This window comes from Marmota flaviventris, chromosome 3 (assembly GCF_047511675.1).
Source record: "Marmota flaviventris isolate mMarFla1 chromosome 3, mMarFla1.hap1, whole genome shotgun sequence".
NCBI lineage: Eukaryota > Metazoa > Chordata > Mammalia > Rodentia > Sciuridae > Marmota > Marmota flaviventris.
The window spans coordinates 124,462,039-124,572,729 of record NC_092500.1 but is presented as its reverse complement, the minus strand read 5'-3'; the positions used below and the strand labels follow the sequence as shown (position 1 = coordinate 124,572,729).

The 110,691-nt window shown below is 44.6% G+C and overlaps 6 protein-coding genes and 3 non-coding genes across 27 annotated transcripts; 5 read left to right on the top strand and 4 right to left on the bottom strand.

The window, feature by feature from the left end:
- The first annotated feature begins 8,406 nt into the window (after positions 1-8,406).
- Chd4 (chromodomain helicase DNA binding protein 4) lies at positions 8,407-39,310 on the top strand. 12 transcript variants are annotated; one of them, XM_071610347.1, is made up of 40 exons: positions 8,407-8,516; positions 9,363-9,540; positions 13,050-13,171; positions 13,391-13,585; positions 13,800-13,918; positions 14,030-14,271; positions 14,512-14,639; positions 14,878-15,013; positions 15,193-15,332; positions 15,540-15,779; positions 16,382-16,585; positions 16,708-16,913; positions 17,286-17,417; positions 17,500-17,596; positions 18,559-18,750; positions 19,239-19,439; positions 19,611-19,748; positions 20,125-20,246; positions 20,375-20,548; positions 20,881-21,022; positions 21,107-21,238; positions 21,348-21,465; positions 23,468-23,592; positions 24,119-24,356; positions 24,506-24,681; positions 29,321-29,501; positions 29,586-29,672; positions 29,762-29,850; positions 29,954-30,087; positions 30,428-30,572; positions 30,684-30,849; positions 31,113-31,210; positions 31,317-31,446; positions 31,705-31,776; positions 32,068-32,205; positions 32,463-32,571; positions 32,683-32,815; positions 37,287-37,485; positions 38,490-38,653; positions 38,953-39,310. In XM_071610347.1, exons 2-40 carry the CDS (start codon positions 9,441-9,443, stop codon positions 38,968-38,970), a joined length of 5,682 nt encoding a protein of 1,893 aa, XP_071466448.1. In that variant the 5' UTR covers positions 8,407-8,516; positions 9,363-9,440; the 3' UTR covers positions 38,971-39,310. The 12 variants fall into 12 exon arrangements, with proteins under 12 accessions (XP_071466448.1, XP_071466445.1, XP_027807055.1 ...); XM_071610344.1 differs by having other exon boundaries at positions 15,154-15,332; positions 29,324-29,501; positions 37,287-37,482; XM_027951254.2 differs by having other exon boundaries at positions 15,154-15,332.
- LOC114104962 (small Cajal body-specific RNA 11) lies at positions 30,890-31,029 on the top strand. The gene has a single exon (XR_003584919.1). It is a non-coding gene; the product is annotated as a small Cajal body-specific RNA 11 (non-coding RNA).
- Positions 39,311-40,533: 1,223 nt separating the features above from the next.
- Positions 40,534-54,255, top strand: Nop2 (NOP2 nucleolar protein). 2 transcript variants are annotated; one of them, XM_071610349.1, is made up of 16 exons: positions 40,534-40,653; positions 40,880-40,986; positions 42,336-42,381; positions 42,550-42,638; positions 42,837-43,063; positions 46,713-46,768; positions 46,886-47,042; positions 47,143-47,340; positions 47,492-47,581; positions 48,997-49,084; positions 49,161-49,301; positions 49,905-50,044; positions 50,186-50,275; positions 50,533-50,655; positions 50,784-51,012; positions 53,469-54,255. In XM_071610349.1, the coding sequence occupies exons 2-16, from the start codon at positions 40,884-40,886 to the stop codon at positions 54,116-54,118; spliced, it is 2,427 nt and encodes an 808-aa protein (XP_071466450.1). In that variant the 5' UTR covers positions 40,534-40,653; positions 40,880-40,883; the 3' UTR covers positions 54,119-54,255. The 2 variants fall into 2 exon arrangements, with proteins under 2 accessions (XP_071466450.1, XP_071466451.1); XM_071610350.1 differs by having other exon boundaries at positions 40,538-40,642.
- A 490-nt stretch (positions 54,256-54,745) lies between these two features.
- On the top strand, positions 54,746-68,394 carry Iffo1 (intermediate filament family orphan 1). 6 transcript variants are annotated; one of them, XM_071610343.1, is made up of 10 exons: positions 54,746-55,120; positions 55,352-55,559; positions 59,512-59,572; positions 59,701-59,796; positions 60,900-61,040; positions 62,053-62,210; positions 62,338-62,458; positions 62,721-62,816; positions 66,295-66,425; positions 67,574-68,394. In XM_071610343.1, exons 1-10 carry the CDS (start codon positions 54,781-54,783, stop codon positions 67,677-67,679), a joined length of 1,458 nt encoding a protein of 485 aa, XP_071466444.1. In that variant the 5' UTR covers positions 54,746-54,780; the 3' UTR covers positions 67,680-68,394. The 6 variants fall into 6 exon arrangements, with proteins under 6 accessions (XP_071466444.1, XP_027806981.1, XP_071466443.1 ...); XM_027951180.2 differs by adding an exon at positions 61,314-61,322 and having other exon boundaries at positions 54,746-55,559; positions 62,029-62,210; XM_071610342.1 differs by adding an exon at positions 67,259-67,348 and having other exon boundaries at positions 54,746-55,559; positions 67,574-67,658.
- A 1,118-nt stretch (positions 68,395-69,512) lies between these two features.
- On the bottom strand, positions 69,513-74,162 carry Gapdh (glyceraldehyde-3-phosphate dehydrogenase). The gene is made up of 12 exons (XM_027951181.2): positions 74,085-74,162; positions 73,784-73,824; positions 71,610-71,709; positions 71,424-71,530; positions 71,170-71,260; positions 70,921-71,036; positions 70,748-70,829; positions 70,375-70,526; positions 70,214-70,292; positions 70,036-70,119; positions 69,861-69,958; positions 69,513-69,782 (listed from the first exon to the last, which is right to left on the bottom strand). Exons 2-12 carry the CDS (start codon positions 73,804-73,806, stop codon positions 69,713-69,715), a joined length of 1,002 nt encoding a protein of 333 aa, XP_027806982.1. The 5' UTR covers positions 73,807-73,824; positions 74,085-74,162; the 3' UTR covers positions 69,513-69,712.
- A 2,676-nt stretch (positions 74,163-76,838) lies between these two features.
- On the bottom strand, positions 76,839-103,364 carry Ncapd2 (non-SMC condensin I complex subunit D2). Of its 2 annotated transcripts, none has more exons than XM_027951142.2 (32): positions 103,019-103,364; positions 102,137-102,285; positions 97,943-98,018; positions 97,609-97,667; positions 96,946-97,127; positions 96,552-96,694; positions 94,408-94,535; positions 94,213-94,336; positions 93,884-94,031; positions 92,144-92,341; positions 91,473-91,607; positions 91,290-91,377; positions 91,011-91,191; positions 88,837-88,961; positions 88,023-88,259; positions 87,545-87,719; positions 87,184-87,268; positions 85,418-85,551; positions 84,979-85,111; positions 84,801-84,885; positions 84,556-84,723; positions 84,177-84,349; positions 81,053-81,164; positions 80,634-80,757; positions 80,401-80,556; positions 79,870-80,047; positions 79,690-79,784; positions 79,045-79,125; positions 78,715-78,898; positions 77,673-77,799; positions 77,439-77,594; positions 76,839-77,217 (listed from the first exon to the last, which is right to left on the bottom strand). In XM_027951142.2, exons 2-32 carry the CDS (start codon positions 102,261-102,263, stop codon positions 77,132-77,134), a joined length of 4,203 nt encoding a protein of 1,400 aa, XP_027806943.2. In that variant the 5' UTR covers positions 102,264-102,285; positions 103,019-103,364; the 3' UTR covers positions 76,839-77,131. The 2 variants fall into 2 exon arrangements, with proteins under 2 accessions (XP_027806943.2, XP_071466441.1); XM_071610340.1 differs by having other exon boundaries at positions 96,946-97,124.
- LOC114104965 (small nucleolar RNA U85) lies at positions 97,204-97,529 on the bottom strand. Its single transcript, XR_003584922.1, has one exon. It is a non-coding gene; the product is annotated as a small nucleolar RNA U85 (small nucleolar RNA).
- On the bottom strand, positions 101,981-102,082 carry LOC114104967 (U6 spliceosomal RNA). The gene has a single exon (XR_003584924.1). It is a non-coding gene; the product is annotated as a U6 spliceosomal RNA (small nuclear RNA).
- Positions 103,365-103,901: 537 nt separating the features above from the next.
- Positions 103,902-105,087, top strand: Mrpl51 (mitochondrial ribosomal protein L51). Its single transcript, XM_027951143.3, has 3 exons — positions 103,902-104,170; positions 104,255-104,368; positions 104,758-105,087. The coding sequence occupies exons 1-3, from the start codon at positions 104,095-104,097 to the stop codon at positions 104,952-104,954; spliced, it is 387 nt and encodes a 128-aa protein (XP_027806944.1). The 5' UTR covers positions 103,902-104,094; the 3' UTR covers positions 104,955-105,087.
- The last annotated feature ends 5,604 nt before the right edge of the window (positions 105,088-110,691 follow it).

Here is a 110,691-nt window from a genome sequence, read left to right as displayed (position 1 = left end):
CAAGATGTGGGAAATCTAGAGCACACACCCATACTTTGGGGCTGTCCCATTTAAGGTCTAGAAAAATCCAAAGAGGAGGAAGAGAAAAAGCAAGAGTGTTACAGGTTTTTAAAATATTCTCATGGCCAGCCAGGTGCTGTGGCACATGCCTGTAATCCCAGTGGCTTCAGAGGCTGAGGCAGAAGGAGGATCACTTGAACCCAGGAGTTTGGAGCCAGCCTGAGCAACATAATGACATCGTGAGACCTTGTCTCCAAAAATTTATATTATGCTAAGCGAAGTAAGCCAATCCCAGAAAACTAAAGGCTGAATGTTTTATCTGATTGGTGGATGCTGATCTATAATACGGGGATAGGAGGAGTGGAGGAACTTTGGATTGGGCAAAGGGAAGGGTGGGGAGAGGTTATGAAGATAGGAAAGATGGTGGAATGAGATGGACATTATTATCCTAGGTACATGTATGATTGCATGAATGGTGCATCTCTATACCGTGTACAACCAGAGAATTGAAATGTTGCACTCCATTTGTGTACAATGAATTGAAATGTCAGGATGATGATTATCCTTACTGTACAGATGAAACAACAAAACACTGGGGAGAATTTGAAGTCTTAAGGTTACACAATCTGGAAATGGCTGACTCTCTATTTGGCTCCTAAACTCCTACTCCTTGCAGCACATCCTGTTCCCCTTTCCTCTCCAACCCTGGCTCTATTACATGCATCCTTGGTATCCTTGCCTCTCTTCACCTGATAAAAGTCATCTCTCTCAATTGTTTTTCTCACCTCGAATCTGTGGTGTCATCTTTGTCCTGATCTTCCTCCATGTTCCCTGTGCACATTGCCCTTCCCTTTACACAATCCTCAGTACCCTCAGGACACAGTGCAACTGGGTAAGGTCTAAGAACCAGGCTCACCCACGGTATCAATTGTGTTAGGTCCTAAACACACCATATCGAGGACCCGGGAAGGAATAGCCTGTCCATGACACACACAGTCAGGACAGTTTAGACTTAATGCGGTGGGTATGACTCCCTCCCCAGGCCTGGGATTAAAAAAAGCAGCACTTTTTTTTTTTTTTTTGGGGGGGGACTGGGGATTGAACCCAGAGGCACTTAACTACTGAGCAACATCTCCAGTCCCTTTTTATTCTTATTTTGAGACAGTGTCTCTCTAAGTTGCTTAGTCTCACTAAATTGCTGAGACTGGCTTTGAACTTGCGATGCTCCTGTCTCAGTCTCTGGAGCTGCTGATATTATAGGTATAAGCCACCTGGTCTGGCATACAGCAGCACTGTTAATTGTTCATCAACTCAACGGAGAAGGATACCATCTCTTGGTTCTCAAAACCTCCTCTATAGGATGATGCCTTCGCATGGTGATTCTAGTTGGGGGAGAGTATCAATCAATGGTCTGGCAATACAACAAAGTCAGGAGAATCAGGACAGAGGTAAGGATTCTACAGGAAGGCAGAGATGCTACATTCTTGGTCTTGACCATCTTAAGGAGAATCCTTATGATCTTGCTTGCCTTCTGGGATCCCAAGTAAGAAATGGGGAAGGGAAGGTAAATCTCACACCAGACATTCCTTCTCTATTCTTTCAGGAGGCCCTGGAGACAAAGAGAGGCTGGAGGTAATTCTCATCAGAGGACCTGAAAGAACTGGAAAGTGAAGTTTCTCACACTCGGTTTGGGGAAAACCAAAGACTCTCAGAACCTTGGAATCAAACAAACCTGGATACTGATTTCAGCTTTGTCATTTCTTGGCAATGTATCTTTGGTCAATTAACCTCTCTGAGCCTCTGTTCAATGGAGCTCATAATATCTGCTTTTTGGGTGGTGGTGAGGGTCAATGAGACGAAGGACCTTTGAAAGGCATTTTAGAAGCTTCATAAATGGGAGCTGTCTTTCAAATAAGAGTATGGAGCTCAGATGCTGCTTGTGATGCCCTTGCTTCTGGAAGCAGCAAGGGTTCCAGGTGAATCGTCACCAGACAGAGCCCTGCCAGCAATCAGAGCTAGGGCCAAGGGAACTGGAGAGGAGGCAGGCTGGGCACGTTTCCATGGTGCTGGGTCAAGCAGGCAGTCTTCAGGGGCAGTGACTGGTCCATTGCCCTCTGGGGGCACTCTCTCCCCATGAGGCTGATGTCCATCCCACAAACTAAGGAATAGGTGGAGAAGCGCATGAAAGGAAGAGGAGGGGGATAGGACGAAGACCCAGGATTTGGAGAAAGGGCGAGTCAGGAGGCTGGAGGGCCATGCAGGCACAGGGTGGGGCCAGGAGAGGGGCCCAGGGCAGGAGGGCGGGAGACAGCCTGGGAGGGAAAGCGCCGACCTAGGGAGGGAGGAGGGACAGGGAGGGAGACCGGCGGCGCTGACACAGCCTCGATATGTGGAACGGGCTGGGGTTTGGCCCACAGGTCAGGCGTCTGGCAGTATTATGGGATGCAGAGGCCTTAGGAGACAGGGAGAGTATTATGGGCTGGAACAGCCTTAGGAGACTGGGGAATATTATGGGCTGGTGAGGCCCGGCTCCAACTGGAGGCGGGAGGAAGGGGTGCGGGGCGGGAAGGGGGGGTGGTGGTGGAAAGGAGTATTATGGGCTGGAGGCCTCCTGCGACCAGAGGCAAGAGTATTATGGGCTGGCAAGGCCTTCGGTGGCCAGAGGGGGGAGCAGCGGGGGATGGCACCGGCTGCATGTGACTGAGGGGGGGCCAAGTTGGGGGGGTGGTGAGTGGGGGTGGGGGAGCTTATTATGGGATAGCTCTTTGTACCTACTGCGGGGACTGCTTCTCCAGAAGATATTATGGGATGTCGTGTGTGGGAGGGGGAGTGGGGCTGGGGGGATTATTATGGGATGGTGGTGCAGAATGGGGAGGGCTTGAGGAGCTCTTCTCCAGCCCCCCTTACCCCTTAGTCTCTCACCATCTTAAGGTCAGCCTCCTACCTCCAAAAGCCCATGAGGAACACCTGAAATCCATCTCCCTACACACACACTTTGGGCACCTCAACCCATCCTAGGCATCTTCTCTAACTAGCAGCCACCTCCCTCCAGAGTGCGGAGGAAAAAAGGTAGCCCCTGAGGAATGGAATAGAGACTCATAGCAGGGTCGTGATGGTCAGTGACTTCCAACTCCCACCTGCACAACGTCATCTTTTGCTTCCTAACCCCTTATGCCACTCTTTCCCCTCTCCCTCTCTCCCACAAAGTGGGGGCCCTTCATCCTCTTCCCCTCCCCCCTCCCCTCCATTTCCTCTCCAGCTCCCTCCACAGCCGTAACCAGTAAAACAGGCGGCCAACTATTATGGGATGGCTGCTCCCAGCAGCTCTGCAGGGAGGGGGCGGTCACCGCGGAATGTCTCTTGTGGGTGGCTATTATGGGATGGCCGCCTCTCTTTTTTTTTGGGGGGGGGTAGGGGGCTACTGAGGAGGATTATTATGGGATGTGCCCAGCACAGCTGGGTGGGGCTGTCCTAGGTAGGTAAAGCTCTTGGGAGGGGGGATGGTAAAGGAAAGGAAGGAAGAGGGAGGGAAGGAGCAGGGAGGGTGGGGTGAGCCCTGGAGCCAGACCTGAGGCCTGGCAGGAGTAACTGGCTGGAGAAGTTTCTTTGGTGACAGCTGATTGAAGGGGCCCCTGGGGCGAGCTGCACCTAGCCAAATCTGAACCCTGGACACCTGAGTTCTTCCCCCAGTTTGTGAGCTACAGGAATACCAAGTCCAGGGTCAGAAGTGAGAACTCCCAGGTCCTGGCTGGGTGCACACCAAAGAGTAGTGTTTCTGGTGACCACAGTACTCAGCTACTCTATTCCATCTTCCTCTTCCTGGGTTTGAACCTTGGGACCATAGCTCGCAGAAGAGGGGTCCAGCACTGGAATGCAGTCACACCCAAAGAACAGAGGCTGGCTTGGCTCCTGACAGACAAAAGTCATTCCTTATGCCCTGAATGGTCTGCATCATGTCTAGCCATCACAGTGCATTGTCACTATGGCCTTTCTTCCCTCTGTTGTTTTCCCAAATTGTCTTTCCTGACAGAGCAGAACACTGTGGCCCCTTGGACCCGATGAGCAGTTTTTCAGGTTTACAGAGAACAGAGGTGTAAGAAGAGGCATTATAGAGTGCATGTTGAAAACTCCAGGACAACCCCCTCCCACCGAGTGTTAGTCTAAGTTCATCAGTACCATGGGATGGAAACAGAACTCTAAGGTAACTGGATAGAGAGGTTGCCCCCCTGGGTGCCTTAATTAGAAGATTATGCCACCCTTAGTCTCCATGGGCCAATCATGCTAGTGGCTCTAATGGTTTATTTATAATTTGTCTGGGAGGGTAGCATGGGGCCAGAGTAAGGAGCAGGAGGCACAGAAGCATAAAGACCACAAAAGCAACACACAAACATACATCTTGACCCTCTCTAGAGCTCAAGGAGAGAGGCAGGGACTTAACTTTTTCCTTGTGGTGTTATCAGGGAGAGGCAGGAAGTAGGAGAAGCAAGTGAATGTGTGAGTAGAACTGCAGGGATAGAGTCAGAGGGAGTGTGGTGGACAGAGGGTATAAGTATTTTGAGCCACAGTCAAAAGGCTGTGACTAAGTACTTATAAACTCTCTGACTGGTTCATATTCATCATTTACCGTGATAATGTGGTGTGTGTATATGTATATTCATATATATACACACATACATATATACATATATATATATACATATATATATACATATATATATATATGTATGTATATGTATATGTATATGGAAGGATCTGGGGCAAATGGGGATACTTCAGAAGGGAATTTGAGGCCCAGAGACAGGCTGAATTCCCTAGAGAAATGGGGATAGAAGAAGAAGGCCTTACAAGTATCTGGCAACTGTAGAAAGGAGAAACTTCCTGGAAAAGAGGTATACCCACATTATGTTATCTTAAAAACAGCTGCCACCTCCCTGACATGGACCACAAATTTCATCAGAATGACCAAGGGGAAGGTTTGGATAAGTGAATGGGACCCCATCTTTTTATTTTATTTTATTTTTGGCAGAACTGGGGGTTGAACCCAGGGGTGCTCTACTCTACCACTGAGCTACATCCATAACTCTTCTTTATTTTTGAGTCAGGATCTCCCTAAGTTGCCTAGACTGAGCCTCCTGCCTCTACCTTCCCTCCCAAGTAGCTATGATTACAGGTGTGCATCACTGCACCTGGTGAATGGGGCCCAATTTTGATATCAAGAGAATTGAATGAGGGAGACTATGGAAGCCTGCAGAATGGGGGAAATGGCTAGCATACCACAATGAACACAGCAAAAGGATGGTCCAGGGAGATGAAGTGAATATTGGAAAAAGAAAACATGAACTTCAAAGGTGACAATGGGAGCTTTTGGCCAGGCTTGAGGTTTTTGATGCTGAAAAATCTAGTTTCAATGCTGGTGGTTACATAGAGTCAGGCAGAAGCTAGTGAGAAGACTTGTTAGTATTACTGGGACCCTGCTTGGGTGCAAGGGACTGTTGTTTCCCAGCTTTCTTCACTCTCTTGAACTCAGTTTTCTTTGCCAGTTTGCTAGTCCCTTGGATCCCAGAAAGGGGAGAGTCATCTGGCCAGTCCCTTTCTCTAGGGAAGTGAGACAAACAGTGCAATGCAGAGATTGTGTGGTCCTTCCTATTTACTTCTGATCAGGAAGGGGCCTTCCTACAAGGACATTTCAGTTTCTTTTCAACCTGTCCTATTTCTATAGGTCTTGAGACTGTATGAAAAAGGTAGCTGGAAGAAAGGTGCATTTAGGGTTGGAGATGGTATATGTTGGAAGGCCTCCTCTTGGTATAACTGAGTAAGGAAGTCTTCCTGAAATGTTGACCAGTACATGTGCAGGAGAAAATGGTGAGCATTACACCACTAAGGTTTTAGTTTTTGTTGTTTTAAGATGGACAAGAGGGCCTAAAACAGGATGAGGATGGGGGCAGTTGGAGGTATTATGAGAATTCAGGTTATGAAATGGGAAACTGAAAAATATGGGATATTGAGGGGGAGCAGAATTTGGTGTTCAAGAATGAGGGTAGTAGCTGGGTGCAGTGGCACATGACTGTAATCCCAGCACTCAGGAGGCTGAGGCAGAAAGATCAAGAGTTCAAAGCCAACCTCAGCAAAAGTGAGGTGCTAAGCAACTCAGTGAGACCCTGTCTCTAAATAAAATATAAAATAAGGCTGGGGATGTGGCTCAGTGGTTGAAGTCTCTTGAGCTAAATCCTCAGCACCGCCCCCCCCCAAAAAAAAAAAAAAAGAAAAAGAAAAAGAGAGCGGGTAAAGAATGAAGGAATAGCAACAACAAAGAATTAAAAAAAAAAAAAAAAGAAAAAGAATGAGGATAACAATTGTGGCATATTTCTGAGTCAAGAAGGAAGGTTATGATGATATTTCAGTATTAGGAATACTGGATTGATGAACATGGCTTGCCAATAAAAATCCCTTAGAATGTAGGAAACCAGAGATTATTTTGACCTGACATTTATTCCTGTAAATCCTTTTGGAATACTTACCAGCATCTAGAAGGACTACTAAGAACCCTACTGGGATGTGATCTCTCCTGAGACAAGTTAGGATTTCTTTTATTCTCTGTGACAGGACATTGGGAAATGACACTCAGTAGTTCTCCCTTGTCATCAGACATTCTATCATGCATCATAGTTTTCTAGGTTGTTTATGCTTCCTGAAGGGAGGCACCAGTGTTTTCTTTGCATTCTCCACAGTGCCCAGCTCTGTGCTTTGCTAGGTACTCTGTCAACATGTGTTGAAATGAACGTGAGCAGTGGCAAGTAGAGGAAGAGCAGGGTTGAGCTCCTGATGTGCATATAACAGGATCCTCAGTTAAGGTCATGATGGGATAGCCATCCTAAGAGTAGCCTGGAGGTGTTGATGAACGGTTCCCGACTTGAGGGAGGGTGTGGGACTACTGGGGAGAGGACTATTGGAATGTTGAGAAATAGTCTTTGGATGGAAGTTTGTAATTATTATGGGATGCTCTGGGATAATTTAAACTTTATGCAAATGTTTCATCTGGTTAACATGGTATTTGGTTGGTCTTACTCAAAATTTAAGAGCATCTGGAATATACCTGGATTTTGGTGGGATTGAGTGGTACCCAGGTCTCAGCTCCTGAGTGTCTGGAAATGATGAAATGATGGAACCTAGCATCCTGGACTTCAAGAAACTTTAGGCCAGGATACTGCTTTGGCCCAGAAAGGAATATTAGGTGTGTCCAAGTGGGGGCAGGGACAGGGCAGTGTGGGTCGCCTGCCCCACCCTGTCTGTTCTGGGTGTTGGAACAGACAGCTTCTGGAGATGGGGGAGGTATGAATATGAATATTATGGGATGCCTGACTGGAAGGCTGCTAGAGTGGAGATAAAATATTATGGGATGTGACACTGGGTTGTGCTGGATGTAGTACAGTATATGTCTGGTTGACTATGGGCTCCTTGAAATTATGGGATTTCAGGGTGTGGATGATAGAGTAAAATTATTATGGGATATTTTTCCAGTGTTTAGGGGTAAGAAGATTTAGGTGTCCATCTGTGGGATGACTATAGGACTACTGTAGGGGTTATCTCTTTGATAGGGAAGGAGTGGTTATTATGGGCCATGGAGCTAGAAGGAAAAGCTGAGGGTAGTGTTGTGAGCATCTAGACCCTAGCCTGCAGGAATAGAGGGCAGTTCTAGGGGGGTGGTTATTATGGGATGTAAGTACAGAAAGTGGGAGACTGATTATTACTGGATGTGTGTGGGAGGAGGCCGAGTGTCCGTTGTTGTAGTATGTGTGTGCGTGTGTGTGTGTGTGTGTGTGGGGGGGGGGGGGTGAGTTTCTGACTATTATGGGATATCAAACTGGGGGTGGATGAAGGGTGGTTATTATGGGATGTCTGTGGGGGATGGGATGAGTATTATGGGATATGAGGCTCAAGTGCTGGGAGGGGTGCTTATTATGGGATGGCCGGGGGAGGGAGGGGTGACGAATTATTATGGGATGTTAGCATTAGGGCCAAGAGTGAAGAAGTTGGCAGAGGATGGTTATTATGGGATGTCAGGGGTGGAGAGGTTAGGTGCCAAAGGTCTGCAATATTATGGTAGCAGCCCCCCTAGCATACATGTGTGTGGAATGGGGGGCGCTGGGAGTGTGTATGTGGGGTGTCCGTGTGTATTATGGGATGGCCAGGAGGTGGGCGGTTGCCCGGGTGACACGCGCGCGCGCTCGGAGGGGGCGTGGCCAATGGTTGCCTGAGCGACGAGGGGGCGGGGGTTGCCCGGGAGACCTAGGGAGGAGGGTGGCGGTAGTGGAGGGGGGGTTGGAGTTGGTTGAGGTTATTATGGGCTGTCCGTGGGGGGGCGGGGCCTGTGCGGTGGGATTTCCCGGCCGGTGTTTCGGGCCCTTTAAGAGGCGACGCCGGAGCCGGAGCCATTTTCCCCCCTTCGGCCGCTGCGAGGAGGAGCCGGAGCGGGAGTGACACCGGGCCGGACCCAGGCGACCTGCTGCGGCTCTGGGGTGAGGCGAGCGTGGGGTTCCCAGAGAGACGCCCCTCACAGTTCGGCAAGCCCCGAGGGTCATTCCTTCACCTGTCCAGTCTTCAGGCGTCCTCTGACCCGTGGACCGTCCCTTGCCCGGAGGAGCGGACCCTTCCTTTTCCTTCCCTGCAGGGTGCCCGGCCTCCTTCCTAGCCCCCGCCTTACCCCTGCCCGAGTCTTGCTCCCCGCGACCCCCACCTCGGCCTTAGTGTCCCACAATACCTGGCGCCCGCCCCCTCGCCCTTTGCTCAATTGCCCCCCGGGACACGTGGCCCAGCCCCCTTCCCCAGTGGGAGCTCTCTTGCCCCCGCGTCCCTGTCTCGGGACCCCCGGAGTGCCCGAGCCTCCACGCCCCCTGGTCTCCGCGGTTCCGGACGAGAACCTGAGTTGTCCCGGAGGACAGCCTTTGGAGAGCTGCCCTGTCTGGGGACTGGCCCCTCCCCGGGCGCAGGGAGGCGCCCCCCCACCCCCAAGTGACCTTGTGTCCCCGAGCGCCTTGCTGCCTGCCGCCTCCCCTGGCCCTCCCGGGCCGCGGCCACTCGGACCCCCTCCCCCGTCACACCCTGTTCGGTCCAGCCCAGTTTCTCCTCCCCACGCCTGCACTAGCCTGCCCTCGGGACCCTAGCTCCCTCTCTTCGTGGGGGCTCCTTTTGGGGAGCTGGCTTCCGGGCTGCCCCCGAGGAGTGTGGAACTAAGTTCAGCCTGAGTGGTTCGGGTGCCCTGCTAGGGTGACTGGGGTGGGGGGCGGAAAGAGCGGGTGGGTGTGGGGGAGGGGGACAGTGCGCGTCACTGACTGTTCTCTTTCTCTCCCCCCTCCCCCGCACAGTGACTCGGGCCAGTGTAGAGGGCCCCAGGCCGCAGGCAGGAGCAGCTGGGCCAATTCCCTGGCCGGGAGCGGAAGGGGATGGCGTCGGGCCTGGGCTCCCCGTCCCCCTGCTCAGCGGGCAGTGAGGAGGAGGATATGGATGCACTTTTGAACAACAGTCTGCCCCCACCCCACCCAGGTAACATCTTTCCCAAGGGCCCGGGGCAGGAAGGAGGTATTGGGCTCTCCCTAGTGACTTGATATGAGGGAGGGTTGTGTTGCTTGCCCAGCTCTGTGCAGAGCCGGAGGTGGAGGGCATCCTAAGGGAGTGGTTCCCTTCTGCGGAGCTCTTGTGGGAGGGGGGTGGAAGCCATGTGCCTCCTGGGCACCGCGGACCCAGATGCAAGCTGGCTGCACTGGTCTGTCTTCAGGAATGCTCTACAGTTCCTATTTGAGGGAGCTCTCTAGGCCGGCAAGCATTACCTAGAGCGGGTCCTAGGAGGATCCCAGGTAGTTCGAACCCTTGGAGGCTATTTGGGGGTGGTAGGGGAGTTTAGGATTTCTGTTGGAGGAGCCCAGCCTGGCATCCATGCTAGTTGGATCCTGTGGTTGCTGCAGTGTGGAAAGGAAAGAGTACTGGTTACTCTCTATCTGATTATTTTTAGCTTCTGATCAGTTACCGATTTTCTGTGCAGTTTCAACTGTGTGAAGTTTGAATCGCGCTCCTTAGCGGATCTAGAGCGCTTTTAGGCAGGCAGATTGCTGGAACCTTTTGAGTGGGGAAGTGATGGGGGCTAAGGGAGATTGTAATATAATAGCCTAGTAAGGCTGGGTAGAAGAAGGGAGAGCACCCCCTCTTTCCCTGGTGAGTGGACATAATTCTGGCTTCTTTTCCTGGAGGCTTCTTTCTGCCTCTGTGTGCCTTTGGTTTGGGTTGGTGGTGTGATGGGTTTGTGTAGGTGTGTTAAGGATTGTGATAGGTTTTGGGGTGGCTCTGAGGACTGGCCAAACCCGTATGGTTGTAACCATCCTGTCTGATTGGAGTAGCCCTGTATGTCCTCAAATGATGGTTGATGTCATACTTGCAAGTGAATGTCTCTCTCTGGCTTCTTTCCTTACTCAGAGCCCCTTAGCTAACTCACCAAGTCTCCTATTTGTTTCCTTGACCTTTTTCTTCCTAGTTGCTAGCTTTTTTTTTTAAATTTTTTTTTTTGTATATGCCATATTTTAATCCTCTCTGTTGCTACTTTTCTTATCATTCTGGAGCCTGCTGGTCCTGTTTTTGTTTCTCATCAAATGTCTTTCACTTCTGCCTTCTCTCTTAGCTCCTGTTGGAAGTTGAGGTGGTCTGGGAGAAATGCTTTCACATTTGACTTTTTCTAACTTGGAATTTTTCATTTCAACCTGAGACCATTTAAGAGAGCCATCAGTCTTGATGCTGAGCCTTCAGCTGTTGGGATAAGGAACTTAGTCTTGTCTCATCACTCACTGTCAGGGGTAGGGTGGCAGATTTCTGTGCCCTAACCTGAGGTGGAGTCAGGGTGGTCGTGGTGGTGGTAAGGGGAAGGCTTACTTTCCTATTATTCTTTCTGTGAGGGGCATTAGAATTAGTTGTGCTATCCAGCCAATGTTGGTTCCCCATCTTGGCCTCCCATTAACCTCTTGATTTGGGGTTGTCCCCCTACCCTCTTGTTGACTGGGAGCTATGCTAGCTCCAAGCTATAGCATGACCCAGTTTTTTCCATTTCCTACACCCATTCCTGCCCCTTTTCCAAATCTTCCTCTATATCTCAGCTAATTTGCTGCTTACCATATCAGGACATTATTTTTCTGAGAGGTTGTATGTGAGTGAAAGGTGTCCCTCTTTACCTCCATGGGTTTGTCCTTGTCTCTGCTTCTAGCTTTTATGGAGATGAAGAGGAAGATCTGATTGGAGGATGGCATGGGGATTACTAGGAAGAAGCCCTTATGATTCTTTCTGGTGAGATCCAGGCTGGTGTTCCATTCCCAAGGGAATGGGAGGGGCTTTCTTGTGCCTGGCCTGATCCTGGGCTAAGTGAGAAGGGGGAGGCTGATGGTGCTTTGTCCAGCATAATGTCTCATGTTCCCTAAATCTGTGTAGCCCAGGAAGGGTAGAGCTAGAGGCATTTTAGGGATAGTTCTTGGGGTCAGGAGCTAAGAGTATGTGTGGAACTGAAGGAAACATCATTTTCCATCATTATCTAGGTACTGTTACTTTTTGGTGTGGATGTGATTTCCATATGTTGGAAAGGACTTTTATGAATGGAGGTGATGAAACCAAGCCTAGAGATTTCTTGTGGGCTCCCAGTCCTCAAGATAATTCTTTTGGGTATCTTCAATTTGGGGAGAAGGCTGTATGCTCTGAACATAGCTCCACTGAACTTTTGTTAAATCTTAGTACTGATGATTTGAAAAAGTAATCGTTATTGAGGGAGTAACATAGTCCCTGATGTAGTATTACCCTTCACATTTGTCTTGGTTTCCTTGCCGAGGAATTAGGTGACCTCTTGTGAACTGTGTCATCCCAGAGTAAGTGTTAGAGAGACATTGGTGGCATTTGGACCTGGGGCCAGGTAATAATTTGGCATCTTCTATAAGGGCTGTCTTTCCCCGGCTACCTCTGTCAACCCCGCCCCCCTCCCTGCCACTTCCTGTCTGTCCTATGTTGGCAGCTGGGTGCCCTGGGCTGGCTTCTGCGGTCAGGAGCCATTTTCCCTCTCCTCAGTGGGTGAGGCACTCCCTTCTTCTCTCCACTCCCTTCTCCACACCCCCTCCCCTTGGGCGGGGGTGGCTTGGGAAGAGGGAGAGAGAAGAGGGAGGAGGGAGCTGGTGTGCTGGTGTGAATGTCTGTTACAAAGGAAGCTGCCTTGTGGCCTTTTCCTCCCCCTCTGTGCCCCTTCCCACCTATCCCTGCCCAGGAGCTCTCAGTGTTACCCTGGGCTTTGTGTGTGCTTCCAGCCAGGGGAGGAGGTGGAGCCAGATGGGAGGAGGATTGGGAGGGAGGGAGATGGTGACAGCTGGGCTGATTTGGGCCCCTAGGGAGAAGAGACTCCTGACCCAAGAGAAGCTGGGAAGGAACCATAGGCTGGATGGGGAAAGGAAATTGTGTTTGGGAGTGGGTTTGAGGTTGAGCTGGCAAGTGAACCTAGAGCTTGGAGGTTCTGATTGTTTTGAGCAGTGATGACCCCAAAGGGGTTAGAAAAAGGTGTTGTTTCTGGGATCCCCGAACCTGGCATTGTTCTGGTAACAGGGTGAGGATATATTCTGTGATTGTTGCCTTCTGGGCAGGACCTTCCATTCTCATCCTCTGGATTATAGGCTTGTTGGTGGACAGTTGCAGGAGGCCTGGATCTAGTTCTCTTACTTGGTGAATGTTAGGCTGCTTGATTCAGCTATGCTGGCTGCTGAACATCTAGAGGGCTGTTGGAGGAGTGGGGAGAGGAGGTAGGGGCCTGGACAGCTGCCCGAGGTGGGCCTGGTCTGGCCTGGCAGGCCTATTTCGGGTATATACAGCTCTCTTTGTCTGTTTTTGTCCTGGGTATCAGCTTCCTTCTGTAGAGAGTATAGCAGTTCTCTTCAGAGGAATCTGGGACAAGAGGTGGGGAATAAAATCTAAGCCCTCAGGATTAGGCCCTAACCTTTTGCTATTGATCTTTTCCCTGCTGACCACTCTTTGGCAAAATGTAGAAAATGAAGAGGACCCAGAGGAGGATTTGTCAGAAGCAGAGACTCCAAAGCTCAAGAAGAAGAAAAAGCCTAAGAAACCTCGGGACCCTAAAATCCCTAAGAGCAAGCGCCAAAAAAAGGAGGTGAGTGGGTGACTGTTATGGGGAATGAGAGGAAGAAGGGAGGAGCTCTGAGAAGGGCTAAAGGGCGGAGGGCGTTTATTTCTTTCTCTGGAGTGGTGGACCAGGTCCTGGGGATGAGCCTTATTAGGGCTGTCCTGAGGTCAGCATGTGTGTAGCATGTGTGTGTCTGTCTCCCTTTCCCCCCCTTCCCTGCTCCAGCGTTTGCTCTTATGCCGGCAGCTGGGGGACAGCTCTGGGGAGGGGCCAGAGTTTGTGGAGGAGGAGGAAGAGGTGGCTCTGCGATCAGACAGTGAGGGCAGCGACTATACCCCTGGCAAGAAGAAGAAGAAGAAGCTTGGACCTAAGAAAGAGAAAAAGAGCAAATCCAAGCGGAAGGAAGAGGAGGAGGAGGATGATGACGATGATGATTCAAAGGTGCCTGGACTTCCATTCTGTTTTCTGTACTGTTATCTTCAGTCATTGGTTTCAGAGACACTCTGTTGCCTCTTAGAGTATTTTCTTTCCACCTCTTTCTAATCATTTTCTCTTGGCTCTCTTACCCTGGTCTTGCAAGCTATAGTTTCAGCTCTAATTCCCTTAGCAAATGTGGGCATTAGGTGGCAGACCCTTTGCTATTCTCTCTCTACAGGAGCCTAAGTCTTCTGCTCAGCTCCTGGAAGATTGGGGCATGGAAGACATTGACCATGTGTTTTCAGAGGAGGATTATCGCACCCTCACCAACTACAAGGCTTTCAGCCAGTTTGTCCGGTAAGCCAGGAGGGTCTTGGGGATGGGGGAAGAGAGTCATTTTATAATCTCTTCCTGCCTATCTTTCTTATTCTTAAATATTTTTTTCTCTGTCGTCCATTTCTCCACCAGACCCCTCATTGCTGCCAAAAACCCCAAGATTGCTGTTTCCAAGATGATGATGGTTTTGGGTGCAAAGTGGCGGGAGTTCAGTACCAACAATCCCTTCAAAGGCAGTTCTGGGGCCTCAGTGGCAGCAGCAGCAGCAGCAGCTGTGGCTGTGGTGGAGAGCATGGTGACAGCCACTGAGGTTGCACCACCACCTCCCCCTGTGGAGGTGCCTATTCGCAAGGCCAAGACCAAGGAGGGCAAAGGTGAAATGTAGTGCTGTGGGAGGGAGGAGCTAGTGTGGGTTTAGGAAGTCAAAGACAGAGAAAGCTTGGGAATGCTGTTATGTTAGCCCTAAGGTAGGAGACAGGAGGGAGGAATTAGTCTTGGATTTAGGAGGGAAATTTGGGAGGCTGGACATGTTGAAGTAAACTTAAATGAAAATTTTATTTTCCCCATAATATAATTTGCCCTATGAGATATATTTAGGTCTATCCTGATTTTAGGTCCCAATGCTCGGAGGAAGCCCAAGGGCAGCCCTCGTGTACCTGATGCAAAGAAGCCTAAACCCAAGAAAGTAGCTCCCCTGAAGATCAAGCTCGGGGGTTTTGGTTCCAAGCGTAAGAGATCCTCGGTGAGAACCTGGACCATCCCTTTGGGCGGGAAGAGCTGTGTGTAATAGAAAAGATATTACTCTGTGTTCGTCTTTTCCATAGAGTAGGAACATAAGAATGTGGGGAGTTGGCCTCAGGCAGACTCTTCACATAGTCCTTGCTGGGATTCTGGTATTCCCAGTAATGGCAGTGAGGCTCTCTCCACCACTCTTTCCCCTTGGCTTGAACTTTTAACCTTATTCCTTTTGGTTCTGCCAGAGTGAGGATGACGACTTAGATGTGGAATCTGACTTCGATGATGCCAGTATCAATAGCTATTCTGTTTCCGATGGTTCCACCAGCCGCAGCAGCCGTAGCCGCAAGAAACTCCGAACCACTAAAAAGAAAAAGAAAGGTGTGTTTCTTTTCTGTTTTATGTGGGTGATAGGATGAGGTGGAATGGTTGGGAAAAAGAATCTCCCTTAGGAGATAGGGGTTGGGGGGGGGGGAGGTAGTTTTTTTCTAATAACTGGGCTTTCCCTCTTCCTTGCCCAGGCGAGGAGGAGGTGACTGCTGTGGATGGTTATGAGACAGACCACCAGGACTATTGCGAGGTGTGCCAGCAAGGCGGTGAGATCATCCTGTGTGATACCTGTCCCCGAGCCTACCACATGGTGTGCCTGGATCCGGATATGGAGAAGGCCCCCGAGGGCAAGTGGAGCTGCCCACACTGCGTGAGTACCTGACCACTGTGGCTCCTGGGCTCCCACAAGGGGAATGGTAGGAAGATAAAGCTCCTTTGGGCCTGGGTGGAAATAGAAATGATGGTGGTTTGGTTGTGAGCTTTGGGAAGCATCCAGAGGAACCATGGGCCGTGAATTCTGACTTCAGGGGTGGTGGGGTGGGGAGGTAATAATCTGAATCTGTATCTTTTACTGCAGGAGAAAGAAGGCATCCAGTGGGAGGCTAAAGAAGACAATTCAGAGGGTGAGGAGATACTAGAAGAGGTTGGGGGAGATCCTGAAGAGGAGGATGATCACCATATGGAATTCTGTCGTGTCTGCAAGGATGGGGGGGAGCTGCTGTGCTGTGACACCTGCCCTTCTTCTTACCACATCCACTGCCTGAACCCTCCACTGCCAGAGATCCCCAATGGTGAATGGCTGTGTCCCCGATGTACGGTGAGTAACCTGTGTATGTAGCAGAAGTGTAACACTGTCATGTGCAGGTATTGGGAGGCTGAGGTACAGTAGAGGTCATTGAAGAATTATGAACTTTTTAGCTCCAAGACCTTCTTCATATAGTTTAGGGACACCTTTTCCTAGGAAAAAACAGGAATAACTTTGAACAGAGGAGTTGATGTCTTGCCATCTCTCTTAGGAGGGATGTAATAGTATTAGAACATCTGTCCTTGTCTTGATGCCCTGCCTTATGGACTTGGTAGCTTAGAATGTTTAATAGGACTACTTACTGCTTTTAGATTACTTCAGAGAGAAATGCTAGGCTATTGGTCTGTGGATTTTCCATGCCTAATTGTTCTGGATTATTGTTAAAGTCTAGCTACTGACTCTGTTAAGCAGATAGGAATGATGATGTCACACAAATCTTGGAGGAAGTTCAGAAAAAGCAGAGAAAATTCTATTATTCCTTACCTACAAGGGTCTTGGGATTTCGTCTTACTTGAAATGGGATTTTAATAATCCTTTGATAAGATTGAGGCTGTGAGCTGTACCATCTCCTTCCCATGGTTATGAATTGGGTTTATCATCACTTTTTCTCTCAGTGTCCAGCTCTGAAGGGCAAAGTGCAGAAGATTCTAATCTGGAAGTGGGGTCAGCCACCATCTCCAACACCAGTGCCTAGGCCTCCAGATGCCGATCCCAATACTCCCTCCCCCAAACCCTTGGAAGGGCGGCCAGAGCGACAATTCTTTGTTAAATGGCAAGGCATGTCTTACTGGCACTGCTCCTGGGTGTCTGAACTGCAGGTAGGTCTGGGACAGCCTAGAGATGTGGGGGCTACAATTAAAAAGATAGTGGGAAAATAGTGTTGTGAATAGAGAGGGTGGATGCAGCTCTTCCATGGTTTGTTTTCTCTTTCTGCTCTCAGTTGGAGCTGCATTGTCAGGTAATGTTTCGAAACTATCAGCGGAAGAATGATATGGATGAGCCACCTTCTGGGGACTTTGGTGGTGATGAAGAGAAGAGCCGAAAGCGAAAGAACAAGGACCCTAAATTTGCAGAGATGGAAGAACGCTTTTATCGCTACGGGATAAAACCTGAGTGGATGATGATCCACCGAATCCTCAACCACAGGTACCAGCTGGGCCCAATGGAGGTAGGCAGTATATCCATGGGAGACTCCTGCTAAAGGGAAAAAGAAGATGGAGATTGCCAGTAACTTACATTTGGAGGACATTCTATATTTTAAATAAATGACTGAATTCTGGAATTTGAGCTATAGATTAAGAGATAATGTTTGGTCCAAAGATAGGTATAATAGAGGCTCTGGATACATGTGGGGTTTGTGGCACTTTTAAAGTGGTTAAGAACATAAATTATTGTCACTTTCTGAGAGCAAGGCAAACCAGGAGACCAGGCAAGAAGCTCAAGAAGGTAAAGCTAAGGACTTGGGAAGAGAAGAAGGCTGTTTTCTAACTCTGAGGGTTTTCTCTCTTGACCTTACAGTGTAGACAAGAAGGGCCATGTCCACTACCTGATTAAGTGGCGGGACTTACCCTATGATCAGGCGTCTTGGGAGAGTGAGGATGTGGAAATACAGGACTATGATTTGTTCAAGCAGAGCTATTGGAATCACAGGTAGGTGATTTAGGGAGAGGAGAAGAGTTGCTTCCTTTTGAAAAGGATCTTAGGCAGCTGTGGAATGTTTTCCTTTTTTTAGGGAGTTAATGAGGGGTGAGGAAGGGCGACCAGGCAAGAAGCTCAAGAAGGTAAAGCTAAGGAAGTTGGAGAGGCCTCCTGAGACTCCAACAGTAGATGTGAGTTTGGGGCAGAAGAGGGAAGGGTGGGCATATTTTGTCTCCTCCACTGTATGAATTGTGCTCTAAGTAACAACCTGCAAATAATAATGTTGCTGTCAGTGTTTCATATCATCCACTTCCCCACATCTCTCTAATCAGAAAATACTAGGATTACTTTTCCTTTTTTTTTTTTTTTTTTGAATTTATTTTTTTTTTTTAGTTTTCGGCGGACACAACATCTTTATTTGTATGTGGTGCTGAGGATCGAACCCAGGCCGCACGCATGCCAGGCGAGCGCGCTACTACTTGAGCCACATCCCCAGCCCTACTTTTCCTTTTTGTCATCATAAAAAACCTAGGTATATTTTGTATGATTGAGGAAGTGTTATTTAGGGAGTGGTCATGTGGCCAAGCTTTTGTGAAAAATATTGGAACCTGACTTTTTTTTTTTTTAATATTTATTTTTAGTTGTAGTTGGACATGATACCTGTATTTCACTTATTTATTTTTATATGGTGCTGAGGATCAAACCCAGGGTCTCGCATATGCAAGGCCAGCGCTCTACTGCTGAGCCACAACCCCAGCCCCAAGGAAACTGACTCTTAATTGTATGGTTCAATTCCTTTAGATCTTGTTTATGTACCCTGAGGGCAGTTAAGTTGAAGAGAATTTGGGACTAGGGGGGATGTAGCTCAGTGGTAAAGTGTGTGTGAGGCCCTGGGATTGAGGGAGGGGAAGACAAGAAATTTATTCTAGAAAGGGTATGTGATTATTTATGTGTTGGTTCTGGAGATTGAATCCAAGACCTTGTGCTTTATGACTGAGCTGTACTCCCAGCGTGCCACCACCCCCTCCCCAACAAATTTTTCATGATTTTCAAGCAGGATCTAGTGAGGATAAGTAAGGAAGGAAGCATCTGCTCTCTAATGGGGCAAAGGGAATTGCTTGCCAACTCTTGACTTTTCTATTTTATCCTTCAGCCAACTGTGAAATATGAGCGACAGCCAGAGTACCTGGATGCTACAGGTGGAACCCTGCACCCTTACCAAATGGAGGGCTTGAACTGGTTGCGCTTTTCCTGGGCTCAGGGCACTGATACTATCTTGGCTGATGAGATGGGTCTTGGAAAAACTGTACAGACAGCGGTCTTCCTCTATTCTCTCTATAAGGAGGTGAGGAAAGCAGGGACTTTTAGTTTTTGGTGTGGGTATTTTGTGTTCAGTCTTCTCTTACACTCCAAGGAAAAAAAGGGGAAGAAAGAATTTGGTCTCTGACTTTGAGTAACACTGCTGAGTGATAGTGAGATAGATATATATCCACAGGGAAAGACTTGAGGGAGTGGAGCTATGGGTATTAGCTGGGTACCTGAACCTTAACCCTAGGGGAATAGATGTATGTCAGTTCAGCAGAATTGTGGATGGAATTAGTAGGAAAAGACTTAATAGAACAGGTAGGAGTTTTAGCACTCTATTAAGGTGGGTCATGGCTTATTGCAAAGAGCAGGTAGGGCTTTTTTGTAGATGAGGAGGTGAGGGTAGAGGCAGCAGTATAGATGGCTAGTCAGCGCCAGCTTTGTTCTAAGGATAGAGGGAGAGGTAGATGCTGGAGTGTGGTGTCATGGGGTCCTCAGTCCTGACTCTGCCTCTTTTCTTTCTCCAAGGGTCATTCCAAAGGCCCCTTCCTAGTGAGTGCCCCACTTTCTACCATCATCAACTGGGAACGGGAGTTTGAAATGTGGGCTCCAGATATGTATGTGGTAACCTATGTGGGTGATAAGGACAGCCGTGCCATCATTCGTGAAAATGAGTTCTCCTTTGAAGACAATGCCATCCGGGGTGGCAAGAAGGCATCCCGCATGAAGGTATCTCATGGTAGGGGGGGCACCCTAGAGAGGAAGTTGCTGCTTTGGGTTTAGTTTGCCTCCTGTGGCCTGGTCCCTGGGTGAGGCAAAAGAATACCTGGGAGGGGAGAAATACCTTATCTGTGCTTAGGAGGAGTGGACTAGTAGTGATGAGGTTGTCTTCATGTGCAGAAAGAGGCATCTGTGAAATTCCACGTGCTGCTGACATCCTATGAGTTGATCACCATTGATATGGCTATCTTGGGTTCTATTGATTGGGCCTGCCTCATCGTGGATGAAGCCCATCGACTGAAGAACAATCAGTCTAAGGTGAGGATACAGGGAGGGAGCTTATGGTTCCGTTTTAGTCTTTCGGTACCATCTACTCATTAAGAGAAAACCCAAGAGAAGAAAAGGAAAAATTGATAGCTCCTGGTAGCCAGGCCTTTAGAAAGTTTGCTTAGCATGTGTAAGGCTCCTGCTTCAATCCCCAGCACCAAAAAACAGACATAAAGGCTGAGGTTATAGCTCAGTGGTAGAGTGTGCTTAGCATGCAGAAGGCCCTGGGTTCTATCTGTAGCACTAAAAATAAATAAAAATAAAAAGTATGATGATGGGGTGGGAGGCAATGAAATACATAGAATTCTGCAGAGATATACTACAATCCTTGTTTTATTGAGTATGACATCTCCATCTGCTTCACCAGTTCTTCCGGGTCTTGAATGGTTACTCACTCCAGCACAAGCTGTTGCTGACTGGGACTCCATTGCAAAACAATCTTGAAGAATTGTTTCATCTGCTCAACTTTCTCACCCCGGAGAGGTTTCAGTAAGTGTGTTTATCCATAATTGCCTCATAATTTTGCTTCTAATTGGTCTTCTTGTTGCCCATTTCCTCTATCACTTTCCCTTATCCTTTCTCCTTCTCCAACAAATTTCTTCCTTTTCTTTCTGAAGCAATTTGGAAGGCTTCTTGGAGGAGTTCGCTGACATTGCCAAAGAAGACCAGATTAAAAAACTGCATGACATGCTGGGTCCTCACATGTTACGGCGGCTTAAAGCTGATGTGTTCAAGAATATGCCCTCTAAGACAGAACTGATTGTGCGTGTGGAGCTGAGCCCTATGCAAAAGTGAGTTGAGGCAGAAGCATTGGCTCCATTTTGCAAGTACAGTTAGACATTTTCTAGTCTATAAAGTGTTTCTCATCCCTCCTTCCAGTCAGCTTCAAGGCATTTGGTGACAGGAGCTAACAGGACCTAAAGAAACTTGATGCCACAGAACTGGAGCATTCAGTTCTTAATTATACCTTCCCTTTTTTAACATGATGATGATGGTTCTGATGCTGTTAAGTTTCCGTAGCTGCAAAGTGAGATATGTTGAAAACAAGTTATCAGGCTGTGGGACTACATTATATCATTAAAGGCTCTTGAATCTGACCTATCTTTCTGCCTTGCCCATGAAGGAAGTACTACAAGTATATTCTCACTCGAAATTTTGAAGCTCTCAATGCTCGAGGTGGTGGCAACCAGGTCTCTCTGCTAAATGTGGTGATGGATCTCAAGAAGTGCTGCAACCACCCCTACCTCTTCCCTGTGGCAGCAATGGTAAGTCATGCTACCTCTTGGTCCTCCCTGGGTTGCAACTCCTCCCTGTGGTCTTTCAATATTGTTTTTTCTTTTTTTCCTTAGGAAGCCCCTAAGATGCCTAATGGCATGTATGATGGCAGTGCCCTAATCAGAGCATCTGGGAAACTACTGCTGCTGCAGAAGATGCTTAAGAACCTTAAGGAGGGTGGGCATCGAGTACTCATCTTTTCCCAGGTATTAATGTGGACTGGGCTTTGAGCTTTAGGGGACAGGAGTAGATAGCCTTCAGTGACTTGAGGAACCATCTTATCCCTGGACTCCTTCATAACTGCTCCTTTTGCAGATGACCAAGATGCTGGACCTGTTAGAGGATTTCTTAGAACATGAAGGTTATAAATACGAACGTATTGATGGTGGAATCACTGGGAACATGCGTCAAGAGGCCATTGACCGATTCAATGGTAAGAGAGGAGGGGTTTTATTCCCAGCATCCTGATTCACTTTTATCTTTGGACGGATCACTTGTTTTAATGTATCTCTTTTTCTGTATAGTTTTTTTGGGTCTTCATCAATTGATAATGGAAGAGGAGAGCTTTTGAATGTCTCTATTGGAAGAATGTATTGGACTATTCCTATGAGTTTTTTTTTTTTTTCTATTGGAGTTTTTGTTTTTTCTGCTAGAAAAAAGAACTTTTTTTTTTTTTTTTTTTTTGTCTAATTCCCCCTTCTTCAGCCTTGAGGCCGAAAGGGATCGGATTTGCTCAAGTTTAACTGCTAAGTTGGGACAGACTTCTTTATCTAAGTAGACTCTACTACATCTTTTTTTTCAATTTACTTATTTTGAAGTAATTTTGATTTCAAGGAAAAGCTACAAAATAGTACAGAGTTCATGTATACCTACTTTATCCTGTTTGTCTTTTTTTTTTAAGTTGTTGATCGATCTTTATTTTTTAATATTTATTTTTTAGTTTTAGGTGGACACAATATCTTTATTTTATTTATTTATTTATCTATCTATCTATCTATTTATTTATTTATTTGGTAAAGATGGCGCCAGGAGCGCTTCTCTCTCTTTTTTTTTTTTTTTAACATTTATTTTTTTTTAAGTTTTCGGTGGACACAACATCTTTTGTCTGTATGTGGTGCTGAGGATCGAACCTGGGCCGCACGCATGCCAGGCGAGCGCGCTACCGCTTGAGCAACATCCCCAGCCCTCTTTATTTTATTTATATGTGGTGTTGAGGATTGAACCTAGCGCCCTGCGCATGCCAGGCGAGTGCACTACCGCTTGAGCCACATCCCCAGCCCCTTTATTTTTATGTGGTGCTGAGAATCAAACCCAGACCCTCACACATGCTAGGCAAGTACTGTACCACTGAGTCACAACCCAGCCCTCTTGTTTGTCTTCATAACTGTAGTACAGTGATCAAAACCAGGAAATTAACTCTGGTATTTATCTGAACTATAGACTTTAATTGAATGTCATCAGTTTTTCCTATAATGTCCTTTTTCCATTTTAGGATTCTACCCCAGGTCCCACATTGCATTGTGCCTCTTCCTATCTATGACATTGCTTAATTTTTCCCCATTTTCTTTCGTTATGTTGATACTTTTTTAAAAAAATATTCTTTGAGGATGTTTACAATACCTTTATTTTGTTTAGATTTTTTTTAAACGTGGTGCTGGGGACCGAACCCAGTGCCTCACGTTTGCTAGGCAAGCACTCTACAACTGAGTCACATCCCAAGCCCTATGTTGATACTTCTGATGAGTACTCGTTAGTTGTTTTGTATAATGTCTCTTGAGTTTGGGTATGTCTGATGATTACTCTTGATTTTTTTTTTTTATTTATACATGGGCACATTATCTTTATTTTGTTTATTTATTTTTATGTGGTGCTGAGGATTGAACCCAGGGTCTCACATGTGCGAGGCGAGCACTCTACCGCTGAACCACAACCCTAGCCCCTTGCTCTTGATTTGATTAGACATTTTTGGCAAGAATACCACAGAGGTGATGCTGTGTCCTTTTCAGTGCATCATAATGGGGTGGATATGATGTTCATGTGTCCCATTTCTGGTAATAACTGATGATTTAGTAAAGTGGTGTCTGCTGAGATTCTCCACTGTGAAATTACTTTTTTCCCATTGTATTTATTATATGGTAAAATCCTTTGTGTCCCTAAATTTTCAGAGTGATTTCAGTATGATTGGGGGACCTTGTTTACAGTTGTTACTGTGGCGTTTGCCTATGAGCTTTATGTTTCTGACATTTATTAATTGTAATTTAGAATACACCTCTTTTTTTAAAATATTTTTTTAGTTATAGTTGGACACAATATTTTTATGTTGTGTTGAGGATTGAACCCAGCGTCTCACATGTGCTAGGTGAGTGCTTTACTGATGAGCCACAACCGCAGCCCCTAGAATACACCTCTAACAGTGTTTTTGGTTCCTTTCTTAGCACCTGGAGCTCAACAATTCTGCTTCTTGCTTTCCACTCGAGCTGGGGGCCTTGGGATCAATCTGGCTACTGCTGACACAGTTATTATATATGACTCTGACTGGAATCCCCATAATGATATCCAGGTAAGCAGAAGTAGTAGCCTTTAGAGAGCAACTTACTGAAGATGCACAGTATTCTCTATGCGGGTGGCTCTACCTTCTGGAATTAGTTGTCTGGGAAATAATAGGTTCTTCCCCCACCCCCCAGTACCAGGATTGAACTCTGGGGCACTCGACCACTGAGCCATATTCCCCAGCCCTATTTTGCATTTAGTTATTTAGAGATAGGGTTTCATTGAGTTGCTTAGCACCTTGCTTTTGCTGAGGCTGTCTTTGAACTCACGATCCTCCTGCCTCAGCTTCCCCAGCCATTGGGATTACAGGTGTGCACCACTGCACCCAGCAAGAGTCTTTTTATATCATCTAACTTACTATAAACTAGAGTTTGAGTTAGTGATGGTGGTGTCTGGGGGACAAGAGTGTGAAAGGAGTTTCATATGAAGACAAGTTGTGGCCCTTGTCTCATACTAGATTTAACTTATATGAAAGTCAAGGCGGGTGTGGCAGCTGGAAAACATGGGTTCTGACTTTATTTTCTGCTAAATTTCAGGCTTTTAGCAGAGCTCACCGCATTGGGCAAAATAAGAAAGTGATGATTTACCGGTTTGTGACCCGTGCATCAGTGGAGGAGCGCATCACGCAGGTGGCAAAGAAAAAAATGATGCTCACACATCTAGTGGTGCGGCCTGGACTGGGCTCCAAGACTGGATCTATGTCTAAACAGGAGCTTGATGATATCCTCAAATTTGGCACTGAGGAGCTATTCAAGGATGAGGCCACAGATGGAGGTGAGCTAGGCAGGAACTTAAGTTTTGGGGGGTAGGACTTCTTTCAAAGGGTAGGAAATACCTTTGATACCCAGGGTCCTGTGGGATCTGCTTTTTCCATTGCAGCTGCTGAAGTTGACTTTGGGTTATGGGCCCCTGATTCTTTATAGGAGGAGACAACAAAGAGGGAGAAGATAGCAGTGTTATCCATTATGATGATAAGGCCATTGAACGACTACTGGACCGTAACCAGGATGAGACAGAAGACACAGAATTGCAGGGCATGAATGAATATTTGAGCTCATTCAAAGTGGCCCAGTATGTGGTGCGGGAAGAAGAAATGGGGGTGAGTATGAATCAGGGCAGTGCTATGCTTGCTGATTGGCCTGAAAATTAGACTTGAAACTAAGATGGTATTTGAGCAAAGTGAAAAACATCTGTAGATAAATTAGTACATTGATAATTGATAACACCTCTTCCTTTGAAAACAAAGAACATGACTAATCACATTCTCATCTTTGCCTTGGTGTTGGAAAATATATAGTTGCTTTTACTCCTAATAGATATTGCCTCTTAACCTGGATCTCTCTTTTTTAAGTAGATTTTGTTAATTCTACACAAATGCTACCTCAGGTCTCTTTGGAAGAAAGGATATGAAATACATATCTGGATAAACTATTTTCCTTTTTTTTGGGGCGGGGTAGGGGATTGAACCAGGGGTGGTTAATCACTGAGCCACATCCTCTAACCCTTTATATTTATTTATTTTTTGAGATAGGATTTTGCTAATATGCTGAGGCTGGCCTCGAACTTTTGATATTCCTACCTCAGCCTCCTGAGTTGCTGGGATTATAGGTGTGTGCCACCATGCCTGGCCTCCTGATGTATTTTAAAAGATTAGAATTACTTGCCTTAAATTTTTTTTTTTTTTTGTATGTGGAGGGTATCTGCTATAGTAAAAAACTAAACTGGATAGGCATGGTCTGTTGTAATATTATTCTCTCCCAAATGATAGAAAAATATATGAAAAATGTGAGAGAGTATATGTGTTTATGTGTATGAAAAATAAAATGTACTTTCTCTGTTGGTCCCCTTTAAATCAGATGGCTCAAGGTTCTTTGAATTGATATAGATTGTTGGTGGTCTTTGCTTTCTTATTTTTTTTTTAATACTTTATTATTAATTGACATAGCAATTATACATATTTATGGGGTACAATGGACATTTCAATACAAATATGTAATGTGTAATGATCAGTTTAGGGTAGTTGTTATGTCTGCCACTCAGACATTTACCATTTCTTTGTACCGCATTTAATTCTTACAACAAATCTGGAAATTTGAAATCATAAACTCCATTTTTTTTTTTTTCAGTGCTGGGGATTGAACCCAGGGGTGCTCTACCACTGAGCTACATTCCCAGCCCCCCCCCCCCTTTTAAATATATGTGTATATATTTTTTAGTGGTTGATGGACCTCTTTATTCATTTATTTATATGTGGTGTTAAGAATCGAACCCAATGCCTCACACATGCTAGGCGCAAATACTCTACCACTGAGCCACAACCCCAGCCCCTGCCATCTTTTCTTATCCTTCTAACTCAGGACGATCTTCTTGATGTACTTGTCATAACATTGCTTTTATTTATTTATTTAAATTCTTGAAGGTGATGTTTCTAATCACAGTTTATGTGTAACTGGCTGAGAATTCTGGTGTAGGCTTCTAGATCACAAATATTCAAAAACTGCTCTCCTGTTAGGAGATCCTATTGTTTTCAGTAGCAGTGTTACTTAGAAGTGATTGGCTGGGACAGCTTGTGCTAAGTGAATAATTTGTGCTAGTGACTACACAAATGTACAAGTTGTCCTCTGATTAGTGACTGCAGCTGCTGTTTACTTTTTTTCATATTTGTGTGTGTGTGTGTGCGTGCGCGCGCATGTTCATATGCTGGGGATTGAACCCAGGGCCTCATATGTGTTAGAAGCACTCTATCACTGAGCTACATCCTTAACCCAAGTTTTTTGTTGTTGTTTGGGTACTGGAGATTGAACCCAGAGGTGCATTTACCACTGAACCACATTCCCAGCTCTTATTTTTTATTTTAAGACACAGTCTTAGTTGCTGATGCTGGCCTTGAACTTGTGATCCTCTACCTCAGCCTCCTGAGTTGCTGGGATTACAGGCCAATGCCACCACACCTGGCCCATGTTTTATTTTTTTGAACACATGGAATTTATTTTTCAGTTTTACTTTTCTTTCTTTTTCTTTTTTAGTAGTAGGAATTGAACCCAGGGACATTTAACGACAGAACTACAACCCCAGCCTTTTTAACATTTTACTTTGAGAACAGCATCTCACTAAGTTGCTTAGGGCCTCGCTAAATTGCTGAGGCTGGCTTTGAACTAGGCAGTCCTCCTGCTTCAGCCTGCCTAGCTGCTGGGATTACAGGTGTAAAGCTTGGCTCAGCTTTTCTATACTATAACAAAATACATTAGACAACTTAAAAACAGGAAAGTCTGACCAAGCGTGATGGTGCATGCCTGTAATCCCAGTCATTTGGGAGGCTGAGGCAGGAGGAATTCAAATTCAGGAAAAACCTGTCTCAAAAAATAAAGGACTAGGCATGTAGCAAAGTGGTATAACAGTTGCTTACCATCTGAGGGTTTGATCATTGGTACTGAATGGAGGAAAAAAAGGCAAAAAATGAGGAAAGGCTTATTTTGGCTCATGGTTTTAGAAGTTCCATTCCATAGTTAATAGGTTCTGTTGCTTTTGGACCTGTGACAAGGCAGCTTATTATGGTGAGGAGTATGTGGTAGAGGAAGCTGCTCACCTCAGGGCAGCAAGGAAGGAAAAAGAAAGGGGTGGGGTCCCAAAATCCTTTTCAAGGGTGTTTCCCCAGTGACCTAACTTCCTCTCACTAGGTCCCTGCTCTTACCTCCCAGTAGTACCATAGGTTGGTGACCAAGATTGTAGCATATGGGCCTTTAGGGAATGTTTATCCAGACCATATCATGGTTCAAAATTCCAAAGATAGGAAGATCTCTCTTCTAAAACCTTTAACCTAGTGGGCATGGTGGTGCATGCCTATAATCCTAGGGACCTGGGAGGCTGAGGCAGGAGGATTTCAACTTTGAGGCCAGCAATGGCAATTTAGCAAGACCCTAAGCAATTTGGTGAGATTTAGTCTCAAATAAAAATGAGAAGGACTGGGAATGGGAATGCATTTTAGTGGTAGTGCCTCTGGGTTCAATCCCCAGTACCCCAAAACCCCCCAAAAACAAACCAAAAAAAACCCCTTCTCTAATTGCTTAATTTCCTTTCTGGGGCAACTAATGTTTTTAGTTTATTGTATATCTTTCCAAATATATTTTATATGCATATGAATTATACTTGTGTGCATATATGTATACATTACATACACAATCCATATGCACACCTTTTAAAACACAAAAGTTTATTATACATAAAGTTATCTACCTTTTCTTTTTTTATTTTAGTGGGTACTGGGGATTGAACTCAGGAACACTTAATCACTGAGCCACAATGCCAGTCCTATTTTGTATTTTATTTAGAGACAGGATCTCTCTGAGTTGCTTAGTGCCTCCCTTTTTTTCAGAGGCTTGCTTTGAATTCTTGATCCTCCTGCCTGAGCCTCCCAAACTTCTGGGATTACAGGTGTACAACACCACACCCAGCATCTATATTGCTTTTATATCTACTTGATGTATCTTGGAGATACAATCCAAATCAAAACATAAAGTCTCCCTCCATTTTCTCCCTTTATAATATGTCCTTGTTGGGCTGGGTGCAATCCCCAGTACCCCCCAAAATTCTATAACATGTTCTTGGGAAGTAGAGGTTGAGTATTGCTTATCTGAAATGCTTGGGACCAGAAGGGTTAGATTTGACAGTTTTATGAATTTTGGGATATTTGCATAAATTTGACTGGTTTGAACATCACTAATTCAAAAATTTGAAGCCCAAAATTTTTTGAGGGCTGACATTATGCTCAAAGTCATTTTTTCTTGGGGGCGAGGGGTCTAGGGGTTGAACCCAGGGGTGCTTTATCACTGGTTTACATCCCCAGTGCACCTCCCCTATGCCTCTTGAGACAGGACCTCACTAAGTTGCTGAGGTTGACCTTGAATTTGCAATCCTGTTGTCTTAGGCCTTCCAAGTCTCTGGGATTATAGAAGGTACACCACCATGCCTGGCTCTCAAAGTCATGTCTTGATATTTAGAGCATTTTGGATTTCAGATTCTTTAGACTAGGGATGCTTAACCTGTATTGTAATTTATTTAATTAGTGGCATAATAATGGGTATTTAATCATTAAATGTTTCTGCTATTAATGCTATTAGCAGTGGTTTAGTTCTACTATGAAGGATTTGAATTCAATCAGTGGTTTTGAAATATTTTAGAAAAACACATAAGACTTTCAGAGGAGCATAATCATTATTGGGACATAGGAGATATATATGTGAGTGTATATATGTTTTTATATATGTATATACACCTATGTATATGTAATTTATTTTTTTCTTTCCTTTGCAGACAGTTGGTAAATTTTTATGAGTTTGCGAAGACCAGAAGGACTATTCTGGCTTATTTTATCTTAATGAAGATTATTTGCAGTGTTTCAGAAATCCCTCTTTCTGTTTGTTAAAGCTCTAATCTTTTTCTTTTAATATTCTCCCAATTGGATATGTACTGGTAGAGTTAGAAGAAAGGAAGAAAGTGTGTTTTCTCTTCATCTTCTCCTGTGATAACTTCAGTCCAGATTTTTCTTTAGTAATCTACACATACTTGAGGATCCATGTCCTGTTAAATACGTTCTAAGTTTGTAGGTACAAGCAGGCATACCAAGTATTCAAGAGTCCAGTCATGCAAAGGAGCTAGCAGAATGGGAACTGCGAGGACCCAGGGGTAACTGGTGGTGTTGACTTCAGCACCCCTGAGTTCTGGCCCTCCCTATGTCCCAGGAGGAAGAGGAGGTAGAACGGGAAATCATAAAACAGGAAGAAAGTGTGGATCCTGACTACTGGGAGAAATTGCTGCGGCACCATTATGAGCAGCAGCAAGAAGATCTAGCCCGAAATCTGGGCAAAGGAAAAAGAATCCGTAAACAGGTCAACTACAATGATGGCTCCCAGGAGGACCGAGGTGTGTGTGGCCGGCCCCGCCCCCCACCCATGGGCCGTTCCACTAGAGCAGTGGGCCCCGCTCATCTGCCCTCTCTCCCTCCAGATTGGCAGGACGACCAGTCCGACAACCAGTCCGATTACTCAGTGGCTTCAGAGGAAGGTGATGAAGACTTTGATGAACGTTCAGAAGGTAAGAACTGTGCCTTTTTGCTGGTCTTTGAGATATTGCTTTGTTTTCTACCTTATCAGTGTCACTCATTCATCCTTTCCTTCTTGCAGCTCCCCGCAGGCCCAGTCGTAAGGGCCTGCGGAATGATAAAGATAAGCCATTGCCTCCTCTGTTGGCCCGTGTTGGTGGGAATATTGAAGTAAGTGTTACATGATTATGGTGTAGGGTGGTTGAATGCTAGATACTAAGTCTTTGGTGAAGTGAGACCTGCTCCCTCTCACCTAGGTTTCTTTTTCCCCTAGGTTCTTGGTTTTAATGCTCGTCAGCGAAAAGCCTTTCTTAATGCAATTATGCGATATGGGATGCCACCTCAGGATGCTTTTACCACCCAGTGGCTTGTGAGAGATCTGCGAGGCAAGTCAGAGAAAGAGTTCAAGTAAGTTTATAGGGCTGGGGTGACTGATGTAGAACATGGGCTTTACTTTACTGTGTGGCCATTCCAGTGTTAGTCCAGGCTATGCAGGGAAATAGCTGTTTCTTCTGCCGAAGATGGTAGGAGAAGCTGGTAGTAATATGGGTTGTGTTCTTAACTGCCCTCAAACAGAACCTGGATTGTGGTGTGGGATCTGGAGATTGACCCTCTAGTGCAGTGGGCTTTACCTCCAGGCAGAGCCATAGTCATTCCCCGCGGTAATGCCTAAGGGGTGGGAAAGAATCTGATGTAGGAGTCAGCATGGTGTCTCTTTTAACTCATTGCTCTCCCTTCTTTGCCACAGGGCTTATGTCTCTCTGTTCATGCGGCATTTATGTGAGCCAGGGGCAGATGGAGCTGAGACTTTTGCTGATGGTGTCCCCCGAGAAGGCCTGTCTCGCCAGCATGTCCTTACTAGGATTGGTGTCATGTCCTTGATTCGCAAAAAGGTGAATCCTGAGCCTCTGTACATTTTTAAAGGCTTCTAGGGAAATGAGGGTCCAGTAGGAAAGGAGCTCATAGCTGGAACTAGATCTTCAACTTCTTGTCCTTTGCTATAGGTTCAGGAGTTTGAACATGTTAATGGGCGCTGGAGCATGCCTGAACTGGCTGAGGTGGAGGAAAACAAGAAAATGTCCCAGCCAGGGTCACCCTCTCCAAAGACTCCTACACCTTCTACTCCAGGAGACACACAACCAAATACTCCTGCACCTGCTCCACCTGCTGGTAAATCTGCCTGTCCTGTCAAATTTCTTTCTGTCTCTTTTTGTCCTGGCCTGTGCTTTTTTTTGCTCCCTGTGCTCAGCTCTAACAGGGTAGTCTGGCAGGACACACAGCAGTTTCCCTCTCAGTTTAGGAGAGCCATCCTAAGAATAGGGCTGGCTCTTAAAGGCACGAGAGGACAATTTAAGATGAAAAATTAGGAAAGCATAACCTTTTCTCTGATCTGGTACTTTTTTCCTAATTGATTATCTCCTATTGGCCTACAGAGGATGGGATAAAAATAGAGGAAAATAACCTCAAAGAAGAAGAGAGCCCAGAAGGAGAAAAGGAGGTTAAATCTGCAGCTCCTGAGGCTACTGTTGAGGTAAGAGATGGGTGAGGTAAGATGCCATACTCAAAGCAAACACATAAGGCCAGTCTTCCTTTTAAGTGTTAGCTTGTCTGCTTTATCATCTTTTTTTCCTTTGAAGTGTACACAGCCTCCTGCCCCTGCTTCGGAGGATGAAAAAGTCCTTGTTGAACCCACAGAGGGAGAGGAGAAAGTGGAAAAGGCAGAAGTAAAGGAGAGAACAGAGGAACCCATGGAGACAGAGCCCAAAGGTATCCACATTTTCAAACACTAAAGATCCCTGGGTGAATCATAGGCACTCGTGGACTTAAAACCAGGTGTAGAGGTGTCAGGAGGAAATGATTTTGAAGAATCCTGTACCCTTCTAAATTACAGTCCCCGAGACATCCTTTGTGACTTTAATTATAGAAATTTAGATGAGGGACTATTCCAATTGGATAATTGTGTGGAACAGAGGAGGAAACTCTTGCTTTAGGTATATATATTCTCAGTGCTTTTTTTTCTCTCAGGTGTTACTGATGTGGAGAAGGTGGAAGAGAAGTCAGCAATAGATCTGACCCCTATTGTGGTGGAGGACAAAGGTTGGTGTTTGAAGAAGCTGATTATGGTTTGGAAGAACTCTAAAACCAGAAGCATTATCTGCTCCTGCCTTACTATCCCATATCCATATATTTTATCCCAAATTAAAAGATTCCACCTGTCCTCGATTTAGTTGGGCTGGGCTGGTGGCACCTTTTTCCTCCACTCAGGAGACACCTGGGTGGAAATAGGTAGGGAAGTGGATGGATATTTTACAGCATGTATACTCTGGGGAAGGGCCATAGTACTGGACTTTGTCCAGTGTTGATATTTTTCTTCCATGTATCCCGTAGAAGAGAAGAAAGAGGAAGATGAGAAAAAGGAGGTGATGCTTCAGAATGGAGAGACCCCCAAGGACCTGAGTGATGAGAAGCAGAAGAAAAATATCAAACAGCGTTTCATGTTTAATATTGCAGATGGTGGTTTTACTGGTACGAAGATGTGGGACTCACTGGGGGTTAAAAGGATCTGAAGTGAAATTGGGGTTCTCATTAGAAACCAGGGTACAAAGACTTTACCTTTGCTGGATGAGGGAATGCAAGCTGATTGTGTCCTCCTCTACATTCTGTTAGTGAGAGGCAAACCATAATAAGATGGAGTGGGGGACAAGAATAAATGGCTTTTCTGAATTCTCACAGATGTTTGCTGTTTTTCCTGTTTCTCCAACCTTCCCTAAATTCCTCCTCAGAGTTGCATTCCCTTTGGCAGAATGAGGAGCGGGCAGCCACAGTCACCAAGAAGACTTATGAGATCTGGCATCGACGGCATGACTACTGGCTGTTAGCTGGCATCATAAAGTATCCTTTGCCTGAGTCTGGACTAGGGTTCTTGGTGCAGGGTTCTGAAGGGCCTTTAGTTTGAGGTTCTTGTTTTCCTTGTTTTATTTTTCCTGAGCATTTTCCCAATAGCCATGGTTATGCTCGGTGGCAGGACATCCAGAATGACCCACGCTATGCCATCCTCAATGAGCCTTTTAAGGGTGAAATGAACCGAGGCAATTTCTTAGAGATCAAGAATAAGTTTCTAGCTCGAAGGTTCAAGGTAAGCAGGATGGGTAAGGAAAATATGGCATTTAAGTGGTGACAGACTGGAAGTCCAGAAGGTTCTTGCAAAGGAAGGAGTCCATTTCATTCAGCCATACTGTTTTTGACTCCCTAGTGACTTTAGTATTAGAGATCAGGACATATAGACTTGAAACTAATCAGCTATACAAGAGCTGATGGTGACCGTGTGCCTAAGTGACACAAACTAGTGCAATGAGTTTGATGGGGGAAACAGTGTAGGCTGGAGTGTTCAGGAAAGATGGGTGGGATTGAATTGAATCCCTGAGGAAGGGGGGTGCTGTGAATGGGCTGGTGGTCATTTTTTCTGAGAGAGAACTTGTGAGATAAAGGTAGAGTGGCTGCAAAGAGGAGATACAAATACAAGTAGAGCCTCTTAAAATCACTGAGCCCACTGGGAGGGTCTCCTCCAATTTAGCAGATGAGCTGGATACAGTGGCATATGCCTGTTGATCCCAGCAACTCTGGGGGCTGAGTGAGGCAGGAGAATTGCAAGTTCTAGGCCAGCCTGGACAACTTAATGAAAGTATCTCAAAATAAAAAATAAAAAGGGCTGGGGCTATAGCTCAGTGGGTCAACCAGGCAAAACAACAAGAACAACAACAAAAAAAAACGGGATTCAGCACATATTTATTGAGGGTTTCTTGTGTGCAGAGCAGAGTATTAAATAGGATACCATGAAATGGCTCTTTCAAGTTTAGTAATAACAAACATGCTAACAAGCCTTGAGATGTTATGTACGAAGCAGTGACTGACACAGGGATACAAAGGTGAAACAAGGTTCCTGTTATCAAGGAGCTTTTGAGTTTCAAGCAAAGCATATGTGTTATGAAGTGAATTCTGTTCTGTACAGCAGGAGGAAGACTGCTAAGTGCCCTAAGAAAGTTGTCCAGAGAGAACCAGAGGAGCAGGGAGCTAGCATGGAAATTAAGCTTTGATGAATGCACTAGATAGTTGGGTAGTTATAGGGACATTAAATTGGGCAAAGACAAACAGCAAAGCTTAGAGTGTTTGGAATTAGCAAATAGCCCAGGTGAGTTATAGAAAACATGTGTTGGGTAATGGTGGGAGGTAGTTTGGAAAGACATAAGGGCTAAAGGTCAGTAGGCAAAGATAAGAGAATTTGGATTTTATTCTGTAGTTAACAGGTAGCCACTTAAAGGTTGTGAACAGAGTTTTGATAGGACCAAGGGAAATGGAAACATCATTTATGAAATGTCACACATTAGTGAGATATCAAGGGCCTGGGCTCTGGTTGCTGCTTGTGGATAAAGGAAATATTTATAGGACTTAATGATTTACTGTAGAGCTCAGCAAATCTTTTCTGTTATAGAGCCAGGTAATATTTCATGCTCAAACTCTGTCATTATTGTGTGAAAGCAGTCATAGGTGATATATAAACAAATGTATATATATTTGGATGTATTCCAAAAAGATTTTATTTATGTACACTAAAACTTGAGTTTGTATAATTTTCATGAAGTGGCATGCAATAATCTTATTCTGCCTCTTTTCCCCAGCCATTTAAAGTTATAAAATACATTCCTACTTCTTGGGCCACACAAAAACTGACTATAGTTTAGACCAGATTTGGGCCCAGGGCATAGTTTGCTAACTCCTGATTTTAAGTGTATTTGATGTGTAAAGAAGTGAGACTCCCAGGATGACTGCTATTTCAGGTCTAAGTCACTGAAAAAATTAAGTGATCATTTTAGAGGAGACAATAGTTTATAGAAAAGAATGATAAATTAAGTTTTAGACAAGTTTCTTGGTGTTTTTCACAAGTCAACACCTCTTTCAATGCCTGCTCCATAACCATACACAGTGGGATCAGAACCATCAGTGTTTGACATGTGTGTTGGGGAAGATCAAATCACCTACTTAGTGATGTGGGCTGACACGAAGATAAGATAAATCTCATGGGAAAAATGCCTTATTTTAAAAAATTTTAAAAGTTTTTAAAAATTTGTTCTTTTTAGTTACACATGACAAGAATGTATTTTGCATATTATACATACATGGAGTAGTATAACTTCCCGTTCTTTTGGTTGTACATGATGTGGAGTTACAGTGGTCATGTAAGGATAATGTTTTAAAAAGACAGAAATGAGCCAAAGCCACACCCGCGGAGTGCTTATATTTGGGGCAAGAAAGGGTATTGGTGAAGAATATATAGATTGAAAAGAAGATGGTTGGTCTGTTTGGGGATAAATTAGGCCAGGTCTTATGAGAGAAACAACAGCCCATTTCAATTTTTTTTTGTGTATGTGTGTGTATGTGTTTGTGTGTTAGTGGATCAAACTTAGGGTGCTCTATCACTGAGCTATATCTCCAGCCCTTTATTTTTTAAAAATTTTGAGACAGGGTCTTGCTAAGGTGTTGAGGCTGGCCTCAATTGGAATCCTCCTGCCTCATCCTACCAGATAGATGGGATTATAGGCACGTATCACCCTGCCTGACTCATACTGTCTTCTTAATGAATCTACTGTCTTTAACCAGTGGATACTTACTGTAACTCAGGAACCAACATTCTGCCTCTTGAAATGTATTTCAAACAAACTTTTACACAGCTCCATCAGGCAGCAAGCGCAAGTGTTCCAACACAGTATGAGTTTTTGGTGGAAGAGGCCTAGAGACAACCTTAATGTTCCACATTGGGAGAATGGATAGGTAAAAGCGCATACTCATGCAACAGAAGCAAAAAAAAAAAAAAATGTGCAGGTACCAACATATATGAAACTTTTAACAAGTAAGAAAAGTAAGAAAAAGCATTTTATATATACAGAAACCAATATGAAAATGAGCAATAACACTTGGACTTTAACAGCACAGAAAAAAGGCAAAGTACATATATTAGAGAGTTGCCCTTTGGAGGAGGAAGGAATGGGAATGAGATATGGAGATAAAAGGAAATAAACAACAACAAAAATGTGTATTCTCTGGGGATCAAACTTAGTGCCGTGTGTACTAATAAACACATACTCTACCACTAAGCTATACTTCTGTAGTCCGACAAAACTTTTAGTTTTTATTTATTGAGACAGGATCTCACCAAATTGCTGAAGTTGGCATCAAACTTGGAATTCTACTGCTTCAGCCTCCTGAGTTGCTGGGATTATAGGCATGCAACCACCATGCTCCTAACAAAAATATTTTTAGGAGCAGAAGAACCTAAATGATATGGCAGATAAATCTATAGGATGGATTGCCGGGTTTCTGTTCTCGCGACTAAAAGGCTCAGGGGTCACTCTAGTTAAACTGGACTAACTGGGCTGCATGAAATAACCACACAAGAGACACAAATACCTTATTCTTTGGGGTTGCTGTGACGGCTCCTCTGACCTTAAGGGTCCACAGAAAGAGAGAGAGCACGCGCTGACCCCTTTTATTGAGGAGAAGCTATTCAAATGAGGCAAGGGGTCAGGTTTCAGGGGGCTGAGTCTATCTTCATGATGTCCACTGTCAGCAGGTTGACTGACACCTGGGTAGGCCACACACAAGGCACTTCCATGGAAGATTCTATCCTAAACAGGGCAAGGGGTTATATTACAAAGGAACAGGTGAGCATAGCTTCACCCATGGGGCTGTAGCAAGACACACCCATTTCTGTGACTGAGTGCCTCAGCACCCAGCTGGGGAGTGTAACTCAGTCACCCGCAAGGTTGGCCTCCCACAACGGATTACCATGCAACCATTAAAAAATTCTTTTTACTAGGCACCACTAGTGGATTGTGCCTGTAGTCCAGGTTATTCCCAGATAGGGAGGCTGAGGTAGGAGGATCCAGATTCTAGGCCAGCTGGGACAACTTAGACCCTATCTCAGTAAATAAACTGGGCTGGATAAACATAGTTCAATGATAAATTGCCCTCTAGGTTTAATCCTCAGTACTGCCCCCCCCCCCCCCCCGCAAAGTGGTTAATGATAAAGGAAGATGCTCACATGGATGTGTATATAATATAACCCTAATTACATAAAAAAGGAATACATAGAAAAATCCTGAAAGAAAAACACCAGAATGTTAGTTTCTTATACATTCTGTATTTTGTTAAATATTTATTTTTTTAGTTGTAGTTGGACACAATACTTTTATTTATTTATTGTATGTGGTGCTGAGGATAGAACCCAGGGCCTTGCATGTGCTAGGTGAGCACTCTACCACTAAACCACAACCCCAGCCCCATTCTGTATTTTTTTAAATTGAGTTTTAAAATGTTTTTTTAAATCATTTTTGCATAAGACAATCTAAAGAGTTGGTAAAAACATGGCTCTTCAGTGGGGAAGAAAAAGACAATGTAATGTTGAACTGCTTGAGTGTGAGGAATGGTGTTGAGGAGCCATCCCTGAAGGTCTTTGTAGGTTCTCATTACCTATAGGAAGAGGTGAGCTGAGAGGCCCATTAGAAATGAACAAAATGTAAGTTAACTCCCATCTCCTGTTTGTCCCTGTTCAGCTCTTAGAACAAGCCCTGGTGATTGAGGAGCAGCTGCGTCGGGCGGCTTACCTGAACATGTCAGAGGACCCTTCTCACCCTTCCATGGCCCTAAATACCCGCTTTGCAGAGGTGGAGTGTTTGGCGGAAAGTCACCAGCACCTGTCCAAGGAGTCGATGGCAGGAAACAAGCCAGCCAATGCAGTCCTGCACAAAGGTAGTCAGTGGCTCTCCTGCCTCCTATTGATTGAGTCTCCCCTCTCCACTAAGTCCTCCCCAAATCCATATGCTTCTTGTTCCCAAACCTTTTTCAGAACCTGCTTGTCAGGGAGCTTAGGATATGTTGAGGTTCTTTGCCTTAGAGATAGTCAAGGACAGTAATTCTTTGCCTCATTTAATATATTCATTATTCTTGAGATAGCAAAGCAGAATATAATAGAGTATCATCTGGGATACTTTAGAGGTAATTTCAGGTGATTTGAAATGCCATCAAATTCTAAACCCCTTTCAACATTTTTTTTAAATATATTTTTTTAGTTGTCGTGAACACAATACCTTTATTTATTTATTTATATGTGGTGCTGAGGATCATACCCAGGGCCTTGCACGTGCTAGGCAAGTGCTCTACTGCTGAGCCACAATCCCAGCCCCTCAACATTTATTTCTAATTAACGTAAAACATTATGAGGAGGTAGAGGGTGAAGTGAGGAAAAGAAGGTTGTTTATAAAGGAAGTAGGAGAAGGTAGAGAGATGAGTGTGAAGATGAAACAGTAAGAATAAGCTTTTTTCAAGAAGTGGAGAAAATACAGACAATAGAAAGCAACGGATAATGAATGTTAGGTGACTTAAAAGAAGCAGAGGATCAGCCAGACACAGTGGTACACTTGTAATCCCAGAGATTTAGGAGGTGGGAGACTGAGGCAAATTTGAATCCAGCCTGGACAATGTAGCAAGATCCTATCTCAAGACTATAAAGGGTTGGGGGTGTAGCTCAGTGATAGAGCAAATCCCCAGTACTAAAACAAACAAAAACCAGAATCATGGACAAAATGGAACCTAGTGGAGTAGGAAATTTGAGCGTGGTTGGTGGTCAGGTCAGGTGATTCAACAAAAGACAGCAACACATTACAGTCACTTGGTCATTGTGTGTGGTCTGGTTCACTAGGGTAGAAGGATCTTCATGTTGACCACCACAGCTCACCACTTCTTTATTCCCTCTGCAGTTCTAAAACAATTGGAAGAACTGCTAAGTGACATGAAAGCTGATGTGACTCGACTCCCAGCTACCATTGCCCGAATTCCCCCAGTTGCTGTGAGGTTACAGATGTCAGAGCGTAACATTCTCAGCCGCCTGGCGAATCGGGCACCAGAACCTCCCCCACAGCAGGTAGGAAAATTTCTACCCTACCAGCTCTTCTCACAGAACCATTCTGGAAATTTTAACTTTATTTTTATTTATTTACTTATTTTTAGATTTTTTTAAATATTTATTTTTTAGTTTTCCGCGGACACAATATCTTTGTATGTGGTGCTGAGGATTGAACCCGGGTACCGCTTGAGCCACATCCCCAGCCCCTGGAAATTTTAACTTTAGTCTTTGTTCCTACCTTTACTTCTGGGCTGTCAGTGAGCTCCCTTGCTATCTGGTGGATTCAAATTCTGACTCTTGGCTCTCTTTCACTATAGGTAGCCCAGCAACAGTGAAGATCTGGATTGAGGATACCGCCTCCACCACTGAGCAGTGACCTTCCTCACTTTCTCTTGTCCCAGCTTCTCCCTTGGGGGCCTGAGAGACTCTTGACCTTCTGCCCATCTTCATGTTGTAAAGGAACAGCCCCCATGTACTGGGGGAGGGGAGGGAGTGAGGGGCAGTGGTGCCCTTCCTGCTGGAGAGACAAGCAGCAGTAGCGCCGGCGCCATCTGCAGGGAGCTGGCTGGCTGGCCTTCTTTTGGACCCTGGCTTCTTCCCACTGTAACGTCTGTTACACACAAACTGTTGTGGGTTCCTGCCAGGCTTGAAGAAAATGATCTGAATTTCTTCCTCCTTTTGGTTTTATTTTGTTGGTTTATTTTTGAGTTTTCTTTTCTCCCTTTTTGGGGTATTCAGAGTGGGCCGGGCCCCTGGGGCGAGACACAGCTACCTCTGTTGGCATCTTTTTAATACCAGGAACCCAGCGGCTCCAGCCACTGAGCGGCTAAAATAAAGTGGAAAAAAAAAAAAAAAAAAAAGGAAAAAGAACCAAAAGCATAAAAAAAAAAAAAAAACCACAGCAAATTTCTTCATGAAAATCGAAAATAAAAGTTTCCTTGTATTTTAGTGCTCTGGTTCAGTGTGGGTGTAGGTGCAGGTAGAAGAAAGAAGAGTGTGCCCATACAGTAGGAGGCCCAGGAACTATGTAGTTGAAAAGTAAGGGTTGCTTCATCCCTGAAGAGCCTTTGGTGTGTGTGTGTGTCCGTGTCCGTCCATCCGTCCGTGTGCCCCCTATGCTCAGAACTAAGAATAACCACCTGTAGAAATCGAGGCTGTAAATCTGCCTGCACCACTTCATGGCTCTTTGACCTTGAGCAGGTGGTTTTAACTTCCCTGGGCCAAGATTTTGTATCTGTAAATATACCTACCTTATAGGATGTGAAGATTAAACTAATAAGGTGCTTGGAATGGCATTAAAAAAAATGCAGGGGATTGAACCCAGGGCCTCCTGCATGCTATGCAAGTGGCTCTACTCCTGAGCTATATTACCCCAGCATTAAAAATTTCTAAAATCTAGTATACTCGTTAATTTGAAGGAAGGCCGAGTAGATTTTTTTTTTCATGTTGAGTGACACGTGGCTGAAGTCTCCTCCCTGACCTGATGTGAACCCAGGTTGAGGGTTAAGTCTTACCTGGGACGGGGAATTCTGGCGTGCTCAAGGAAAAGGGCTTCCTAGTCAAAGGGTTTAGAGTTGGAATAAAGTGGCATGGGATTCCATAATCTTAAGGCTGGATGTAGGGCAAAGGATGTCAGAGCGGGCTCACTGTTGTTCCCTGGTTTGAGAGGGAGGGGCCGCTTTCAGGGAATCAGCTTTCCCTAATGCAATCCGGCGTGTAGCAAAAAACCAAAAAGGCGAGGGAGAGGATGTCACGCCGGGAACTGTCAAGTAACCCTATGCGTGGAGGAAACCAACACCAGTCGGCCAGTCCGCACGCTCCCAGGCGGACTCCAGTTCCGGTGCTTTGGCCGGAAGGGGCGGAGCCGCACAAATGCCCCGCGCGCCTGCGTGAGACGCTTCCGCAGCTGGTGGATAAGAACGCCTACCGGGTGGCACGTGGAGCGGCGCAGCGCTGCGAGATTGCGTTTTGGGCTTGAATCCACCTCTCAGTAAACCAAAGCTTCAGGTGCTTTTCCTGTAGGTGAATTTCCTGTAGGAATTCAGGGAACGAAGGGTGGATTTTCCGACATGAACGTGGGCTGGGTCCTGGAGAGAGAGCGCAGGGTCGGGGGCTGGTAAGGGGTGATTTGTTGCGGCCTGGAGGAGGCCGTCGGAATGCCCTTACCCACTCTCGCATCGCCAGGCTTATGTCCCTGATCCTTTTTCATTGTGCGTAATTCCGCCTTCTTCCTTTTTTGTTCAGTACCATGGGGCGCAAGTTGGATCCTACGAAGGAGAAGCGTGGTCCAGGCCGAAAGGCTAGAAAACAAAAAGGTGCTGAGACAGAACTGGTCAGGTTCTTGCCTGCAGGTAAGTGTCATAGACCCTTGGTTCCCCGGCTTTTGAATTATTCTGTATTTTAATCCTGTTCCCTTTTAAATCTGCATACATTCTCTGTTCAGGTCCGACATTCTTGTATGAGTTATTAGGAAATAAGTATGAACGGAACACTGTCATCAGTGTTTAGAAGATGCAACAGGGATACAAGTACTCACGCAAGGAGAGGTGTTGTTTAACACTGTGAAAGTTCATAGGAAGCGGGATCTTCTGAATAATTTAGGTTTTTGTTAAGTGGATTTTGAAAAATAGGTAACACAGCTGGGTGGCACAGGCTTGTAATCCCAGTGACTCAAGAAGCTGAGACAGGAGGATTGTAAATGTGAGGTCAGTCTCAGCAACTTAGACCTGTCTCAAAATAAAAATACATTAAAAGGACTGGGGATGTGGCTCCTGGGTAAAGAGCCTTGGGGTTCAATTCCCAGTATGCCCCCACCCCCCAAAAAAAAATTTTAGCAAGTGGGAGTTGGGGAGGGGAATGGCCCAGTCATTGAATTGCCTGATGGAAGGGACAGAAATGGGAAAGCATGGGTGATTCTGACTTGTTGAGTAGTCTCTATTATGGAGGACTGGTGGAAGAGACCGCTGCACAGGTAATTTCTGTCATCTCTTAGGTAAAAGATGGAGTATATTGAGGTATTAACAAATTCTAGGCACTACTCTGAACTCTTTGGATACACGGTATCAATTCATTATCTTAAAGTCCTGTGAGAGAGGCACTGTTAAAGAAGTGCATGCTGAGAAGTTAAGTTATTTCCACACTGAAATTTGTGCCTTTTAAATCTTGGGAGAATATGTAAAAAGAAAAAAAGCATTAACGAAGTTAAAAGGCACTGTAGTTGGTAACTGAATAAACTGAGAGTAAAGAATAGGGCAGAAGAAAAGATAAATTTTAAACTGTCAGGATGGTGATGTGATTCTGTTATTGAAACCTGGAGGAAGGCCCAGTTTAGATTTGGTTACTGAATGATCACATGATGCTTCATCTCCCATCACTGTTTGTGTTTGTGTGGTGGTGGGGATGGAATCAATGGTGTGTGCTAAGCACATGCTTTACCGCTGAATTGTACTTTAACCCCTCATTTACATCTTTTATCCAGTGCCTAGGAAAGTTCTATGAAGTGAGTTAAGCTATTTTATTTACTTATTTATCTTGCCATGCTGAGGATCTAACCTAGCACTTCTAACATGCTAAGTATGTGTGCTATTCATGGAGCCACACACCCAGCCATCTCCTTAGTGTACTAATCTTTTATGCTTTTAGTTTTGCTCCCATTTCTTTCTTTTTTTCTATAACCCTCTATTTGCCTTTTTTTTAACAGCTGGTGATGAAAATTCCAAGAGGCTGTCTAGTCGTGCTCGAAAGAGGTAAGTATAGATGTCCAAACTTACAGAGATTAAATTGGGGCTGCTTGTCTTTAGCCACTTGGAATAGGTTGAGGGAGAGGGCTAATTGTGAACAGTTAAATTTTCCTGTAATGGGAGGTGGTAGAGTCTGGAGATGTTTCCATTTACTTACTTGTTATATCTTTTCAGAGCAGCCAAGAGGAGGTTTGGGTCTGTTGAAGTCCTTAAGACTTATAAGTCTTCTGGGGCCAAACCATTGTCTGGAAAGCTACCAAAAGGTCAGTGAAAATAGAAGCTTGGTGCCATATCAAGAGTCTTCGGGGTCTTTGGTTGAGAGGTACTTGCTGAGCATTTTTGGAATGAGAGGAATAGCCAAAAGACATTCTGTGGGTAAAAAGTACTGAGTTCAGGTTGTGGGCAGGGGAGTGTGGTTGCCATTAGACCGGGATTCTTTAAACCCTTGGGCATCTTTGCAGGAGTGGTCCAGACACCTGATAAGAAGGGTGCTCAGTCCTTATTTAATGTTGGTCGAGGCAAGAAACGCCTAGCACCAGACCATAGTAGTGATGAGGAAGAGGATGAGGAGGACCCTGAAGAAGATGGTGTTGTGAACCAGGGGAACCTCTGGGACTCTGAGGACAGTGATACTGATATGGTAGATGACTATGGAGCTGACTCCAACTCAGAGGATGAAGGTGAAAAGGTGAGATTCACTTTTTTTTTCTGTGTATTCAGAAAAAAAGCTTTACCTTTCAGTTTCTTTCCAGATTCTTGAGACTGTTCTTCAATGACAAGGACAACCTGACTAAAGATGTAGTGCTCCTTAGATTCTAGTTTCCCTCCTGCTTTATGTTCTCTCTCAATGCATGCACAAGTTTGAAAGAGTTGTAAAACAGAGTTTTTTTTCTTTCTTTTCTTTTCTTTTCTTCTTTCTTTTTTTTTTTAAGGTACCAGGGATTGAACTCAGGGGTACTCAACCACTTAGAGACAGGGTCTCACTGAATTGCTTAGTGCTTTGTTTTTGCTGAGGCTGGCTTTGAACTTGTTGATCATGTTGCCTCAGCCTCTCAAGCCGCTGGGATTACAGATGCGTGCTACTGCACCCAGCCTACAGAGCATTTTTTAAAAATGAGAATGTTCATTGCTGGTGAGCATGTACCATTTATGGGACTAGACATGCACATACTTTTTAAATTTATTTTTATTTCTTTAGTTGTATTTGAACATGATACCTTTATTTTATTTACTTATTTTTATGTGGTGCTGAGGGTGGAACCCAGCGTCTCACATGTGCTAGGTGAACATTCTACCATTGAGCCACAACCCCAGTCCTATACATAAATTTCTTTTTTTTTTTTCCCAAATGGAATATTTTATTAACATGGTAGTTGTCTTTGTAACATGGTGCACACACAAACTCTCACACTTAGAATGATCTTCCTGGGGAAAAAAGGCTAAGGGGAAAATGAAAAATAAAAAAATTCCTGTTTTCATTATTGTAGGCAATTATGTCCACATCACTTACAAAGCTATTGCCAAATCTGTCCAAGGAAGCAGAGTTTGAAAGGGGAAGAGGGAGATCTTGGGATAAATTCCACAATGGCATAGCAGAGCTCTCAATATGAGAAAGCTTACATAATGTGGACTTTTGCTGTGAATTTTCTCTTTGCAAAATATAGGAAGAAGTTTATCAATGGGCAGAAAATAAGAGAAGGCAGTGTGAAGTAGGCTTTTGCAGTCAATTTTCCTCACAGTATTGTGCAGGGTCATCAAGAAAATGTAATCTTTCTCGGGAACCAGTTTCAGAACTTTTCCAATTGCAGTAGTCTTACCCTCATCTCTTAAAGTAAAACGACCCATTTGAGGGAAGTCTTTAAAGGTCTCAAGGCAGACGGTTTCTGCTGTCCTTAAGCGGGCAATGCAAACTTGATCTTGTTTCACAAAACAGGGTCGAGTCTTACTTTTTTTTTTCCTGATTTTTTTGTCATCTACCAAGCAGATTAAGGCTGTTATTTCAACTTCCTCAATACAGGTATGAATATGCAGCACCGCATTATACCCTGGGCAGATGATGGATTTGTGCTTTATAATCACTATCTGGGTGTCAAATGCCGTTCATACATTTTTAATAAAACAATTTTTACCTGAGAATTTTAAAACGTTTCTTTGAGGCTGGGTACGGTGGTGTATGCCCATAGTTTCAGAGGCAGGAGGATCACTTAGATCCAATAGTTAGAAACCAGCCTGGTTAACATAATGAGACTCTGTCTCAGTATTTTAAAAAAAAGTTTCTTTCTTCTGACCTAGTACTTCCCTGTTTTAAAAAGTACTCAAAAAAAAAAAAAAAGTACTCCAAATGTAGGCAGAGGTTTTTTTTTTTATTTTTTTTTTTATTTTTTAGCTATACATGGACACAATATCTTTACTTTGTTTATTCATTTTTATGTGGTGCTGAGGATCGAACCCAGTGCCTCACATGTGCAAGGAAAGCGCTCTACCACTGAACCACAACTCCAGCCCTTGCAAAGGTTTTTTTATGAGGTGCAAGAAGTTAAGGGCTGGGGATGTGGCTCAAGCTGTAGCGCGCTCGCCTGGCATGCCTGCGTCCTGGGTTGGGTTCGATCCTTAGCACCACATACAAACAAAGATGTTGTGTCTGCCGAAAACTAAAAAATAAATATTAAAAAAAATTCTCTCTCTCTTAAAAAAAAAAAAGAAGTTAACTTACACAATTAGTATATATTAGAAAAACTTGATAGAGAATTGTTAGAATAAAAAAGAGAGGCTTTTGCATTCTATCCCACAGCCCTCTTTTGTCTGCAGTTATCAGGTTTGTAAGTGCCACGTGGATCACAATGCCCCAAACTCTGGAAACTTCTAAAATATTCAGTGGATTATGGTTTATGTATATGGTTAATTAAAATTTGAAAATGCATTGTGATTTGAGCTATGTGAAAGATGTAGAGTAAATCTGGAAGAAAATATGGCAAAATGGTACCCAAGGGCAGTTTTTGTTCCTGTTTATACACATGGCTATTTATTTACTAGGGATGGAACCCCGGGGTGCTTAACCACTGAGCCACATCCCCTGCCTTTTTTTTTTTTTTGAGATAGGGTTGCTTAGGGCCTCGTTAAGTTATTGAGACTGGTTTTGAACTTGCTATCCATCCTGCCTCAGCCTCCCTGGGATTACATGTGTGTGCCAGCTTCAAATTTTTTCTTAATCAAAAAGAGAAACACATGGGGCTGGGGCTGTACCTCACTTGCTCAACATATGTGAGGCACTGGGTTCAATCCTCAGCGTCACATAAAAATAAATAAATGAAAAAAGGTATGTGTCTATCTACAACCAAAAAAAAATTTTTTTAAAGGGAAATAAACAAAAGTAGAAAGAAAAGTGTAATGAGCCCTTTTAATTCGTTGTTTAAAATGACTTGTGTCATGTCAAATCTGTCCATCCATTCTTTTTTTTAAAGAGAGGAGAGAATTTTTTTTTTTTTTTTTTTTTTTTAGAGAGAGAATTTTAATATTTATTTTTCAGTTTTTGGTGGACACAACATCATTGTTTGTATGTGGTGCTGAGGATCGAACCCAGGCCGCACGCATGCCAGGCGAGCGCGCTACCGCTTGAGCCACATCCCCAGCCCGAGAGAGAATTTTTTAATATTTATTTTTCAGTTTTCGATGGACACAACATCTTTATTTTATGTAGTGCTGAGGATCGAACCCAGTGCCGCGCGCATGCCAGGCGAGCGCGCTACCGCTTGAGCCACATCCCCAGCCTTGTCCATCCATTCGTTACGTTCCTTCCTTCCTCCTTACCTCTTTTCGTTCTTTCTTTCCAAGCACTCTTTTTTTTTTTTTTTTTTTTTTAAATGATTATCTTTTTTTTTTTTTTTGAATTTTTTAAACATTTATTTCTTTTAGTTATTGGCGGACACAACATCTTTGTATGTGGTGCTGAGGATCGAACCTGGGCCGCACGCATGCCAGGCGAGCGCGCTACCGCTTGAGCCACATCCCCAGCCCTCCAAGCACTCTTATCACTGATCTATACCCAGCCCCTATGTTAAATCTTATTCTTCAGCCTGTATATTTGTTTCTGAGAGCAAGTGTTAGGTTTACATTTTTTTTTAATATGTATTTTTTTAGTTGTAGGTGAACATAATACCTTTATTTTATTTTTATATGGTGCTGAGGATCAAACTTAGTGTCTCACGCGTGCCAGGTGAGCGCTCTACCAGAGTCCCAGCCCCAACTCTGGGTTTATATTTAGTGAAAAGTAAAATAACATGGGATGTTGGAAGAGGTGGTATGGGCTTGTGTTACCAGCTCCTCATCTCTCTTTTTAGTTGCTGCCCATTGAAAGAGCTGCTCAGAAGCAGAAGGCTCAGGAAGCTGCTGTTGGGTGAGTTTTGGAAACTGTTAGGATGGAGGATAGGCAGCAGTGGGGTGGAGGAGGCTATGAGGAAGGAGGAGGTGTCTGTTTTGGTCTCTGAATCACTGTTTCTGGACTTCTTTCTAGGGGCCAGTGGAGTGAGGAGACTGATGAAGAGGAAGAGGGGGAAGTGTCCCCTCTATCAGGCCCCACAAAGGATGAGGAGGCAGATGGGGACCTGCAGATCAATGTGGATGGGGAAGAGCCATTTGTGCTGCCCCCTGCTGGGGATATGGAGCAGGATATCCTTCCAGTGCTGGGTGAGGGTAGGAGGAAGGTGCTTGGGAGAGGGGGGTTTTCCCAGCCCTAGGACTTCATGAAGCAGTTCCTTAACAGGCCCACATGCCCATGCTCCAGACTTACAACGAGTTCACAAGCGGATTCAGGATATAGTGGGAGTGTTGCGGGATTTTGGGGCTCAGCGGGAAGAAGGTCGGTCTCGTTCTGAATATCTGAATCGGCTTCAGAAGGATCTGGCCACGTATTACTCCTATGGAGACTTCCTTCTTGGCAAGCTCATGGAACTCTTCCCTCTGTCTGAGGTGCTGAGACAATCTAATGCCTCTTCTCTCTCTTTTTTTTTTTTAACCTTCTTACCTTGTGTGAACAGGACATTTGGGGAGATGTCCTGTTTGCTCTCTTGGTCTGTTTCTTGGCTAGCCTTAGTCCTTAATATCTTGTCTTCCAACCTAGCTGATAGAGTTTTTAGAAGCTAATGAGGTGCCTCGGCCCATCACCCTCCGGACCAATACCTTGAAAACCCGGCGTAGAGACCTTGCTCAGGTGAGGGTTTGTATATCTCAGGGAGGGACCAACCTTTGCTAATTGTGGGGCTTCCCTATTGCATCCTGACTGGGTGGATTCTTTGGACCTAAGTGTATCTTTTTTTTTTTTTTTTGTGTGTGGTGCTGGGGATTGAACCCAGGGCAAGGCAGGCACTGTACCAACTGAGCTATCTCCCCAGCCCAGGACCTAAGTGTATCTTAATGTAAACACAATCCCAGAAAGCAAACCTAGTGACTGACAGGCTGAGGGCCTGGACCTCTGAAATGGAGAATTCATCCTTCTAAACTCTCTCCCTGTGACTCAGATGAGACATCTGCATCAGGGTAAATGATTGCCTTCTAAGGAAATCGGAAGAAGATTATTGAGAAGCTGAAGAAACATACTTGTCCTCAGAAAAAGGCATACATACACATTGATATTAATTGTTCATGTATTTGTTACAGTATTGGGAATTGAAACCAGGGACACTTGATCACTGAGCCACATTTCCAGTCTTTTTTATTTATTTATTTCGGGACAGGGTCTTGCTAAGTTGCCGAGGCAGGTCTCAAACTTGTGACCCCTGCCTTGGCCTTCTGAGGTGCAGGTATAATAGATATGTGCCACCATGCTTGGTCCTTTATTTTGAGACAAGGTACCACTAAGTTGACCAAGGTGGCCTTGAACTTGCTATCCTTCTGCCCTAGCCTCTTAGGTAGCTGGGATTACAAGTATTCACCACTGCATGTGGTATAAAATGTTTTAAACTATTTCCAAGGATTTGGAGATCCCAGATTAAAGCCTCCTGTATTAAAGCTTGGTCTCGTGAATTGTGTGTCTCCTGGTGGAAAGATAACCCAGTAACTATCTTTAATATTCTGTAAACAGTAACATTAAATTTTAGTATGGGAAGGGTCTACACCTCTTGGAAAATCAAGAGTCCACTTCTCAGAAGTGAAGGAACAGGAGATAATAGTGTGCTGCATTGGGATGGAGTTCAGACCTTGAGTTAGAAGCCTGAGGTTAAGAAAAAAGTACAGGGGGACCTGGGTTTGGCTCAGCGGTGGAGCGCTTGCCTAGCACGTGCGAGGCCCTGGGTTTGATCCTCAGCACCACATAAAAATAAATAAAGGTATATATATATAAAAAATGCAGGGGCCAGAATTAGCCTAGTGGTAGAGCACTTGCCTAGCATGTACAAGGTCCTGGGTCATTCTTTATCACTCTAAGAACAAAAAGAAAGTAAAAGAAAAATGGGCATCATGGGATAGGATGAGGGGAAGAAGCTACCCTGTGAGTCTTTGTTGGCTCTCACGAGTGAGCATTATAGGAATTGTGCTGTGAACCTATTGGTAGGACCAGGTTTTCATATTTTTATTTTCTGAGTAGAGTAGCCTGTGAAGTCTTAAAATATTCATCCTTTTTATCTTTAGGCACTGATCAATCGTGGGATTAACTTGGATCCCTTGGGCAAGTGGTCAAAGACTGGACTCGTTATATATGATTCTTCAGTGCCCATTGGTAGGTGTCCCCTGCCCAATAGCCCTTCTGATCTTGTCCTTGTCCCAGCATATCACAAGATGGTCCTCCTCCACAGGTGCTACTCCTGAATACCTGGCTGGACACTACATGTTGCAGGGAGCCTCCAGCATGTTGCCTGTCATGGCCTTGGCGCCACAGGAACATGAGCGGATCTTGGACATGTGTTGTGCCCCTGGAGGAAAGACCAGTTACATAGGTATGAGAATGGTAGTTTGGGATGAGCTTTATCTAATTCTTTTGAAAGTAGGATTGGTGATTTACCTAGTGCTCATGGAACTCAGTGTACAGGCAGCTAGCAGAGGTGAGAAGCAGTTTCTGAAGTTGGCTTGGGCCCCAATGTCAGTTGTGCCACTTAAAACCCATCTGACTTAGGGCAAGCTTTTGATTCTCTAGCTATTCATAAAATGATTTTTAATTGTGCTTGGGTTGGCCATTATATTATCCTTGTGTTGCAACGGTTGAAGTGATGCATTTTGAAGTCCTCAGCACAGTATTAGTGTGTGGAAAGCAGTCACAACCATTAGATTGAGCTATATCACGTAACAGAAGTAATTTAGTCTGTAGGGACAGAAAGATGTTCAGTAAAAGAGGAAAACTGTATTGGTAGGCTTCCTCGGCACCAGAAGCCAGTACAGGTTGGGTGGAGCTATCTGGTAGGCAGTTGGGAACTATTCTTGTTGAGAGGGGAGTTGCCTTAAAGTAGTGAGATTTCACCTGTGGGTTTCTAGTCTGGAGGGTGGGTACCAAGTGTGGAAGCAAAGGAGCTGGCTCCTCAGCACTGGGGTCCTCTCTTTTATAGCCCAACTGATGAAAAACACTGGTGTGATCCTTGCCAATGATGCCAATGCTGTGCGGCTGAAGAGTGTTGTGGGTAACCTGCACCGGCTGGGAGTCACTAACACCATCATTAGCCACTATGATGGACGCCAGTTCCCCAAGGTGGGATTCTCCTTCTGTGTGTCTTTCCTGAGGCTTCTAATTTACCTTCCTCTTCTTGACAATGTTTAGACCCATCCTTGGGAAATAAATGGTACACTGCAAGTTGCAAAATACATCTAATTTACTCCCTCTTTTGTCTAGGTGGTCGGGGGCTTTGACCGAGTATTGCTGGATGCTCCCTGTAGTGGCACTGGGGTCATCTCTAAGGATCCAGCTGTGAAGACTAACAAGGTGAGAAGTTGGGTAATTTTAGAGAGGAGTACAATGTCAAGGAGCACCCTAGGCAGGTAGTATCTCACTTTTCTTTTTTTTTTTTTTTTTAATTATTTAAAGACTTTATTTTTTTTTTTTTTTAAATTTTTTATTGTGGGTTGTTCAAAACATTACAAATTTCTTGACATATCATATTCCACACTTTGATTCAAGTGGGTCTCACTTTTCTTGATAGCCTTATGAAATTCCCTCAACCCTGGGTCTTTTTGGGACAGGATGAGAAGGACATCCTGCGCTGTGCTCACCTTCAGAAAGAGTTACTCCTGAGTGCTATTGACTCTGTCAATGCCACTTCTAAGACAGGAGGCTACCTCGTCTACTGCACCTGTTCTATTATGGTGAGGCCTCTGCTGCGGCAGAGCAAGGGAGGGCAAGGGCTGGGAGTTTGTATGGCCCTAAGAGCTCCCTTCAGCTCCAGCTCTGTTTATTCCTTCTTGCTGACTTTCTGTCTTCCCCACACGTCCAGGTGGAAGAGAATGAGTGGGTAGTAGACTATGCCCTGAAAAAGAGAAATGTGAGGCTTGTGCCCACCGGCCTGGACTTTGGCCAGGAAGGTTTTACCCATTTTCGAGAAAGGCGTTTCCATCCCACTCTGCGTTCCACCCGACGATTTTACCCTCATACCCACAATATGGATGGTTTCTTTATTGCCAAGTTCAAGAAATTCTCCAATTCTATCCCTCAGTCCCAAACAGGTAAATGATCTGTTCTTTGTCCAGTTCCTTCCTGCTTTTGCTCTTTCTACCTTTCTGGAAGCCTTCTGGTGTGACTGCAGGGAAGGGAAAGATTGAGGCTTGCTTATCTCAGTCTTTGCATGCTTGGATTTGGAACCACATTTTGATGGGCTTTGGTGTTCACATAGACGGGGAACTTTTCCTTTATTCTACCAAGTGGCTACAGTGGTTCAGCACTAATGCATTCCAGTTTCAGGTTGTGGTTTTTCTTTTTTTCTTGGCCCAAGGTTGACTTGTGTTAATGTATCTCTGCTGCTCTAGCATTCTCAGCACTGGTTTGGCACAGGACTCTACAGAACTATCAGCATTTCTCTGAGCCTATCCCACTAATTGCAGATTGTTTCCTCAGCCATCTGGAGGAGGCTGCCTGCATCTCAAGGGGAAGGGTGGGGTTTTATTTTTGAAACAGGCTTGAGAGCTCTGCATGCTGGGATATAACCCTGAGTTTATTTGGAAGACATAAGAGCTTCTTCGAATAAAAATTGATTTGAATTGATATCTGCTACCCCCCCAGACCTCTTTTTTTTTTTTTTTAATCCTTTTAAATAATGCCTCTTGCCAGGCAAGGTGGCACATATCTGTAATCCCAGCAATTTGGAGGCTGAGGTAGGAGGATCACAAGTTCGAAGCCAGACTTGGAAATTTAGTGAGGACCTAAGCAATTTAGTGAGACACTGTCTCAAAATAAAAAAGACTAGGGATCTGGCTCAGTGGTTAAGCACTCCTGGGTTCAATTCCCAGTGCCCAAACCAAAAATAAATAAATAAAGTCTCTTGCAAAACTCTCATCAGAATGTCAACATAGCCTGGCATGGTGGTACAATCTTGTACTCCCAGTGAGTTCGAAGGCTGAGACAGGAAGATCCTGAGTTTGAGGCTAGCCTTGGCAACTTAGTGAGAATCCTGCCTCAAAGTAAAAAGCAAGGTTGCCGGGTGCAGTGGTGCACACCTTTAATCCCAAGGGCTTGGTTGGAGGATTGTAAATTCAAAGCCACCTTCAACAGCTTAGTGAGACCCTGTCTCAAAAATAAAAAGGACTGGGATATATAGCTCAGTTGGTAAAATGCTTGCCTTGTATATATATAATATATATATATATATATATATATATATATATATATATATATATGTATGTATGTATGTACAAGGTCCTGGGTTCAATCCCCAGTACTGAAAAATAGGGATGGTTATAGTGCTAGGATGTGGCTCAGTGGTTAAGAGTCCTTGGGTTCAAGCCCTAATACTGCAAAAACCCAAAACATTAATAACAACTTTTGTTGTAACTTAAGTGTATTTTTAATATGTCTTTGTGCTGTCTTACTAGCTTGTTTCTTGTTGTGTGGGTGTAGCTTATTTTCTGCCATTTCATCAAAATCCACATTGATTATTTTTTTTCTGGGATTAAAAAAGCCTAAGGCTTCTGGTTTTTCTGAATCTGGAGATCCTGGGACTCATCACCACATCAGGATGTCTTGTTACCTGCTGTCCTCAAGGGGGCACAGCTTCTTATAAAAAATCTTTAGCCTAAGGATAGGCTTCTCTTTTTTTTCTTTTTCTTTTTAAAAATATTTATTTTTTAGTTGTAAGTGGATACAGTACCTTTATTTTATTTATTTTTATGTAGTGCCGAGAATCGAACCCAGTGCCTCACACATTCCCAGCAAGTGCGCTACCGCTGAGCCATAGCCCAAGCCCTTTTTTAAAATTATTTATTTTTTAGTTGTAGGTGGATACAATACTTTTATTTATTTATTTATTTATTTTTATGTGGTGCTGAGGATTGAACCCAGGGCCTCGTACGTGCTGGGTGATCACTCTACCACTGAGTCACAACCCCACCCCCTAGGATAGGTTTCTCTTAATACAAGGTTCATGTAGGACTTGAGTAAGAATGATGTGAATCTAGGTAGTCAGTTCTTAGGCACCATCCCTAACTGTGGCTCCACGTTGACCAAGAGTTGGCAATCTCTATGTTTTAATAACTTGTTCTTATTTTTATTTTATTTTTGGCATTAGGGGTTGAAACCAGGGGTTCAACCACTGAATCCCAGACCTTTTTTTTTTTCCCCCTAAATTTTGAGGTGAGCTCTGGCTAAATTGCCTAGGGGTAAGTTGCTGGGCTGGCATGAAACTCACAATCCTGCCTTATCCTCCGGAGCTGCTGAGATAACAGGCATGTGCCACCATGCCCATCTCTCTACTCTTTACTTCTTTCTTTTTTTTAAATATTTTTTTAGGTGACACAACACAATGCCTTTATTTTTATGTGGTTTTGAGGATCGAACCCACGTCCCGCCCATGCGAGGCGAGTGCTCTACTCTGAGCCACAATCCCAGCCCTACTCTTTACTTCTTAAATGACCAATATCATTTAAGATGAGGCCCATTTTCTCAACCTGTCTGTTTAATTTAACCCCAGGAAATTCTGCAACAGCCACTCCTACAGACCTAGACTTGCCTGACCCAAAGGGTCAGGTCACTCCCAAGTCTGAGAACAACAGCCAACCAGCCAAGAAAGCCAAAAGGGCTGCAAAGGCAAAGCAGTTCCAGAAACGGCAGCATCCCAAGAATGCCTCTGTACAGAAGCTGAATGGCATCACCAAAGGCACAGTCTCAGAAGTGTCCACTGTACCTTCTGTCACAAAGGCCCAAGCTTCCTCCAGGCTCCCAGATAGTACTCAGCCTGCTAGAAAAGTTGAAGTGATCAGGAAACCAAAGGTGATTGGGAGGCTAAGGCAACAGGCACCTAGATTGCACTCCTCTAAGAAAGCTGCCTTCCTGAAGCAGAATGCCCCTCCCAAAAGCATGGACACCGAATCACCTGTTGCGCTGTCCCTTTCTCAGACTCAGGCTACTCCCAGGCTTAAGGACACTGATCAGCCCCTTGGAAAAGTAAAAGGGGCTGAGAAGGTAAAGCAGCCTTTCAAGAAAGCTACCTTTCAGAAGGAGAATGGCACCCCCAAGGGATCTCAGATCCCCACTGTGACTCCCCTCAATTCTGTCCAGCCCCCACCAGCAAAGAAGAGGAAAACTGTGCCTAAGGGCAAGAGCCAGCCACTGCTGGCTTAGGTGGATGTTGAAGACTGGACTGGGCTTGGCTCACTGGCATTGCCAGTGGTTGGAACTGTTTGTCTACAAGGATGCTTGCACATTGTGCAATTTTTGTCCATACACGTGAAATTTAATATACATTTTACCACCTCTGACTCTGGTTGCTTTTTGTGTGTGTGTGTTTTTGAGGGGACTGGTTATGGCAGCTGGAGGGAGGGTGGGTCTGGGATCCAAAGGGAAAAAAAACAGTTTGTAGAGATTAGTTAAGATACCAGGTCAGTTTCGGGATCCTGCTCTTTTCATCCTAACAGGGAAGGAGAGCTTTGGAGTCAAGAACTAGGGTATTTGAGGAGAGGAGAGCAACAGGGTTGTAGGAAAGATGTACTTCCTGCCACCAGAACTCAGGAAATATTGACTATCCTGAGCTCTAAGCACCTCCTCCCTGAATTTCAGTGAGGGAAGAGCTGGTCCACAAGCTTCAGACCCGGAATGGTCCTCGGGCTCATCTTCCAGTGTGAGGCATTCATTGGCTTCTTTTGTGCCCGCCCCCTCGACCTCTGCTCCCTTGCCGTGCCGTCTGATTGGTCGCCTGTGTTCCGCAGGCGCTTCATTGGCTCTTCTCGCTCGCTCTCCATCCCAGCCCCTGCACAGGTTTCCATCTCCCAGCAGAAGGCGCAGCCATGAATCCGTTATTCGGCCCCAACCTCTTCCTCCTACAGCAGGAGCAGCAGGGCCTGGCTGGGCCCCTGGGGGATCCCCTTGGAAGTGACCACTTCACCGGGGGAGGGGACTTGCCCACAGCGCCGCTTGCCCCCGCTGGCCCCTCAGCCTACTCGCCGCCGGGCCCTGGCCCGGGCCCGTCACCCCCTGCCGCCATGGCACTCCGCAACGACCTGGGCTCCAACATCAACGTGCTCAAGACCCTGAACCTCCGGTTCCGATGTTTCCTGGCCAAGGTGCACGAGCTGGAGCGCCGGAACCGGCTGCTGGAGAAGCAGCTGCAGCAGGCGTTGGAGGAGGGTAAGCAGGGCCGTCGGGGCCTGGCTCGCCGCGACCAGGCCGTACAAACTGGCTTCATCAGTCCCATCCGGCCCCTGGGTCTGCCCCTGGGCGCCCGGCCGGCCGCGGTCTGCCCCCCGTCGGCGCGAGTGCTGGGCTCGCCCGCGCGCTCACCAGCCGGTCCCCTCGCGCCCTCCTCGGCCTGCCACTCGTCGCCCTCCACCTCCACCTCCACTGCCTTCTCCTCGTCAGCCCGCTTCATGCCCGGCACAATCTGGTCCTTCTCGCACGCCCGCCGGCTGGGGCCAGGACTGGAGCCCACGCTGGTGCAAGGGCCTGGCCTGTCGTGGGTGCACCCTGATGGGGTGGGCGTCCAGATCGACACCATCACCCCGGAGATCCGCGCACTCTACAACGTGTTGGCCAAAGTGAAGCGGGAGCGGGATGAGTACAAGAGGAGGTAGGGACCGGGAAGGTGGGGATAGGGCTCAGTGTCATGACACTTACAAGGGGTATGTGAATTATGGGTTCCCAGACCAGGGCAATGGAGGCCCAAGAATCACTGTGAATAGCATAACAGTAGTTTATTGCCTTGTAATGAGGAGCTTTGGAAGGAATTGGATTCAGTGAGCCTAGAATCCACAGAGAATGCAGAAGTCAGACTCGTGACAAGAAGCATACTAGGAACAGAACACTGGAAAATTCATATTTTTCTCCTGGCATATCTCCCTGTCTCATGCAGGCTACAGTTGGTTCAGATGACTGTGTTAATTATAAAGGTTTTTGAGATACTACACGGACACCATTTGAGAGGGTATTGCATGTGGGGTCTGATTGCCTTACAATCTTCAGTCCTTGAGTTGGAAGATAAATTCCACCCACTGATCAAAAGTAGGAGGCAAAGAATATAGCTTTAAATTGGTAGGTTAATTTAAGTGAAATTGGAAGGGCAGAAGCTCACTGAGGGAAGGTCTGCACCCTTCATTGGTGATCCTGTTACTATCCAGGGTTTCCCCAAGGAATGTTCATGGAAACCAGGTTCCATACAAAAGGTTCCAAAGACCCCAAGGCATTGCTTGGAGCAGGTTAAAAAAAAAAAAAAAATGGGAAAAGGAAGAGTAAAGGGAATTCCATAAGGTTAGGGCAAGGGATTGGTAGTTGCCATAGGGCTGGTGGTGAACTCTGGTGAAGGAAGTATGAGCAGAGTAAGCAAAGGGACTGAGTAAGGAAAAGTTAGAATATGGACACACCCTACAGCTGTAAGACAACTCAGGGCACGCCTAGTGTGTTCTGAGGATGACGATTTGGCTTTCTGAGAGGAACCCTGCCCCAGTAGGGTAGCACAGGGATGAGGGGAAGGGAGGTGATGCACAGTGTTGGCTGTATACTAGTTGGATTCCTTAGATGGTTGGTAACCAGGCTGATGCAACAGGAGCATAGGCTGAGCCAGTACTTTGGTTGAGGAAGAAAGATACTAGGGTCAGAAAGAGGCCTTGGTTGGGGACTCCACTCCCTTCTGAGCTATTGGGGCTCCTTGTGGGCAGGTTGGGGGACTACCTTTGTTGCCCAGTGTAGCAGGAATTGACATATGGTTTAGGTCTGGGTAAGGAGTGGCTGAATGTTCTGGGAAATTACCATTGGGTCTGGGGCTGACTTTCAGGGACTGGGAACTTGCTGGAGTCTACCATATCACAGATCAGCAGACTTTCTGAGGTTGTCCTGCTTCATGTTGGCTTCATTAGTTGTTGTTCATGTTATTATTGTCCTTGGGGGTTTCAGTTGTCCTAAACCCATCATCCAGGTGCCACCCAGAACCATCCTGCCCCTGCCCTTGTAGGAGTTAATTAACACAGTCACCCATCAGTGGAACATGGACAGTTCTGGATTACATCCATAACCACAGAACAACTGCTCTTCTCAGGGGCGTATTTTTTTTTTTTTATATAACTGAAAAAGTATTTGTCCTTGGTCCAGCTGTCCAGGGCAGCAAAGAGTTATTCCTTGGGGATTGATTAGCTCATCATTTTGCAGCGTGTTGTTGTGCAGAGGGCCTCATAGCTGGAATTGTATGGTACGTGACATGGGCAGTACTCATTCTTCCACCCCAGATCCCCTGCCCTCATTCTGGTCTCTTTATAGCAACACTGTACCTCCTGTCTTTAGTGCAGAAGGCATGGGGATAGCTTTAGTATTAAACTGGGATGAAGCCAAGGCCTCCTGGGCTCTATTTTTCAGTTTCCCTGCCTTATTTGATCTTTCTCCTGGGCCTCAGTTTTTCCAATACAGGAATGCCCCCTGCTTCAGATCAAGGCTACAATCTATTTGTAGGAGAAATATGTGATAAATGCAGAATACACAAAAATTGCTCCGATCCTACCCACAGTAAGAGAATCTTGTAAAAGATATTTGAATGGAGGTCAAAAAGTCTGGCTCAAAAGCAAATAGAATCCTAGCAAGCTTCCAGATGATTCATTTTTCAGACTTCTTACCCTTTAAGACTTCATTAATCTTCATCTTTTTTTGTTTATTAATTTATTTATTTTTATGTGGTGCTAAGGATCGAACTTAGTGCCTCGCACATGGTAGGCAAACGCTCCACCACTGAGCTGCAGCCCCAGCCCCTAATCTTCATCTTTAATTAACTTCTTTACTTGTTTCCACCTGAGTTTTTTGGATTCACTGTCAAACAGTACATTTTGTCCTCCTTGATATATTCTGTCCAGGGTTGCTGGTCCCTGTAAATCTTGCTAGCTTTCTCTAGGGATTCATGGATGCCGGGCACATAAGGGTGCTATCTCCCATGCCTTCATGTTGCAAATGAAGAATCCAGAAAAGATAAGGGTCTTATATAAGAAAATAAATAGCCTGATGTTATCAGGGCTCTTCAATGCCAAAGCAAAAGGAGAAGGACATGTGAGGGGCTAGCGAGGAAAGCCAGGAGCTGGGCTGCATGGTGAACCAGCAGGGTGGTGGCCAGGCTGACTGCCTATTCTGCCAACTCAACTGGGAGGGGCAGCCGAGGTGATGCAGGAGTTATTATTAGGCATACTGCAGTGCGGCGATGATGTGGAACACAGGCAAGCAAGGAGACACGGGACCAGAGAGGGCAAGAAAGCAGAAACGATGGAGGGAAGGGATAGGAAGGGCTCACTCCTGACTACAGAAATAGTTCTCTGGGATTTCAGTGTCCTTGCTGTCCTCTTGGCTGCTTCCTCACCTTCTTCTTTTCTTCTTCTTCTTTTTCTTTTTCTTTTTTTTTAAATATATTTTTAGTTGATGATGGACCTTTATTTTATTTATTTATATGTGATCCTGAGAATTGAACCCAGTGCCTCACACGTGCCAGGCAGGCTCTCTACCACTGAACTACAACCCCAGCTCATTACCTCCTTTCTTATGTTGAGGTTTTTCTCAGTGCAGTTTGCCACCTTTCTCAGACTAAAAGAAGGCTTTTCAGATCGTGTCAAGAAGTAATGAGTTTATATGAACAGGATTTGAGATATGTTGCTATTCCAACCAATTCTGTGGGGTTTTGAACTGACAGGGCCAAATCCTAGTACTGGCCTCCATTCCACTTCTGTCTCTGTGATGGAATAAGACATGTAGTCCTGGGAAGTGCCTTCATGCCCTGCCCTGTGGCCAGGAGTGTCTTCCACCCTCCTTATGGTCTTCCTCTGACTTCTGGGTAATGGGAGGTGCTACTTCTGGCTTTCATCCCCCCACTGCCGAGGTACAAGTTTGGGTGTATGGTAATCATTGACTTCTCACATCCACTGCTTGTGTGCTACTGGGGGACTTTGAGCTTCAGGGCCAGCCCTGTCATCTCTCTGTGGCTTCCTTCCAGGGGTTTTGGGTGGGGGAAGAACTTGAGTGTCTCCCACCAGGCTCCTGAGCAGCTCTGTTGATATAGCCTGTGTCCTGCAGATGCTTTCACAGGGTTAAATGGTCCCACAGGAGGCAGGGCAGCGGGCTAGACGAGCTCTGTTCTGGTGCGGGCAGGAGGCAGGAGACCGGATCTGTGCCACTGAAGGTGGGAGACAGGGCTGGGTGGGCCTGGTTGTCTGGTGTGGGCAGGAGGTGGGTGATGAGGCTGGCCAGACAGCTGGGGGAGCTGGGGCCCCCTGGGGATCGCCCTGCAAGGAGTCAGAGCAGGGGCAGATACTCTTAACCATAGTTTCTGGTGTGCGGCCTGGAGGTTCTGGGAAGGCAGCTGGTGAGCTTGGTCCTTGCCAAGGAAATGTGGAGCTGCCTGACAGCTGCAGCTGGCCACCAACTGACTGGCTACACATTCCTGTAAATCCCCATGTAGGGGTCCAGACCTGGGGTCTGAGCCAGAGAGGCTGGGAGAGGGAACTGTAGGGGCAGGAGGGACTCTGAACCTACGTTTTCTGTCTCTTCCCAATATCTGTCAGGTGGGAAGAGGAATACACAGTGCGGATACAGCTGCAGGAGCGAGTTTCTGAGCTCCAGGAGGTGAGGGTGGCTACCCAACTGCTACTGCTTCCCTCAACCTGGTGCCATTTCCTTGTCCCTTCTTATTGTCTTTACCCTTTTCTCTTATTGGCAGTACACTAATGTTCAGTGTTTCCTCTCTTCCATAGGAAGCCCAAGAGGCTGATGCCTGCCAAGAGGAGCTAGCCATGAAGGTGGAACAGTTGAAAGCTGAGTTGGTCGTTTTCAAGGGGCTCATGAGTAATGTGAGTTCAGCCTGTCACATTTGGGCCCTGCTGGGATACTCAGGCAGCTGGAACCAGGAAGGGTGACCTTACTGGCCTGTTGCTGCCCCGTCTGCCATTCCTCCCCTCATTTTGCTGTCCCTCTGGCTTTCCCAGGCCTTGATACCCTCTAATTAGATACAAAGATACAAAGAAGGAACAAAAGCCTTACATCCTGTCAGAGAGGCAGGATGGCCTGGTCATTTCTGGAGTTTGTTGGTAGTAAGTGTGAGCACAGCCTCTGGAGCCAGCTTGTCTGGGTTCTGATGCTGGCTCTACAGCTTTCCAGTGGTATATCTGTGAGTCAGTTCCTTTACCTCCAAGTCCTCCTCAGCCTCCATAGCCTCATCCGTGGAATGGAGAAAATAAAGGTGTGTGCTTTGCAGGATTATCATAAAGATTTCAGTGTATTTGGAACAGTATCTGGCACATGCTTAAATGCTAAATGAGCATAGCTGTTATTACAGTACTTTCTCCACTCCACCCTTTATTTCTTTATTTATTTTTTCAGTATTAATGATTGAACCCAGGATCTTGTACATGTTATTCAAGTGTTCTACCACTGAGTTACATCTTAGCCCTTTTTGTTTTTATTTTGAGATGGGTCTTGCTAAGTTGCCCAGGCTGGCCTCAAACTTATTTGAACCCATGGCCCTGTATATGCCTGGCAAGTGCTCTACCACTGAGCTATATCCTCAGCCGGTCAAACTTGTGGTTCTCTTGCCTAGGCCTCCTGGGATTGCAGGTGTGTGCCACCATGCTTGGCACCTTCTTTACTTATAATTCCCAGTGGTCTCCTTTCCCTCTGGTAATGTAAGTTCCAGGAGGGTTAGGACTATGATTGGTTTCAGGGAATCCCTGTCTGTACCAGACTCTGGGCCATGCCCTTCAGAGAGCTCATTTGACCAGAGAGCCAGTCACATGGTGGTCCCAGTGTATGCTATGAGGAGGGGCCCCCTGGAAAAGAATGTTCTGCCCAGGGGTTAAGAACTTCATGGACAAGGTATGATGAGAAGGGTGAGGCTTTTGCCAAGCCACTAGGGGTACTTGCTACCTCCTCACTGTTCTTTATGTTCTCTGGACAGAACCTGTCAGAGCTGGACACCAAAATCCAGGAAAAGGCCATGAAGGTAGATATGGACATCTGCCGCCGCATTGACATCACCGCCAAACTGTGTGATGTGGCTCAGCAGCGCAACTGTGAGGACATGATTCAGATGTTCCAGGTGAGGAGCCAGGCTATCATCAGCCAGTAGGATGGGGCGGGCAGATGAAGGAGCTTCCATTGTGGCTGGCCTGTAGCTCAGGCTCTGCCCCTTTCCTGGGGAGCCTTGTCCTAGTACCAGGGCCCTCAGTGGGACTAAGCTGGGGGGCAAGGGACAGCCTCAGGAGAGGTTTTGGAAGCTGTCTCTAACGCCATCTTCCCCCTCCCTCTCTCTCTCCTCTGTCTGCTTCTCTCCTCTCTCTTCCTTTCATCTTCTTTCTTGCTTTCTCCATAGAAGAAGCTGGTTAGTTTGCTTTCATGCAAGTTTATTAATGTCCCAGTCCCAGTCTCTGAACCACACAGGTCCTTTGGCCATTGATTTTGACCCAATAGGCTTTTCAGCACAGATTTCTTCTTCCCTTTCTGTTTTCCTTGCTCTTCTCGTTTTCAATCTCTTTTTCTCTTTACTTCATTTCTTTCTCTCCTTTTTCCCACTGGCCTTCTAGATCTGGATGCAAGTCAAGTTCTCCTTTGTAAATACTAAATCCTCATCCTCCTTGCAGCTTAAATCTTTATTTTTATTTGTTTATTTTGTAGTACTAGGGATTACACCCATATACCCCACCCCCAGACCAAAACTTTTTTTTTATTTGAGTCATTTCATCAGGAAGTTTTTAGTTTTTAGAAAAAAAAAATAGTTCCTCTTTAGTCATTAGACACATCTCAACGTGTTCACAACAAGCCATTTCTGTCCTTATCTTACTGCTCTATTTTCTCTATTTCTTCTTTTTCCTTCTCAGTCTTCAGGCTTGCCCCATCTGTGTGTGTCTGCCTGTCTCTTGGCGACTCTCTGTTTCTGTTCCTGTCATTGTAACTGTGTCTTTTCTCTCTGTCTGCCCCACCCTTCCTTTCCTGCTGGTTCATGCTGCTCCTCCTGACCCGCCCCCTGCCCGCTGCCTGGCCTCCCCCTCCTGCCCTTTCTCCTCATGCACCCGGCCTCGTCTCTGTAGTCTCTGCACTTGTCTCCCATTAAGGTCCCATCCATGGGGGGGCGGAAGCGGGAGCGCAAGGCTGCTGTCGAGGAGGACACCTCCCTGTTGGAGAGTGATGGGCCCCGCCAGCCCGATGGGGATGAGGAGGAAAGCACAGCCCTCAGCATCAACGAGGAGATGCAGCGCATGCTCAACCAGCTGTGAGTCCTGCAGGCCTGTCCTTATCCTTGCCCCCACACCAGAACCATCCTGAGGCCGGAGCTCCCCACAGTCTCCTTTTCTGGACAAGGCCCCACTGCCCTTGACACACGGGTTCCCTGTCTCTAGGAGGGAGTATGATTTTGAGGACGACTGTGACAGCCTGACTTGGGAGGAGACTGAGGAGACCCTGCTGCTGTGGGAGGATTTCTCAGGCTATGCCATGGCAGCCGCAGAGGCCCAGGGAGAGGTAACCACCCCTCCCAGCCTCAGGGCCCCTCAGCTGTACCTTTCCAGCCTGATGCCCTGCCTCTTCCTTTCCTCATTCCTCGCTCTACTCCCTTTGTGGCCTTCATCCTTTCCCTGTGTCTCCCCTCTTCCTTTATCCTTTTCTTTCCTCTTTCCAGTTTCCTCTAACCTGACTTTCTCTCTCTCCCTGCCTTGACCCTGTGGAATGCTCTTCATCCCGTCCTTACCTGGTTGGCCTCCCCTTGCTTCCCCTTTTCCTCCAGCAGCAGGAAGACAGCCTGGAGAAGGTGATTAAAGATACTGAGTCCTTGTTTAAAACCCGGGAAAAAGAATATCAGGAAACCATTGACCAGATAGAGGTAAGGACATGCAGGGCCTGTGCTCCAGGGATTTGCAGGGCTGCAGGTGTGTGGGGGGGTCCCTCAATGTGGGCCTTAGAGTCCAGAGACTTCACTTTCTGTTATCTCTTGGCTGTGGTACCTCTGGTGGGTCCTTGAGATCTCATGCTCTGGAGGCGGACATGTGGGTTCAAACCTTGGCTCTATCACTTTTTAACCACTCAACTTTGAACAAGATACTTGTTCTCTTTGAGCCTGTTTTCCTTGTCAAATGGGGATCCAAATAATCCCACCCCCACAGGGTGGTTTGGAAGAATAAATGAAGCAGTTAATCCACACATGGAACTCAGGGCAGGATCTGCTGTCGTGAGGACACCACAATGGCCTTTGTTTGATTTGGTTATCATCAGCACTGTCAATGCCGCAGCTCTCAGGGATGGCCCTTCTGCCTCCTCCTCCATCATTCCATAGCCCTGGGGACCCCTGTAGAGATGGTTGTTGAAGCTGGTGCTTTAAGTAAGATTCCAAGTTTCAAGATGGATTGTGGTGCCACAGGATGGAGGTTGCCATTCTGTAGAGAAGAATGATTGGATGGGACTCCCACGAGCATCCTGTCTAAGTGTGTAATGGCCCTTGCCTGGATACTGCGGTGAGGCAAGACAGGTAGACTTCCAGCTCAACCTCTCTTCAAGTCCTTGTGGCATGTCATTCCTGTTGTGCTCACTCTGCCTGCATTTTGAGAAGGAAGTTGAGAAATTCTTTTCCTACATCCTCATTCTCTCACTACACATCAAACAGTCCTGATTCTTGAAGTAAAAAAAATGTTTTTTTCAGCTTTTGTTTTTGGCCTAGGCAGAAAAATGCTGCTTGAAAGTCACAGCCAGAGTTTTGCTACTAGCTAAGGCCATGGTGGGGAGAACTGATCTCCACTCTTCTGAGTATGCCTTGTTATTTCTTCCTTCTCTCCCTACCTCTTTTGGATGATAGGCTTCAGCATATCCAACCAGGCAGGGGTCTTTTTTTTTTTTTTTTAAATTTTAATTTTTTTAAATATTTATTTTTTAGTTTTCGGTGGACACAACATCTTTATTTTATTTTTATGTGGTGTTGAGGATCGAACCCAGCGCCCCGCGCATGCCAGGCGAGCACACTACCGTCTGAGCCACATCCCCAGCCCCCCAGGCAGGGGTCTTATTGCAGTGATCTGCAGCTGCCATCTGTTTGGCGGGACCCTTAACCAGAAGTGTCTAGTTGAAAATATGACCTAGTAAGAAAGAAAAGAATATCCTCAAGAGAAGCATGCCTTTTAAGCTGTTCCTGAGTCATCTTACAGCAGAAGGACAGGAGGGGCAAGTCTGGGGAAGCTGACTTGGTGGCTTTGGTTGCAATGTTGCCCCTGGTGATCCACCTAGAGCTTCTGAAGTGCCTTTATCTTTGCAACCTTTGATCTCAGGGCCAGTTTCATTATTTGATGGTAAAGCCAGGGCCCAGGATGGTAGGTGGGAGGGAGTTTTTTCTTCTGTACCCTCTGGCTTTCTCCACCTGTCTCATCCTTACCACCCCTACCACCCTGCCTCTGGTCACCCACACCTATTCTGGAGATTGATATTTATTTATTTATTTATTATTTTTAGTTGTCGAGGGACATACAAAAATGTAGAGACTACTTCTAGCAGTACTAGACTTGTATTTTGGTAGAATATTTTTGTTTCACCTCCTTCTTCCTTGTTCCCTTCCCTTCCTTCTTCCCTCCCTTTCCTGTGTTGGATTTTAGCCTCTGCCTCGGCTTCCTGAGGAGGAAGGGCTGGGTAGAGGTGGCAGCTGATCTGAAGGAGAGTTTCAGCATCATGTTTTCCTCCTAGGTGGAATAGTTAGTACATCTTGCTCCTCTTGGTACTGTGCCTTTCATGCCATCCTCACTAGGGCTTCCAATCCACCAGCCACCATCTCACCCCAGATGGCACTCTCTGCTGTCCCTTTTGTCTGGCCCTATGACCCATTTCCTCCTTTCTTCCAGTTCTCATCCTCTTTTCATCCAACTCAGATTAGTATGGGTGGCTTCTGCTCTGTGCAAATCACATTCTTCACGGGCCCTTTCCTTCTCTTTCTCTTTGCTCTCCAACAGTCAAGCCAGTCACCTCCAAGAAGTTTGATTCTTGTCCCCTTCTGGCCCCCTGGCCTTTGTACCCCAAACAAAGGCAGCCAGATTGTCTCTGGCCCAGATCCTTCTCTGCTTGGCCCCACCTCTCACTCTGCCTCACAGTCAGATTCTGTCTGCAGATTTGAGTTCTGGGAAGAAGACCATCTTCCCTTGATTCCAAGCCTCTCATTTTCCCACATAGAATGATTCTGAAGTCAGGTTATATCTTATAATTGGTAGGACATTCAGTGTGGCAGTCTTTCTTTTCAGTGTCTGGAAATGACTTATAAGCGAGAAATAAAGTAAGGAGGAGAAAATGGTAAGAGAATTGAGACTCTTTGAATAAATAGCACAGTCAGGTTTTCCTCCTATTTGTTGTGAATCTTACAGATACTTCACTGAGTTGATTAATTCTCATTGAGGGAGTGCTGGACACACAGACATGAGTAAGACCCTTGAAAGCCCTCAAAGGAGCTACAAGTTAGTAAGGGAGGTTGGCTAGAGCCAGCATCACACAGGAAATGTGGGATGAGCTGAGCCCTGTGGGAACCCCAGGGAGGGAACAAGGGCATTTACAGGTGGCTGCCCCAAGCAGTTTAGAATGTTGATCTCCATTCCTGCCCATGTTGACATTCCTTTTCTCTTTGCTCATGTCTATCTTTTAAAAGCATGGAGGCCTGGCTGAGGTTGTGGCTCAGTGGTAGAGTGCTTGCTTCACATGTGTGAGGCACTGGGTTTGATTCTCAGCACTGCATATAAACAAATGAATAAAATAAAGTTCATCAACAACTAAAAATTAAAAAAAAAAAAAGAAGAATGTAGGCCTACAACAGATACCCTTGTGTTTTTCTGTAAGCAGAGATTCCTGAGAAAAGGATTGTTTGGTGGGGGTGGATGGAGTACTGTTTGGTGATAAGAGCACTTGCCTAGCATTTGTGTGTGAGGCCCTGGGTTCCATCTCCTGCACCATGGGGGGAAAAAAAAAAAGAAAAAAGTTCTGAGGAAACTATTGTATAGTTTGGTGCTTTCTGTCTCCATCTGATTTTTAATTTTTTAAAAGTGATTGAATCATTCTCTGTCTTTAAAAAAATTTTTTTTTGTAGTTGTAGATGGAAGAATGCCTTTATTTTATTTGTTTTTATGTGGTGCTGAGGATTGAACCCAGTGCCTCATGTATGCCAGGCAAGCGCTCTGCCACTGCGCTACAGCTACAGCCCCATCTGATTTCTTTTTAAATCTGAGCCTTCAACCATGGCTTCCTGGATCCCTGGTCCAGCTGGTGCTCTTGGCATGTTAGCCTCCTGATCAAGGGAGCCCTGGGCCTGCTAACTCTGGTGGCCCTGTCCTGCCCCATCACAGCTGGAGTTGGCCACAGCAAAGAACGACATGAACCGGCACCTGCATGAGTACATGGAGATGTGCAGCATGAAGCGGGGCCTGGATGTGCAGATGGAGACCTGCCGCCGTCTCATCACCCAGTCTGGAGACCGGTAAGGGCCTGCTTGGAGTGTAGGGCCTGCCTGCTCTTCTGAGTACCTGCCTTCCAGGGTGATGCAGGAAAGGAGTGGGGGAGCAGAGCCTTCTGACCAGCAGGCCCTAAATACCCTTGGGTAGTACCTACTTTTTTTTTTTTTTTTTTAAATACCTTTATTTATTTATTTTTATGTGGTGTTGATTATCAAACCCAGTGTCTCACATATGCTAGGCAAGTGCTCTACCACTGATCTACAATTGCAGCCCAGTATCTGGTTACTTTTGATGTGGGGCTGTCTTTTGCGAGTCTCCTGGTATGTCTGACCCAGATGGACAGCTTTTTCTTCCTCCCTTCAGTACCATCACCTCTAGGGGTTTTATTGGTTAGACACAGCTTAAAAACTAGCAAAGAACACAGAGGGATGTGGGGTGGCAGATTTTTATCTAAGGTCAAAGCCACGATTTGTGCATTTGATTGACCCTGTCTGTATAAGTTATGCCTTACAAAAGAGTAAATTTTACAAACCATAAAAATTCTACAAATAATCTGGGTGCACTGGTGTTTATCTGTAGTCCCAGTGACTCCAGAGACTGAGGTAGAAGATTGCTTGAACCTAGGAGTTTGAGGACAGTTTGGGTAACATAGTAAGACACTGTCTCAAAAAAACAAAAACAAAAATGTCAAACAAATTACAGGGCTAGGGATGTGGCTTAGTAGAACACTTGCCCAGCATGCATGAGACTTTGGGTTGAATTCTCAGCACAACAAAAACAAAACAAATTACATATATACATAAAGCGGGGTACCTAAGGTTAGTATACTCAGTTGGCATCTCTTATTTTTTTTAAGGTTTGAATTATATGCATACATATATATCTCAGGTGACATCTCTTATGCTGTGACTTCAGACATTTCTGACTGCTGAAACTCTCAGAGCCCGTAAGATAAAAAGCAGGGACCATTTCCCCCATCAGGGCAGTGTGGGAGAGGATTCTTTCTCTCCTCCCCGCATCCCTCGCCCTGACTCCATCCTTAACCCAATGGTCCCCTGCCCTCACCAAAGTGTTTCTCCTACCTGCTAAAGGATAAGTCCCTGGGAAGAGGCATGCCAGCCCCATCAGGCCTTCTGTTTGCCCCAAGATAACAACTGGCGTTTTCTTCTAGAAAGTCTCCTGCTTTCACTGCGGTCCCGCTTAGCGACCCGCCGCCACCGCCAAGCGAGACTGAGGACTCCGATCGCGATGTCTCATCTGATAGCTCCATGAGATAGGGACCACCTCCATCTTGGCTCCCCTGTGCCCCATCCTGCCAGAAGCTCAACGAGGCCCAAAGCTGGGGGTTCATGGAGGGGAAAACCATTTGTACTACCACACCAAACCTGGCCCTGGGGCCTGTGTTGCTCCTCTCTTGGGCTTCCTCCCTTGGTTCTTGGCCTCCCTAGAGTTCTGGGATGTCGGTGGCTAGGCTTGGCCCTGCCCTTCCTGGGCAGCTCCCACTGCAAATGGGGCTCTCCTGCCTTCATGCGTGGTGTCTGCTACTTCCCCATCTTTAAAAGGCCAAGAGTGCTCATGGCCTTTCACCTTTTCTATTGTGTAAGGAATGTGAATGTGGGACCTCCAACTCTGGGATCTAGAGCCCACTGTCTTTGATTTTGTACTGGTGCTAACTGGCCCAGGCACTGGTATGAAGTGGATTCAGCTAGAAGTTCCCTAAAGGATTGTATAACACATGCAGTTGGACAGGACTTCCCTTCCTGGTATGGATAGAGGGAGGTGGTACTGGATAGGTATGCTGTCCTGCTGTCCATGTTCTCATGGCTGTCCACCTGCCAACTGTAGTGTATGTGACTGTAACCTTCCCTCACAGAGGGAGGCACCGTGCATTAAAGGGGCCTTTATGCCCTGGACTGGGTGAATTACCCTGAAGGAAGATAGCTCTTATCTCCTGGTCTCTGCTGAGTGACAGGAAAAAAAAAAAAAAAAGAAGTGAAGCAGCTCTGTCTATGTGCCTGCATTCAGGGTCTGTTTCAAGTGTTGGCTGAAGATGTGGCTCTTCCTTGTCTCATTCACCAAAACCAACAGGCTGATATGTCTGCCTTGGAAAAGCTTGAGAAGTGGAGAGATTCAATTCTGAATACCTCAGAGGCTGTGCTGGCATTTGAATGGAGTCTTTAATAATAATCAAAGTGGAGAATATTTATTGAACACTTTTGTGTCACCGATTCAAGCCCTTTAACTATAGAATCTGAGTTCTGTATTGTTTTTTCATCTCCATTTCACAAAATGATGTACAGAAGTTACAAGTAACTTGCCCAAATAGAGCCTCCAAGTGGCAGAGCTAGTTCACCAGCTCCCAGCCTGTGCTACTACCTATTAGAAGCTAGAAGAGGTAAAACCTTGTTTTACTGACATTTTAATCATGTTTAGTTTTACCTAATTTAAAGACCTAAGCTGCAGGATGCAATCATAGCCTCATATTGTAGTTATTCACACATGAAGGTATGAGTGGAAGAACTAGAATTGCATGCGGGAGTCTCCATGCAGCCTACTACATACTTCACAAGCCTGTCAACCAGTCAGGCTCATATACACAACTCCAAAGTCCTGACATCAATATTACCTTTCCTAAGGGTACCTGAAAGAATAACTGAGGGCTGGGGGTGCCTAGCATGGGTAAGGCCAAGTTCAATCCCCAGCACCACCAAAAAAAGAAAAGTAAAAATAACTTTCTGACAAAGGTAGCAGGTGAAGGGCCTTTCAATATTCAGTTTGCTTCATGTAGCACCCAGAGGGAAAATGTAAATGAGGAAGGCATATATATGTAATAGTAAGGATAGCTGGCACCTGTAATTGCAATGACCCTGAGGGCTAAGATAGGAGGATTGGGAGTTCAAAGCCAGCCTCAGGAAAAGTGAGGCCGCTAAGCAATTCAATTTCTAAATAAAATACAAAACAGGGCTGGGAATATGGCTCAGTGGTTGAATGTGTGCTTGAGTTCAATCTCAGGCACTTCCCCACCCCCACCAACCCAAAGGATAAAGGTCAGGTCCCACTCCACACATTCCCATCTTCTCATTCCCTTGACCACAGAACAGACAGGTGGCTGGGTGCAGTGAACTTTATTGATGGTATGTGACAATAAGGCTCCCTAAGCCCCTCCCCTTCTTCAGGGGATCTAGGATGGAAATTGGGAAGGGGGGAGATTCTCAGTGAGTTGAGGGACTGAGTTAGGGGCAGGGACTCCCCAGCAGCTGAGGGCCTCTCTCTTCCTGTGTTCTTGCTGGGGCAGGTGGTCCAGGGGCTCTTACTCCTTGGAGGCCATGTGGACCATAAGGTCCACCACCCTGTTGCTGTAGCCAAATTCATTATCATACCTAGAAGGTGAATAAGTTGTTAAGAGCCATATTTCTGAGCCAGCCACCAGGTCTGTTCCCCTCACCCAGGTTACATACCAGGAAATGAGCTTAACAAAGTGGTCGTTGAGGGCAATGCCGGCTCCAGCATCAAAAGTGGAAGAGTGGGTATCACTATTAAAGTCGCAGGAGACAACCTGGGGAAGGAAGAGAGTTAAGTATGGGAATCCACCTCTGTTTAATAGGGCAATTCCCCGTCCTATCAGACCAGTACCTGGTCCTCCGTGTAGCCCAAGATGCCCTTGAGGGGGCCCTCTGATGCCTGCTTCACCACCTTCTTGATGTCATCGTATTTGGCCTAATGAGGTAAAAATAAGATGGATGTTCATTTTCCAAAATCACTGTTTTACCAGACAAAATCTCAGTCCACCACGTTTCCAACCCAAACATACAGCTTTCTCCAGGCGGCAGGTCAGATCCACAACTGACACATTGGGAGTGGGCACACGGAAAGCCATGCCAGTGAGCTTCCTGTAGACAGGGGGAAGCACTGTCAGCTCCAGGTGCTCCTGACCCCCTCCCCTCTATTCCCCCAGGTACAGCAAAGCCTTACCCATTCAGTTCAGGGATGACCTTGCCCACAGCCTTGGCAGCACCAGTGGATGCAGGGATGATATTCTGGGCAGCCCCACGGCCATCACGCCACAGTTTCCCAGAGGGGCCATCCACAGTCTTCTGAGTAGCAGTGATGGCATGGACTGTGGTCTGGAAAAATGGAAGTGCTGATGAGGCCCCTCCGAGTATCCATCACACCAGCCCTCACTCAGCCTCCTTCCTCCCCCTTGGGAGGGATTGAGGGATAGATTTGAGCCAGTCCCTTAAAACCCCTAGTCCTGGAGCAGGAACTAAGTATGGAGAAGGATCCAGCGATCCAGCCCTGGGTGAGAATTAATCAGCTCAGGTCTCATTTCCCACCATCTACATACCATGAGTCCTTCCACAATGCCAAAGTTGTCATGGATGACCTTGGCCAGGGGGGCTAAGCAGTTGGTGGTACAGGAGGCATTGCTGGGAAGAGAGGAAAAGTCAGGGAAGGCATGCACACAGCCTTACTCTCAGCACTGCCTGCCATTTCCCCAATGCCCTCTGCTGTCCTTACCTGACAATCTTGAGGGAGTTGTCATACTTCTCATGGTTCACGCCCATCACAAACATGGGGGCATCAGCAGAAGGTGCAGAAATGATGACCCTTTTGGCACCACCCTTCAAATGAGCCTATAATCGAAGGGGTTGGTTACAAATGTATGTTCTTTTTTTTTTTTTTTTCCTGGTTAAGTCGGATTCCCTCTTGCTTCTAGCTACAAATTCAGGGTCAACTCTCCTCCTATTTAGCCTTCTATCCACTTACCCCGGCTTTCTCCATGGTAGTGAAGACACCAGTGGACTCCACAACATATTCAGCACCAGCATCACCCCATTTGATGTTGGCGGGATCTCGCCTAGGAGAGAGGTAATAGGACGAAGTTCAGGCATGTGATGTACCATGTACCTGAGGTAGGTACTCTATCCTAGTTACCTCCCCAAAGCAAAATCCCCTGATCCTGCTCTGTGCAAAATAGGCAAGGAAACAAAATATAATCTCGTTTTGTCTTCCACACTTACTCCTGGAAGATGGAGATGGACTTTCCATTGATAACAAGCTTCCCGTTCTCAGCCTTGACTGTGCCATGGAATTTACCATGGGTAGAATCGTACTGGAACATGTAGACCTGGGGAACAAGTTGAGGGCATTAATACAGTTGCCTTAAGTACGCTGCTCCTCCCACCACCTGCAAGGGCAGCACCCACCATGTAGTTGAGGTCAATGAAGGGGTCATTGATAGCGACAATATCCACTTTGCCAGAGTTGAAAGCAGCCCTGGTGACCAGGCGCCCAATACGGCCAAATCTGAGGTGAGAAGCAAGAAAGTATGAGTAGGGAATTATTGTGGATAGGGAATAGATATGCTGATTCATCCTCTTCCAGAAAAAATAGTTATCCGTAGGTATGTATGGGGAATTGATTCTGGAAAAGGATCCTCCCCCCATATCAAGATCTGTGGATGCTCAAATCCTTTACATAGAATGATGCAGTATTTGCATATAATCTGCAATCCTCCTACATACTTTAAATCACCCCTAGGTTAACTTTTAATACCTAAACAATACCTACACATAATTTCATTTATGTGGATTCAGTATAGTACTCAGTAGACAGGAATTTCAAGTTTTGTTCTTTGGAACTTTTATCTAATTATTTCCCCTGCGTTCTTTTCCATCAAGTTGGTTGATGTGGAACCCTCAGACATGAGCAGCCAACTGTACATAATTCCATCCCCCATCCCCCCAAATACTAAGAGGTCTAATTTTATCTTCCTTGAGCAAGTCTGCCAGGCTGATCTGGTTTTCCAACATGGTCATAAAGTGAAGGCTCCTTTCCTGCCCAGGAGATAACTAGGCTTGAAGACTTGCCCACCCCCCAGTCATCTCAAATCCTTTAAGAAGTACTAATGTAGGACAATGCCACCCACAGCATGGGCACAAGCTTGGCACATGGTATTTATCATTCCGGCTTCCCATTCCCTGGGAAGGCTTATTTCTGCCTGGCCTGGATTCAGGCTACACCCTCTGTGCAGAAAAGACTTGTATACTCAGCATCACCAAGCTCAAAGGGCAAGAGTAAAGGTCAGATAGCATCTAACTGGACAGGGTATAAGTCCACCCCTTCTCCAAGTCCCTCCTACAAAAGGGCGAGGTTAAGGTAAAGATATGGAGAAAACCAGTTGGTCTTCAGCACTCTAATCCCAAGTCTCTAATTTGCTAAACTACCTGCCCTTCGTAGCTAAAATCAGCAGTGGGAGCAACAGATGTGTGGGTAGTGGAAGGGGGTGGAGGAGAGCAGAAGCCCAGGCTCCTACCTACAGAAAGGTCAGGCAGCTATATTTAACTTCAGATCAGGGTGGAGTGGGGAGATCTAGTTTCTGGAAGATGGAATGGGAAGAAGGACAGGATTCTCAAGACTCACAGACACCTAATACCCCCCAGTGACCTTTATAGTGGCCTTTAGGGTTAGGGTAGCAGCTAGGCTGCCAGAGCAAAAAAGGTGGTGAGAATGAGCGCTGAGCCAGTGCAAGGGAAGGGGCTGCTGCTATGGGAGCCATTTTGTGGTGTAAATTTTCTTTTCTAACCACGGTGACTCAGCTCCCCCAGTGTGGCACTAAGCCATAGCTACCACACCTCTGGGGTAGGGAGGACAACAGGGTCGCCATGAACCCACTTCTTTGATTCATCAGAGAATTGTCTAGAAGCAGCATCAGGCCTGAGAAGAAATTTGGCTTGATGCTTGAGGGCTGCGTTGTGAGGCTCCGTTCTTTTTGAGAGCCAAGAAAGGGGGAAAGCCTTGCATCACCTGGTTTACCGGATAAAGGAGACTCCACCCTACTAAGGGAGGAGTGAGAGGTTAGTCACAGGCAAGGGCGGACAGAGTAGCCAAGGAAGGTTTCCTAACGGTGGTTCATTCATTTCCTTCCCCGTTGCAACATGGCGGGCCGGTGGCCACAAGTAAAACTGATGATGCGCAAGCCTTGCAGCTAGCATCCCAGGGTGGCAGGCGGGAGGGAGAAGGACGTGGGGGGAGGGGCTCTTCCCCGACACGTGACCCACAGGGCGCGAAAGGAAAGAAAAGCAGCCCCAGCCAGGGGATTAGGGGATGGGTCCCGAGTGAGAACAGGAAAGCCTCCCATTTGCCCGAGGTGGTGGAAGGAAAGGTAAAGGTTCCCCAGCTACAAGCTGGGGACAGGAGCCCCTGCCCGAGCCTACACTCGGTCTGCGCGCTGACCTTGAGCTCTCCTTGGGGTGAGGGCGCTACCCACCCACCTCGCCACGCGATTTCAAAGCCCCTGGCCTCGGCCAGACTTGCAGATGCAATTTCTGTGGGGGCGGCTGCAGCCCGGGGCCCCACCCTAGCCCAGCCTCTAACTTACCCGTTCACTCCGACCTTCACCATCGTGTCTCAGAGATGCGACTGCGAGGGGAAGAAAGGAAAGCATCAGCGCAGTCCACGCGGCGCCAGGTTCTGGGCCGCTGACCCTCCCTCCCCTCCCCCCAGGGCCTCCATGTCCACATCGCGCCTCCTCACGTCCTCCTGCCCCTGCAATGCGGAGGCCCCACCCGACCCAGCTCGGTTCCGCCCCACATCAAAGCCGCTAAAACCCTGGACCGCACACACTCCCTCTCCCGGGTTCTGATCATCCCAAGCCGCTAGTAGCTGCTTTTCGTTTTCACCTGGCACTGCACGAGACGAGAAGAAGTGGCTGCCTGTCGAACGGGGAGGAGCAGAGAGCGCCGGCGGAGGTTGCAGTCCCCCTTTATAGGAACGGGAGTGGGGGGTGGGAGCTGGTGACGCGAGCCCCGCCCCCCGCCCGCTGGCCCAGTCGCTGCCCAAGGGCGCTGAGGCCTGAGCTACGTGCGCCCGTAAAACCAAGAGTAGCCGGGCCTCTTCCCCCCCCCCCTTTTTTTTTTATCGGCCCGCCCCGTTCTTGAAACATGCACGCACCAAACGTATGGGCTCCGGACAGAGAGGGGGAAGGGACTGAGATTGACCCGTTCGGGAGGTGACCTGTGATTGATTCTCAGGATGGGACTGAGGGTATGTAGATGACAGTGGACTTGAGGACGCGGGCTCTAGTGCTCGCGGAGGATATCTAGGAGTCAGGGATGTTAAAGCTGCGGCACAGTCGAAACGGGAGGACTTTGGGAACTGGTAGGGAGGGGAATTAAAGCCGGAGCTCGGGAGTGCTCGCGGCTGTCCCTTTCTCATTCTTTCAAAGGCTGTGAGGCGGGAAAGTTGAGGATCTTCTTCTCTAGGCTCTTTGGTAATGATACAGGAACAGCTGAAAACAAGGCCCTGGAGGGGCGCGGGCGCCTCCTGTGGGGTGGGGGTGGGGGCTTCCTAGGCTCCACTTCCCCCTCCCCATCTCTTGGCTCGCGGCCTCTCTGGATTGGGGGCCTGGGCTGGAGACAAGGCAGTAGGGGCCTGGAGAGGGAGGAGGATGAGGGGGAGGTTCCTGCACAGAAGGTCACTACGTCCTGAGGCCCTGGCAGCCTGGAAACCTGATAATTGGGGCAGACAAACCAGTCTCTGTCTGCACCAGCTTCTCTCACCAGGCCTGGGTTGGGGCCCCAGGGGGAGGACAGCATCACTGGGGCAGGGCTGGAGGAGACTCAGAGACCTCCCACAGAGCTGCTCCTGGGAACCTGAGGGCTGCGCCACCCACACTAGGAGACAGTGCTCCTTTCACCCACAGCAGCCCAGGGCAGAAGAGCAGAACGTGAGGGCGGAAGTCCCTCCCCTATCTTAGTACGTGCTGGCCGGCCAGGGAGGCAGGAACTCCCTCCACTGGCTGCCCCTGCGGATGTTGGGGGCAGGGTGAGTCCAGAGAGGTAGGGGTGTGTGGGAGAAGGGGTCTCAGGCACGTGGTAGGACAGGTGCCTAGCCCCTTCCCACAAACGGGAGGGAATGATAGGAATCCATTTTTCTCTTAGAAGGGTAGAGATCCTGGACAGGGCCAGGTTTGTGAACTGTGTGAGGCTGGAAGGAATGAGGACTGGAAGGGGGTGGGGTGGGATGGGCGCGGCTCATCAGCTGGTGCAGGGCAGGGGGATCCAGGGTGGCTTTGCTAGGCCAGCGAAATCTGAGACCAGCCCCCTGCCCTTCTAGCTAAAAGCCTGTGGCTAAGTTTAGCTAGCCCAATGATAACCTTTGCTTAAAAGGCAGGGAGCATGCAGTGCTGCACCCCGACTCCAGCCTTTCTGGGAGGGCCCTCCCTTCTTGAGGCCCCAGAGCCAAGGCTGTGTCCATGCCTGGCAGCCACCTGCATGGCCAGTGCCCAGGCTTTTCATGAGCAGCAAGAGCAGGCCAAGTGGGCACAGGATGAGGAGGGGTGGGAGGAGGCTGCAGTGCCTGAGTGGTGGGGGAAGCAGCCCACAGCACCCCTGAGGAGACTGCTTCCTTCCAGCAGAGGCCCACAAAGGAACGTTAACCCTTTCCCCTCCAAAGGCCTCAGAGTCCTTCCATGCTTCTGTCCAAAGTGTGATTGTGAAGTATCATCTTCCCTTTTGCCTCAGGTTTGTCATTTCTCATTACTGTTCCCTGCACCCCACCCCAAAAAAGGTAGAGAGCTCAGTGCCCGTGGAGTGCTACTGGTGCACTGTGCTGTTGTCATGACAGCAAAGACAGGAATGTGGTCATGACAACAGGCTCACTGCCTCTGGTTCCAGATGACTCAGCAGAAATAAGACTTGGGGAGCTAGAGAAGAATGGGCAGGCTTCAAGGACACCATGAATAGTGTGGCCTCCACCTAAAGGGCTAGACCTACTGCACACCTGGTAACATAGTAAGGAACCCCTGGTAGGCACACCTTGTCTCTATAGAGCTGGAGGGGATCATGATCAACCAGGCCAGGCCAGTAGCTAGTCTTCAGGGATGGGAAAGGGAATGGGGCAGGGCAGGGAATATGGAGGAAATCAACCTTTAGTCTAGAGCAGGGTTTCTCAGCCTGAGCACTATTGACATTTCAGGTCAAATAAATCTGTCTTTTGGGCTGTACGATGTTTACCAACATCCCTGGTCTTTACTCATTGGATGCTGGCATTTCCCCTCAGGCTGTGACAGAGTCTCTAGGCATTATCAAACTTCTGTTGTTCCCCACGCCCCATGCTGAGAAGCACTGATTTAGAGCCCAGAAACTGCATAATTCTCCACAGTGGGGCCATCTTGTCACTTGTGCAGGTGAAACTGGTGAAGGGGAGCATGAAGCTTATCAGAGATTTGGAGACCAGCACCAGATTACCTGAATCTGGGTTAATGTGAAAGATGAAACAAAGACAAGGGTTGGGGTTGTGGCTCAGCGGTATAGAGTGCTCACCTAGCCCAAGTGAGGCCCTGGGATCGATCCTCGGCACCACATAAAAATAAATAAAATAAAAGTTTTGTGTCCAACTTAAAAAAAAAAACAAAGACAAGTTTAGGACAGAAATGTCTAAAAAGTATGTAAAAGCATTTATTCATTAGGAAACAAGGAGACTGGCAAACATCTATTGCAAAGTGAAAGCAGCTCAACCTAATTCAGGCAGGCTAGTTTAGAGAAATGCCTTGAATTTTAAAGATCATTTATGTATTAAAAAAAACAAGGTAAAAAAAAAAAAAAACAAAAAAAAAAAAAACAAGGTGACAGGCAAACAATACTATACAGAGATAAGAGAACTGGAATTCAAGATCATCCCAGAGGATACCCTGCACAGCAGGGATGAGAACAGGTAATTTGACTTCTTAGGATCTGTGCCTGAGAGTGGATGCTCTGCGGAGGGGGGTTGTTTTCTTGGGTGTCTCATCTTCTGTCATCTCTGCTGAAAGCTCTATTCAAAGGATTGGAGGAATAAAAAGAGCTGAATCACAAAGATGGTGAAAAATAGATCTCAGAGAACAAATATGACAGCTCCACACCACACTGTAGAGATAAATCCAAACTGCAGAGAGGAAGACATCATGGGGCAGTGGGGCAAAGATAATCTATACTCAGTTGTGCCCTACAACAGGGATCCCATCAAAAGTAGCCATCGAAGATGGGGCATCATACCTTCCTCACTGGACTCATCGCTTGAAAAGACAACCTTGGGTTTCTTTTTCGAAGTGTGCTGCTGAGTTTTTGGAAGTTGGCGAGTAGTTCGCCGAGGCTTGGGTGTTACAAAGTCATTGTCCGAGGAGGCAGAGGCCAAGCGCTGCTTCCTAGGGACTAAAAGACAAGGAGATGTGATTAAAAGAAAGGTAACTGCTGCTTGTGGGCTTCCCACTGTGAGGCTGTGTCCCATACCAGAAGATTGTTTCCTGGCTGATGGGGCTCTCTGGCTACCTCCTTGGCCAATCTCAAGCTCCTCTATTCCATCTGATCCTTTGGTGTGATAGGCCCGAAGCTTCTGCTCAAATTCATCTATTATAGCCTGGCAAGGAAAAAAGGAGATTAAACAGCAAGTCTGGAGACATTGTTATTCTATGATTGAAAAGACAGAGCGATGAAAGATATGGAAAAATGGCAAATTTTTACTGCGAAGCTAAAGAAGTCAATTTGAAAAGGCTACATGCTATTTGACTCCAAGTTTTTGACATTCTAGAAAAGGCAAAACCATGGAGGACATAAAAAGATCAGTGCTTGCTAGGAATTGGGAGGGAGGAGGGGGAATAGATAGAACACAGGAAATGTTCAGGGCAAACTATTCTAATGTAATAGTGGGCACGTGTCATTATATTTAGTAATGCTAATCTAAACTGTGAACTTTGGGTGATGATCTGTTAATGTGGTCACTAATTCAACACTCATTTATGTCAATATAGACTGTAACAAATGTACCACTCTGGTGCAGGAAATTGAGAATGGGGAAAGGTTGTGTGTGTGGAGATGGGTATATGGGAACTCTGACTCACTGTTCAGTTTTGCTTTGAGTTTAAAACTACTCTAAAAAAGAAAGTCTATTATAAAAAAGAAGAAAAGAAAGAAAAAGAAGAATTAAAGACAGAAAGATTGGATCTTAACCTATCGTGGTAATACATCCTTAACCCCAATGACTTGGTAGGCTGAGACAGGAGGATCTCAAGTTTGAGGCCAATCTGGCCAAATTAATAAGCCCGTGTGTCAAAATAAAATAAAAATAATTGGGAATATAGCTCAGTACTAGATTGCCCTTGGATTCAATCCCTAGTTTCAAAAAAATAAAACAAAATTTAAAAAAAATCTATTCTCAAATCACCTTGGTAACATAGTTATAGTGAAGCTGGGGATAAGTCATACAATAGTGTGAGCACAAGAGCCTCAGAACACTGCCTAGGGAGAGCAACCCCTATTAAACTGTGCTGCTTACCTTGCCCTCTGGCTTGGCCCCTCGCCGCAATTTGCCCACAATGGACAAAAGAGCTCCGAAGATGGACTCATCTGACAATTTATCTCCAAAGCAGTCAAAATTGTCCATCATCTTGCGTAGGCCTCGCTCTGTGATGGGAAGCTGTGACATGCAGTAGGCCAGGTCCCGGTACTGTCGCTCAGTTCTGCAGATGGGAAAGGCTTTGTGAGCAATAGCTCACAAAGGGTTATCCTTCATAGGTCTCCCTTGGTCCCAGGTATATCACTGGGGAGTTCTTTCCCCCATGTGGCTGTTGTCAACACAAAAGATCTTTCAGGAAAGGCAATGTACCGAGCTGTGCGGAACCGCTGACATAGCTTCTCTACCAAGCTCTCGGTCTGCTTGTCCTTGGTGATGTAGGAGAGAAGCTGCCTGCAGAAGGGGAAGTGAGGATGTGGGATCAGCCAAGAGCACCTCCAACCTCATCCTCTAAGACCTATGCTGGACCCTCACCTAGCACCAGACTTCTCTGTCTTTGCTCAATAGAAGAATGTTCTTGGTCATGGCCCTCTAATTGCCTCACTGCTTCTCTTGTCTTCTCCCAGACATTAAGAGAACCCACCCCCCAGGAATTTTTATTGTGAATAGAAATGAACAAGAAAAGTTGTCATTTGTGAGTACTAATGTGTGCCTTCCACAATGTTAAGAATAGTAGATTATTCAATATTCTCAAGAACTATGAGAAATTTTTGGAGGAGAAAATAGAGAGAAGTCAAATTATTGCTGAAGGTCATACAGCTAAAAAGCAGCAGGTCTAGGGTAGAGGTGTAGCTCAGTAGCTGAGGGCTGGCCAGGGATGTGAGACCATGGGTTCATCCTCAAGTGCTGCCAAATGAATGAATGAATAAAACTGAAATGGAATTCAAATTTAAGTATGTCTGATTCCTAAGCCTATGTGCTAGTGAAAAATGTGCTCCAAGGCCCATGGAACAGTACTTCATGATGGTGTGGAAAGGCTCTTCCTCCACTCCACCCTCAGGGTCTGACAGGCGGCTGATGATATCTGGAAGGAGATTATAGATGGCGTTGCCCTATAGAGAGGAAAGAATCGTGCTAAAGGGATGAGGTAACCTACATACTCCCTCTGCAGCCCCAAGTTGCCTCTCCACTTCTCACCTTGTGAGAAAGCTCATTGAAGAAGTTCTTGGCCAAGGCAGCAATCTGAGGCTCACGGTCAATGAGTAGCACAGCCATCTCGCTCACCTGCCCCTTCACTTTCACCATGTCCTTTAAGATCAAGTGTGTCATCACCAGGCCTGCTGTCTTCCGCACGTGTGGAGCTGGGTCCCTGAGGCTAGGAATGAAATCTCAAGTCATTGGGACCCAGACCTCTGAGCTATACCCTAAAATCAGTAGGAAAGCTTCTCAGCAGGGATCCATTACCCTCAGAATGCCATGCTAGAAGCAGTTAGAATGCTGTCTACAATTGAAAACTGTAGTTAGGGCAAAAGGCAAAACTTGTAGCCAAAGCATTGCATTGAAGCTTCAATTCCCTTAGAGTCACACTTAGCCAGGGGCCTGTACAGGTTAAGTATCAAGTAGAAGGTAATGTCAAAGACTAGGGAAATACAGTCTTAGTGACTCTCACACTAGCATATCAGACTCCAGGAACAAGCAGGGACTACTCAAAGGTGAGAGATTTCTTACCGAGCATATAGATGAGGTGTCCAAGGATCCACCAAGTTGGGAAAGCGGATGGCCAGATCCCCAGTAGCAATCATGAGGTTAGACCGGACAATGGGGAGTGAAGACTTTTCTAGCATGGTGAACAGAAGACGAAGCTGGGAGTCACAGAAAGTAGCACTAGTGGCAAGGAGAAGAACATCAGAGAAGCCATCTCATCTCCATCCTCTTTGAGGCAGTATCAACTCAGGGCCTACCTGATCATGCAGAACTTGCCAAGGGCAAGTGAAGCAGCTGCAGAAAGGTCTGGGTTGCCATAGAGACCAGGGTTGTTGCAGACTTTAAGCAAAAGTGGAACAAAGGCAGCCAGGATCTGTTTGCCTGTTGGAAGAATACTCTATGTTTCGGATGGGTTATTTTTTATTTTTTTTTGATACTGGGGATTGAACTCAGGGGCACTCAACCATTGAGCCACATCCCCAGCCTTATTTTGTATTTTATTTAAACACAGGATCTCACTGAATTGCTTAGCGCCTTGCTGTTGCTGAGGCTGGCTTTCAACTTGTGATCCTCCTGTCTCAGCCTCCAGAGCTGCTGGGATTACAGGCATGTGCCATGGTGCCTGGCAAGGGATGGGTTATCTTAACTGGGGAGATCACCTAGCAATTTTTCTTACCGTCCAACAGTTCCATCTCACAGATGCTACGGATTAACTCTGCCTCTGTATCATCAGCGGTGGCACCCACCAATCCCAGCTCCTCCTCCATGGTGGTCTCAGAGCTTGAATTCTAAAGGGAAAGATCATGGTGATCTGATCATGGGTGACCAAAGACATCATATTATAGTTAACATTTCATTTTGCATGAACAGATCTGAGGAAAGGTGATGTCTACAAAACCATTCATAGAATTGCCAAATGTTTGTGTGTGTAAAGATAAAGCTTTTCTTTTTTTGTACCGGGGATTGAACACAGGGACACTTAACCACTGAACCACATCCCCAGCCCTATTTTTTGTATTTTATTTAGAGACTGGGTCTCGCTGAGTTGTTTACTGCCTAAGCTGCTAAGGCTGGCTTTGAATTCACGATCCTCCTGCCTTAGCCTCCTAAGTGACTGGGATTACAGGCATGCGCCACTGTTAGAGTCTGTAAAGAAGTCAAAATAACACCTGGTATTTTGCCAGGGGAATGTTAGAGTTCGTAAACAAGTCTGGATGGTGCCTGGCAAAATGCCAGAAGGAGTGGTTTGAGAAGTAACAAAAGCGAGCCATTAAGTGTGGAGATTCCTGATTGGTTGACTGATGTATCTAGTTTATGTTAATTAGATAAGCTGTGTGGAATGTATAAATACTGCTCTTGTCCTGCAATAAACAGCTCCCATTCCTGCTGTATCAACGTACACAAGTTATTCATCACCCGTGGTTATTTTGCTGCAGCTGGACTGCGGCAGATGGTGGCCCGTACGGGGAGCCCCGGGACACTCGGGGGTAAGTGACAAAAAAAAAAAAACAGCTGCCCGTCCATAGATAGGACGGGAGCAATCTGCTCGTCCCTAGGCAGATAGGGCGAGAGGAAAAATGGCCATTTCCAGAAAATGGAGAAGATTGATACAGTATGTTTGTGTCTTGTTTTGTCTCAGTGTATTGTATTGTCTTTGTGATGAAAATATGGAAGGGGTGAGAAGTAAATTACTAAGGGAAGAAGGCACCCCAGTGGAACCAAGAATAGTTAGGGCATGTGTTGATAAGAGCCCAGGAACTCTAGTCAGAAAGAAAAAGAAAGTTCAGAAGAAGAAGGATTATCAGGAAAAAAGTTGCAGCAAAAGGCTATTACTAAATACTTTTCGTTACCGGAGGGTACGTGAAGCGGACAGGCGGCTGCCGAGTGTGCAAGCCGGTCACAGCGCAGCAAGGATTTTCCAAGAGGCGGCGGCGACTGGCCCTTCCCCGCCTCCTGGCCGGGGAGCTGGCTCTTCCACTACCACGAGCCCAAATCTAGACCTGACCTGGAGGCACAGTCTCGCAGGCTCTTGCTCCCTGTGCCCAGTAGCAGTTTGAGTCCGGGACACTCCCCAGGGCCATCTGGGGCTGCCCAGGATGCTACAGCCAGCAAAAGACGCTACTGGTGTCCCTGATGTTTGGTCATTTACAATGCCAATAACTAAGCTACAATGGTTCTCCCACACCTGGAAGCTGATGAGTAATGAGCACTATTAATGCTTATTTCAAATGCAAAAAAACCTTGAGATAATGTACTAAATTGTTCAAAAGGTTGTTTTCTTAGTAGAATACTACAGGATTTTCTTTAGCCATCTGGAGTTCCTGCCTTTGTCCCAGTGCCGGTGGGGACCAAGGTGGAAGAATTTCCAGTGTTGCTGAAAACCGGACGAGACTTCGGCTGAGAAACGGACGAGACTTCGGATCAAGCTAGTTGCCTGCAGAATTTACCTGGACTGTGATTTAAGCTAGCTGCCTGCAGAACTTACCTGGACTGTGAGTTAATCTATTGAGACACTGCTTTACCTGGACTGAGACAACAAACTGTAATCTATAACAAATTGTAACTTGGTATCTTTGCTAACAGTGTTATTGCTGGTATAATTTTTCCAAGGGCTTCTTGCATGGAGCCATCACTTGGCTTGGTATTGTGGCATTTTGTATCCTCCCTTTCTGTTTTTAGCAGGTTATTTATGGTGTTTCTGTAAAAACCACTATGGTCCTTATTTAAATTAAACAAAAGGGGGAAATGTTAGAGTCTGTAAACAAGTCAAAATAACACCTGGCATTTTGCCAGGGGAATGTTAGCGTTGGTAAACAAGTCTGTATGGTGCCTGGCAAAATGCCAGAAGGAGTGGTTTGAGAAGTAACAAAAGCGAGCCATTAAGTGTGGAGATTCCTGATTGGTTGACTGATGTATCTAGTTTATGTTAATTAGATAAGCTGTGTGGAATGTATAAATACTGCTCTTGTCCTGCAATAAACGGCTCCCATTCCTGCTGTATCAACGTACACAAGTTATTTGTCACCCCCTGGTTATTTTGCTGCAGCTGGACTGCGGCATGCCACCATGCCTGGCTGAGAAAAAATTCTATTTCTTTGTTTGTTTGTTTATTTTTTAGTTTTAGGTGGATACAATATCTTTATTTTATTTTTATGTGGTGCTGAGGATCGAACCTAGTGCCTCACAGGTGCTAAGCGAGCACTCTACCACTTGAGCCACAACCCCAGCTCCAAGAATTCTTAAATAAGGAAAAAACTAGGTCCTCTGAATTTGTTTTTAAGCTGTTAATCAGATTTCTATACTTTTTCTTAATTAATTCTCACAGAAGATGTAGTTATTGTATATGGAAAACAAATGGATCATGCCAAACAATGGTTCAAGGTCAAAGAGAAGGTCAGACTGTTCTAAGGCAGTCTTATTTGTTCGCAAAAAAAGCTGCCTTTAGTGGAAAAGACATGAGGTCCTCCTATGTGCTAGGCCAGTAGTGAAAGCTGATGGGCAGGGGGTTGGGTTCATGATGTTCTAACAAACACTGCCTCAGGTAGAGCCTAAATCTTATGCTGAGTTGCCTAGCTCTGTAGTCTGTATTTATCTAATACTCTTCCTTCCTGGTGTGCACAGACAGACTGTTCAACCTTTGTTTACACTAATCTTTCCCAGGTTATTAGCAACAAAGAGGCAGAGAATCTTCACTTAATAGAGAAGCAGAGATCCCCAGAAGGAAATGTTCTGACCCAAGGTCATGAAATAACTCAGGAAATGCTGGGGACAGGAACCCATCACCTAGGTGCTCTGCTTACCTTCTCCTTGGGGTCTTTGGATTTGTGTTCCTGTTCTTCCCGAAGAACTCGGCGCCTACAGAGCTCTCCACTCACGGCCTGTTCCAAATGTACCAACTGCTGCAGGGCCACATCCCCAGCCAGTGACAGCAGGTTCATCAACAGAAAAGTGGGGAGCATTGGAACAGTTTCCTCTAGAGGAAGGGAGAGGAAAAGGCAGGGAAAAAGATATGGTCAAATTCCATCAAACTTATTGTTTCAACTTCAATTTGGACAAAAACGAGACATTGTGGACTGAGAGGTTGTAGAAAGGGGTGGTAGCAGTAGCTTTTGGCCCTGTAGGGAAAAGAGCAGAAGCTGGTGGCCCACCCCAAGGCCCAGCAAATCTCTGCCCACTTACTGGGATCCTCCTGACTGGTGCTCTTTTCCTCCAGCTTCTCTAGGGCCTGCTTTGCACAGCCCTGCAACATCTGGGCACAGATCACCTCAGGGCCCTCTGCCAGTTGGTAAGTGAGGGTTACTGCTACCTCTTTGAATGGGATCCAGAGTGGGTCTGGGTGGGCAAAGCCTAAATCAGAGAAGGGACAAGCTGTTCACTGTAGACAAAGGTTCCCAGTTTTGCCAAAGCCCTTCTGGATAGCTCACCTTTAGTAACCATCTCCTGAAGTCGCTCAAACAACCTATGTTCATGAGGCAGTCGGAAGGGAGGGTGACGTTTGCCCAGAGAAGGCTGTGGAAACAAGGAAAACAGAGTGCAAGTGTGTGTAGAGGATGTAAAAGAGGATCTCTACTTTCCTTAGTTCAGCATAACCACTCCACATACCTTTCTCCTATCAGAAATGTGCGCGATGGTAAGGCACACCTGCTGGGCCAGCCTATAGTCCTGTGGGAACTTCTCATCCAGCCCTATGCTCACCAGCGTGTCTAAGTTGCTTCCCACAATTTCTGGTTTTCCTCTAGGGGAAGGAAGCCATAAAAGTTAAAGGTAGTCTTGGACAAGACTCTGGGGGACAATGCCAATAGGTAGGCACCAGCGCCCAGCATGGGGTTTCCAGAGCCTTGGAAGTAGTGAGGCTGACACAGGGCTGACCCCTTGGATCCCTCTGGTTCTAGTGAATCTATTTTTACTAGACAGAAGGATTTAGGTAGCCAACTCCCAGCAGAGCTCAGCTGCGTCTGATTGCTACTACCAAAGGAGAAGGAACCTTCTCAGAACCTTTCTTTTCTCTCCCACCCTACTGCTTACTAGAGCTGGGCCTCACCGTGCCATCATGCCAAGAAGCATGACTGAGGAACAGCGCTCCAGAGCAGAGCAGGGGACCTTCTCAGTAGCCCGCTCCCATAGCAGTTGGATCACTGCAGGTTTCAACTCATCCTTCTGCACAAACTCACAGAGCTGAGGAGAGAAGAAAGAAGGCTCAGGCCAAAAAACAAATCCCTTTGGCCCACTTCTCTGAAGATAAGACTGAGAACCTTAAGTGGGTAAAACCAATATTTTGGAATGGAAAAGGAAGAAGGATACTCAATATGTAAAATAGGTGCTTCTGTATCAATTTTCTATACTCATGCCTTCAAAACTACACTTGTTAAAGTGATACATCAGCACTGATTTTTTCCAAGTTCCATGTGGATCCATAGTTCTGACTACATTCTAGAGATTTCTAGGTTTTCTTGCTATTGCCACAAACTCAGCCTGTATAAAATGTAAGCTATCATTCTTTCCTGCCTCTTCATTTTGCCAATAGTACCAATTCTCTCTTAATTACACATACTTAAAATTTCAGTCACCGAATTTTATGAATTAGTCCTACCTATCTTTCCTTTAATATTTGTCTTCCGGTATGTCCAATTCTGTAGCTATTCCTCCAGGTCAGAGTCTTACCCCTTGTACACCTATAGTAGCCTCCAGTAACCTTCCTGTACTGTACCTAACCCCTCTCCAACCACCTTGTATGTGGTTGCTGGGTCAGTCTCACCAAACATCTGTCTCCTCCTGTCACAGTTCTATTATTTATTACTTTGAATCAGCACTCTGCCTACCACACAGGCTCCTGACTACTTACCAGCCTGGGAGATCTCAGGCCACTTGCCACCACCAGGGTAGCTCCCAGGGAAGAGAAAAATATAACAGGCAGCAGTGCTGCTCCCAGTGGAAGCTAGAGGTCAGTACTACCTTCACTGTTTGTTTCCACAATGCAAATATTTCATAGGAGGTTTGCCTCATTAAAATGCTGGGGTCCTTGCCTAACATGAAATCCTAGAAAGGTATTCAGGACCTTCACAATTTAGTTTCAAACTACATTCCCAATTTTACCTTCTGTTCTAGATAATTTTGAGCCAGAATACAATATTCCTTATTCTACAACACAGCTTGTCTCCTTGGGTTTCTATCTGACATGCTTTCCCTCTAGTCTCTAACTCTTTATATTCTACTTCTCCTTCAAGACCTAACTTAAGTCCTATTACCTTTTCACAGCTTCCCTTGATCATTCTACCACAAACAGCTCTCATTCCCACTCCATATTCCTCATGCCTTCAAAACTACACTTGTTAAAGTGATACATCACCACTGATTTTTTCCAAGTTCCATGTGGATCCATGAACAGCACAGAAGTTAAGTATGTTTTCTGGAGTTCTCATAGCCTGTCACTAACTAGCTGTAACTAGCCAAGTTCCTTAACCTCCTACTAAGACTCACAGATTTCTCATTTTAAAAAAACAAAGAAAACTTCCTTACAGAGTTGTGGAACATGAAATATCATTTAAGTGTTGTTATTTTATTATTATTGCTATTTTAATCATTACCTGCTATTTTAATCATTGCCACTTTTCATAACAATTATCAACCTGCTGCATTATTCTAAAAATGTTTTGTGTTTTTGACTATCAACTAGATTATTGTCTCTTTTACAGTTGAAAATGTCAAAGTTAATAATCTTACACTTCTTTATGGGCCGAGTAAACTGCTGAACACATATTTGCTAATATTTGTTAAATGAATAAAAAGAGAGAAAGTGAGATGACTTACAATTTCCTCAAGACACTGAATGGTCCCAACGGAGGCATCCACTAGCAACAAAGAGAGATTCTGAATCAAAGCCTGGGCCTTGGCTCTGTGGGAACAGTAGAGATTGCTGTCATTGAAAGACTGGTGAGTTGAACTTGGCAGATAGGTTATTAGGATTTTCCCATCATATTGTCAAATAATCGTTTAGGATAGGCTTCACTGGAAATGAACTCTATTATAAATCTACTAAACATGCAAAAAAAAAAAAAAATCTGCGTATGGATTTGAAACTCCTGTGGGGGAAGGATGGCCCTCTAACTTTAGCAGACTAGAAAAATCCTGTGAGAAGGTAACCTCAGAAAGACAAAAGAAGTCCATGTACCTGGTAGAATCCCCTTTGGGTTTGAGGTAGATTTGGCGGTAGGCATTAAGTACAGCTTCCCGGACACCAGGCTCCTTAGACCAGATGAGTGGCAGCATGCGGCGTACCCCAAACAGGGCCTGGGGTACCCCAAATTGGAATACCATCACAAAGAATTCTATTATCTCCTGTACCACTGAAAGGACAGATACAAATGTCACCCATCTACTTGACAAAACTCCTCCAATATACAGAAAAAACTCTTCTTAATATAGTAACATCCAAGTGGAGATCTTCCTCATTTTCCTGGAGAATGTCAACTTCTCTTATAATGCTTTATCACAAAATTCTATATATATTAAGATATATAAGCTGTACAAAGCAAATGGAAGGAAATAACAGTTGTCATTTAAAGGAGCAGGGAGAATTCAATAAAATATAGATGGGACAAGTTTCCAATTTGAAGAGGCAGTCCTTTCTGTATGAGACCCTGGCCTACCTGTAGTCGTGTTTTCATACATCATCTTGCTGATGATGCCAATGGCCTCTGTAATCTTCCTGGAAAAGCTGTAAGCATCCTGCAGATATTGCACCAGCATCTCCTGCTTCACCAACTCATCATTCTGCTCAGATCTCATAGGTTCTGATACACTGGGAGTGTCTTTACAGTTAGTCTGTCCTAGAACCACATTCTTATCAGACTCCTGGGAATTGTTCTTCGTGGAAGCTGCTGGGCCTAGAGTTAGAGAAGTACAGGACAGTTTTTAAGGGAATATGGGGAATCCAACAGCTATCACCATCCCTGGATTTTTTTCCCCACAATGTGAAGGTATGAAATTAAAACCTATTCTAAGCTGGGCGCAGTGGTATATGCCTGTAATCCCAGAGGTTTGGGAGGCTGAGACAGAAGGATTATGAGTTCAAAGCCAGCCTCAGCAATGGTGAGGCGCTAAGCAACTCAGTGAGACCCTCTCTCTAATAGGACTGGGGATATGGCTCAGTAGCTGAGTGCCCCTGAGTTCAAACCCTGGTATACCCCCCCAAAAAAAAGAATAAAATAAATAACTTGTCTCAACTATTTAAAATAAATAAAACCTAAGATATTTTGGTGGTTCATTTCTCAAAAAAAGATTCCTGGATAGTCACCCTGCAACAAGGCTATTCCCATTCCAGAGCAGAAGCCTTGCCAACTCCCCTCTGGCCTCTTTTAGGCACCAGATTCTGTTAGCCAGGACAGTATCTGTCATAAAGTAAATGCTCAATACATACTAGTTGGATTGTTTGTTTGTTGAATGAAGAAGAAAAAGGATAACCTTTGAAGATAACTCCTAAGAGATTTAGAAACCTGGTCTCCTCTGACTCCTCTGGGTCTGCATAACTGAAGAGTTCAGACTCCTGGAAGTGGCCTGTGGCTTCTTGAGCAAGAATGATGGCCTGCCTGAAAGAACACAAACATGTTACCAGTTCATCACCCAAAAGAGTGTTGCTATGGTCTTTTGTAAGGAAGCCTACCTCATGTTTCCATCAAGCCCCCGGGCCTAGTACCCCAAAGAAAAGGAATACACCTCAGATTAAGCACATGTTCCACCATTGAGCAACATTATTAGCCCTTGCCTAATTTTTAAAAAATTAGATTTCTGCTAGAAAAAAAAAAAAAAAAAGGTTTTTAAAAAAGTAATTTAATTTGTGCCTACCCAGGGATTTAAAAAAAAAGCCATTTAAAAAATTTTTATTCTAAGCAGCAGTGGTGACCAACACCTGTAATCCCAGCTGCTCAGGAAGCTGAGGCAGAAGGATCACAGGTTCAAAGCCAGCCTCAGCAACTTAGCAAGCCTGTAAGAACCTAGTGATACCCTGTCTCAAAACAGATAAATAAATAAAAAATTAAAATTGCTGGGGATGTGGCTCAGTGGTTAATCACCCTTGAGTTCAATCCACCAGGAAAAAAAAAAAAGTTTTGTTCTAATATATGTTTAAATTTGTAACTGGAAGAAAAACAACTCTGGATTCGTACTCTGAAGAGTTAGACTCACTTTGCTATTTACTAGCTGTGTGTGATGATCAAAAGTCACCTAACCGACCTCTATTTCTGTATTTTTTTTAATATTTATTATTTAGTTGTAGTTTGACACATTATCTTTATTTAATTATTTTTATATGTGGTGCTGAGGATCAAACCCAGAGCCTTGCACGTGCTAGGCAAACACTCTACTGAGCTACAACCCCAGCTCTATTTCTATATTTGTAATATGGGTAGATAATCTGACGATATCAGCTACTTAAAATATCATGGGCAAGCCAGGCTTGGTGGAGCATGCCTATAATTCCAGTGGTTTGAGTGGCTGAGGCAGGAGGATCACGAGTTCAAAGCCAGCCTCAGCAAAAGCGAGGCACTAAGCAATTCAGTGAGATCCTGTCTGTAAATAAAATACAAAAAATAGGGCTGGGGATGTGGCTCAGTGGTTGAGAGCCCCTGAGTTCAAACCCTGGAACCTTAAAAAAATAAAAATAAAGGACAGGGCTGGGGTTGTAGCTGGTACAGCACTTGAGTGAGGCACTGGGTTCAATCCTCAGTACCACATAAAAATAAATAAAATAAAGGTATTGTTGTCTATTTACAACTAAAAAATATATTTAAAAAAAATTTAAAGCAGACTATATAAAAAGCAGAGAGGAAAAATTGCTGGTTGTTAGGCTAAAATGTCAATTAGGAATTTGACCCAGCATCTCCTGCTAAGAATTTGTGAAGGGTGTGGGGGGTGACATTAGCAACATGAGAAGAAACCTTCTGATTGATAGGAGAAAATACTAGAGTGCTTAGAGGATGACAGAAGCAGTTATAAAACTACAACTTTTACTTATGCTTCTGTAAAATAGAGATAGAGATGTTAGAGGGCAAACTAGTCACCCTCTTTTTTTGGAACATTAATTAAGAAAGAAATTAAATAATCAATGTGCAGTGGAAATTTAAGAATACATATTGGCAGTTATAAGGGCTTTTATATATCTGAGCTGCTCTGAAGTTCTAGGATCACCAAAACACTGGGAGAAATCTTTTCTCTAAGAGAGTCAGACTAGGTTGATTACTAAAATAATTTTAAGCAAATTTGATATTTAGAATTAGAAAGTCATTAGAGGGCTGAGGTGTAGCTCAGCAGTCGAGTGCTTGCCTAGCACACATGAGGCACTGGGTTCGATCCTCAGCACCACATAAAAAATAAAATAAAGGTATTGTGTTCATCTACAACTAAAAAAATACTTTAAAAATACAATGATATTAATTAAAAAAGAAATTCATTAGAGATCATATGATCTACTCAATTTCTTATTTTAGAGATAATAAAACCGAGTTAAGCAATTTATATAAGATTATACAATTAAAATTGTACTTATAGACATTCTTCAAATTGATGAGGATTTGTTTAATTTTTTCAGAGATTAACTTTAAACCCAAACAGATCATTGGAAATCTCATTCTTTAACATACTTGTAACTAGCTTTGGCAAGTAGTTGATAGATGCGTCCTTTCACCCCTTCTGTGGTCTCTGTATGAGCAATTTGCTTAGGAATCTCTTCCTTTTCCTGGGGAAGCTTTAGAAGCTGCTGAAGGGTAGACTTCAATTCTGGCAGCATGGCTTCCCACTCCTCCTCTGGGTCTACTGCTGCAGCTGAATGAGAATTTCACTTAGTCTCTTTCAAGGGAGTTTCTGACCACAGAAGAAGGCTGTATGGGGTGATTACTCTTCTTCACACAGTAATTACTCACAAGCAGTGGCAGTTTGCCTCTGGGCTCTCATCTCTTGTAATTTCTGCATCTCCTTCTGTAGTGGTCCAGCAAGGTCAGTATCACTAAGCTATCAAGGTAAAGTGAGTATCAAGTCACTAAGTGACATAATTTTGTCCGTTTCCATTTCATTCCTTCTCTTTTGAATGGACCAAGTCTACTTACCTTGCAGGAAAAGGGATTATTGGCTAAAAAGCTGGCCAGCAGCTGGATGGCACTTTTACATACTAGCACTGACTTGTCTGCCAGACGTCCCACTGCTAAGACCACCACTGCCTGGAAACGTGTCAGAGGAAGGGCCTAGGTGGGTGAGAAGAGAAGGATCAGCTCACATCCCACATCATCAATTCTGATCTTTTTTGGGGTATTGGGGATTGAACTCAGGGGCACTCAACCACTGAGCCACATCCCCAGCCCTATTTTGTATTTTATTTAGAGACAGGGTCTCACTGAGTTCCTTAGTGCCTCACCGTTGCTGAGGCTGGCTTTGAACTTGCAATCCTCCTGCCTTAGCCTCCCAAGCTGTTGGGATTACAGGTGTGCGCCACTGTGCCCGGACAAGATGATCTTAAAGTATACTCTAACCTAAGCTATCCACTAATTCTCAAGAAAACTTCCCATGGGATATAAAATATGTAAGCAGTCTTCTCTGTGGTGAGTAAGACACATTACGGTCTTAACTAGAGTCAGACATCCTTGTCCTTAGTAGAGAAAAACTTTATTACTGGTAATAAAATTCCAAATTCTAGACTCTTCTTTGAGGCAGATATTCCTCTTTACTTTGGCCTATCTATAGAGGAATACCATATGTATTTATCACATAGAAGATTGCTTACTTTCTGCTGAACAATTCGAGTGAAGAGCTGTAAAACACGGCTCCGGACAAAAGAGTTGACATCATGGCCATGGGCTTGCAAGGTATCCAAAAACTGATCTCTGGTTTCTCGGCCTGCTTTTTCCAGTTGATCACCATTCAGAACTTGCAGTATCATCTCTGCCATGGCTGCTAGCACAGCATTGCGCATCATGTAATTCTAGGAGGGAGAAATAAAGTTGGTATGGCCCTCTGTATTTCCATAGTAATTCCACCCTCTCTAACCTTGTGGGCCCATCCAGGCACAAAGGGGAAGCAAGGATTTTAGTCAAAGTTAAGATTATTTGTGCTGAGCTGTGATTTTTCTGGTCAACTGCCTAGGTGTTCACTCCTAAAGTTATGGGGAAAAGCTAAACCCCAAAGGGGACTTGTTTGCTCAGAGGAGAATGTAGAAATACAATAAACAAGAGACAAAACCAATTTTGTCCCATAAGGCTCACCCAGGGAAGCATGGTGATATAAGCTTAAATATCTCTTATCTGAAATGGTTGGGCAGAAGTGTTTCAGATTTTTTTTTCTTTAACTATCTGATATTCATAATGAGGTAACTTGGGATGGAACCCAAGTCTAAACATGAAATTCATCTGTGTTTCAGATATACATACACACACACACTGAAGGTAATCTTATACAATATTTCAAATAATTGTGTACATGAAAATAAGTGGAATTTCCCACTTGTTGTATCATGTTGGTGCTCAAAAAGTTTCAAATTTTAGAGTAATTCAGATTTTGGATTAGGGATGCTCAACCTAGTTGAGCATTTAACCTAGTTAAATGTGAAATCGTATCCACCCACCTACGCACATTTGAAAAGCATTTGTTACTGTCTTTCATCTGAGGTCTCAAAGCCTTTGATTCTTAACAAATAATCACCCTCTTCCCTCCATCTCACATTTTATTGACAGAAAGACCCAGGAAAGCAGAAATCAGCTCTGGTGTCAAGCAAGTCTATTATAGAATCTGGTAAAAATAGGGTTTGGGAATTTTGCCAGGCCATGAACAACAGAATAGATTCCTCTCCTCTCTTATACCCAGTTCTGGGGATTAAACTCAGGGGCACTCTACCACTGAATTACATCTCTAGCCCTTTTTTTATTTTGAGACAAGGTCTTGCTAAATTGCCCAGGTTGGCCTCAAATTTGTAATCCTGCTGCATCATCCTCCCAAGTAGCTAGGATTATAATTACAAGTGTACATCACCACACATGGCCAAGATAGAATCTTTTACAAGAAATTAAAGTAAATTTGATGATAACTGGATTATATTTGTCCTCGACATTCACCTAGTCATGCCCAACATCAGTTTGGGAAGCAGCCAGATTAGCATCCAAGGATGAGAGAGAGATGTAAGAAATATGGGTTTATTTGAAAAAGCTCATTTTTTAAAAGAAAGCAAATCAAGCCAAAAGGTAAGAAGTGCCTTCATCCTGAGGAATGGATGGGTCTCAGAATTAAATCTGAGTCATTCTCACTAGACTTAAGCCGTGGACCATACCGGTCAAGAAACAATATTTTGGGCTGGGGGTGTAGCTCAGTCACAGAGTATATGCTTAGCATGTGAAAAGCCTTGGGTTTAAACCCTGAGAACCACGTTTAAAGAAAAGAAAAAGAAGAAGGGGAGGGGGGAAGAGAAGTACCTTTTAACAATAGACTTAAAACTCCTAGAAGAAATCTCAGAGATCTCCAGTGGACCACATACCTCTCCATCCAGATGGTCTAGCAAAATGCACATGCTGGACATCAGAATAGCTGGGACCCGTTCTGCAAGTTCTGTCAGGAAGGCTGCAAAGCCCTTTGCCCCTAAAGGGTCCCGACTTAGCTCCTGGGGACACTTCTGTCCAATCTCTCTATACAAGGAAAAAACAGCCAAGGCTAGATTGCTCAATTACTCAGTTCTCAGTGAGGGAAGATAAGACTAGTATCTAATACCTGAAAGAATCTTTTGTTGCCCAGAGAATATATTTCCCCTTTCTTTATCCCCTCCCAAAAGAAAAAAAGAATTAGAAACTTTTGAAAAGAAAGAATCACCTTACAATCTCTCCCACTATGCTCTTCATTCCATAATCAGTTGCCCACAGACTCACAGCTGCTACCAGTACAGGTGCCAGGTGTTCAAAATGCTGCAGCATCTGTATAATCTTCACAGTGGCACCTGTGGAAGTACCAATCATGAAAAATTATGGGCAAAATGACAAAGTTAGGGCAAAATGGAGGAGAACTTACTGAGCATATGGTTATAACGTGTCAAGGCTACTCCAAGCAGTTGTGTTATGGCTTCCCGGGTGGGACGGTTCTTTTGATGACTAATGGTGGGATTCTCTAAAAGGCGGTAGCAACAGCCAGTAACCAAACTAAGAAAGGAAGAGATGGAAATGATGAGATCAACTTCTGGAGTCAAACATATTGAGGGCCCTGCCTCATTCATTTTATCCCTATTGCCCCCAAAGTTAAGGACTTCTAGGGTTGGTTTTTTTTTTCTTTCTTTCTGTCACCTTCCATACCAATTTGATTTGCTCTTTTAACTCCAAATAGGTATTCTTTCTTCCAAGATTAGTGACTTTCAACCAGTTACCATGGAAAAAAGATATACACATAAGAGATAGGACAAAGTCACCGATGACTTCTCATTGTCAAATATAATGGCCAATTCAATCCTTATCAAAACAAACCTTCCTTTACCTTACACTTGATACAGTGATCACTTACTTTTTCCATGGAACATATATTTCATTTGGCTTCTGGGACAGTTTCCTTTCTCTATTTCTTTGGTTTCTCTTCATTTCACCCTCTTAATGGTAAGCATAACTGAATTATGTCCTTAAGCATTGGAAGCGCCCTAAGGAGTCCTTGGATTTCTGCTCTTTTTTGTTACACTTATTGATTTAGTGACCTCACTTAGTTTCAAGGATTTAAATACCACTATTTTCCCAAATGTGTACCTTTAGCTCAGACCTCTGTATTGAACTCCAGATTTGTATAATAGCTGAATGTGACAACTTTACTAACATGTCTAATAAGCACCTCAAACTTTATATATTACAAACAGAACTTCTGATTTCCTCTCCAAAACAATCCTTTTTTACACCAGTTAACCAGCAACCCTATTCTTCCATATGCTCAGGCAAAGACTCTGGGAGAGTTATCTTTGGCTGTACCCTTCCCTTATACCTCATGCCCAATCTGTAAGTAAATCCTATAAGCTCTACCTTAAGAAAAAAGTACAGAATCCAACCAGTTCTTTTCATCTCCAATGAAACTCCATGATCCTGCTTGAGTGACTTGAATAACCTCATAAATGATTTCTTACTTCCCCCCTTTTCCTCTATGGTCTGTTTCAATCCAACACCCAGGATGACTGTGAAAAAATGTGAGTCAGATCACCTCACTGCCCTACTTGAGACTGGTAGCATCTTACTCTGAGAAGTCATCATGATAGCCTATAAGAATCAGTAGTTTGGCTTATCACTGTGTCACAGCCTACCCCTTCCACCTTCTCTCAGCTGCTGTCTTTCAGGCCTTCTTGCTATTACTCACACATGCTGGATGCATTCCCTCCTCAGGGTCTCAGTACTTACTGTTCCTTTTTCTTGCCCTTGCTATTCCTCCAGATATTCTCATAGCTCTCATTCATGTCTTCTGGCTCTTTACTCAAATGTTATTACCTCAAAGAGCCATTTTTTTAACCCAGAGAGTGAACCCAGGAGCTCTTAACCACTAAGTCACATCCCCAGCCCTTGTTTTATTTATTTATTTTTGAGACAGGGTCTTGATAAGTTGCTAAGTTGCTGAGGCTGGCTTTGAACTCATGTTCCTCCTGCCTTAGCCTCCTGAGCTACTGGGATTATAGGCATGCACTACTGTGCCCAGCAAAAAGGTCTTGTTTGAACAGCTGATTTAAAAATCACAACTCCTTTCTGTCAACTTCCTATCCCCTACCTCTATTTTGCTCCATAATAATAAACCATAGAAATATTATATGTGTTAATTGTCTTCTAGTCTATAATATAAATTCCAAAAGGGCAAAAACTTTGTTTCCAGTGTCTATTATAATAATGCTGGCAATGGGCATTAGAGAAATTCACATCACTTCTAAAATTTATTATCTCCTTCTTCTCATTATTCTTTTTTTTGTGTGTGTGTGGTGCTGGGGATTGAACCCATGGCCTTGTGCATGCCAGTCAAGCACTCTACAAACTGAGCTATATCCCCAGCCCTATTATCTCCTTCTTAACAACTCCATATTATGATTATATTTTTATGTATTACAGATAGAATGGAAGTATGAAATGAAGTATTTCAAAGGAACATCTAACAGTAGAATCCTATTCCTCACAGCTTGGTATTATTGATAACCAAAAACTACCCACCTGACAAATTCCTCTTCAATTATTGAGTGGTTCCATAGGTGACGAATGTCCAATTGGAGTAGCTGTGTTAAAAGCTGAAGAATTGGTTGTCTTTCTTCTTCCCAGTCAAAGCCATGAGCTGCTTTGGTTCGGGCTTTCTTACCCTAAAAGAAACAAATATGGTCAAGATCTGCCAGTTTGTGTACCTAAACCATCCAGTATAAAGACAAGGTAGAAGGTAATATAGAAGCAAAGTGTAGAAGAATTACTTATCAGGAAAGACATTATGGCACTTTTGAGTACTTCTTCTTAAACATACAGAAGGACAGAAGGCATTTGCAGAATCATAGGATTCCCTTCTTTCCCATCAAGTTCCCCATCTCCCATTTTAAGTAAGACAGAGACTCCAAATTACCTTCCCACATTGATCCAGATCCATAAGACTTGTCTGGCTGGCCATGGTCTCAAAGGATTCCAAAAGGCGTACCAAAGCATAGCAGTTCATTTTGAGCACATTTAAATGGGCGCTTCTATCTGATACACTCAAAGTTGCATCATCCAGGATGGCTGGAAGCTCCTGGGAGTGGTGGTTTACTACTGTGAGAGGCAGAATATGGGAGTTGGTTTCATTCACTTTCTTCATCTATCCCAACTTCAAAATACCCATCACTGCAGCCATCAGATTACCAAAGATCTGTGTTTCATCTCTCAGTGGTCAAAACATAGCTAAGTCCTTTGAAACCCCTGACCCTGATATCTCAAACATGCCCTGTTTCTACCCTCACTCCAGTTACCACAATTTCTCTCTGGCAACTGGAAGAATCACCCCTATTAAAAAGAGGTGGTTCAAAAGTAGGAGAAAGTTCTTGTTGGTCTGCCCTTACAGTGAATGCACATAACTCTGTATCACCCACCAAGATTACAGACCATAATAGGTCAAAGGTTCCCGGGCTTAGCCAAACCAACTGAATCACAACAGCCTTGATATCATCATGTGGCTGATAAAATATAGGAAACAATAAACACACAAACAAATAACAACAAACCTTCCATCCCCTACCCCCTGACCCATAAACACCTTTTATCAGGAATTCCAGAGTATCTTCTTTGAGGCCAGGATCTATACTTCGAAAGTGACTATGAGGGAAAGAAAGTGTGGAGGTGAGAACCTGCAGAGCCATTCTAACAGATCAGATCTAACCTAAGGAATCTAATGCTTGAAAAAAATCATGAAATTGCTCAACTGTAATAAATATGATGGTGAGCTGGGCAGAGATGCTTATTAGTAGAGATATCAGCATCCAGAACCATTTATCAGTGAACCTACAATTTGGAATTTCAGAATGAATATGCAAAATTAGGGCAAATAGCTACCAGTTCTTTTTAAAGTACTGCCAGAGAATTTTACTTACTGTAAAATGCTGTAGATAGTATCGAAGTGCTCCAGCATAGCAAGGGGCCCTTGAGCTCGAAAAGCAGACTGAAATACTATAAAGATGAAAGAAATTGATCAATGCGGAGGGGAGAGGCCTCTTTGGTAAATTCTATCCACAATGCCTTTAGTTGACATGTCTCCTTAGTCTTTCCCAATTTTCCTCTTTCATGATCTTGACTTTTTTAAAAAAGGTATTGCCCAGTTATTTTGCTTGATGTTTCCTCATGATTATACTGAAGTTATACATTTTTGGCAAGTCAACCACAAAAGGAAGGTCTGGGTCCTTCTCGTCTGTTTTATCAAAAGATACCTGATGGCAGACTAGGGAAAAGGCTTAGTGGTCAAGTGCTTCTCTACAATGCATAAGCACCTGAGGTCAATCCCCAAGCACCACAAAAAAGAAAAGGAACATGATGGCAATGTCTTATTACTGGTGATATTTTGATCACTTGGTATCATTTGCCACATTTCTTCCCTGTAAAGTTATATTCCCCTTTACAATTTAATAAGTATTTGACATGTACCAAATAATGATGTTTCAGTCAACCATGGACTGCATATATGACAGTGGTCCCATAAGATTATATCACCTAGTGATATAGCAGCTATCTTTGTATGTGTAAGTATATTCAATGATGTTCAATGACAAAATTGCTTCTCTTCACCATCTACACTCACCCCAATCTCATGATTGAATGCAATGTGATTGTATATGTACATAAATTTATTTTTTTTGCTGGGGTACCAGGGATTGAACTCGGGGGCACTCAAACACTGAGCCAGGTCCCTAGCCCTATTTTATATTTTATTTAGAGACAGGGTCTCACTGAATTGCTTAGCGCCTTGCTTCTGCTGAGCCTGGCTTTGAACTCACAATCCTCCTGCTTCAGCTTCCTGAGCCAGTGGGATTACAGGAATGCACCACTATGCCTGGCCTGTACATACAAATCTCTCTCTATATATATCTATATATGTATATATACAATCTTACTCTATATACATATACATTTATATTTAAATATTTATTTTTAGTCGTATTTGGACACAATAATCTTTATTTATTTTTATGTGGTGCTGAGGATAGAACTCAGGGCCTCATACATGCTAGGCGAGCACTCTACCACTGAGCCACAACCCCAACCCCAAATCTATATCTTTTTTTTTTAAGAGAGAGAGAGAGAGAGAGAGAGAATTTTAAAATTTATTTTTAGTTATCAGCAGACACAACATCTTTGTTTGTATTGGTGGTGAGGATCGAACCCGGGCCGCACGCATGCCAGGCGAGCGCGCTACCACTTGAGCCACATCCCCAGCCCAAATCTATATCTTTATTAGCATCTCTCCCTTGATCTGATGTCCAGAAGTAGAATAAAATTTTTTTTCTGTCTTATACTTTTTATTCTTTTAAAAACTTTATCAGAAGCTTCCCAACAGACTTAGTCAAAATTGTATCATGTGCTTGTTTTTCTAATTACTAGTGATGGAAACAGAATTACTCAAGATTGGTAAAACCGATCAAGATTACTATCTAGGAGCCTCTCTAAATCTGGAAAATCATCATTTAACCAACAAGGAACAAAGTGGAGTGTGGAGAATGACTGATGGGTAGTTAACATCAACAGTGTCCATAGATAGACCATTCTATCTATATTGTGTGGGTATATACAGCTGTACACTATAGCAAATTATTCTTGAGTTATTATAGTGCATGTATATGTATATATTTTTAAATGAATGGTCATTCTTTTTAAGGGTTATTTTAGCATGACTTTTGTAGGGCTCACAATTGAACCCAGGGCCTTACATATACTACACAAGTACTCTATCACCAGCTAAGAATTTCTTTTCTTTTTTTAACGTGTTGCTGGGGATTGAACCTAGGGCTTTATGCATACAAGGCAAGCACTCTACAAACTGAGCTATATCCTCAGTGCCCCCCTCCCCCTTTTTAAGAAGAGGTATCATTATGTTTCCTAAGCTGGTCTCAAACCATGAAACATATGGGTATTCCTCCCACCTCAATCTCCCAGGTACCTGGTACTATAGGTATGTACCACCACACCCAGCTGGGAGTCCATTTTAGAAAAATTGTATGGCTATTATGATTTTTGGTGTTTAGAATCTAAGCATGACTTCTATTATAAACACCAAAGATCAAATCATTTAATTAATTGAGCAAGTATTAACTGATATGTTATTTGTCGGCATTGTTAAGCACTTAGGGTTATAACAATAAACAACTAGACAAAATAACAAGAGTTCTTTCTCTCAAGGAATCTCAATAAGTAATAAATAAGAAAATTTGGAATATGTCAAATAGTTATAAGGACCAAGGAGAAAACATAAAATAATGAGATAGGGTATGCCAGAGTACAGGCAGATAATTTATATTAAATGATTACAGAAGGCTAGGTGATAGATGACTTTTTTTTTTTTTTGGTACTGGGGATTGAACTCAGGGGCACTCAACCACTGAGCCACATTTCCAGCTCTATTTTGTATTTTATTTAGAGACAGGGTCTCACTGAGTTGCTGGCTTTGAACTTATGACCCTCTTGCCTCAGCCTCCAGAGCCGCTGGGATTATAGGTGTGCACCACTATGCCCGGCTGATAAAGGATATTTGAGCAGAGACCTTAAGGAAATAAAGAGATGATTTATGCAGACCCTTAGGAAGGGCATTCCAAGCAGAGAAAAACTAATTCGAAAGCCCAGAAATTGGAAAATGCCAATATAGGTGGAATGGAATGAGCTGGAAAAAAAGGTCAGATGAGAAATGGTATAGGTTATGCTAGGGTCTTGCTCCTCAAAATGTGGTGTTGGGCTGGGATTGTGGCTCAGTGGTAGAGCGCTTGCCTAACATATGTGAGGCACTGGGTTCGATTCTCAGTACCACATACAAATAAATAAATAAAATAAAAAATTTCATCATCGATTAATAAAAATATTTTTTTAAATGTGGTCTTTAATTCAGCAGCATTAGCATCATGATCTGGGAGCTTACTAGAAATGCAGGATAAAAAGGCCTATTGAGAGCTATTCAATCTGAAAATATGTGTTTCAAGATCTTCAGGTAATTCAGAATGATTCTAGCCTATCTCCGCTTGGCATTTGAATCATGGTTGTCATATAATCAAGCTGCTGCATTAACCTATCCTTTCTGTTTAGCAGACAATAAAGGAAGCAGATTATTATCCCTATCTTTATAGATGAGGAAGCAGAGGCATAGAGAAAATTAAGTAACTTGCCCAAGGTCAGCTTCAAATCTGGGCAGTCTGGCTCCAAAGTCTTTATTCAATGTACCTCTCCAAAGCAACCTGACATAAAGCAATTTCAAGAGGTACGGTGACATTATGGGGTCTTCTTGGCAAAACACAAGTTATTTTTGGTCATTTATAGGTTTCTGTAGGCAACTACACCATACATACAATCAGCATACAACATTTCAGTCAATGACAGACAACATATATACATCATGGTGGTCCTATAAGTCCCCTAGTGGTGCTGTAGTCACTGTAATATTGTTACCCAAGGCATTATTCAAATGTTTGTGGTTATGTTGGTGTGAACAAGCTTATTGTACTGCACATGTACAGTACATGTAAAATACATCAAATACAATTATATATAATACTTGATAATAAATGACTATGCTACTGGTTTATGTGTTTACTATACTTTTGTTATTTTAGAATGTATTCCTACTTATATTAAAAAAATAGTTTACTGTAGCTGGGCACGATGGCATATGTGTTTACTGTACTGTACTTTTGTTATTTTAGAGTGTATTCCTACTTACATGAAAAAAATAGTTTACTGTAGCTGGGCACTATGTCACACTCCTGTAATCTCAGTGACTTGGGAGGCTGAGGCAGGAGGATTCCAAGTTTGAAGCCAGCCTCAGCAACTTAGTAGGCTCTAAGCAAGTGAGTGAGACCCTAGATCCAAATAAAAAATAAAAAGGGCTGGGGATAGAGCTCAGTACAGTGTAATTACTCATGAAATAGTTTTTGTTTTGAAATATGGAATGCTTCACAAATTTGCATGTCATCCTTATGCAAGGGCCAGCTAGTCTTCTTTGCATCGTTCCAATTTTAGTATATGTGCTGCCTAAGCAGGCATGGAATGATTGTTATGAAGTGCTGGGTACAATGACAGCTGTGAAGTCTTACCTCTAAGCTGGGATGGCAAATTTCTGATGGGCAGTACCTCTTGCACAACATAGTGATTCACACCTCCACTTTTCAACAACTCCTCAGGAGATAAAGGCAGATGGAACTCATACAGTTGGGGAGACATATTCTTCCACTGGCTAACAAGGCTAGAAACCAAACAGCAAAAATATCAGGGGCTAAGACCTGTCTTTTCATTTGTTTCAATTATTTCCCCATCTCCAACATAAAATATTCTTTAGTTTTACAACCAGCTTATAACATTAGGATGTAAGATCAACCCTGAACTAGAATCTAATTCTTATCATGACTCTAACACTTGGTCACCTCACTTAATCCCGTCTGTCTCATCTGTAAACCGGAGGTTACTAATTTCTGATTACATCTCAAAGTTGCTCTGAGGAGGAAATAAACCAAAGGCTATAGAAGTGTTTAAGGAATTGCAAAGTGGCATACTAATGCATAAAGTGAGCATTATACTTCCATTTTGATGCGCAAAGTTCCTTAAGTATAAGACAATGTCCATCAGAGACCAGAACAGTGGCCGACCATGGGTTAGAGGCTTCAGAATGTGAGAATCTGCAGTAACATTTTTATTTATATCAGGTTTTGTTAGACTATCCGAATAAATCATACACGATTTTACTCTCCTAATGGCAATCCCACAGAGGGCATGATAATACAATTTACTGTACAGATTGGGAAATTAAGGTTATGCGATTTGCACAAACTACACACAGACTGGATCTGTCACAGTTTCTACCACACCGCACCCCAAGGATATGTCTACTATACCTCCCTGCCTATTGCATATTGTTAAAGACTGCGTTATACCGCGCCCTGTAGCTGATTTTCTCAACCCCACATAATTCCACATCTCACCTGTGAACCTTACACGCGACTCCTCGGATTCGGGTAGTTGAGTAGAAATGGCAGGAAGAAAACACGAGTACAGAAAACGCACCAATCAGAAAGTCAGTTTTCAAGCTGGCGGAGAACCCGACCAATCCACAGCAGGCTGAGACAAAGACCCGCCTTTGAGCCCCGCGCCGCGCGGGCAAAGCCGCTAAGATCGAGTTCAAATACCAACGGCTGCAAGGAGGCCAATCACGACGCTCGCTAGAGCGGCGGCCAATCACAAAACAGTTCCCTGAGCGCTTGCCTGAACCATCCACAGAGGGGATGGGCTTAGACCCAGGTTCCACGCCCTGCGCGCGGTGAGGCTTCCTCCTGCTGTACACGGTCCCCTTCGGCTCGGTTGTTGGGAGGAGGCTCTAGGAGCGCCTGCCAGAGATGTCGCATTCCTTGATGGACAGTGATACAGCCTTTGGAATAGCGACCCACTCAGTCACCCCCAGGATGAGAGGCAAATCCGAGTTGCGAGTTAGAAGCCTTCGGCTCTAATTCAAGTTTCTGCCATTCCTCCGCTATGTGATGTCCAGCAAGTCACTGAGCCTCAAATTTCTCCTTCTGTAAAATGAGGGTAGTATACAGCTACAGCCCAAGACTGTTATGATGCACAGAGAAAGGGGCTCGGTCTTTTAATATTCCCAAAGCTCTGGGTTCCAGGTTCTGATCCTTCATCTCCTTCACAGTTGAAGGACGCTGAAAGAAACGGGAATGGGTGAATTTTCTTGCAATTTCAATTTTCGGAAGCTCTACAGAGCGAACCGTAACCTCCCTTGGCTGTAGCGCTCCAAAATTTCCGGTGGATAGGCCGGAAGTACTAGGCTGGGTGGGTTGTCCAGGCCTCTGTCTGCCCGAACTCGGAGGGTGGGGCTTGTGTGATTGGGAGAGGCGGGGACTGCGCCCAAAGCTGCCTGGGTAAGGGCCAAGATGGCCGCCTCCTGCCTGGTACCTGTGTGAGGCCAGTGGAGACGGTGCCATCTCTTTTGAGGTCACGTCTGGCCCTCATACTGGGACTTTTTTGGTATGCCGTTGAGAGACAGTCTAGAGTAATGGCAGGGGTTCTCTCTTGGGCAGGTAGAAGCTTGTGGGGCTGGATGCCCTACGCATGCAGAAGCTTCTCTATGGGTAAGTAGCTAATGTAGAAAGGTGCTTGGAGAACTGCTTTTTAATAGGCAGCTCAGATTCATTCCTTTTCTTCCCCATCTTAAGGTGTTCCGCGATTGACCATCCGTATAAGGCTCACCCTCCCGCCCCCCAAAGTGGTTGATCGGTGGAACGAGAAGAGGGCCTTGTTCGGAGTATATGACAACATCGGGATCCTGGGTAAGACTCGACGCTTTATGTGGTACGAATTTCAGAAGGGCTACTTCACAGTAACTACCGTCTTTTTCACCTGTGTAGAGAATCATCGTATGACTGTTTTCATACTTTTCTGAGTGCCCTACATGAATTAATACACTTAATCTTCATAATCTTTCCGTTTTACAGGTGAGAAAACTGAGGAACTGCAAGGTTAAGTAATTTTTTTAAAGCTAGTAAAAAAATTTGAACCCCAAGCATTCTGACTCCAAAGTCTGTGCTCTTGATGCTGTACCATAATATGTCTTGTTTAAAGGTGCTGCTCAAGAAGATGCAACTTTGGGTTGAAGGCTTAGCTGGTCTAGGCCTGGTTCTATTGTCTTGGTACTAATATGTTCTTTCACATTACACAGGGAACTTTGAAAAGCACCCCAAACAACTAATCAAGGGCCCCATATGGCTTCGAGGCTGGAAGGGGAACGAATTGCAGCGTTGTATCCGGAAGAAGAAAATGGTTGGAAATAGAATGTTCTTTGATGACTTGCATAACCTTAACAAACGTATCAGCTATCTCTATAAGCACTTTAACCGACATGGGAAGTATCGGTAGATCGGAAAGCTGGGAACTGTGGAAGAGGCATCCATCTCTAGCACTCTGAAAAAGGGGAACAGAACTTTTCCTTATGAGGAAAGGATTTTGTTTTCTCTCTGTAATAATAAAATGTGGCTTCTTTGGAATCAGATTTCCACATAGTTTATTTTTTTCTTCATGTAAACTATAAAGTATGTCCCTAAATTTTTGTTTTTTTTGGTGGTACTGGGAACAAACTGGGGGCACTGCTCTATGAGTGAGCTATATCCCCAACCCCACCCTTTTTTTATTTAGTTGTAGTTGGACACAATACCTTTATTTTATTTATTTTTATGTGGTGCTGAGGATTGAACCCAGTGCCCTGCACATGCTAGGCGAGTGTTCTACTGTTGAGCCACAACCCCAGCCCTCCCCAGCCCTTTTTATTGTTCAACGGTCTTGCCAGGTTGCCAAGGCTGAACTTGAATTTAGGATTCTCCTGCTTTTGTCTCCCAGATGGTTGCAATTATGGATGTGTGCCATCATGGCTGGCTTGTCCTTGTGGTGTAGGGTCTTAGGTTTGCACTTCACTACTTACCCTTACAATCTATAACTGTGGCCTTCAAAAAAGAAAATTTGAGCATAGCATGGTAGCACAAGCCTGTAATCCCAGTGATTTGGGAGACTGAAGCAGGAGAAGCACAGGTTCAAAGCCAGCCTTAGCAAGTTAGTGAGGCTCTAAGCAATTTAGTGAGATCCTGTCTCAAAACATAAATAAATAGGAGTTGGGGATGTGGCTCAGTGGTTAAGCATCCCTGGGTTCAATCTCTGGATACTCTCCACACCAATAAAAGAAAAGTTGGTGAGACAATTTTATTGTTAGTGCAGAGCCAATATTGAAAGTGTTTGTGTGTGTGTGTGTGTGTGTGTGTGTTGCTGGGGATTAAACTCAGGAACTTGTAGATGCTAAGCTATATTCCTAGCCCCTTGAAAGTGATAATTTTTAATTGTTCAACAATGCCATGAATTTGAAAAGTGTTTCTAAAATGAAATATAATAGAAAAGTGGAATATAGTTCTGCATTACTCTCATCAAAAATTATTATTATTATTATTATTATTTTTTTTTAAAAGAGAGAGAGAGAATTTTAATATTTATTTTTTAGGTTTCTTTTTGGCGGACACAACATTTGTTTGTATGTGGTGCTGAGGATCGAACCCGGGCCGCACGCATGCCAGGCGAGCGCGCTACCGCTTGAGCCACATCCCCAGCCCGCATCAAAAATTATTTACTAGGTAACCTCTCTAGGAATTATAAGAAAACAAACAAAAAAAGTGAAGGTGTGAAGTATCCTCCCTATTTTTATCTGAGTCATTAAGTACCATGTAAGTAGTGTAGATAGGTGATACAAATCTTGACTGATCATCAGAATCATCTGGGTAGTTTAACATTTCAAAATCCTGGTCCCAGGTTTGAAGTATTGCTCAGTGGTAAAGTACTTACCTAGCATGCATGAGACCCTGGGTTTGATCCTCAGCACCACAAAAACATACAAACAAACAAAAAAGAAAGCCTGGTTCCAACCCCTAGAGAATTTGATCAGTAGAGATGAGATGAAAGTCCTGGGCATCCATGTGGGTTTTTAAAAAAATTAATTTTGTTTTTTACAGGATTGAACCCAGGGTCTCATGCATGCCAGGCAAGTGCTCCACTGCTAAGTTATATCCCCAACCCTGTTTTTAATTAAAAAAAAAAAAAAAGATCTAGCCAGGCTTGGTGGTGCATGCCTATAATCTCAGGAGCTCAGGAGGCTGAGGCTGGAGGATCACAAGTTCAAAGCCAGCCTCAGCAATTTATTGAGGCCCTAAGCAACTTTGTGAGACCCTTTCTCTAAATAAAATACAAAAAAGGGCTAGGGATGTTGCTCAGTGGTTGAGTGCCCCTGAGTTCAATCCCCAGTACCCCCAACCCTGCCCCCCAAAAAGATCTATCCATAGAATGTAAAATTTAAAAATTACAAATGGTAATCAAATGGAAAGTTTTCTTGCAAACTACCCCCCCCCTTCAAGGACAACCATTCAAGTGCCTCTTTAATGCTCTGACATTTACTGTGCATACATAAGCTTATATTACCTAGCTTTTAAAAAGTGGGATTTCAACAGGTACAGTTGCGCCTACCTGTAATCCCAGCTGCTTAAGAGACTGAGGTGGGAGGATAAATTCAATTTCAGCCTGGGCAACTTAGCAAGACCTTGTCTCAATATCAAGTTTAAAAAAATGGCTGGAGATGTAGCTCACTCATAGAGTGCTTGTCTAGCATGTGCAGTGGCCTGGGTTCAGTCCCTAGAACTGCCTCCTCCTGCCACACACAAGGTAGAATTTCACAGATATGTACCTTGGTTTTTCACTTAATATAAATTGGAGATTGTTTCATATATTCACATCATTTACCATATTGACTTAACCAGTCCTAATTTGATATTTATTTAGATTGCTTTTAGTCTTACTTTTTCAAAGTGTAACTTCTAATTTTAGGTCTTTTTAATTTTAATATCCCTCAAGTGATATTATTTTTTAGTTTTATTTTTTTCCTCAGCTGATTTTAATTAGCCATGTTTGGAAATCACTGATGTGGATTATAAGTGACCTGGATAAGAGAATATGTCTGACTGGCATAATCAAAAGAGGCTTCTTAGATGAGGTTGGATTTTGGAAAGCAGAGAGGGAGGACATAGAACATTTCAAGTGGATAAGAGAAGAATGACCAATAGTATATGATTGAGAGAATATAAATTTGATAGGAGATGGTGAGGTGGACCAAACTATTGAAAGCATACTCTGACACATCTCTTCTTTATCCTTTGATATTATTTGGCTGTGAAACAAGTTAAATAACTTTTGACAATTCTGCATTGAAGGGGAAAATGTTGTTACACTTTCTAGAGCCATATATAATATGGTTAAATTTTTCAGTATGTCTCCAGTTAGTGAGACTGTCAACAAATATATGCCAAATGAAATAAAGCATTTGATGTATTGCTTTTTTTTTTTTTTTTAAACATCTCCAACAGATTTATTTTTCAAAGGAATGGATTTAGAGAAAAAACATGGGGCACAGAAGTACGGGATAGAAAATAAATAGAAATGTAAGCTATTTTGCTAATTGTTTTATAATCACAACAAACTAGTACAGGGAATGCCCTATAAAAACACAATAAATTATTTTAAAAAATAAAATCAATTACATAATTTTAAAAAAACACAATAAATGTTCCAAGATCAAGCTATTCCCTTAGCAAGGCTGAAGATTTCAGTCTGTGGTATTTGGGATTTAGGCTTTAGTTCTTATTTTTGGATGGATCACTGGGTGTATGGCACAATCCATGCTTTTAACCAGATTTGAGAGAAGAATGGCCACTTGGCTCAGGTAGAATTAGATGAAGTGTTTGGTTTCATGTGTCACATAACTACTGAAGTTCCCACAATGCAGTGTCAGGTGGGGTTGTACTTCTTGTTAAACTCCTTCTTAATGTGGGCTGCAATATCCTTTTCTGTTATATTTCTCTAATGTCTGAGTAGCACACTTCACAGGATCCTGTTGCATCTCTTCCCACATGTCCGCATTTTTTAATCAGTGCCTTTCAGTTGTACATGGTTACCATTGGGCAGTGGCTGGGTGGCTGCAAGTGTCTCCTGAGGAAGGTGCTGGTGTAGCTCGAACCCAGAGGAAGTTGCTATTACTATTGAGGCCTTGGAGCATCTAGACTGATGTATTGCTTTTAAAGAAGTCTTTTATGTGGGCCAAAGAGCTATTGGTGTTCTTCAGCAAGGTTTTTATAAGGTTGATATGAGCAAATCTGTAATATAAACTTAATTAAGAAAATAGGCTTTGGGGGCTGGAGTAAGTTGGTAGTGGAGTGCTTGCCTAGGGTGTGCAAGGCCCTAGGTTCTATCCCCAGCATTACAAACAACAATAGCAATAACAACAAAATAGGATTTGAAGTTGGACAGGTCTGGGTTTGAATTCAAGCTCTACCTCTCTTTGACCCTAAATAAAGTAGTTAACTTCTGAGCCTTAGTTTTATTTTTCAGCTCGTTGAACAGGAATAATACAGACCTTTCCCTCCTAGAATTATGCTAGGAATAAATAAAATTATTCAGGTAAAAATTTTAATAACAGAGTTTGGCAAATGTACACAGTAATGACATTCCTCTGGAATGAGTGTAGTGGTCAATAATTTTACAAATCTGAAGAATTGAATGAATATGTTTTTAAATTATTTAAAAAATAAAAGGAGTACTGAAAACTAAAGAACATGAATTACTTGTAGATACAATTTGGGATTTAAAGGTAGATTAAGTTCTTTATTTGATCCAAATACTTTAAAGTTAAAAGTATTTATGTCAATCCACCCCGAAAACAACAATTCTTTAATTCATATTCTCGGGTTATCTAGGCTCAGCTGGTTAATTCTTTCCATTTGTTGTGGGTTGGAGTGGATTACACAATTGTATTTAGCTTTGAACTTGTTTTAGTTTAGCAGGTCCAAAATGTCTTCACTTGTGTTTGCTTCCTCTGTGGAGTAGCTGAAATTCTTTTTACACATGGTCTTATTGTTCAGGTATTTAGCCCAGACTTCTTTATAGGCTTGATCCTAGGGCAAAAATAGAAGTTGCAAGGCTTCTTAGACAAAAGTCAAGAAGTCCTAGTGTCACTTGTGCCACATTCTGTTAGTCAAAGTGTCATAGGCCAGCCCATATTCAACCTGGTGAGGAAATGAATTCTGTGTTTTGATCAGAGAAGCAGCATATGGTGACAGGGAAGTGAGAAAGTATTGGCAAATATATATACACACACACACACACACACACACGCACAATCAAAACATTTAGTGTCTTTTTGGAACTTTTTCTTCTCAATAAAAGAACTCAATAAATATGAAGTTAGATTTATACGTATTTGTTAAATAGACTTGGGGGAAATGAATTGATGTGTTTATATGAAAATATATTGTGGGGGGCATGGTGGTCTGTAATCCCAGTGATTTTGGAGCCTGAGGCAGGAGGATTGCAAGTTTGAAGTCAATCTCAGCAACCTAATAAGACCCTTTCTCAGTAAAAAATAAAAGGACTGTGGATATAGCGCAGGGGAAAAGTACCTTTGGGTCCAATCCCCAGTTTTAAAAAGAATATACAAGAGTGAGGTTTTTAGTGGGGTGACTGGAAAGGATTTTGTGGAACTAGAATGGAGAAAATCAAATATCTGAGGCTGTTAAGTGTAATGAATGCTAAATACATGTTTTGATAGAGTATGTGATTGTTAGTGAAGAGAAAATTAATAGTTAATTTAATAGGTATTTATAAAATACTTCCTGCTGCAAAGATAGAAAAGATCTTGTTTTCAAAGACAGAACAATTTTATTTTTGATAGGAAGCAGTATTTAACATTTTCCTTCAATAAACACTGAACTATAATGTACAAGGATATTTGGAGAAACATAAATCACTAAGCTGATTGGGTTCCTGCTTCCAAGTAGACTTCATTTTACTCAGAAGGTATATAATATATAAACAAAATATGGATTTGAATATGATAACTATATGAAAAGTTCTCTGAGAGGTTTTTTTGGGGGGAAAGTCAGAAAATCGTTGAAGATGTAGCTCTTGAAGTAAATCTTGGACAATTTCAGCTGCGAGACGTAGGAAATCAAGTATGTAGGTGTACAGAGGAAGGACACCTGTCTCATTGCATTCCCTGGGAGCAGGAATGCAGACA

Bases quoted from the DNA above. Each gene is read 5' to 3' on its own strand.
- Chd4 (XM_027951250.2), top strand. From the start codon at position 9,441: ATGGCGTCGGGCCTGGGCTCCCCGTCCCCCTGCTCAGCGGGCAGTGAG. The intron at 16,586-16,707 runs GTAGGTCTGGGA...TTCTGCTCTCAG, and splicing joins CCTGGGTGTCTGAACTGCAG to TTGGAGCTGCATTGTCAGGT. The intron at 18,751-19,238 runs GTGAGGAAAGCA...TCTTTCTCCAAG, and splicing joins TCTATTCTCTCTATAAGGAG to GGTCATTCCAAAGGCCCCTT.
- Nop2 (XM_071610349.1), top strand. From the start codon at position 40,884: ATGGGGCGCAAGTTGGATCCTACGAAGGAGAAGCGTGGTCCAGGCCGA. The intron at 46,769-46,885 runs GTGAGTTTTGGA...ACTTCTTTCTAG, and splicing joins GCTCAGGAAGCTGCTGTTGG to GGGCCAGTGGAGTGAGGAGA. The intron at 51,013-53,468 runs GTAAATGATCTG...ATTTAACCCCAG, and splicing joins TATCCCTCAGTCCCAAACAG to GAAATTCTGCAACAGCCACT.
- Iffo1 (XM_027951180.2), top strand. From the start codon at position 54,781: ATGAATCCGTTATTCGGCCCCAACCTCTTCCTCCTACAGCAGGAGCAG. The intron at 55,560-59,511 runs GTAGGGACCGGG...AATATCTGTCAG, and splicing joins CGGGATGAGTACAAGAGGAG to GTGGGAAGAGGAATACACAG. The intron at 62,817-66,294 runs GTAAGGACATGC...GCCCCATCACAG, and splicing joins AAACCATTGACCAGATAGAG to CTGGAGTTGGCCACAGCAAA.
- Gapdh (XM_027951181.2), bottom strand. From the start codon at position 73,806: ATGGTGAAGGTCGGAGTGAACGG. The intron at 71,037-71,169 runs GTAAGTGGATAG...CTTCGATTATAG, and splicing joins CTACCATGGAGAAAGCCGGG to GCTCATTTGAAGGGTGGTGC. The intron at 69,783-69,860 runs GTATGTAACCTG...TTCACCTTCTAG, and splicing joins TTTGTTAAGCTCATTTCCTG to GTATGATAATGAATTTGGCT.
- Ncapd2 (XM_027951142.2), bottom strand. From the start codon at position 102,263: ATGTCTCCCCAACTGTATGAGTTCCATCTGCCTTTATCTCCTGAGGAG. The intron at 94,536-96,551 runs GTGGGTAGTTTT...TTCCTTTCTTAG, and splicing joins ATTGAAGAGGAATTTGTCAG to TTTGGTTACTGGCTGTTGCT. The intron at 80,758-81,052 runs GTAAGAAAAATT...TTCTTCCAACAG, and splicing joins TGAGATGGAACTGTTGGACG to GCAAACAGATCCTGGCTGCC.
- Mrpl51 (XM_027951143.3), top strand. From the start codon at position 104,095: ATGGCAGGGGTTCTCTCTTGGGCAGGTAGAAGCTTGTGGGGCTGGATG. The intron at 104,171-104,254 runs GTAAGTAGCTAA...CCCCATCTTAAG, and splicing joins ATGCAGAAGCTTCTCTATGG to GTGTTCCGCGATTGACCATC. The intron at 104,369-104,757 runs GTAAGACTCGAC...CACATTACACAG, and splicing joins TGACAACATCGGGATCCTGG to GGAACTTTGAAAAGCACCCC.